This window comes from Dermochelys coriacea, chromosome 10, assembly GCF_009764565.3.
Source record: "Dermochelys coriacea isolate rDerCor1 chromosome 10, rDerCor1.pri.v4, whole genome shotgun sequence".
NCBI lineage: Eukaryota > Metazoa > Chordata > Testudines > Dermochelyidae > Dermochelys > Dermochelys coriacea.
The window spans coordinates 33,270,792-33,392,411 of record NC_050077.1 but is presented as its reverse complement, the minus strand read 5'-3'; the positions used below and the strand labels follow the sequence as shown (position 1 = coordinate 33,392,411).

The window sequence follows — 121,620 nt, the reverse complement described above, 5'->3', positions numbered from 1 at the left end:
AAACCAGCGTTGTCAGTTGTTGTCTTCTGACCACATTCCTTTCATGCAGAGGTACTAAATTACTCATCCTCCTTTGCATTTGCACCAGCAAACTCTTTCCATCCCAGCAGGTACTTTTTCTGGACTTTGCAGACAGAACAGAGCAGCCTTTGTAATTCCTCTAGCAAGCAAAAATCAAGCCTCCCAATAACATTTAACATCCTACAATGTTGGTGGGTGGTTTTGGTGGATGGGCCACTTGGTTCATCCTTCCTGATGTATTCTGCTTTCAACTGTGCTGCTTAATTACATGCCAGATTTCACCAGGACCCAAGTTGGGACAGCATTAGGGTCCTCTGAAGTGCTCAGGCCCCATCCATGTTGTTTTGATTCATGGCTACAAGCAGTAGTAAGTCCGGGCCTCACACCATTGTATTGATAAGGTGTGATTTTATTCCAAGTTAGTTAAACCACTGCAACTTGGGTGTGTGGGCAATCTATTGGTTCAAAACTGGTAAGATTGTTAGGTTGTGCTTCAAGGTACACTGATCTAAGCACTGGTTTAACTACATTGGAATAAGTTTAAACCAGTTCAGATTCTGCGACAGACAAGCCCTAAGTGTTTATGTAGTTCACAGAGGTAATAAATTAGGCTCTCAAGCCTCCTCCTTTTTCTGAGGCTGGTCAGCTGACCCACAGGCAGCACTGAGGAGTCATATACATCCTCAACACAGGAGATGTAAAATGTTTATAGGCAGTGAAATCCAGTTTGGAAGGACGTGCCCAAGACCCTGTGCTTTGAGACTTGGACAGAATCCCTTGCAGGTCTAGCTGGGACCTGGAAACTGGACCAGCTCATAAAGTAGTTCACTGGGCCACATAACTGAGAACAGAGCTTTCTTCATCCAGACTTCCTGCTGAAACATTCAAGAGAGAGTCTTGGGTAGAGTCCAGCTTTGTGATTTACAGACAAACCACAAGCCAGGAATCTGCAGTCTAAGCTCCTCCACCAGCAACTGTTTAAAACATTAAGGGAAGAAGTGGCCATTGTTTCCAAAAGCAGAGAACTCAGGAGACATTAATAATACTTAGCACTTCTATCTTGCTTTACAAACACTAATTTTCCCAACCCCTTGTGAAGTAGGTCAGTATTGTCTGCAGGTAACCAGTGGCAAAGAGGGTAAATGAGTTGTCCAAGAGCACACAGTGAATCTGAGTTGGGGATAGATCCCAGAACTCCTAAATCCCATCCTCTGCACCTTATAAATTTCAACAAAAAGTGGAACCAAGACATTTCAGAGATCTAAAACTATCCAGAGTTTTTGGCCTAGGTTGGGTAGACAGCAGCTCAGGAGCCAGTTTCCCAAGAGAATTCCTACCCATTCTCCAGTTCAGTTTAATGTTCGAAAGTTGTCTTTAGGGGCAGTTCTGAGGTCTGCTATGTGATCGTCAATCCAGAGGGATTGTGTGTGCTTTCTGAGGAAACAGGTTTTGTTTAATAGGAATGTCTTAAGGGTCCCAGAATGCCTGGCACTTTGAACTGTTGTTGTAGCAATGGTGGTACCAGGATATGAGAGAGACAAGGTGGGTGAGGTAATAGTTTTTATTGGACCAACTTCTGTTGATGAAAGAGACAAGCTTTAGGCTACACAGAACTCTGTCTACTTCAGATCTAAAAGGTAATCAGTGTGTCACAGCTAAATACAAGGTGTAACAGATTGTTAAGCATAAGGAGTTAACATGTATGACAAGAAACCATTCAAGATGAAGTGGGCAATTAACACTTCTGCAGTTGTTACCTGGGGTTTTCTGAATCTGAAACTATGGTAACTAATCTGTGTTTTCCACACTCTGTCAGGACATAAATCAATAGGGACACCACTCTTCTGTCTGATGAATGATTGGTATGCACAAGTGCTTTCACCCCAAAATCCTTGTTTTTATTGAGTCTACAGCACACATCTAAAATAGCAATAATCTAGAGCCCCTACATACAGTTACCCAAAGTCTGAGATGGTGTTGAATGCTCAGTATCAGGGTTCCAGTGCCCAGCCTTTCTCGTAGCCACCGGGGAGTTAGATATCAGTCTTCCAGTTTGTAGAAATCCTCTCCGAACTTCTCCCAACTATCTCCAAATTGCACACACTTAACTAATCTTTATAAGTTGCTCAAAACAAAGCCAATTCCTCATAGTAACCCCTAATGGGCTGACAATTTCCCTAGCAATAACAAAGAACTCATCATTTCTACTTATCGGCAAAAGCAACTCCCAGCAAGAAACTCAGAGTCAGACACCCAGATCCAAAAGTCAGCTATCCACACTCCCTTTCATTTTCATGAGTCTGTCACTTTATCTGTCCTTATTCGTGACAAAGCAGCTGTGCAGCTGTTTTATCTGCTTGAGAGAAAGCCAAATTATTCCCGACTATCCGGTGTCTTGCTTCCAGTTAATGGTATCTGAGCACACAAAATGGCTGCTGTTATGTCAAGTCCCATTCTCTCATAACACAGTCATAGGACAAAGAGGGGGGAGGTCTAGTGGGTTACAGGTTGTTGTACTGCAGTGGTCTCCAACCTTTTTAATCACAAGATCACTTTTTTAATTTAAGTGCAACCCAGGATCTACCTCAAAGAAAATGTAGAAATAAGCGGAGATCAAGTGCTTAATATACATAATTATACATTTTCCCTACTTACCGAGTCTCAGTGTGACACTTGTGACTGCACATTACCTGCCAGTGTCTCAAAATTCGGGTTGTAATTTGAAATAGCTAGTCACATGCAGTCCTGCAGATGAGCATCTGTGAGACAGGTGTGATACTTGGACTTGATCACCTTCATTTGTGAGAACGCCATCTCACACAGATGGGTGGAACAAAAGTAAGCTTCCATATTTAAAGCACAGGACAATAGAAAGGGGTACTTTTCTCTGTTTACGAGTCCCCAAAAATTGCTGTCCCTTGATCTGGCTTTCAGCTCAATGTCACTTTGCATGGTAATTTTCTCCATATCAATTCCACTACTTTGTAAATCAAACACCTGATGGAATGTCACAGCCAACCCACTAATGTCTGCTGGAAGGAATGGATTTGAGATACACGTAACGATTGGCTCCATCATGTCTAATTCTTGAAATCGCCTGTTGAATTCCTCTGCTAATTTGGTCAGCTATGCACAGAACATTTCTGGATGGAAGCATTTTTCTTTGTCTTAAATTTTTTCCAGACTCGGGAAGTGTTGCAGCATTTTATCCTTTAACTGGGAGGACCACATGTGACATTGCACTCCATATGATTTATAGAAATATGCTTATGAGTATGAATGTGATGTAACTGGAATATGCTTTATGCAAAAGGTCTCTTGTAAGGTATCATAACGAAGGTTATAACCTACTGAATATATACCTCCTATTTGTATGTATATATCATTCTTTTATCTGAAGCTAGAAATATGAAGTATAACTCTGAGGTCCTATTGTAATTATGCAAAGTGTGGGCCATTAATGGTGGTTTAGAATCCTGATGGCTCCCATTGACTAGGACAATTTGTTGTAAATGGCTCTGTTTACTTTCAAACCTTCCTGTGTGCTTGTGGGCCGGCCCAGGAAGAATGGAGTCTGGGGACTCACAGGACATGTGATCATGACACCTGATACTGGAATCCATCTTAAATCTGGTACTTTTCCATTTAAAAGGGGGGGGACCCAGAGAGACAAGAGTCCTGCCTTGTGCCAAAGCTATGAAAGGGACTGGAACAGAATAAAGAGGGTTCCAGTCATGAGAAAACCCCTGCTTTCCACCTAAGATGTCTGCTGGAACTAACAAGGACTGTACCAGGGGAAAGGATTAGGTCCAGACTAGGAAGGAGTCTAGTCTGTGAAAGAAGCTTATTGGAACATCTCTGAGGGTGAGATTTACATGTAAACAGTTTCTTAAGGTACTAGGCTTAGACTTGCGTGTTTTTGCTTTATTTTGCTTGGTGACTTACTTTGTTCTGTCTGTTATTACTTGAAACTACTTAAATCCTACTTTTTATACTTAAAAAAATCACTTTTGTTTATTAATGAACCCAGAGTAATTAATTAATTCCTGGGGGAGAAAACAGCTGTGCATATCTCTCTATCAGTGTTATGGGAGGGCAGACGATTTATGAGTTTATCCTGTATAAACTTTATACAGAGTAAAACAGATTTGTTTGGGGTTTGGATCGAATTGGTGTCTGGGTGCTGGAGACAGGTAAACCTGCTGAGCTGTTTTCAGTTTAGTCTGCAGGTTTGGGGGCATGGCCAAGCCCCTGGGTCTGTGTTGTAGCAGGCTAGCATGTCTGGCTCAACAAGACAGGGTTCTGGAGTCCCAAGCTGGCAGGGAAAATGGGCTCAGAGGTAATCTCAGCACATCATGTGACAGTCCCAGGAGGGTCTTTGTGACCGAACCCATCACACTACAGACCCAGTATCAATCTGAATGCATTCACTGCACTGATCATATGTGATAAGTCTCTGTCCTTTCCCAGCAGTTCACTATTCAGCTTGTTCAGTTAGGATGTTATGTCAGTAAGGAGGAATCTGAAGTCTAGCAGCCATGCATTGTCTGCCAGCTCATTGCACACTTCGTTCCTTGATTTTAGAAAAGTGATGATTTCAGGCATTAGATCCAAAAATCCAAAATTAGATCCTGCTTAATCACCTCACATCCACATGGAGGAGCAGCTCATCATAAGCAGAATCCACTTCATCAAGTAAAAACAACGAGGAGTCTGGAGGCACCTTAAAGATTTAACAGATTTATTTGGACGTAAGCTTTCATGGGTAAAAAACCCACTTCTTCAGATGCATGGACTGAAAATTACAGATGCAGGCATAAAAATACTGACACATGAAGAGAAGGGAGTTATCTTACAAGTGGAGAACCAGTGTTGACAGGGCCAATCCAGTCAGGGTGGATGTGGTCCACTCCCAATAATTGATGAGGAGATGTCAATACCAAGAGAGGGAAAATTGCTTTTATAAGGATTTAAACAAGTGGTGCTCGAGGGCTCTTGCTCAAATTGAGTTTACAATTCTGACAACAATTTTCATTACATGTGAGAAGTCCATAACTTCACTCGCTAGTGCTTGCTGGTGGATTATACAGTGGTAATCCACAAATGAAGGAAAAACTGGATCATGTCAGCATGCGCGTCAAGCATGGCAGGTGCACCATCTGTTGTGATCGAAACAAGTTTCTTGATTGGAATGATTTTCTCAAGCATGTACTTTTTGAATTTGTCATAGATATCTTCACCTTTTGTTCTTTCTTTAAGGGTCAAAACAGTCAGAAAGTCCTCTTTAGTTGTCGCGTCCTTAAAAACCATTTGAACAAAAACAATTACCTGGGCTGTGTCGGTCATGTCGACTCATTCATTGAAATGCAGTGAAAAGCATTCACAGTCATTCAAATCCTCCTGTAGTTGCAGAAAGATGTCTTCAGACAAAGATTCCACACGTCTTGCTACTGTGGAAGCACCAAGTGATATGCTCTGGATTGCCATCATTATTTCCTCTTTGTTTTTAAAGTCTTTAAATAAGGAGTGCCACAGTCATTGCTTCTTTAAATACTTCTCCATCTGTAAACGATTTCTTGTGTTTTGCCAGCAGATGGCAAACATATAACGATGCTTCAGTAGAGACCTTCCCTTTTGCTGCTGGTTTAGTAAAAAATGACAGTAGAGTTTTTAAAGCAGCCTTCAATTCATTAACTTTATTTGTATGAAGTGCGCTGTTCAAGGGGAAACTGTCCTTGAATTTGCTATGCATCGTTTGTGATGTCTTTCTAAATTCCCCTTTTTACTCATCAATATACTTATGTGACAGAGAAGACATACACACTTACCTTTTACTGTTGCATACAGAAATTCACTTTCCCATTCCGAATGGAAAGTTGTAGGTTTTTGGTTTCTTTTTAGATGGCTCAGGTTCATCACTCTTGTTAATGCTAGCTTGCTAGGCATGTATTTTTATTATAAAAAGAGAAAACAGGAGAGCATTAGCTATGACTGTAGTCTATAGGAAATGCTTCTGAGCTGTAGACATGCGTGCCACACATAAGCTTTTTTTCTTTTCTTTTTTTCAATTCTGCATTTGCAAACAATAATAAGTGCTGTTTTAAATGTAGTTACAAAGCTGTTTCAAATTTATAACTTGTTATGTTGAGGGGATCAATTCATCCTGCCTAGCTAGCAAGCATAGGCAATAGGTAAAGCTTCCCAGCAGGGAACCTAGCTTCCTGTCCCACCTCTTCTGTCCATGGCCAGCCCACACTCAACCCCAGTCCCGGCTCTGGCCTCACTCACTGCATCCTGCCACAAGACCTCCCCACTGTGTATTTCTACTGCATGCATCCGATGAAGTGGGCTGTAGCCCATGAAAGCTTTTGCTCAAATAAATTTGTTAGTCTCTTAGGTAGGTGCCACAAGTACTCCTGTTCTTTTTGCGGATACAGACTAACACGGCTGCTACTTTGAAACCTAACAAAGTTATGAATTTAAGACAGGCTTGTCTTTTGAAGGTGTTGTGCAGATTTCCTTCGAGAATAAGGATTCAGAGGTCAGATAAGGAATGATTGTTTGTGAAAAGCGTTCACCCAGGGGAGACAGGATGTTTCTGTCTTATTATTTTTCTGTGTGAGTTCATTTGAGAGTGCAGTGATTGGTTTCAGCTGGACATTGGGCATTTGATGCAGTGGATGAGCACTACATGTTGTGATAGGCATATGTAGGACCTATGGATATTGAAAGGTGGAAACTTGGCTTATTTGAATCCCAGGAACCATCCCCCAACAGAGCCCCAACACCTAACCAAGCTGTGCATGTGTGAAATAAGGGCCATTAGGGATTTTTATTTCAGATACTCTTGCCAGAAGGCCCAACATAGTTTGTTTCTCAATGCTTAAAAGGTAAAACCATTGCAGAAGCCTAAAATACTGAAAAGCATTCAATGGCTACCTTTGGTATGAGATTGAGAGAATAAGTTTTGCAGGCTTACATTCAGCAAAGCCACTCAGGCCCAGATCTTCAAAGGTATTTAGGCTCCTAACTTCCATTGAAAGATTACTCTTGTTTTAGTATGCATAATTATCATGGGTGTTTAAATAATCTTCCTCTGTCCTCCTGTGACAGTGAACGGCCCAGCTGCTGAGACTATATTGTACAAGGGGTCTTTATTTAATTTTCTTTGAAGTTATTGGGCTAGTAATGAGACTCCTTATTGTCAGATCACAGGGCTTGGCCAAGGGAAGCGACTGCTCCATTTTCCGTGCGCTGGTAACGACGGATAAGGCAAGTTGCCTCTACGGCTGTGTCTACACTACAGACCTTGTCTCCCGGGTAGCTGCTCCTTGCTGGCAGGGGAGAGCTCTTCTGCTGACATAATTAAACCACCTCCAGCCAGCAGCGGGTAGCGATGTTGGCACAAGAGCCTCTCCACCACACACCAGCACTTCTCTGGGTGAAATTTATGTCCAGCAGGGGGCTGGTTTTTTCACACCCCTGACCAACAAACGCGGTAGCGCAGACAAAGCCAAACTTCCCTCCTTTCCAGACCCCCCAGGCCCCTTGCTGCTGCGACTACCCCAGCTGCCTAGGGCCCGAGGACGGGCGCGCCGCCTGGCAGCTGAGCGCTCGTGCACCAGCCGCACCCCGCAGCTGTCGGTGGGAGCCGGGACAGGGCTGGCGATCCGGCACTGCCCGTTCCCGGGAGCGGCGAGCCTGGGGCAGGCGAAGGGGCCCCCCACAGCCCGCCTCCCGTGACTGGCAAGAGCCGAGCGCGGAGCCTCTCCCCACTCCCGGCCCAGGCCGGTCACCTTCTCACGTGACTGACTGACTGACAAACGGCCGCCGCCGCCGAGGGAGCGCCCCTAACTATTATTTCCGGCCCCTCCCCAGCCTAGCTCTTCCGGCGCATGCCCAGTAGGGCACACAGGTGTGGCTTTGCGCACGCGCAGAGAAATACGTTTGGGAGGTGGGCCTTGTGAAGTGACGGTGTGCTTTTCGCATGCGCAAAGGGACAAGGCGACGGAAAGCGCTCTAGTGCTCACGAGCAACCGCCGCCGTTTGTTCTACGCATGCGCGCCAGATTCTGCGCGCATGCGTTTCGGATGACATTGGTTGCCGCCTAGCTCTTTGTGCCCAGGGGTGCGGAGCGGATGGAGCCCGCCCCTCCCAGCAGAGGTCAGAGGGGCCAGGGGAGGCCGGGGAGAGCCGGTGTAGCGGGAGGGGGGGACCCTGCCTGCAGCTTGGGGGGAGGTTTCCTGTTGCCCTGACAGCTTTGGCACCACTGCTTGTTCCGTGACATCAGCACCGCATCCATGATGTCAGCACGTATAGGTGATGTCACTACTGTGCCCTTATACCATGGTCACGTCAGGCTGTGCTGCTTTGATGTCATGGTACCGTCATCACTGTGTTATCTAGCAGCATGTCGTCTCCCGAGCACCTGCTGGGAAATGGGTCAAGACTAGTGACAACTGGATGGGCAGTCTCTGTCCACCAGCAGATGAGGCACTTGACACAGCCCTGCGCTGGTTAAGATGTCCTAATGTGCCTTCCACGCCTACCAACGTTACCTCCTCCTTTCTGTAGCTAGTATAAGTGCAGGAAATCAAGCTGGCCTGATCACCTTAAACCTTTCCAACCTCCTATGGCCTAGAAAGGGACAAAAGACAAACCCTGGTTCAGGGGAGCATAAACAATACTAGATCACTTTCTTTTTTTTAAGCATAGGTAAAGTTATCTGTAACTCATATTTAGGACAATGGGAAACATTGCTATACAATTCAGTCTGATTTTCATGGATTTTAAAAAGTGGCAAAACATCTAACTGGAATTGTGGAGAAAGCCTATTATAGTATGGGATTTGTGTCATGGAATAAGTGCCCTTTAAAAGGAAGAGTAAAGCCACTGTTAAATTATCCTCTTTTTATTATACCTTTTAAAATGCTCATCTCTTTTCTAAGTGGATTGTGATAGTACATGATAAAAGTCTATTGAATAATTACTGGTATATAGAATATAGATTAGGAGTTTCTGTTCTCCCTGTCTTCCAACACAGGAACAAGGGGATATCAATGGAATTAAATTATGGCAAATGTAAAAAAAATGTCACAGGTGTAATTATACTGTGGAACTCATTGCCACAGGTTGTCTCTGAGGCCATAACATTAGCAAAATTCAAAGAGAGATTGAGCATTTATATGGATAACAAGAACATTCATAGTTACAATAGATAATGGTAACAAATTTTGAAAGAGAGATGAAAACCTCATGCTTCAGTGCTCAAACCAACCTCTAACTATTAGGTATTATGGTGAGGTCTTCATGGGGGCAGATAATCCCATATCTTCGTACTGAGTGGTTTCATGCATCTTTCTCTGAAGCATCTGGTACTAGCCATTGTTAGAGACAGCATATCAGAGTGGATGGATCTCAGGTCCAATCCAGGTGACAATTCCTGTATTCTATAGTAATTGTTCTGTGTATTGAAGATTTCAGTATCCAGTGTGGCATCTATCCCTAGGATTAAATTCACTGAAAGTTAAATTTATATTAGTAAAGTGAAGCCAAAACAATTGCCATATCTAGGGCCTGCTTCTCCTCTCTTATCAATGTATATCAGAAATAACTCTGATGACTTCAATAGAATTAAACAGGCAAGAGAGATGAATCAGGCCTTTCATGCAGATTCTACACATAACCAAGCGATGCAGAGATGAAATAATAAATGCCATTAGGAATTTGCAGTAAAAATTAAAATGTGGGATATTGTTAAAAATTGCATGGATTTTTTCCTTAGGCTATTGCAGCACTGTCTTATGGTTACAGATATTTATAGTAATCAAATTCATGGTTAGCTACTTCACTCACTTGTGCTGTTGCTTAAAAATAGCTAACGCATGTTCACTCAGGCCACATTACCTGAGGATTCAGCAGTTGAGGACTCTCTCTGCAGCTTCTTCAAAGCAGCAAAGTGGAAATCTGCCTTTTGCTTTCAAGGACAGAAGGAACTGGGTACAGAAAGAGCTCATCCTGGGTGGAAAAGCAGGGGATGTGGTGGTTTAAGACAGTGCTACTCAAAGTGGTGGTCCACGGGTCAGTGCCGGTCCACGAACCATCGGCTGCCGGTCTGCGCACACATTGGGGAAAAAAATTGCCGATCCCCCACATCAGATAGCTTGAGAAGCACTGGTTTAAGACAAAGTGTTGGCCTTGAGCCTGCAAACATTCTCATGCTCAGCTTTATTTCCAGCTGTGCTACTGGCCTGGTGTGTGACCTTGGGCAAGTCACTTTCCCCCACTTTATGCTTCAGTTTCCTCATCTGTAAAATGTGGTTAATGATACTGACATCTTTTGTAAAGTGCTTCAGGATCTATGGATGAAAAGTGCTATATAAAAGCTAGGTCTTATTATGATTTATTATTCCTATCACAGGTAGTTGAATTGACTTAAGTGGGCTACTCATGGTAGTAAAGTTAAGCACAAGTGTTTGCAGGGCCTTTATTATTATCATCAGTAAATATATATATTATGATAATACTCAAAGGCCCTAGCCCTAATTGGGGCCGCAGTGTGCTGGCCATTGTACAGATGTTAGAAAATGTCATGTCTCCAGGTGGGTGCAGTCATTGCTTTAGCACTGAAAAAGTCCCAAGTGGGATTGAAGTTCACATTTCATTGATATCCATGGAGTGGGGATAGGTGAATTTCCACCTTTGCTGCCTGCTGGTGCTGTTTCTGTTTGGCTGGAGGTAGTTTTTTGCATGCTGGTTATTAGGAAACAGTGCACTTTACAAAGATATATCTTTGTTATTGAAACGTCTAGAAACTTTTTAAATATCAGCTTCAGAATCCAAGAAAAATAGACCACAGGTCCTTTTATGTATGATTTCCCCCCCCCCAGCCCTAGCCATATGTGATAATAGGGATATCCAGTGGAAGTGCCTAGTGATACGGTACAGCAACATAACCAGGGTGCTATGATTAAATACTTTGTTCTAGACGACTCAATCTCAAACTATGTTTCAGGAGTGTGCAAAGCCCTTGTTTATGGTTTGTAGAATTAATCTTTTTGAGAAGCAGGCATCAGAGCATTTCAAATGCAGGTCTGTGAGATGGTCTCTTGTTCTTTTGCAGTAGTCTGCAGAATGGAAATAAGTGGGAATTCCTGTTCTAAACTGAAATTGTTTGTATGATAGCAGAGCTTAACAACAGCATTCAGATGGGGTGTGTAACAATGGTAAGTAACATTGCAATGGGATACTGAGTGGTCTGGAATTTAAGTTAGCAAGAGAAAAAGTAGTTTACTTGAGAGAAATGTAAAAATACATTTTGGGAGCAATGAACCAAATCAGAAAGTCTATTTTTAATAGACTTGGTCAGCTTGATGAGTAGGTGAGGTTATTAATAACTTCTTAAAGCTATTTGACTGGAATGTGGTATTGATGGTATTTTGTGGTTGCACTTGTACATGGATTCATAAGAATAGCTATGCTGGGTCAGGCCAATGAATGGTCCGTTTGTTCCCGTATCCTGTCTTCCAATAGTGGCCAGTGCCAGAGGCTTCAGAGGGAATGAACAGAACAGGGCAATTATCAAGTGATACATTTCCTGTGATCCAGTCCCAGCTTTTAGCAGTGAGAGGTTTAGTGACACCTCTGACCATCTGAGTTAATAGCCATTGATGGACCTATCCGCCATGATCTTTTTTTGAAGCCAGTTATAGTTTTGGCCTTCACAACATCCCCTGGCAACAAGTTCCAGAGGCTGACTGTGCATTGTGTTAAGAAGTACTTAATGAAATTAAGGGACCCCTGGTTCTTGTGTTATGAGAAGGAGTAAATAACACTTCCCTATTCACTTTCTCCACACCATTAATTATTTTGTAGACCTTTATCCTATCCTACCTTAGTCATCTTTTTTCTAAGATGAACAGTCCTCATTTTTGTTGCTCTTCTCTGTACATTTGCCAATTCTAATATATCTTTTTTGGGATGGGATGACCAAATCTGCATGCTGTATTCAAGGTGTGGGCATATTATGGATTTCTGTAGTGGCATTATGATATTTTCTTTTTTATCCCTTTCCTAATGGTTCCTAACATTCTTTTAGCTTCTTTGATTGCCATTGCACATTGAGATGTTTTCTGCTCACCCAGGGCCATAGAGAAGCCATACCTTGTGGACAGTCGAGCAATATAGTGAGTCTGCCATACTGTGTTTACAGATAAGTGCATGTGCTGGAGATACTACTGAGATGAGCATGGTATAAGAACCTGTGTAGAACTGGATAGAGAGAGACTGTATGAGGGAAGGTGTGTGAGAGGCATAGAGGTCTCTGCTCCTCAGGAAGGTCTGCTTTGTATCTGTGAGTTTCTCTCCATGGGAAGTACTGAGGACTGTAGGAAAGTTTGTAGTTGCAGTATTTGGGTTGGAAATATTCCAGGGGGTCTCTTTCTATGTGGTTTCCAGCACAAACACCAATTCTTTCCCCATGCTGTGTTTTGACTGGCTTGATTGAAGACTCTGCTACCAACCTTCCAGATCTTTTGTAACTAGCCTTCCAGGAAGGGGAAGTAGTAATTATGGTGCCAGCACAGCAGCATGGAGCAACTTTTCATTGGGAACTTTCTATAATTAGAAACCTAGGTGCATATGGAAAAAAGAAACATTTAATTTAATTTTTGAAGAATGAGGCGCCTCCAACCTTACCGCTACTTTGACCCTATCCCTTGGGACCTCCTTTAATTATGGCCACCCTCGAGGGACCATCAGTGCCAATACGTTATTGATCTGCTCTTGAGTGAGATGATGCACTCCCCCAGACATGGGTAAGCTGCTTTTTTAGCAGTCCAAGCTATGGCTGGCACACAGACTGTGATTTGAGTCTGGGTCTCCTGCTCTTCAGTGTCAGGCACTGTAAATGTATCAGTTCCTCCCAGTTCTCTGCATCCCACATCAGAATACACACTCTCCTTCAAAGCTGTGCTGCTGATGGAGCCATGGGCATATGGAACCGGCATGGCTTTCTGTAGGATGGTGTAATCTGCACTATCTCCTCAAGGGAACAACAATGGTGTCAGAATCAGACCCTTAATTTTTAAAGGGTCTGATTTTGCCACCCTTACTGATGTTTTGTGCCTTATTCCCCAGCTAATCCTGTTCAAATTAAGGAATAATCACAGAGTAACATATTATTTATCAGTAGGGGTGACAGAATCCGTATCTTTGAGAATGAGGCCTTCATGAATAATAGACATGGAAGTGTATTTAGTAGCAAGGTAGAAAACAGGTGTCTACAGAATACAGAGGAGGTTTCAGGAAGACATCTATCCCAGACCTGCACTTTTCTGATGATAAAGATGAGATGCTCGCAGAGATTGAGATGACAGAAGAAGAGATCCTGGAACAAATTGATTATTTAAAAACAATAGGTCACCAGGCCCAGATGGTGCATCAAAGAGTCCTGAAGGAGCCAAGCTGCTAGGAAAAAATGTTCAGTCTCATTAAAAATAGCTACTGCACCAGAGGATTAGAGGGTAGAAAATGTTTTACGTTATTTAAAAAAAGATTATAAGGATGAGTTGGGGAGTTACAGACCAGTAAGCCTTGCATTTTTACCTGGTAAATTGTTTGAAATGATATTTAAAAATATAATGATAAAACATTTGGAAAATCACAATGTGAGAGGGTCAAATCAGCATGGTTTCTGCAAAGGAAAATCATGTCTCACTAACCTTTTGAATACTTTGAACATGTCAGGAAAGTAGTGGATGAAAGAAAACCAGCCCACATAGTTTATTTAGACTTTCAAAGGGCTTTTGACAATGTCTCTCACAGGAAGATGCTAAAGAAGCTAAGCAGGGTGGATAAAAATATTTTTTGTATTTAAATTGGAATTTTAAAATTTAAGTTAAATACAAGTTTATTTTTTAAATTAACAAATTTAAATTTGAAATTGATAACTTATATTAAGTCCTAAACTTATAAACTATTAAAATCAAATTAAAATAAAAAAATAATGGTAAGCAGTACATGTTTGCTGCTAAGTTTTAAAGAAAGTCAGACCCCTGGATTGGTGGTACTCACTGGTTGAGCATCTGGAACCAGAGTTTGTTGAAGTGCTAAACCAGTCTTTGACAGCAGTAGCCTCCTCTTCTGCAGGTGCAGAAAGAATATTTTTTTTCATATCAGTATATTCAGTTAGTTTAGGTCAATGACTAATTCATTCAAAGTTGAGAAACTGAATGGGAGCTGAAAAAGCAGGAAGGTTTGTTTTCCTCTTCCAACCTATGAATAAAAAGAAGATGGGAGAGAACCAACTCTACTAGTTCTAAAATCTTGATGGACAGGGTGACTGGAAACAATCAATTCAGTTCACTAACTACAGATAGTACTTGTTTTGCTTAATAAATCAGTTAATTTTAAATGCAAAATATATTACGATTTTTTTTCCTTATGTGCCCAGAACATTTAAGATAATTTTATTTATTATTTTTTTAAATGCTGTTTTGGTGCATTTTTAATTGAATTTCAATTTCCATCCAAATAGAACTTGATACAAATCACAGGTAAAAAATTAATCATCTAGTAAATAAGAAATCTATCATTCATCATTTTCTAATATAATAAAAAATATAAATACTAAGAATCTGAATAAATGGGAGTTGAGCTGTGTCATTTAAATAAATGTGTATAGATATAATATATCCTCCTGGTTATCAAAAAGAAGGACTAAATTTAGTGTAGAGGCTATATTTAGTTGCAAATCAACATGTGATAATGGTTACCAACCAGTGAGAATCAATCTTTCTTTAGGAAAGTAACTAAAAAGTACAAAAGCAAAACAAGATTAAAAATCAATGAGTTAAATCAAGGTTTCCTGATTGCTGATTTAAATACTGATTAAAATTGGTGATTCAGATCACTTTGATTTAAATCAATCCACTCTGAAGTTAAGTAGTTATGGGGTGAGAAGCAAAGTATTGTCATAGATCAGAAACTGACTAGGAGACAGGATACAAAGAGTAGAAATAAATGGTCAATTTTCATCATGGCAAAAAGTTAACAGTAGGACTCAGGGTTCGATACTAGGTCCGATGTATGTATATTAATGATCCAGACAGAGAGGAGAGCAGTGAGGTAATAAGATTTTCCAGATGACACAACATTATTTAGGTTAGTCAGGACTAGACAGGCCTGTGAGGAAATTCAGAAAGATCTAATCCAGCTGGGTTAATGGACAACACAATTGCACATGAAGTTAAGGGTTGATAAATGCAAAGGAATGCACATAGGAGGGGAAAATGTAAATTACTTGGGCATAGACAGTCCACTTGTCTGATTTTTAAGCTTCTGTTTTTATGTTTTTATGTGGTTTGTTCCCTGTCTGGTACTAATACAAAACCTTTGTCCAGTGTCACACGTGGAGGAAGCAATTTTGAAGAGTGTGCCGCTTAGCCCCCACTGACATGATCTCATGCACCAGTACCAGAATACCAGGTATTCTGTGAGTTTGTTGGGGATCTAAGTTCCCTGTAAGCTGCACAGCTGCATGGCCGCACAGCAGCCTATTAAGCGCCGTACAGGCACTCAGTGAACCCGCCTGGTCGAGACCTGCTGGGGGAGGCGTATCCCTCCCCCCGGCCCAAACCCAGCCCCTGCCCGGAACAGCCAGGGTAGGAGCACCCCTCCATTGGCCTGAACCCAGCCGCAGTCTGAACCTGCTGGGGGTGGGACGCCCCTTCCTTGGCCCCAACTCAGTCCCGGATCTGCCATGGCCAAGGGAGATGCGCCTCTCCCCCCAGCCCAGGTGCTGCTGGGGGGAGTCCTCTCTCCCCACTGTGGCCCTGGGACAGCCTGTACCCCAAGCCCCTCATCCCCACCCCAGAGCCTGCACCCCTAGCTAGGGCCCTTACCCCGCCACCCCAACCCTCTGCCCCAGCCTGAGCCCCTCATCCCTGGCCTTACCCCAGAGCCCACACCCCCTCCCGGAGGCCTTGCACCCCTATCCTCTGCCCTGGCCCTGAGCCCCCTCCCACACTCCAAACCCCTTGGTCCCAGCATACATCACCTCCATATTGGTGCACATAACAAAATTCATCACACACATGTGTGGAAAAAATTAGAGGGAGCACCCTACTTGAACACCTTATAGGGTTTTAAATTAAAACCTGGTGAAGTCAGAATTTATAAAAAGAAATACTTTTTCACACAGCACCTAATTAAACTGGAGAATTCATTGCCACAGGATATCAGTGAGTCCAAAAATTTAACAAGATTCAAAGAGGGTTTGGATATTATATAGGTAACAAGAATATCCAGAGTTGTTGTCATTATTGCTAACACATTTTGGAAGGGATATTAAATTTCATAGTTCTGGGTTTAAGGTAATCATTAGGGATTAGGATGAGATTTAATGTGGGGTGCAGATTATTCCACATCTGCCTACTGCATGGTTTCATGTACCATCCTTTGAAGCATCTGGCCCACCACTGGAGACAGAATACTGGACTAGATCTAATGTCAGAATTCCTATGTTCCAGTGAGACAAGAAGTCATCTATTTCAGAGTAAATAGAGAAATAAAGTATTTTTATTAATAATATTTATTATTTTTGTGGTGTCTAGTTTTCTTTCTCTTCCAATAGATTTGCTCACTGATTTTTTCATGCTTTTCCTCTTGAAAAGGGCTCAAGGTTCATTTTCTTTTTGTAGTCATAATTTCCATAGAGTACTTCACTACTTGGAAAAAAGAAAGCCTAAAGCAGCTGAACCTTCAAATTCCTGAGACCCTTATAACTGATCTCACAGACAATTTTAAATAATTTACACTATTTAAAGGAGATGGCAAATTCTTTGAAAAGTCTAACACCTTTAGAGTTGTGTTCCCTGTCTGTCAAATAGCCTAGGCGAGAGAGGCACTCAGAACATAATTGACTCTTACCTTTCCCCCCCATATTTTTTCAGGTCCCAACATTCACTTTTATTGGTCCCATTTTGTATGACATCCCAGCATGCACTACCCTAGTGATGGGAGATCAGTCACAGGACCCACCTGGATCATAGAGTTGGCATCTAGGTGGTCTAAGTGGTGGTGTTTTTATTTTATTTTGCTAGATTGGGTGGCTTTGAAAGATTTTTTGATCCCATAGGGAAAGAGCATATGATATTTAAAAGAAGCATTTTGCAAACCCATGAAGTGTTGTGAAGAAGCAATACTTCCCTTCCCTTTTAAGCCAATGTCCAAGGATTTCTAAGGGCTTGTCTACATGGGAATACTCAGGAAAGTTAATCTGAATGATTTTTTTAAAAATGGATTAGTTAAACTGCATTGGAGCCCTGTGTGAACACTTTTATTCAGATTTAAAGCAGCATTAATTTGATTTATCTTAATTCACTTTGAAGTGAATCAAAAAACACGCAGGGATTTAATGTGATTTAACTAATCCATTTTAAATTCACACCTTTTTAATTTGGAGTAATTTTCTGCGTGTTCTTGTGAAGACAAGCCCCAAGTTTCATGTGATACTGTCAGCACAGTGCATGACCAAGAGCCTGCAAATCCAGACTTTGAGACCTGAAAAAGAAGGAATATAAATAGTAAATTCTACATCAGTTTTGTGCTTTGCCCATCTCACATTGAACACATACAGTAAACAAAGAAGTGCTGGATTTGTTTCAAAGTACAGTATTTGAAAGTCACCATTAAGTAATGTGACAGCACTAGTTTGTCTGTGAGGATTGTGTAGAAACTTAGAGGCTGAAGATTCAGTTTCTTTTTCTATGCTGTCTTCTACTTAGAAGAATGTGGTCAATTTGTCGTGACAATTGCCTCAAGACTCTGTCCAGGAAAATAAATTTAATGAACTAGCTACAAAAAAAAAATCTGTTTCTCTCTAATAAGAAATTACTCTAAGATTCACAGCAAAATCGCTACAGGTTTGGGAAACTGTTGAAAGAAAAATATCCATTAACATCTGTCGTTGCTTATAGGAGAGGCTGACCCATAAAGTGTGTAACCAGCATTCCTTCGCCTTGTGTGTCTGAAGCCAAGCCATTTGAGAAAACAATCCATCTTGTGTTTTCCTGCATTTTGACTCTTTTGGTGCCCAGAGTTTTGCTGGAGAAACTGAACAGTGATTGCTGCCATTCCAAGTGAAACGCTCAGTTTCAGGACTGAAAGCAATAGGAATTGGGAGCAATATAAAACCTCTTGTAAATTAATCATGCCCATACCGTATTCTGGGACTAGGAAGAAGTAAGTCTAAGAATAGAGATCTAGCTGTAATATCACTTGGGGTTTGATCAGTTTCCATCTGGACATGTCTATCCAGGTAACCCCTGAGTAGTGTGTTATGTTTACTATAACTCAGAGAGATTAAAGATTTTTTTTTAAGTATCAGAGGGGTAGCCCTGTTAGTCTGTATCCACAAAAACAATATTTGTTGATATTTTTTAAAATGTTCTCAGATTATTATAAATAAATTTGTTAGTCTCTAAAGTGCCACAAGTCCTCCTTTTCTTTTTGCGGATACAGACTAACATGGCTGCTACTCTGAAACCTCACATTATTTAGTCTCTGTACTTTGATGGAACTTTGTAGAGTGGCCAGTGTCTGGTTTGCTGAGTGAACCTTCCTCAGGCCCTGCAAGGCAGTGTTTACCAGCAATGACCCGCAGCAAACACTGAAAGTGATCAGACAGCAGTAAGTATCTGTGTATAGAGAGTGTGGAAAGGGAAGGGATGTGGGTTTGACTATGTATAGTGGGGTTGCTCCCAGACACAGACCAGGAGCAGAAAAAGCCTTATCCATGTCAGGCCATCCTATTAAAAGGTGCTCTGACAAAAACCTGAATTTCACACTATGACAGCATAGGTGTTCAATCTGAAGTGTGTGTGTGGTTTTATTTCCACTCCCTGGCATTCACTTCCAGAACATTTAAAAAAAAAAAAGTCACTCTTAAATCCTGAGCTCCAGCCCATTCATAAAGTAGGAAACATGCTTCTGTGTATGTGATAGTTGTGCCTAATGTCAGGGACGTACTTTGAAATGCTTGTGTCTCACCTCCTAACACGCCCTGTGTCTGTTGGCAGTTCAGTGGTTGATCATACTTTGTGTCAGTTATGTACCTTATCTATTCAGGGTTTTCCTGCACTGATCCTCAAAGCTCCACCTTATTCCAGACCATCCTTCATTTACACTTTTTTTAATCTCTTTTATTTAGATGCTGTGATTAAGCTCCTCGCAAAGCCTTCTTCGCAAAGAGCAAGGAAGTCCCCTAAATATGAATAATATCAAATGGACTCCTTGAAGATTGTACTAGACTTAATGGCTAAGTTGTAATTATAGAGGGTGAAATATTGGACCAGCCAGAAACGTGCCCACTGTTGATCTTGTTGGAATCCAGAGTGTGCAGATCTCCGGGATGGTGGAAGGCACAGTGAGGACTAGGTCATCAAAAGAGGCAGATCTGCGCTGACCCTGCTGTCCCAGTCCAGTACTCCTACACGCTCTATCACACTGAAGCCAAGCTGAGTGTCTTGAGGCTGGTGGCTGATGGATGAGCTGGACGATGATTTTAAAGAACTCTGTGCTAACCTATTGAGCAGGGTCAGGAAAAAGGCTGGAGATGCCGAGGGAGGGAGGAAGGTTCAGAGTGGGACAAGGAGCACTGCAACAAAAAGCAAATTAAAAAAGAGCAAGTCAGCTGCTAAGAGCAAAAGCCAGCATGACTCCTCTGTTGGAAAGAGAGTGGGCTTGCCAGGGTGCACGGACCCCAGTGAGCAGGCATTGGGACATGAACCAGAAGGTGAAGCTACAACCTGTGGAAATGATGGACCTCCACTGGGAGATGGAAATGGAGACCCTCCTTCTGCCATTCAGTTGTATGCTATGGCACCAAACTGTAACCAGAACAGCTTGGCAGGTAACACCTCTAACCTCTGTCTCCTTCCCTCACTCTGAAATGTTTCTAATGGAAAATAGCCTGGGGCTGGAAGGACTCTCACGTTCAGTGGAACTTTTCTAAACTCCACCCAAGAGGGGTACCAGGCAGTTAGGATGGCGCAGGGGGTGTATTTTGCTCTCCCATACCATTAGACAGTATTCAACTCCTTAGACTGACACCTTTGACTGTTCCTAGTAACTGTTTTTCAACAGTGCTGTCAGATAGGAGAGGTCTCCCTCGGTCAGGTGAAGCACAGAGAAGGAAGGGTTCCCCAAAGCAGCCAAGGCTGCAGTGAGGTGTTGTCCTGGCAACTCCTTCTGCCTGCTGCTCCCTATTTCTCCTCTCCAGAAACCCTTCACCCCTACTGCTCAGCATCTCTCAGGCTCCATCATTGGTAGAGGTTGGAAGTCAGATCCTAGAGCGCTGGTTGGGAGTTGGTGTGGCCCAATGGATAGCGCATGGACTGGAATTCAGGAGATCTGGGTCCTATTCCCAGCTTTGCAACTGACCTGCTGTATGACCTGGGGCCAGACATGTCACTGCTCGGTGCCTCAGTTTCCACATCTGTAAAATGAGGTTGATGACACTGACCTCCTTTGTAAAGCACTTTGAGATCTACTGATGATAAGTGCTGTAAAAGAGCTAGGTATGATTATTGTTATGGGGTGAAACTCAGTAGCTAAGCAAATTGTGCATCCAGTCCACTCAGAATCAGCATATTCCAAAAGAATCTCTCAGGCTGCTGTAAAAGGAGGCTTCTCTGAAAAACCTCTCATCTGGCCTGTTAGCTGGGTGTTTAATGCAGATTTGCAAAGCCCCAGATGGGACAGTTATTAGGACTGCTTTTTTCCCCACCAGGCAGTGACAAGCGCAGATCATCCTTTGCTGCTGATGCAGAACCAGCAACCTCCACCTCATCCCCTGCAAAGATGCGCCAGATCTCAGGAACCAGGCTGCGGGTAGCAGAGCTGGTGCTGGAGAGGATGCAGCAGTTTAAGAGAGTGGAACCAAAACAGCTGAAACACACCGTGGGCAGCATCTTGCCAGAGACAGTAACAAATGAAAGCATCCCTGATGTGAGCCAGGAGAACCACCAGCCAGGAAATGGTATACGTCTCTTGCAATCTATCCTAAATATACAGGAAGTGTTGTCTAGTGGTTAGAATGCCAGACTGGGAGTCAGCTTCAGGAGTCCTGGATTTTATTTCCAGCTCTGCCACTGGCTCATTATGAGGCCTTGGATAAATCCATTAATCTCTGTGTGTCTCACTTTCCTCATCTGTAAAATGAGGCTAACAATATCTGCCTCACAGGGCTGATGTGTGGCTTAGTTAATGTCTGTAACAGGCTTTTAGATCCTGAAGGGGATGATGATCTAAGCATCCTGTTTGAAATAAATTTCTTGGAAGCACAGATTCAAATCCCAACAGGATCAGTTCACTCTTTTGTCCTTCCAGTGTAACAATAACGATAATAGCTAACTCTTATATAGAGCTTTCATCAATAGATCTCAAAGCATTTTTTCAAAGAGGTCCGTATCATTGTAGATAAACTGAATCTTTGAAAACTAAGGTCATCTTGGCTCTGTGTGGACATTAAAAATCTCCTTGTCCTTCATGTAAGAGCCATGGTTTGCCCTAGTGACCCTAGCCAAAGTTCCCCGTCTCCTCCAGTGGTGCAAATAGAATTCATTTCTCACCAGTATGTTGCACCAGCTAAAGGGGGGGGACATGTGACCCGCCCCCAGCCCAGACCCCTGCGCGCTCTCTCTCTCCATGATTCATCCCACGTTACCTTGGGGAGGGGTGGGAGGGGCTCTGTCCTCCTTCTGCTGTGCAGCAGACTTCTGAACTAGAGAGCTCTCCAGAACCACAGCAGCGAAGGGGAGCAGAATGTGTGGCCACCAGGCAGCCCCCCGCCAGCAGCTCCTCCAGCACAGCTGAACTGCTCCCAGGTCTTCCACGCAGCCGTTCCTCCGGAGTCTTGTCTGGGGTCTGTACAGCAGCCCCGCCTGAGGACAAGGCTCGGGGGGCAAGGCTGGGGCGGTACAGCCATGTCAGAGGAGCTGCCAGCTTGGGGTTCTGCTCCTTTCGCCACTGCTATTCCTGGGAGAGCTCTGAATGGCAGGGCTCTCCTGGGAACTGCAGTGGCAAAAAGAGCCCTGGCGGCCCCATGCCAGCAGCTCTTCCAGTGCAGCTGTACCGCCCCCAGCCCTGTCCTCCGGTGGGGCTCCTTTACAGACCCGGGAGAGGAGAAACAAGCATGTAGCTATGTGGAAGGGCTGCGGGGGCGGTATAGCCATGCCAGAGGAGCTGCACATTCTGCTCCTTTCGCCGCTGACCTTCCTGAGAGAGCCCTGCACTTCAGAGCTCTCCTGGGAACCGCAGCAGTGAAAGGAGTGGAACGTTGGCCCCACCCCGGCAGGTCCTCTGGCGCGGCTGTACCAGTACCACGCTCAACCCTGCCCTCTGGCAGGTCTGCCTTCAGACCCAGACAGGAGACACTAGACAAAGGTGCATGGAACAGGGTGGTGTTACATGTGGGGATGATACAGCCCACGCCAGAGGAGCTGCCCCACTTTCTGCTCCTTCTCTGTCTTTCTGGTACAGCGTACCAGGTATAAATATCTTACTGGCAGACTGGACCAGACCACCCTCCTTGCACCACTGCTCTCCTCTGCTGTATTGTATGGTGGTGTGCTGATTGCCATCATCCACCCCAGAAGTGGCTGCATTTCAGTGATGCTGTGTGTGTAGTTTGCAATGCACTTTGAGACCTTTTAGAGTGAAAGGTGCTAGAGAAAGTTCACATTTTATTTTTAAGTATTCAATTCAATAAAATAACTGAATATAACAGGTTCAAGCCTTTTATAAAAATGCTTAGTGCTGTCTCTGAGAAGATCTTTCCTTCACCTTAGTGACCACTCCGGATCTGCCTGCGAAGGAGCCAGATGTTGCCCTGGCAGTGGCCCTCCAGCAGGAGCTCAAAGAAGAAGTACCTGGAAGTCTGGAAGAGGCAGGCTTATTTTTTTGTCAGATCTGTCAGAAAGACCTCTCAGCCATGAATGCAACACGACGGGAGCAGCATGTTAACAGGTGAAAGGCCAGTGTTTATTATTGCCCTCTCTCCCCTGGGCTCCTAGACTAAAGACTCAGCCAGCCTAGCTACTTTAGAAAAGGATAAAAGCTGAGGTTGTGTCACAGTAATTTTAACATTGAAGATGTAAGAAATATAACGTGTTGTGAGGGTCACAGCAGGGACTGAATTCTTTGTCCTGTAGCACAAAGTTGTTTTGTTCAGTAGGAACGAATTATTCCTGGCTATAGGTGGTGTTCCTTTGAGGAAGCTCACCATGCAATTGGACAGCTTCAGTATTTTGGATACCATTAAAGGATTTGTTACTAGAATTGGTCTGATAACTACGGAGCTGGGTGTGTGCAGGCGTAGGTTCATTAACATCTGGAGCAGAGATCCCCCATCATGCACTGCTTTCCTGCTTTTCTGGTCCCACAGTTCAGTGCTGTTCTTGCTTTGGAATTTCTGTTCTCCATTCTGTATGCTAACTAATGGAGGTGCCTCCCTGTCCCATCTTTGGTGCAGATGAGGCTAGGGGAGTTTTCTTAATCCTGTCACCCTTGTCCCAGGGGTTTAGGTGCGTCTCCCACTGCCTTTTCATTGCTTTTTGTAAATTTTTCTTCTGATTGGCTTTGGTTCAAGCAGAGGTGGTGGGGGTGGGAGTAGAGGGAGGAGATCTTTCGTGAATCAGACAGGCTGGATACTGCGCCCTGGTTCCCCAAGAACACGGAGCTGCTAGGTAACAGTGTATAATATGTAACACACACTTCTTTAGGGAATGTTACTTTGGTTGTTTCAGGCATTAGAGCTGATTACTCCAGTTCTTCTTTAATGTGGTTTAAAAGTGTTAGTGTGAGCAGAGTTTAAAATACTTTTAAGAGCAAACTCTGCTGTTTTCCTGCAGGTGTCTGGATGAGATGGAGAAGTCAGAGGCGCCCTCTTCCAGCAACCCACAGATCCCTGAGTGCCCCATCTGTGGGAAACGGTTCCATACACCCAAAAGCCGAGCCAGTCACTTGAAACGCTGTGCTGTCAAGATGGAAGTCCCTCCACAGTTGCTTCTCCAGGCAGTGCAATTGCAGGCATTGGCCCTGAGTGATGGGCTCCCTGTAGCACCCAGGTGAGCTGGAGCAAATAAGCAATGTTAGTAGCATCCTTTTGATTGAGAGAAGCACTAACTCTATGTCCGTGAAACCAGTCTGTAGAGCCAGGGTAAGTGCACACACTGTGTGGGCTCTGAAACCAGGAGGAATCGGACAGGAGCCAGCTTCAGCACTGTAGTTAAAGAAAGCTGCAGTTCAGTTGGTGAGAGCACAGTAGGGCAACCAAGATGATCAGTAGGGTGGAGGGGCTAATGGCTGAGCAGAGAGGGGCAAAACAGGGATTAGTCTTGCATTGACTTGGCTGAGGTGTTTACACTAGCTGAGGTAATTATAAAAATTAAACTGAATGGTCCATTGGAGTTTATTAGACAGACTGGAGCTAAGGAACATTTTGTATCTATACATGAAGTGGGAATACACATAAGAATCGGATGTATAAAAATTTATTCTGAGAATGGGGGCTAGGTGGAATGGACTTTTCGCTGAGCAAGTGCCTCAAGTAGTGTTATACAATATAATAATTAATATATTGTAAATCAAACACTGGCTGACTACTAAATTAAATACGTGGAAAGTCTGTTAGTCCCATTGTGTTGGGGAGGAGCTGATTCCTGTCCCCCCAGCCAAGTGGGAAATGGCAGAGCACTTTTTGGTGTTTGGGCTTTTTGCTCCACATAGACTTGTTTTTTGCTGTTCTATGGCACCAAGTTTTAAAGGATGTGGGACCTAAAAGGCAGAATTGCAAACGAAAGATTCCAGAAGCAGCTGTGAATTACTTACAGCCAGCTTCTGGTACTGTGTAACACACTTCTATGTTTTGCTTCAGTGGTGTCCTCCATGCCCTTCTCTTAACCTCCTAGATAGTGAAATTGAGGTATCCCATGCCTGGATGATTTTCTTTCTAAGAGGATAGTCCTAATGATCATCCCTAAAAAGGGCAGATCAGTCAATTAGAAACCGTATCAGGTTTCCAGTCTGCATCATAGAATTATAGAATATCAGGGTTGGAAGGGACCTCAGGAGATCTAGTCCAACCCCCTGCTCAAGCAGGACCAATCCCCAATTTTTTGCCCCAGATCCCTAAATGGCCCCCTCAAGGATTGAACTCACAATTCTGGGTTTAAGTGCCATTTACCCTTTCAGACAGTCTCCAGATTGCTCTAAGGGTCCACATGATGATGATAAATGCTTCCCTCTGTTCCAGAGTAGTTTACTGTGAATGTTTTCCCCTTATCCTGGAAATGGGAATCTACCTAAGTGATTAGAACAGCTGATGTGGAGTGCTCCTTGTCTCTGATCCAGTTGCAGTTAACTTGTATGTCATGCTGCATTTTTACATTTCAGCAATCAGCTAGGTAGGTCAAAGCGAAAAGGCTCCTCCAAAGAGGAGGAGTCAAAGAAAAAGCAGAAGACATCCAAGGTGGAAACCACAGATGAGGATCTTCTGGTTGCCATGGCAATGTCACGATCTCTGCTGGAGCAAATAAGGCAGGAGGAAGCAAAATCGGTAACAAGCATTAAACTGGAGAGTCCTTTGCCGATCAAGTGGAAGCCTGGAGCAGGTACATATTGAAGTGTTTTAATGTCAGTGGCTGGCAGTGTTTTAGGAGCAATGTAACACAGTATATCCCGGATTAAAACCTAAGTGGTGTGTATGTATGATAACCCTGCCTGTATTTTATGTCAGTTTCTAACGCAATATATAATTCCTACACAAAACTTAGTTAAAAGGGATTTCTGCTTGTCATTGCGTTTCAGTGGAGTCCCCTAGTAGTCTTACGCTTTCTTTCGGTTGTTGGGAGTTTTGAAATTGTAGGCTTTTTTTTTTTTGTACAGTGTAGAAATGAACAGCTAAGCGGTCATTCCATTTTTCCACTGCCACGTACTCTGCATTACTCGTTATCATCCAACCTGAATCACACTGCTCACTCAGCCTTACCTGTGCTCCATGTTGCGGCTGTGCTGGACATGTGATGGATAGTGGTGGTTGCGTGCCTTGCTTATGCAGCATGCAATAAAGATTTTGAAAGAAAGTCAGTTGTCTGGAAAATGGTGAGGACAGTGAAGATACTCTTCAGGAGTGTGCTCTAATTCTCCTTAGCATCCTCCTGCCAAGGTTCCAGTTACTGAGCTCACAGCTGCGTTGGGGAATGCAGAAGAGCCTTGCAGTGGAGAAAGCAAGCCAGTAAGGCACAGAGATTGCTGAATGGCAGTTGTGTGGAGTTGGGGACCTGCTGTTGGGCATGAGAAGTCACAAAGAGACAGTGACAGTGGCTGCAAGGTGCTGCGCTCTTTTCCTGCGGCAGGGACAGGCAACCAAAAGCTGCCTTAGCATCTTGTCATGAACCTGGAAGATGCCCATAACTTCAGTAAAATAGAGAGATTGCATATGATGAAAGTGAAACTCAAAGTTCACAGCTCTCATCATGGAGCAGTGCATAGTGAGAGCTGTAGTTTCAGGGGGTTGTTTCTCTGTATTAAAAATGAAGGCAGCTGCAGGTGGTGTTGTGGAGCTCTGTGAGCCCCATTTGGCCTGTGAGCTGCACTTCAGGTTCCCTGTCTTCAGCTTTCAGAGGAGCTTGCGTGTTGTGCTCCTGCACCCTGTATGGTTTATAATATACTTTTTTTTTTTATAGAGAAAAAAAGGCGTAAGAACACCCCCCTCATGCCTCCTCCATTGTTACTTCAAGATCCAGAGACAGCCCATAAACGGATCCAAAACCGGATGGCCATGCTACTAACAGAGGAGGTGGAGTTCCCGAGCACCCCTCTGCTCCCTGCCAGCAGGATTTTGGAGGAGGAGCCTGGGAAGGCAGCCTGGCTTCTATCTTTGCCCAAAGACCAGCGTTGCATTTTGTGGGAGTATAGTACTTTGACAGGACCCTGTGTCCCAGAGTCCTTCTATGCAGTGGGATTAACCCCTCCTATTTTACCTTGGAAACCTGTGCAGGTGAGGAATCCTTCTGTTCTTTCCTCTACCACTTATTCTCCCCAGTGGCTTGTCCCTTCCACCTTCTTTCTTTCACACTTGCAGTTGTGCTCCTTTGCTCTTGGGCCCTGCCACCCTCCTGAGTCTGCACACTCATTGGCACTGCGTGTTTACCCTTCCAGTTTCCACCACCGCCCTCATGTGGTCTGACTGTGTACATCTGCTTTTAGAACCAAAGGCAAAGGCACCTGCTGGTCTGTTTCAAGACTTTTTCTTTTACATTTCAAAAAAAGAAGCTGTGCAGCAATAGAGGGTAATTAGATAAGGAAATCTTAATCAGTCATTTTGACCCCAGTTTAGATGTATGTTTGCCTCTTGCTTTGCTGCAGCCCAGAGAGTTCCTGGTTCTTTGATTGGCTCTGGCATGCTCACCACCTTCTATATCTGTTTCCTAGTCCATATACAGTACTTGACTAGATAGGAATTAAGTTGCACCTGTGTTTTGAGGACATTTGTTAGTATTCCATACAAAGAGTATGGCCCAAGTAAATTAAGGTTGCAAAGTGAAGCATTCAAACATAAGGCTTTGCCAAATCTGAGGTTGCTCGTGCAAACTTAACTCTGCCCCCTTGTGCATATGCTTTATGGTACACTCTTTAATTACACAATCACAGACTGTTTTTTTCACAGATCTCCCACCTCTTCCATTGCACTGCATTCAGTGTAAACATTGATAGGACTCCTTCAGAGTTCTGTCTTTTTTCACACTTACTCTCCAAGAGGGAAAATTTCACTTTGCTTCCTTCCTTATTCATGGACAGCAGAAGAATAGTTGGACATTCTTTTTTAAAACAAGAAATGTGGTGTGCATGTGCAAGTACCTTGTTTCAACTCTTATAATTTGGTTAAATCCGAGCAGCTTTTCAGTTGGTGACTCAAAGGCACACATCTGACCTAAGAGCTACTTCTTTGCCAGATTTCAAGTGTCTAATGATGAGGCACTAGAGCTGTTCAAAAACAGGTTACCAACCATTTTAAATAATGGCAAGAGTGTATTTTTCCCTCATAATTTTCATTCTCCGAAATGGCTGAGCCATTTTCATTGAAATAGCAGGGGGGACCCAAACACCACAAAACCTAAAGGAGAGACCAAACCTGGAAAATTTCAGCCCAGAAGGTAAAAGTTTTAAGTTATAAGTAACTGCAAAAAGACCCTTCAGAATGGAGCCATTGGCTGCCTTAGCCATTGCTGTCACCATGAGCTCCAGCCATAATGAAATGTTCAGCTGTTAGAGTGGGACTACTTCCACCATCCATCCTCCCTGCTTAGCAGCTGCTGTCACACAGATACACTCCCAGGGAAACTCCTCTTCTCACATTCTCCATTGCAGTCAGCTTGCTTCTGATGGTGGTTTGAGTTCTCTTATCTCCATAGACCTCTCTGTATCCAAAGAAAATTTGCCTCGGTAAGTAGCAACGGCATCTGAGGACTGTTTAACCTTTACACTAGGGCTTTAAAACTGAACTAGAGTGTAGTCCAGTAACTGAGTGATTGCCAAGCTGTATGAACACACAAGACAGGAACCAATTCTTTCTGTCTGTCTGTCATAAGTCAGGGACTATTTTGTCATCAGTGAGATCTGACCAACCACAACTATCTCGGCAGTTACAGACCAGCAGCAATCATCCTGATCCTGCTTCTGTGGGGCTTGAAAACAGAACTTCTGATGACCCGCAGGCAGATCCTGATGCAGAGCAGCAGTTTCTGTCTTGCAGCCAGAAGGACGTTCAGACTCTGGAGGACCTGGTGGAGCTGGCTGGGGAAGGACTTACTCTCACACAGTGGAACACTGACGTTGACCACACCAGGGCAGTGAAGCAAATGAGTAAGTTCTGGCAGCCATGTGAACTGATCCCATCAAATCACATCAGCTAAGCAGAACTGGGCCTGGTCAAAACTTGGATAGCGGAGGCTTGACCAGAGGCTGCAGGAAATAATAAAGGTGATTCAGTAGGTGGCACTTTTCCCACAGAATCATGAATGTGCCAAGCATGGTGTATGGGGCACTGTTCTGCGGCAGGCGCCAGCCTGGGAGACTGTCAACTTGACACTTTTTAAACTGACTTATTTTTCATACATCCCAGTTTGGATAGAGTCCCTTTTAAACGGCATGTCCTGAATTTTATTTTTACAATTCCTTAAAAAACTGTATCGGTGTTTTTCTTCTCTTCAGCTAATGCCCAAGAGGGTCTTTTGGATGCATCCAAGAGCAATGCTAAAAATACCTGGCCCAGCCCTCCTCACCTCCCCCTTTTCTTTCCATGCACACCCTTCCCTGCTCCCAGTTCATGTCTCTTGGCGGACACTGGCAGCACACTCTTCCAGAGTCCACGGAAGGCCGTGATGTTCGTAAGCTTCTCCCAAAATAGAGGGCAGTAGTGATGTCATGCTGGAATGTGAGCCAGGAATTGCAACTGACCATCAGCAAAATAGTGAGGCTGACCATACACAAGGGAACTCTGTGTAAACAGAAAACAGAATATTTATTTCTCTCTCCTCTCACAGTTATAGTCCCATAAGGCAGTGGTCTCCAAAGTGGGGTGCGCAAGACGATCGATTGGGGGACGCAGCAGGAGCACCGCCGGAGGGGGAAAACAAGGCGGGGGCGGCCCTGAGTCCTCCGGCCCGTGGAGGAGCAGGTCCAGCCGCGCAGCCAGCGGATGGAAAGTAGCAACACTTTCCCCTTCAAAGCCAGCCGGAGAGAAGCGGCGCTTGGAAGGGGAAAGCGCCACTTCTCTCCGGCCGCTGGCTGCGCAGCTGCCCCTGCTCCTCCTGAGTCCTCCGGCCCATGCTCTCAGGGCCATGTTCTGAAAGGGGCTTTAGAGCTGCAGGCCAGAACCCTGGGTCCCCCTTAGCCCAGGGCCCTGAAGCCCCTAAAGCCCCTGTGTTCCGGGTGGCCCTGCCTGCCGGGGGGGCAGCTTGCAGAATCGTGGCCAAGGGGGTGGTGCTGCGCTGTGCAGAGCCACTGCACACCCCCTGCACTAAACAGGAGCTGCCCCAGATAAGTGCTGTGCACCTCCTGCCTGCCCCAGCCCTGAGCCTCCTCCTGCACCCCCATCCTGAGCGCCCTCCCACACCTTAACTCCCTTCCAGACCCCGCACCCCATCCTGAGCACACACTGTATCACAAAGTGTTAAACCAAGATTTTCAAAAATAATAAAGCATATTCAATCACATTGTTCTCACTAAAAATATTATTATTAATAATATTTTAGTGAGCGCAAAAAGGGTTTTTGTACCATTAATAAATAAAATAAAAATTATTTAAAAAATATTGTTTATTTCATCTTTCTCATCATTTTTTAATTTCTATTTTTGGGCATGTTTTATTATGTACACAATATATTAGTACAGTAATACATGTATATAATTTATACATAAATATACATATATTGGGGGGGTATGCTCAAAAAATTTTTACTGATGGGGTGCGTGATCAAAAAAGTTTGGAGACCGCTGCCCTAAGGTTTTACTTAGAACAACAACAGGTGCCAGATTTTCAGAGGGTGAAGTAATTTTCAAGTTGACAGTGGCCCTTTAAAACTGAGGACCTGGCCACTTGTCAGGAATGGTTATATTATGTATTTCCTGTGTCCTTATAAAGGAGAACTCAGTTAATAAATTGTGCCATCTCTGCATTTTCAACTGGATGTAGTATTCTTCACTTCCTGTTGTGTAGCACTGCTGGGCATGTTAAACTGCAGCCATGGTCCATTTTGGAGGGGACTTCACTTTGCTAGTGATTGAAGTAATTCTCATGCATGTATGTATTTTGGTTTGAGCCCTCTGAGATGAAAGGCATTAAATAGATGCTAATGAACTTGTACCAGTTTCTCCAGACTTAGGTTTCTTCCACCATTCCCCATTTTGTTCTGCACACCACACTTTGAAACCCCAGTCTCAGATTCACTCAGGATCCATGGTAGGTGGGTGCTGCCCACAGCTGAATGGGATTCAGACATTAGCAGCCCAGCCAAGAGGTTCGCTGTTAAGTAAGGGAGAGGGAGGCTGACATGTCAGGACTAGTTCACGTGTGAGTGGGGGGAATCACAAGTTTGGGGTATATGTCAAAGCACAGGTACCATTAGGAATGTTTATGTTGCAGCTTGTCTCGCACAGAGGTTGTGTTTGAGTTTTGATTTGTATTTTCTTCCTTGAGGAGGAGAATCAGTGGCCGGCGACATTCCACTTAGTGGCTTCGTCCCTCCATCCAAGGTGAAGATGTGCCAGAGCGGCAGCCTTCACACAGTAAGGACAGAGCCTTGTTTAGTTCTCCTTATTTTTTTTGTACTTTTACTGTTGTGTATTTCAGGGGTTGAAGGGGGCATGTTAATTCATGTAAGAGCAGAAATAACTAGACAGTGACACAAAATACATCCCTATCTGTAGAAAAAGAAGACGTGCCCTGAGGTCCCATCCTTCTGTGGTAGGGATCATCAGAAAAGGCAGCTGATGTCAACACACCCAGTGTCTCACTAATGCCCACAAAGAGGCCTGTGTATGTGACCAAGACTTTGTCCTACAGGGAAATGGAAAGATCTAAACTATGAGAACATTAGGCAACTATCCAGGTGATTTGTGTAAAGACAAGTGCCTTGTGTACAGGAGGTAATGCACTTAGTTTCTAAGCTTTTCAGGGCAGGAAACCATGTCTTCTTATCTGTCTATCCAGCACCTAATTATATAAATAAAAATAAAGAGATGAGTTCCTACAGAGTCAGGCTGATTTACACTGAACTCACACCATCTGGCATAAGAAGCTTACAGATGGGATGGAATGCTAGGAGACCTACGGATGAGAAGCACTTTGTAAGAGCTCAGCGCTATTATTACTCTCCAAGAAAATCTTTCCATGGTACCCTCAGTCCATAGGTGAACACATTTCAGAGAAGATAGCTGGATGGGTCAAAGTGTCCTTTGAGAGCTGCGGCCTGCCAGATTCTGGACTCCCACATGGTGAGCAGTGCAATGCCATGTGGTATGCAATCCCCAGGGGGTTTCCCATCAAGCCTGTAATACTTCATTGATCACGTTTAACCCCAGATGCAGGGACCTTGCCCTGCAGAATCATACTCAAGTTCCCACACTTGCAATATATAATTTTGTAGAGGTTTCTAATTCTTATCTTTGTTATTAAGATCATCCACTTTATGTAGTGGAAATTTGTTATCCTTTACTTATCCGGTGCACATGTCATGGCATCTTGTGGATTTTCCGGCCAGATATATTTTGAATCCTTGAGGATGAAGACTTTTGTTTTTGACTGATAGCATTAAGAGACTTCTGAAAGGAATCCAGTCTCTTAGGGGTCAGTGGTAAGCTCTGGCATGTAATCTGTTGGGGGTTTGGGAGCCTCACTTCTCAGCCTGAGGTTCTCGCTGCAGAAACTCCAACAGAAGTTCCAGTCTGAGACTGTGATTCTTTGGGGCGATCAAAAAATCCTTGAAGATCCAGTTCTCTATGTGACCGGAACTAGAGCAAAGACAGAGGAGCTCAGGCTTCCTCACACTGCTCAGCCTCTGTGCCTCACGCCAGAGCCTTTTCTGTTTTATGCGGAAGTTCAGTTCTGTGGTACATTGCAGAACTTGGCCTTGCTGTTGATGCTGCCAGGAGCAGTGTGTGGGTTCTGTGATATGAACAGCTGTGCACTCAGAACTGGATTGAGACCCAGCCACTCACTTTTCCCAGGCTACTGTACAGCCAGGAGAAGGTTTCTAGTTTGAATTCATTTCCCTTTTCCTCATTCATGATTTTAGCTGCAGCGGGAAAGCCGATCTTGGCTCCCTGCCCGGAATGTGGAGCCAGTGTGTTTGGTATGATGGCATTGTAAGGGAACATCTTGCCAAGGATAAGACAGCGAGAAACATCTGATTGATTTCCAGCCTCTGCTTCCTGGCTTCCGCCTTCCTCCACGTTGCTGCCCAGATCCGTGAAGCTTTCTCCAGCCCACCTAGCAAGTTCAGGAAGACTTTAGGATGTGCACTGATAGTTCAGTGCGATGTAGTATCGGCCGCCCATGAACACGTATTGTGTCGAATCAAATGTTGGTTTCCAGAGTCCGCTGCAGAATACAGAAACCTGCTAAAATAAATTAAAGAGCTGTGTTGTTCCAGATGGAGCTGCATCTCACGCAGATGTCTATAGGAATAACATTGGCAGTTCCTCAAGCTACCACAGGTTAAAAATGTACCAGGTCTGTGACCAGTGCTTCAAGTATAAGCTGATTCCTAGTTGGGTGGGGGAAGCCCCTCCAGTGTACAACTGACAAGATGAGGATTTTCACTTTCCTTCAAAGAGGCAGTGTCTGGTGGCCAGATATCAGACTAGTTGGATTCAGTCTCTTAAAGATCTGACTATCTGGGGCAGTTCCAAAGCTCCTAAAGGAGAAATGGACCGTACGCTGTTTTCTTTTCCTTTGAATTTCACACTAGTGAAAAGCACTGGATTGGCAGCCTGGGCACTGAAATTCTCTAGCCTCAGAACAGGTGCAGCACAGGAGGTGGCAGGGCAAGTTTCCCTCACGTGATGCCCTGGCAGTGTGCCCCAGTCCTGACCTAGGGGCACCATCACGAGCCATGTGAGGAAGCTCAGTCTCCATGTCTCCCCTTTTCAGCCTGCCAGCAAGGGAACCTATTTCTGCTAATAGTAGGGGTGTTTTTTATGACAAGTGAGTAGGATTTTCAGAAGTGCCTGAGTGACTGACTAGACAAACGCCTAAGGTCACTTAAGCACTTTTGAAAATCCCACCCAATGTACCTATCCATTGGGAAATGGAGTGAGAACACAAGCCATGGAACACCCAGTTAGATGGTGGCATCTCTCAGCTCCTATCAGTGTGAGCCAGACTACAATGAACTAGAGAAGAAAAGGCTCTGTATCCCATGATGCAGTCCCTGAGTCTTCCACTTTCCTTTGTGCCCTTTACCATTATTCTGCATTCAGTTAAAATAATTCCAGGTAGACATAGCAACCAGAGAGGTGCTATAAATTAGCATGCTGATGTCGCTTTGGAAGGCCCTGTGTTGATATGCTTGTTGCATTGGTGGGGGATAGGTGCTCATCCTGGCATGACTTTGTTTCTAGCTGCAATACCAGTCAGAACATTTCAGAAGTCTGCTCCAGCCTCACCTCCCAAGTTTGGCTTAGATGCTGAGTACATCCCAGTGAGGACTGCTTACCCACACTGCAGTCAGCCTGTGGGTCAAATTCTCTGCTGGAGTAAATGCAGCTGTTTGCAGCTATGCCTGCAGAGAATTTGGCCCAGTGTGTTTAAGACCAGTTAAATTGAAGTCTCACTAAAATTGTCCTGTCTGCCAGAACAGGCAGGGTAACAGAGCTAAGCAGGAAGCATGACTCCAACTGCAGGGTAGTAACTCCAAAGGGAAAGCTTGTTACTAGTTGCTTCTGAAATTCATTATTGTTGGCTTAGAAGTGAAATTTAATCGAGGACATGAATCATCACAAGGGGGAAAGCTAAATCCATCCAAACCTGGGCCCAGAGTACAGCAGCACTGACAAGTTGGGTTATCCCCTCTGCCTTTGTTAGGGAAATGAATTACAGCGTTTTTCTCTCTCCTTCCTTCTTTGTTCTAGTCCTCACTCAGGTCGCTGGCTGTCGATTTCAGTGGAATGGTCAACAACCCCCATCTAAGTGACGTCCAGTTCCAGGTAGAAAGTGGGGAAGTCCTTTATGCCCATATGTTTGTGCTTTATGCACGGTGCCCACAGCTGACTGAAGTCGTAAGTATGGCTGGATGTGTTTGCTTTTGCATTTGTTTGCTGTGCTGCCTTCCTCTTCCTTCTGGCAGTGCTGCTGTCTCTGAGCACAGCTGCCATGTGGTACTCTCCTCCTAACTAAGAGGAGATTGGCTCCAGTCTCTACAGAGAGTACTGCTTCAGAGTCAGGAGCAGGTGCTAAAGCCTGGTGCAGAAGACACTTCTGACCCAGCTGTGAATTGCAGCCACCCGCCCCTCCCCGCAGGCAGGTAGCAAGAGTCCTGTGGTGTTGTCATAGAGAATGCATGGCAGTTTGCTTGAAGGAGTGAGGGGGATGCTAGACGCAGCAATCTGCCAGCAGTTTATATGGGAGGGTATCTATCTAACTATATGTTTGCCCTCTGGATTTCCTTAGCCTCCACCCCACACAAGCCTAGGCTAGTATGTCCTGACGGGTACATCTGTCATGCCCTTCTCCTAGAGCTGAGCTTGAGCGACACATGAAATCCAAGGACTAGACTGGAGAATCTAGCTATGCCTGTGCGTGACCTTTATGAGGGTCTGTCTCCACCCCTCCCCCGGAGTAGAAACCATTTCCCTGTACAATGCCTCTCCTCCCACAGTTGCTATTGCGCTAACAGTGCTGAACAGAGCTTCTCACCAAGGACAGTGAAATGCTCCTCATGCTCCCCTGCAGGGTGTGCAGTCGAGCAGCCAACAGTACATCCTCAATAGCATCCCACCGGTGTGACGGGCCCTGAGTCTAGGATCTGAACCCTAGGTCGTACCAAGAGCTGCTACCAGCATCTGAACACATTTTGAGTTTCCTTAAATGCTGTTAACTCAGAGGCACCTTTACGCCCTGAGACCCCTTTGTAAATGGAGTTAGGAGGCTGAGGTCATGGTTTAGCCACATGCACAGTGGTTTAGCCCCATGCACACTCCAAACATTACTGATCCATAGCCCAACCCTGCAACCCTTTCTTACCTGAGTAGTCCTCATTAACTACTAGCATGCATAGGAACTACTTGTATACGTAATGGTTATAGGATCCGTCCCCTACATTATATGTTTAATCCCTTCTGTGTGGATTGTTTCCCTTTTCTGCAGTGTGGTGTTTTCCATTTAGTCTCTCTGTTGGCCAGGGGAGTGTTGTTAGAGCCAGGTCTTGCAATTTTCAGAGATCTTGAGCCACCAGGAGTTAACAGAGGAATCAGAAGCAAATGGGAGCCTGTGTTTTCTGTTTGGCTATGTCTACACTTGGAGTTGGGGGATTGATTCCCAGATTGCATAGGCCAACTCATGCTAGCTCTTGAGGAGCTAGTACGCTAAATATAGTAGTGTAGTCATAGTACCATGGGTGCTGGTGAGCAGCAGCATGGCTAGCGGCCAAGAGTACAAGCCTGTGGGGTCTGAGTGAGTTTTTACTCAGGCAGCTAGCCCATGCTGCCACTCACTGCTACCCTTGCTACTGCAGCTACACTGCTGTTTTAGCATGCTAGCTCAATAGGAGCTAGCGTGAGTATTTCTACACAAGCTGGGAATCACAGCCCTAGCTCCAAGTGTTAGCTGTAGCCTTTGGGTGACATTCAGTACCATAAGAGAGAATCTCAGATACTGCAGTAGATGTTAGGGGTGGTCAGGGGTGGAAGCATCCCAGCAAGAGAGGGGAGCAGGGTGGATCCATGTGGGTGCAGCGGGAATGATTCAGGTTGCGAAGGATATGGGAAAAGCTGATCAGTCCCTCCTTTCTATGCTGTCCCATAACAGGAAAGCAAGAGGCCACTCAATGCAACCCATGATTGGTAAATGTAGAACCAATCTAAGGAAACTTTTCTTTACCCAGCATATAGTCAGTCTATGCAGTTCACTGCTCTAGAAGGTACTGGATTCAGAAAGGGGCTGGATAAGGTTATGACTGATGTGTGGCAGTTATACAGAAGGATCAGATGTCATACTTCTGGGTGTAAGGTGATGGCTGTAAGGGTTAGGAGGAACACTTCCCCGCCCCCATAAAGAGCATTGCATATTTGACTTTTTTAGCTTTCCACTGAAATCTCAGGTATTGACTACTGCCAGAGTCCAGATGAGGATTTGGCGGATGATTTGGCTGATCTGGTGTGGGCATTCTGGGACTGATCCCCCTGCGCCCCTCTCTTGCTGACAAATGACCCTGCTTTGGCTGTTTGATTCTTTTCACTCTCAGGTTCACGGTGAAGGTTTCTTAGTGGAAGAGGATGGGAATTTGCAGACCCGTCGAGTGCTGCTGAGTGAAGTGACAGTCGAGGCAGCCCATGCATTTCTGCAGTACCTTTATGCAGCTGATATCAGTATCCCTGCCCAGGTGCTCTCTGATGTGGGAGCTCTTGCCGTCAGGTGTGTATGCTGCTGTCTAGTCACTTACACAGTGAGATTTATTTAGGGTCCCAGCCTGGGAATTTACAGCCAAGTTTCTGCAGAGGTGACTCCCCCATGCTGCATTGGTTTAGGTGAAGTCCTTTCAGTTCAGATGGTCAGTGGGGGTCAGTGTTTTGCAGTTTTCCTGCACGCATCTAGCCTGCCATCTTCATTCCTGGCCTGAGTGGCTACAACAAACTTTTTAGTTCTCTGTGTATGTTTCCAGTGTGACCATTGTCACAAAAGTGTCACTCCCCTCATCTTCTCATTGGGTTACACCTGTCAGCACAGGCCCATTATAGCCTGGGGGAGAACAAGCCATTCCATTCTGCCCCTAGTGTCCTCAGCAGTATTTGATTCCGTGGTCTCTGTTGTTGCTGCTGGTGGCGATGTAATAATAGTTAGTATGTCTTTCATCTGAGGCTCTCTAAGCACTTCACTAACTATAGTCAGTTAATCCCCAAAAGACCTGCTGAGAGAAGATCAATACTGTGTAACGCTAACTTGCGTATCAGCCTTACTGTCATTTTGTGACTCTAAGTGCATTTCAGAAATAATCCCTAAAAAACGGACAGATTCAAGGGATTCCGTCAACTTAAAAATCACCCCTCTGAAAACGCGGACCTGTTAGTTTTACAATTAACATCTAATGACTCTGAGTGAAAGAGGTGAAAGAAAAACATATTCTATATTTTCTGTGCATTCATGGAACTTTCCTCCGTACCAACAACTAGTCAGTCAGTTTCCCCTGACGTTTGTATATTCCCTTGCAGTAGTGAGACAGAAACAGATTTTTAAAAACAGGAAAAAAGTATGATTCTAAAACCACAAAAATGGACACAGGGAAGGTTTAAAACTTGACCTTTTGACTGAGTGGATTTCAAATTGATTGTGTCCCTTTAAGGAAACTGCATCTAATTTGCGAAGACACATTCACAAACCAGGCCCTAGTTCTTATGCCTAGTGAGCAGCAGGAGAGGTAGGTGGAAACAGAACAGATGTGGGTTGGAGTCGCAATGTAGCTACAGCAAGGCTGATGCGTTTGCGTGGATGTTGTATGTCCGATCGATGAAATGTATCAAGCATATTTTCTAAGCCTATCAGTGTGACTGAGGCTCTGTCCTTGACATCTGACCTTCTGCCCCTTTTTGCAGTGTGGCAAATTTAGACCCTTGAGAGCATTAAATGTTCTCTGCTTTGAGGGGTGCTATACTGAGTCTACTAGCTTCTGTTTCAGGGAGAAGCTGCTCAGACATCAGAGCCTTCTTAGCAAAGGAGTCCATGATGGAGGCAGAAACACAAGAAGTGTAAACATGATAGTTCTGCTCCTTGGGAGGGCTCTTGGTTTGCCTCTTGATTTTGTTTGCGATCCTAGGAATTTTAATTCCAGCCATGTAAAGTCTTTTACCTTTAAATATAAGCTTTAAGGAGTGGGACTAGTGCTTTCGGGCATCGGCTAGGAAAGGGGATTCTGAATAATAAAGTTAGATTTGAGCTGATGCACCTAATGGAAATGAGGCACATGATTCTTGTAAAGAAATCTGCTGAGCATGATGGTGTGCCAGCTAACTGGTGGAGGAAAAACAATAACCTTCCATTGTATCATTGCAGGTTTGGTGTGAGTGAACTGATCTCTATATGTGAAAACAGCCCTGGGGAGAAGCAGGAGCTTGCTGGGGTGGACTCAGGAGATGAACTTTTCTCCGTGGGGGAAGAAGAGAATTGTGAGAACAGAGCTGAGAACTTCCAGGAGCTCTTGAGGTCAATGTGGGTAGATGAAGATGAGGAAGAAGAAGAAGAAGAAGCTATGCTGAAACCTGAAGACGAGGAAGACAATGAGAAAGTGGATGAGCAGGAACTGGAGGAAATTTATGAGTTTGTTGCCACTCAGCGAAAGATTGTTCAAGATGTAGCAGAGGTGGAGGAAGGCTCAGGCAGATGCATTTACAGTGAAACAGAGGAGGCCCAAAATGTGAACCGACAGACTGAGGATGAAGATGTGGTGGTGTGTGAATCTCCCTCAACAAGCAGCAAGATTAAAGAACGGAAGGAAAACTTTGGCCTGGGAATATCCAGCTGTGAATCACCTGGACAAGAAAAGAAAATCCTAGGTATAAGTAGGAGTGAGAGCATGAGCATTACACGAATCGCACCTGTGCACTTGCAGGGTAAGCCTTGTGAGTGCAGTGACATTTCAGCTTTCCATGGTGGAACATCTCATGAAAGAGAGGGCTGTCGGAGAATGCCCAAAGTTGTGAAGGTTTCTAGATTCTCTCAGATTTCACAAGGTGAAGAAGAGGATGATGCCTTGGAAAAACTGTTCCCTAGTTGCCAACGCTATGGTGGTGACTTCAGTAAACGCTATGATCCCATGTTTTCCGCAACCCAAGGAGAACATTGTGAGCCTTCTCCACTAAATGAAGCCAACAAAGAGTCAGGAGAGATTTCCAGTGAAACACTTGTTGAGGTTAATAATCCACCTGTTCACCATCAGTCACAGAAGGACCTCCTGTCAGTTAGGAGTGATTTGTGTAGCAGTCCTCTTATCAACCCTTCCTCACCAGTTTTGCCAGCTGTTGGTTCATCACCTATGTCTCCAGAATCAAATAGGCCATTTTCCAGAGTATCCACAGAAATGTCTCCTGTATCAGCACCAAAGCAAAATAGAAATAAAGGATTCTTTCAGTCTGATGGTGCATCCTTCCAAAAAGCCAGTGAACAAAATGATGATTCAGGACTTGAAACGATCATAAAGAACACACTTTCTCCAGCAAAGTCTTCCCACATTGATTTAAAAAAGCAAAAACATGTCCCAACTTGCTCATCGTTGGTCCTCACAACTCAGAATACTGCTTCTCACGTGAACCAAGAGGCTGAAGTTATTCTTTTGCTGGATTCTGATGAAGAAATGGAGTTAGAACAAATGAAGGAGAAATCAGATTCTGAATCTTCCCTGAGGGAAATGGAAATCTCCAGGCGATTGGAGTGTAACTGTAAGAAAGTGGAGCAAGAGCACAAGGTACCAAACTCTGGACCTGTTTCAGTTGCTGACATTGCAATACACCAGAGACCATTTCAAGTGTCACTAGGAAGTCAAGACAAGGTGCACAGTGAGAATGCTGTAAAGCTGTCAGGAAAGATGCCTCTTAACAACCAGGTTGGGACCTGTATTGATAGCAGACTGAATCTGAGCCATGAGGAGAGCTCTAACATGGACACCTCATGGTTGGTGCCAGACACACCTCTTCTTACCAGAAGCAGGAACTGCTCAACACTGACTCAGGCAACAAGTTTGAGTTGTTTGAGGAGTCCAGGGTCTAAGCACAGGACTAAAGCTTTATTGGTAAATAATAGTGACCATAAACAAGCTGGGGAAGCTATGAAGATTCCAGAGATAACTTCAGATCTGTTACTTGCAACTTCCTCACAAAAACATTTTCTTACAGAGAACTCCTCAGTTAGCAAAAAAACCTCTCCTGGAAGCCCTTTAGGTCACTTTTGGAAGGATTCTCTGCAAGTTTCTCCAGCTCCACTCTCACCTGCCTGTGTTCGTGTGAAAGAGAAGTCTTCAGAAAACCTGTCTTCACCCAAACAAGGCCTTCCATGCCGTGAGCTGTCTTTGGAGAATAAAACAGACATTAGTGTGGTTGAGGTAGAGGACAGTGAGGAGGAAAAGGAGGTGGCTCTGCTCCCTTCGAGTGGCAGCTTCCTGCTTGGTGATGAGCCACCAATTCCAGTTGATGATGACTGCTGGAGTGTCGAACATCTGTCACCAATCAAAGATAACAACAAGGTGCTTGAGAGGGTGAACTGTGCAAATACCAGCAGTTTCATCCACGGAGAAAATGGCTTTCAGCACCACCAATGGAAGAGCCCAACCAGAGCTCTGGAAATTACAGGTAGTACTCCTCTTCGAGGAATAGTTGGCAATAGAAAGACCTTGCTCTGTCATGAGGAGAGTCCTATTGAGGCACATTCTTCAGTGAGCAATAGGCTAAGTTTTCTGAACTCTAAAGTCTGGGATGAGTGGGATGAAGATGAAGTCCCTGAGATTCTTCCTCTCACACAGAGGGTGTCAGCTGCAGCAGCTGCCCAGAATACCCAGCCCCTAAAAACTCCTGGTAAGTACTTTTATGAATCCTAGAATCATTGCAATGAATTGTGCTGTTTTCATTTGAACTCGTCACTCTGTCTGTAGTTCTCCTTGTTGTGTTTAGGTGGTTCACCTGCTGGTCTGACATGATTTTCAAGGCCAGGTGCCAAAGAGGTAGTGTCAGCTTCACAGTTCCATGTTGCTAGGTAGGGGATTCCACTTGCCACTCAGTATTATTGGAATAGAGTGTTTTTGTGTTTCATTCACATTGTTTGTTTCATGAGTCCCATTCCCCAGGGAAGTTTCTGCAATGAACAATATCAAGATCACAATACAGGTGGGTTTTTTTTATCTAAATCCTACTGGATGCTTGGCTGCTGTGGGTATGGTTTGGTATCAGTATGATCCTTACTGTTCAAACACTATGTGTGACCCTTCCATTAACAGCACGTGAGGCCTTCAGACCAGCTACTTTGTCAGTAGAACAGTTGCAGTTGTCTTTCTTTTTACGTATATGAATGTGGCACTCAAGAAATTGGGAGATTTATAGCACTGGCAAGCACTAGGCAGGCTGCAGATGGGCGTCATGCAAGCTTTCCTTTAAAGCTCAGACAGTGCCCCTCCGTGCTGACCTGCAGCCCCAGTTCTGGGGCCCTTTCCAGAGGCTCTCGTAATTCACCCAAATCTTGACCTACAAATAGGGAAATAGTATGATCTATTGATATGAGCGGGAGGCTGGGCTCTTCCCATCTCTGACACCGACTCACTGTGTGATTTGGGCAGCAACTTAACATCTCTGTGCTTCAGCTTAAATATCTATACATTTGACCTAACACTTGCCTCTCTGCAGTGCTGGAGAGCTTATTTGATTACAGTTTTTAAATCTCTATAGACTGATGTAGCTCCTTCTATCCAGGATCTCATAGTGTTAATTAATCACGCTATTTTGGGTGATAGTTTCACAGTAAGGGATTAGGAAGTGGCCAACAAACTAATTTGGCTTTAGACCCAGATCAGTGTTCTAACTCTGCTCTCCAGAGAGGTAAGACCCATTTGTTTACCTCTGGAACAACAGCCCCTCTCCTCTGAATTTCACCCTCCTATGCTACAGACATGGCTCATGCCAGCCGTGGTCCCTTTACAAAGTTCAATAACACAGCCTTTTTTTAACTGGCAAAAGGTGCCTGTCCTTACAGCATAGGGACTTTGGGTCCAAAATTTGTCCTTTCTTTTAAATTAAACTGTTTTCTTAGTTAAAGTGAGTAAAAACTAAATAATAAAAGGCCAACTTGAGTCCACCCAAAACCCCCAAAGTTTTCACAGCTCAGTCTAAAATGAACATGAGATAGTTAGTTGGTAAAGGGCTGTGGGATCTTTTGGGGGAAAATGATGCCCTAGATATTACTCTTATGTGTCTGTGTAATATCTCTCACAAAGACTAGAAATCATCAGCCAGTCTCAGGACCATCCATGTTGATATATTTATTCTCATTGTAATAATTTCATTTTGCTGTAGACCCTGCCTGTCACAAGAGAAACCAGCCCCCCAGAGTTCCCATAACACCAGTACCAGCTTACTCCATCATGGAGACCCCAGAGCTGAAGAAGGAACTGAACAGGTTAGTGTTGCCTCCATGAGCACCTTGGAGAGCAAGGCCAGTTTCTTAATGTGCAGATACCTGCAGGGAAGTAGCTTGACAGAGAAGCCCCTTTTCAGCAAGAGAGAAACATTTGATGGCATTCCAGTAAATGTTGCTTGAGACCCAGTTAGTAGTGATGGCTGGATTGCAGACTTCATGTGGGACTGGAGCCTTCAATTCCTCCACCCATGCTGCCACGCCACAAAGATGGGGAGTCACCACATCAGCCTAAACTTACTATACTGCTTAACTAAAGTGTCACCTTTGTATTTTAGATTTGGAGTCCGTCGTCTCCCAAAACGGCAGATGGTTTTAAAGCTGAAGGAGATATTCCAGTATACTCATCAGATCATGTCCTCTGACTCGGAGGATGAGATCCCATCCTCCCAATCACCCCTACGGAAAGCCACTGCCAAGCACCCCAGCCAACCCCAACCAGACTCGATTGAACTGAGAGAAGAGAATTCCAAAGCCTCCAGTGTAGGGCGTGAGCAGAAGCTGGGGGTTTCGGTCCCTTCCCTGCCAGTTCTGGGCAGTGGTGATGCTGACAGCTCAGCGGGCCCCTCTACAACAGGCTATCTGAGGACTAAGAAAACAGCTGAAACTAAAGGCCACCCAGGAGGAGCCAGAAGGCTAAAGGGAGCTACTTTGTCTCCAACTACATCTCCAGTTAAAGGTTCTCTGGCGGGCAGTGCTGATGGACAGGTGCTCTCAGCATCTCAGGAATCTGCAGCTTCTTCAGCAGCTGGAAGTGACAACTCCTTTGGATCACAGAGGTAAGGGACTGAAACAGCAGGGAAAACTTCATTATTGGTGTGGTCCAGGGAGGTGGGGGAGACACCTCAGCTCTCCTTCAAAGTAGAGAAGCCCTATCCTTTGTTCTGGGCTTAGATCACCCACATATCCTTTTTTGGGGGGGGTTTCAGTTTAATTCCTAGTGATCTCTTTTCAATCACAAAACCGTAGTTTGGCATATCTGATATTCTGAGTTTGGTAAAGGCCCATGCCTGGGATGTCTGGGCTCTGTAGGTCAAGAGTGAGAAGCACTGGCAGAGCTGAATGGAGGTCCAGAACTGGAATAGCAAGGGTCCCTGCTGGTCACAGGAGGTGTGGTAACAGAGCTGTGCATAAGGAGTCCAAGAGTAGAATAGAAGCAGGCAGTGCTGGTCAGGAGTGAGGAGCACCAGCACAGCTATGTATGAGGGGGCCAAGACTGGAACAGCGGGAGATGCTGCCGGTAAAGCAGGAGGGGCATTGGCAGAGCTGAGAATGGAAGTTCACTGAACACTTCCCCATGCTGCCTGTCCCATGAGACAGTTATTTTCATGAGACCTAAAATGTCAGAGAATTCATAGCACTAGGGAGGGCCACACAAGGGCGTTTAATCAATAACTCCACCATGTTCCCTGTTGGTCCATGATCATTGGCATTTAATTGATCTCTCCTCTCTCTCATTTTCAGTTCTTCTTCCAATGAGTTTGAGACAGGTGTCCTTACATCTGAAGAGGATGAGGAGTTCCCAGCATCTCAGGCTGCAGCCCGGGAGGCAGATAAGCTGGAGGCAGTGAGACGCTACATCCATTCAAACCCAGGCCTGTACCAGAAGATCCTCCTTTATCAGCCCTTTGAGCTGACTGGGCTGCAGGCAGAGCTGAAGCAGAATGGCATTAAGATTGCACTGGGAAAACTGCTGGACTTTTTGGACGCTCACTGTATCACCTTTACCACGGCTGGGGCACGGAAAGAGAAGCAGCAGCAACGCGGGGGCAAGAAAAAGGGATGCAAACGATACTGACTAGAGCCTCCTCTCCCTTCCCAGCTGCCTTGGTGCATTCACACTTCCGCACTGCAGGCTCTAAAACTCTTCCCATTGTTCCGTGTCAGAGCTTCTTCAAGAATTGCTCTTCTGTTTTGCTACTAAACATTCTCCCTGCCCCAGTAGAATCTGCTGTACACATGTGCTTATGCTGCTGATTTTTAAGTCAGTTAGAACATTGCTCCCTGATGTGCTCGAATGGCTTGGAACTGTAAGAGAAGCATCTTTCCCAGTCACTCTGCTTTAGAGGTGCAGAGACCCGACATGCTTTCAGCACTATCCATCCCACTCCCTGCTGAAAGAATGCCTGCTGGATCTCTGGGACACCAAGGCCCCTACTAGTACTGCTGGAGTTTCAGCATACAGTTAATATGATCCCTCTGCCTGTTTTCCTATTTCTTTAGCCATCAGTTTCCTTTTGCCTTTTCTGTCATCTTTTCCCCTTCCATTCTACTTTCTTTTATCTGTCTTCCTCTGCCTTTTCCTTTTCAGTTGTTTCCTCTCCTCTTGTCCTCCCCTCTTGCCTTCCTCTTTTCAAATAGATTTTATTTCAGGCTTGCTTCTAACTGCTGCTTCTAGAGGCAGAACTTCTTCTAAGTGCCTGATAGAGGGTGCTACTCACAAGCTCCTCACTGAGTGCATCAGTGTTGAAACATAAGGTTCTGCCTGAATGGTAAGAGTTCCGTAGGCAATGCGGCCGTGGAAGGAAGCAGGTCAAATCCCCCTGAATTGTTCTGTCCTAGAATAGAAACAGACCTGCCTACCCCACCACACTAGCAGGAAACAAGTCACTTTGCCCTGATGTGTAAAGCAGTGAGAACAGCCAGATGTTCAGGTTTGTCTTTGGGACCCCATTGTTTTTTCAGTCTGTTTATTCAGTTTGAGATTTCACTCTACAGATTGAGGGGTAGGGACAGGGAGTGTTGTGGTGGTAACATTGTCTAGTGGGTAGTTCAGGAGACCTAGTTTCTGTTCCTGGCTCACTCTGTGATTTCTGGCAAGTGGATTCAAATTTTGGTTGCTTCATTTGTTGTGTGCCTAACAATGGACACTTAGGGCTTGGTTTTTCAGCAAATACCTAGCACCTGCAGATCCCACTGACTTCAGTTGATGGTACTGGGTATTGGTACTAGATATTGAGCACCTCTGAAATTGTCCACAGGTGTTTGATGTTGGGCATCCAAAATGAATGGCTGCTTTGAAAGTCTGAGCCTTAATTTCTCTATACTTCACCTGTAGAAGAGGGGAATGAGGGCTGCCCACCTTTGGAAAGCATTCTGAATGGCTCAGAATGGAAGAAAGTGCTGCAGAATGTTACTTACTGTATTGAAAAGGTAACTTATTGGTAACAGCTGTGTTGTGGAGAATGCAAGGAAGAGATACTGTTTACATACAATCTACAAGCAATCTTATTCTATAGATTTGTGATGGGTACCAGGAGTCCTGCAGCCCTCTTATATTTAATACCGTGATAAGGACCTCAGAGGCTACAGGTCCCAAGATGCAATGGTGTGTTTTGACTGCTTGGACTGAGGTAGAGTATTGTGTGCTGGGATCTGTAGGGCTAGACCTCTTTGTTAAAGATACTGTTGGCTCCATTTTCTGAGAACTGCAAGTCGTACTGGAACTCCTGTCAAGTTGCCATGTGGCCTGGGCTTGGACAACTTCCACTGCTGCCCCCCTTTTTTTTAAAGGAGACCCCAAAGTTATGTTGCAGTGACCACTGGACACCTTCAGAGCCTCGTACTCATTCCTCACCTAACCATACCTTGCTACATAATCTAGTTTCCAAACTGGACTGCTGCCAGGCCCTTTGCTAAATTTGCAACAGGGAAATCTTGGATCCTAGAGAATTGACTTCTATTTATTTAATCTTCAGAGATGTGCTGACTCTTTCCAGCCTTGGGAGTTATGAATCGATGATGGCCTCACTTTGTTTAAAAAAAAAAAAAAAAAAAGGAGAAGAAGAAGCCAAGCTCCTCAAAACCAGTGTTGGTATTTCTGTAGCATAAGAATGTCTGTTTTTTAATTTTTGATACAATATAGTGTGGTTTTTATTGGATGTACATTATGTGCAATAAAAATTGTAAGAACCTTCAGCTATAAACTTTAACAGGTAGCATCAAGTAAAAGGCTTGTAGGCAATTTATTGTTAAAAATCTTGGGCCCAGCCTTGGAGCTGCAGGGGCATCCCAGCAACTAGTGTGCCTCTCATGCTGGCTAAAGACCCTGACAAGGAGTTGGAGGAAGAGGGGGAGGAGTCAGGTTACTGTGGGGAGCAGGAGGCTGGAGACCTGCTGCAGCACCAAATGGGAGTCTGGCCTTGTTATATGGAGAGGACCGAGGAAGGCAAGCAAATCCATCTGATGCAGGGAGCCAAGCGGGGGGCTGGGGAAGGAGTCTCCATCTGCCAGGATCAGAGGCAATGCTAGGAAAAACTGCGGGAGGAATCCAATCTGCTGGGCACTGAAAGTGGGTTGGTAGTAGGTGGAACTGGAGGAGGGGAGGCCAGAGGTGGAGTGCCCAGCTGCTGGACACTCATGGACCCCATGCATTTCCGAGAGTCATGGTGGCTGTGCACCAGGTTGGCTGCTGCAGACAGTTTGATGCTATGGAGCTGCTACTACATCTCCATCTCCCTGGCCCTTCCTTCTCTTCAGTCACCCCTTCTCTCCTCCCTCCTCCCCCACTCTCATGTATCCTCTCTCTTCCTTCACCCTGTCAAAGCCCTGCACAGAGTGAGATGGGAAGGGAGGTGAAGAGGACACATGCAGCTGCAGTGTGACTTAGAAATTAGCCATTCAGATGTGCACATCATTGACCTAGCCCCCACATCAGCTGATTTATTACCCTTGTCCTCCCTCCCTTTGGTTTGGTCAGGTACTGGGACGGGCTGAGACTCTTATTTCTTCATCATGTAAGGCTCACAGGGCCTCCTTCCCCACATGCCTGCTAACTGCTCAGCTCTATGCCAACAGGAAAGGAAAGGCATCTTCACCTGCCTGATGCCTGCGTTTCTCTCCCTTCCTATAGGATTTGTGGGGAAGGATGGATGCATGTTAGGCCACCATCCGTGCTGACAGGGTGTCAGACTAGTGTAACAATTCGGTAAAGCAAAACAGTCTCTGTGAATGTTCCTGGAATAAACAACAACAAGAATTGTCCCCCAAACAGTCACATTAGTATAGCAACTCTGAAGACTGTTCTGGTGACCTCTCTTTGTAAACCTCCTCGACATGGCCCACTCTGTGCATAGGGACTTGCTTGCACAGAAATGTTCACCTGCACACTATACGATGAACGCGAAGTATCTGCAGTCTTCCCACAGTTCTCAGCACTAGCTAATAACCATGGACGTAGATTGACGTCTGTATTTGGGAGGGCGGCTCCAGTCAGGCCAATGGGGCTGTGTGTGGCCGGGGGGGACAACAAATTCTGTGCCTGCAGGGGCGCCATTTCAGATGGGGAGGGGCCACAATTTTAACAGTAATTCCAGGGGCTTCTTAGGCAACTGAAAACTCTAGTGTTTTTGCAGATAACTTAGAAATATCTGGCAGGCGCATTATATCTAATTTCTATATTATGAAAGAAAAATAAATAAATATTAGACCCATTCAGCTCTAATACTATCATGTTCTGACATCTTGTGGCAAGTCACTTAAGGGTCACTGGATAGGTTTAAAATTGTATCTTCTTACTCGGATACTCTTACTAAAATCAGACTGGACCATCGTGCTCATCTCATCTGACCTGCACATCACAGGCCATAGAATCTCACCCACTCACTCCTGTAATAGACCCCTAATCTCCAGGTGAGTTACTGAAGGCCTCAAATCATGATTTAAAGACTTCAAGTTACAGAGAATTCACCATTTACACTAGTTTAAACCTGAAAGTGACCTGGGCCCTGTGTTGCAGAAGATGGTAAAAAAAAAAAAAAAAAAACCTGGTCTCTGCCAATCTGACCGGGGGGAAATTCCTTCCTGACTCCTAATATAGTGATCAGTTAGACCCTGAGCATGTGGGCAAGACCCACCAGGCAGATACCTGGGAAAGAATTCTCTGTAGTAACTCAGAGCCCTCCCCATCTAGTGTCCCGTCTCCAGCCGTTGTGGATTTTTGCTACAGGCAGTTGCCGATGGGCCACATGCTATTATAGGCAGTCCTGTCATACTATCCCCTCCATAAATTTATCCAGCTCAGCCTTGAAGCCGGATAGGTTTTTTTGCCCACACTGCTCCAAACTTCACTCCTTTGATGGTTAGAAACCTTCACCTAATTTCAAGCCTAAACTTGTTGATGGCCAGTTTATATGTATTTGTTCTGGGGTCCACGTTGATGCTTAACTTAAATAACTCCGCTCCCTCCCTAGTATTTAGCCTCTGGTGTATTCAGACAGAGTAATCATAGCTCCCCTCAGCCTTCTATTGGTTAGACAAAACAAGCCAAGCTGTTTGAGTATCTTCTCATAAGACAGGTTTTCCTTTCCTCAGATCATCTTAGTAGCCCTTCTCTGCACCTGTTCCAGTTTGAATTAATCTTTCTTAAACATGGGAGACCAGAACTGCACACAGTATTCCAGATGAGGTCTCACCAGTGCCTTGTATAATGTTACTAACACTTCACTGTCTCTACTGGAAATACCTTGTCTGATGTATCATATGACTGCATTAGCCTCTTTCATCACCACATCACATTGATGGCTCATAGTTATCCTCTGATCAACCAATACACCCAGCTCTTTTTCCTCCTCTGTCACTTTCAACTGATAAGTCTCCAGCTTATAGCAAAAATTCTTGTTGTTAGTCCCTAAATGCATGACCTTGTACTTTGCATTATTAAATATCGCGTTTCCATTACTCCAGTTTAAAAGGTCATCCAGATCTTGTATGATATTCCAGTCCTCCTCAGTACTGGCAATATCCTCCAAGTTTGTATCATCTGCAAATTTTATTAGCGCACACCCACTTTTTGTGCCAAGGTCAGTAATAAAAATGTTAAATAAGGTTGGTCCCAAGACTGATCACTAAGGAACTCCACTAGTAACCTTCCTCTAGCCTGACAGTTCAGCTTTCAGCATGATCTCTTGCAGTCTCCTCTTTAACCAGTTCCTTCAAGTTGCAATGGGGGAGGTTTAGATTGGATATTAGGAAAAACTTTTTCACTAAGAGGGTGGTGAAACACTGGAATGCGTTACCTAGGGAGGTGGTAGAATCTCCTTCCTTAGAGGTTTTTAAGGTCAGGCTTGACAAAGCCCTGGCTGGGATGATTTAACTGGGACTTGGTCCTGCTTTGAGCAGGGGGTTGGACTAGATGACCTTCTGGGGTCCCTTCCAACCCTGATATTCTATGATTCTATGATTCTTGTACGCCTTTCCGGTCTCATATTAAGCCCCATCTTCTCCAATTTAACAATGTCTCATGTGGAACTGTATCAAATGGCTTACTGACATCCAGGTAGATTAGATCTACTGCCTTTCCTTTGGCTAAAAAGATCAGTTATTTTCTCAAAGAAAGGTATTGGTAACTTTGTTACAACCTCATGAATATAATAGTTGAAACAATTGTAGAAAAATCTACAATTATTTTCTATCATTTAGGTTATGTCTACACTGTTGCTACAGCCCTGCCACTAAAAGATGTGCAGTGTAGCCACTCTTTGTCGGCAGGCAAGAGCTCTCCCACCCACAAAATAAATCCAGCCCCAACGAGCGGTGGTAGCTTTGTCAGCGGGAGAGCATCTCTCGCCGACAAAGCGCTGTCCACACTGGCACTTTTCATTGGTAAAACTTTTGTCATTTGGGGATGTGTGTTTTTTTTCACACCTCTGAACCACAAAAGTTTTACCATCGAAAGGCTACTTACTTTTTGCAGTTCACCAAGCTTGGAACAGATCATTTAACTTTAGGAAAAAGCCTAACAGCCCTTTCCTGTCTTAATCACCTGTTAATCCCTCTGTTTATAAACAACATTCTGACTCCCTGCCTCAGGAGCGCAAGCTGGGAGCAGCTGTCTCCTTCTCTGCAGAACTCATTACATTGCACGTGAGGCTGCCTGCCCCTGAGGCTTGCAGTTTGGGGGGACAAAGCATCCCATGTGCCCCCCCCAAATGCCGCCTATACTAATAACTTGATGGTGAGGTCCGAAGAATGCTAAAATTTTATTATTTTTAGAAAAGTAAACAATTAAATTAAACAATTGTCAAAACTCTGACAATCTTTTTTTATTATGCCGCTTCATAAACTGCACTGATTTGCAATGAGCCTTCCTGTTCTGAGTGAGAATTAGTGAGGCTCTGATGCAATCAAATTCCAGATGAACCCAGAGAATTGTTTACAGATGTCCGTAATATGTACAGGTGACAATTAACCCCGATACCTATTTATAACATTACATCATTATACAGCCAACACAATTTGAAAATGTATCAGAGTGGCAGCTGTGTTAGTCTGAATCAGCAAAAAGAATGAGGAGTCCTTGTGGCACCTTGGAGACTAACAAATTTATTTGGGCTTAAGCTCAGAAGTTTGAGCGCAAATAAATTTGTTAGTCTCTAAGGTGCCACAAGGACTCCTTGTTCTTTTTACAGTTTGAAAAGTAGATCCTCTACATCTATCATCTTGTCATCTGAAAGTCCCTGGTCCATACCAGTGTTCCTCTTGTTCTAATGCTGTGGCAGCATGGCACAACTTTTTCTCTAGAGAACAACTTTCAGTGGGGAACAAATACGATGATCTACCCAAGAAACTCAGCAATGCGGCCTTTCTGTTCCTGGTGTACACATACAGGTGTGTAGCATTTCGCAATTCCCCATCTGCTAGGCAGTTTTGGCAGAATTTGTTTTTGTTTTTTTTAAATAATTTTTACTGAAGTTGTTCCTTTTTAAGCATTTTTCTATTTTTATCAATTTAAATTTGCACAGTTGTGCAAAATTATGTTAAGCATTTTTTAAACTTTTATCTATTTAAATATTTCCAGTTGTGGGAAATTATGGGGGAGAGTCAGACAACAGTGGAGGTCTGACGAATTATTTAATGACAGTAAATATTGAGATTCAAAGAGTTAAAGCTTTATTACTATTAAAACTCAAATGATCAACATCATATGCAAAATATATACAGTACCGCTCCTTAACTCAAACTCTAAATTCTCAAGCAGCATTTTTCTTATTTTGCCTATCTGTAAATATTGTTTATCAATGGAAATATTTTTGATGGATTTGTGTGTACATGATTAAATTGACATTTACCAACAAAAATCTAATCCATCCAAGTCTACTCATAAGTTATGTATAGAAGGGCTTTTCTGTTGCACGATCTTGAGTGGCTCTCTAAACTTAAAAAGAAAAGGAGTATTTGTGGCACCTTAGAGACTAACAAATTTATATGAGCATAAGCTTTCATGAGCTACAGGCATTCGATGAAGTGAGCTGTAGCTCACGAAAGCTTATGCTCAAATAAATTTGTTAGTCTCTAAGGTGCAACAAGTACTCCTTTTCTTTTTGTGAATACAGACTAACATGGCTGCTACTCTGAAACCTCTCTAAACTTAGATTGTCCTTGTTTTACAAATTCTTTGTTATACAAAGCTTGGGAAGGCTGAGAAGAGCCACACTGGAGTTTGGATGCTTAGCATCTGTGTACTGTTCCCTTTCATCTGCTTTTGGATTAGCTGCGTCTTGCACATTGTATTGTGCTGCATTGTGCTGTGACCTTGGCTGCTGTTATCCTCAAAACCAGCGGCAAACCAGTTTCGCTTGCTTGGATGTCACATGCCTTTTGGGTTTTCCTTCCTGAACAAATACAGTTGCATGGCCCTGTGTGTTGGCCCCATTGCAGACATGACAGTACAGACAGGTTAAATAGTTAAACAGCTGTGAGGATATGTATGCTGTGGCTTTAAATCTGTAACAGGAAGCTAGGCAAGGGAGCAGGGCTGGGTAAAATTCTAAGTAGAAATTCAGCAGCGAAGCAGAGAGAGAGAATGGCTTTAGGGATAATACTGTTTTCCTTGTTCTAATAAAGTTCCTTGTTCAGCATTGGGAGAAACCAACTCTCTCTCTGATTGGTTACCACTGTCACATGCCAGTTCCTTGTTCAGTGTTGGAAGAAAGGACTCTCTCTTCTTAACCATTGTCACATGATGAGGGTTCCTGCTGCAGCTGCCTGTTTTCTTCCCAGGAGCCTAGACTGAGCAACTGCTGCTTCCCTCCTCTCCTCTCTACACTATCTGCCTTATTTAAAGACCCTTCTGTTACTAGCCATGCTGGGGACTGTCTCCGACTGTAACTAGCCTCCTAGGGGAAGCCCTGGACTCTGCAAACACTAACTCCTGAGACGGAGATTCCAGGTAATTGAGAGAACTTGGGGAAAGTGATTCTGTAAAAATGCTCCACCACCCCCATCTCTGCTCCATGTGTGTCTGTGAGTCACAGATCTGCTGGCTTTATTGACACACACAGGCTCTTAGCTGATCAAGCTATTGGAGCGAGCATGTATGCAGAAATGGAACAATAACCAACTCTCCCAGCTGGAGGGAGGAGAGAGAAAGGAAGGAGACTGAAGGGGATAGGAAAAATAAAAAAAGAGCTGACGAGATCCAAGAATAGTGCTGCCCAGACCCGTTACTGCCTCATCCCTGGGCAGCTTTAGTCTAACAGGAGTGAGACTAAAAGGCAGTGCCCTGTCTCTGCCTAATGACGATGCTGTTTAGGGGACAATCCCCACAGTTTAACTGTTTGTTCTTCTCTTTGACAGTGTTTAGTTCAGGCTCTGTTAAAGGGACATGACACACATGTCTGTGCATTTAGTGCTGGTGGAAGGTGCTGGGTCTGCACCATAGTAAAGGCACCAAGCAATTCCCAGCGGCAAAGTGTAGATTTTTGTACCCAAGCTGGTAAAGCAGAGCTCAGAAGTTTGAGTCCGCTACTGCCTGAAAGTTAATGGACCTGTGCCATGAGCTCAAGCAGTAGACGCTCATGCTCTTAGCTTAAGAGGTCCTGGGCTTGATCTCCCAGCTGTGGTGTTGTTACAAGCAGCAGCGTCATAAATCCTGTAGAGGGGGACGAAGACCCACATGGGGTTACTATGGGTCACACATGGACACACAGTGGGCACAGGATGGAGCTATGAAGTGTGTCTTCTGTAGCTGCTGCTTCCTTCTGAGTCATTATTGAAAGGTTTCAGAGTAGCAGCCATGTTAGTCTGTGTTCGCAAAAAGAAAAGGAGTACTTGTGGCATCTTAGAGACTAACAAATTTATTAGAGCATAAGCTTTCGTGAGCTACAGCTCACGAAAGCTTATGCTCTAATAAATTTGTTAGTCTCTAAGGTGCCACAAGTACTCCTTTTATTATTGACAGGGAGAGAGCAGCAGTCTGTATGGGGCGAGGGAAGTGGGTCTGGAGTGTGGGCATCCTGGGTATAAAGGCCCAGCTGGGAGTGATGAGTCTAAGCCAGGATTCATGGGAGCTATTATTGTTCCAGGGTGCATAAGGTAAGGGAATCTGGGCCAAACCTTGGCGCCCTTTCCGCCCAGTGCGGTTGAAGCAGGCAGGGAGCTGGGAATACTTGTTCCAGCTGCCAGCATTTGAGGAAGTGGTCATGTCTTTCTCCTAGGCAGAAAGGGGCCCTGAGGGTGAAACACAGAGAGCCCTCTGCAGGGACACTGCAGGAGAGTGACTGGTTTCCTCATGAGTGTTAGGAGCTTTGTGGTCTCTGAAACTCCCAAGGTTGCTTCTCTGGCCCCTGGCCCTGGCTGGTGGAAACATCCTGTGCATTCTCCTTCAAGCAACCCATAAATGATTGAGTAATTTCTGGGCTGGGAGGGGTGTCAGCCCCTCTGTGGGGGGCTGGGGTGGTTGGGCTCAGAGGAATTCCCACTGCTGCCCCATTCTAGCCAGATGTTCTCCATATTCTTGCTGTGCTCTAGTAAATACTGTGTTCACCAGGGAACTCCCTTTTGCTCCTTAGTGCTCTCCTACCATCCTTCCCTTTTCCCTTATTTTGCTCTTTCCCCCTCTCATGTTGCTGTCTCTCTCCCTTTCCCTTTCCTTCTCTTTCCATCCTCCCTTTCTTCCCTGACCCAAGCTCTCTCCCCTCTCCATTCTTTACTATCATCTTCAGCCCTGGCCAAGAGTTTCTCCACCTCTTCCCCACCCAGTCTCTCACTCAGCACCCCAAAATCACCACTCTCCACTCACACACCCCCATGTCGGTCACGCCTCCCCTCACAACTCCTATACCAGGCACCCTGTCACTACAGACCGAGCCACTCACACACTAGTCATCCCAGCACTCTGCCCTACATCTTCCACACAACATTCCCCTCCCCATTCACACCCCCAAGTCACACTCCAGCCCAATTCCCTTCCTGCCCAGCAGCAGCTTCCACTGAGGTTGTTACCAGCCCTCCCCACCACATGGAAAAACGGGAGTAGCAGAGAGAGTCTTCCCTGACCCCCATGTGGGGAGCAGGAGCTGGCCTCTCTCCCCCTCCCCATGTTGAAGGGGAACTCTGAGTCCCAGATCATTGTCTTTCTCCCTGTGGTGGAGTAAGGGTGGAGGCAGTCCTGCTGGACAGATAAGTGGGAGCAGGCAGTGCTAGTAGAGAGCAATCACTGCTCCTGCACTGCTGCAGCCCTAGCCAAGGGGCCACCTGTTGGGCCCCATTCCAACCATGCTTTCAGTCCTGATGGCCCCAACGCCTTTGTCACCTCCCATACTGTCCCTCTGGGAAGGTTGAGAGACATTGCACTACTGCTGATTTCCCTCTGCTCAGGGCTTCCAAGGGGGACAGAACTGTGACATTGTCCTGCCTGGGGTCCCTCTGCCCCAAGGGCTGGTTCTGGTCTCTAATAGGCTTGGTTAGAGATGTGCAAGTGGCTTATTTTTGCTTTTTGTCAAGTCCCTCAGTGTGTGGAGATCCCTGAATTTTGTATGTGGCACAACACACTTCCCAGGAGGTATTTCCTTTTTGTGCAGGTGAAATGTTCCCTCAGCAAAGAGAGGGGCTAGGTTTTAAACCCTAGAGGGATCTGTGTAGCAAGATCTTTGGTGAAGATGTGACAAGCCCTGATCTTGCCCATTTCTCCTCCCCTAAGCAGGATTTCCCATTCCTAAATAAGACATGATCTCCAGCCGGGAATGAGAGGAAGAGCCGCAAATCCCCACTCTCTAGAGCTACAATGAAAAGGAGATGCTGAGTGGCACCTGCGCAGGTGAGGAATAAACTAAACCATTTGGGAACTGTCAGTGAATGAGGTGAAAATCTGGATTTGCCGAAGTGCTGCCATGAGCTCCCACCATCCCAGGTGAACAGGAATAGCAAACGGGTGATTCAGAGGGTGTAACTGTGGAGTCTGTGCTTGCGTGTAGAGGGACTAGATGAATGGGGCATTAAGTCCATCTGTTTTTGTTCTCTGCAAGGGTTGTGTGGCTGGGCCTTGAGGCTGTGAATAGGCCAGATGAGACTGGGATGCTTGTGCCTCAGTGAGAGCTATGTGGCTTGGACTTTTGGGTCTGTGATCAGCCTCAGTGGTTGAAGTCTCTGTGGGGTGAATATGTCACTGGTACTGAGAGCTGGGCAGTGAGGCTTAGGCGATAAGCCAGATGCCGAAGGGAGAGGGAGGGGGTAGGATGGGGTGGAACTTTGCTGCTCCAGTTCATCAGTTCAAAACGGGTGTTTCAGAGGCACAAAACTAAAACAGTCAGGCAGCCTTCAGTTAGTTGTGGCCCCCTCTCTACAGGGCCATCTTTATGAAAACATAGGGTGTCCAAACAGAACAAAACCTGCCATAGTGAAACAAAGACGGAAACTACAACCAATGGTCTCCCCATGTAGACCTCAGGGATGGGGGGACTCCAGCTCATACCCAGCTGTTCCCCCATCTCCCAGGCAGCCCTTTATATGTCCCTCACTCCCTCTAAGCCGCAGGGTTAATTGGCTGCTGCATTAACCTGTTAGGGTCTGGGCTAGGGAGTGCCTTTTTACTCTGTCATGCACCCCTGCGAGTGTGACCAAGGGCACACTCTGTGAAAACATCATCTGCCCCTTCTGGGGGAAAAAAAAAATTGGTGTTTTCATGTGCTGTGGTGCACCAAGAAGTAAACGGCTGCAAGGCGTGAGTCTTGGGTTGTCATCTTTCATAGCCTGCAGCTATTTAAGGGGGGGTCTGGTCCATGACCAGGGTGAAGGGTGCTTCCAGGAGGTAGCATCATAATGACTTCACTGCCCACTTCGCTGCAAGCCTTTCCTTTCCTATATTGGAATAGTTCTTCTGTGGGAGAAGCTTCCTACTGAGATTTAGGATGGAGTGTTCTCCATCCTCCGCCACCTGCAATACAACCATCCCAAGTCCCACCTCAGATGGATCACTTTGTAGTATGAATCCTTTTGTAAAATCTGGACTCAGCAGATCCAGGTTACTACACTAGATGCGCTTGACTGTGCCAAATGCACCTGCACAAGCCGATGTCCATTGGACATTTTGAGGGGCTTGTTCTTTAGGGGGGTCTGGGAGGGGTGCTGTAAGGGGAAAACCTGGAGACAAAGCACCTGTGATACCATGATAACCCCAGGAATGTCTTCGCCTGCCTTTTGGTGGGCAGGGATTGGGCACTCTAACAGGACTTTCACTTAGCTCGCCAAGGGTCAGATTTACCCATTCTCCAAGGTCTAAGTGTTTAATTTTGGTACTATTCACCTTGCACTTAGGCCTGCTTCCCTTAGAAACTTCAGCAATCCTCTGGAGATGCTCTCCCCATGGACTAGAATAGATTACAGCATTGTTGAGCTAGGCAGCAGCGTACTGCCGATAGGGCCGTAATGCCCTGTCCATTAGCCACTGGAAGGTGGCAGGCACCCCACAGAATCTAAATGGGAGGGTTTAGAAGGGGTAGCAAAGGCCAGATTTTCTTTGGATTCTGGTGCCAGAGGAATTTGCCAGTAGCTTTAGTATGGTCAAATATGGTCATGAACTGGGCCCTATCCAGCAACTCATCTACTTCAGCATGGGATTTGAGCTGAACTTTGACATAGCATTAGAACATAAGAACGCAAGAACAGCCATACTGGTCAGACCAATGGTCCATCTAGCTCAGTATCCTGTCTTCTGACTGTGGCCAATGCCAGGTGCTTCAGAGGAAATGAACACAACAGGCAATCATCAACTGATCCATCCCCTGTCACCCATTCCCAGCTACTGGCAAACAGGCTAGGGACACCATCCCATTTTGGCTAATAGCCAAATTTATCTAGTTCTTTTTTGAACCTTGTTATAGTCTTGGCCTTCACAACATTCTCTGGCAAGGAGTTCCACAGGTTGACTCTGCATTGTGTGAAGAAATACTTCCTTTTGTTTGTTTAAACCTGCTGCCTATTAATTTCATTTGGTGACTCCTAGTTCTTGTGTTATGAGAAGGAGTAAATAACACTTCCTTATTTACTTTCTCCAAACCAGTCATGATTTTATAGACCTCTATCATATCCCCCCTTAGTTGTCTCTTTTCCCAGCTGAAAAGTCCAGCCTTCTTAATATTTGCTCAAACATAAGCCGTTCAATACCCCTAATAATTTTTGTTGCCCTTTTCTGAACCTTTTCCAATTCCAATATATCTTTTTTGAGGTGGGACTACCACATATGCACGCAGTTTTCAAGATGTGGCTGTACCATAGATTTATATGGAAGCAATATGATATTCTGTCTTATTATCTATCCCTTCCCTAATGATTCCCAGCATTCTGTTTGCTTTTTTGACTGCTGCTGCACATTGAGTGAATGTTTTCAGAGAACTATCCACAATGACTCCAAGATCTCTTGAGTCGTAACACCTAATTTAGACCCCATCACTATATATTAACTGTTCTAACATCAACACAAACATGAACGCTATTGTCTGACTTGGGAACTAGAACAATTGGGCTGCACCATTCTCTTTGCAACTCCTCGACTACCCCTCATTCTAACCTACTTTCTAGCTCCCTCTTGAAAATCTCCCATGTTCATTCAGGAATTTAGAAGCCTCCCTTCTGTGCACTGACTCCTGGGATAATTTGTATGTGGTGCTCTAGGAGGTGAGTCTTCCCAGGCCTGGTGGTGAAGACATCATTAAAGTTCTGGACTAGCTTTCAGGCTCACTCTCTCTGCTAACTGCAGGTTAGTCTCCCAGAGTTAGACTTTAAGGTCAGAAGGACCATTATGATCATCTAGTCTGACCTCCTGCACAATGCAGGCCATAGAATCTGACCCACCCACTCCTGTAATAAACCCGTAACCAATGTCTGAGCTGTTGAAGTTCTCAAACCATGGTTTAAAGACTTCAAGGTGCAGAGAATCCTCCAGCAAGTGACCCGTGCCCCACGCTGCAAAGGAAGGTGAAAAACCCCCAGGGCCTCTGCCAATCTGCGCTGGAGGAAAATTCCCTCCCGACCCCAAATATGGCGATCAGCTAAACCCTGAGCTTGTGGGCAAGACTCACCAGCCAGACACCCAGGAAAGAATTCTCTGTAGTAATTCAGGTCACACCCCATCTAACATCCCATCATAGGCCATTGAGCATATTTACCGCTAACAGTCAAAGATCAATTAATTACCAAATTTCAGCTATCCCATCATATCATCCCCTCCATAAACTTATCAAGCTTAGTCTTGAAGCCAGATATGTCTTTTGCCCCCACTGCTTCCCTTGGAAGGCTGTTCCAGAACTTCACTCCTCTGATGGTTAGAAACCTTCGCCTAATTTCAAGTCTAAACTTCCTGATGGCCAGTTTATATCCATTTGTTCTTGTGTCCACATTGGTACTGAGCTGAACTAATTCCTCTCCCTCCCTGGTATTTATCCCTCCGATATATTTATAGAGAGCAATCATATCTCCCCTCAGCCTTCTTTTAGTTAGGCTAAACAAGCCAAGCTCTTTGAGTCTCCTTTCATAAGACAGGTTTGCCATTCCTCAGATCATCCTAGTAGCCCTTCTCTGTACCTGTTCCAGTTTGAATTCATCCTTCTTAAACATGGGAGACCAGAACTGCACACACTATTCCAGATGAGGTCTCACCAGTGCCTTGTATAACAGTACTAACACCTCCTTATCTCTATTGGAAATACCTCACCTGATGCATCCCAAGACCGCATTAGCTTTTTTCACGGCCATATCACATTGGCGGCTCATAGTCATCCTGTGATCAACCAATACTCCGAGGTCCTTCTCCTCCTCTGTTACTTCCAACTGATGAGTCCCCAGCTCATAACAAAAATTCTTGTTATTAATTCCTAAATGCATGACCTTGTATTTTTCACTATTACATTTCATCCTATTACTATTACTCCAGTTTACAAGGTCATTCAGATCTTCCTGTATGATATCCCGGTCCTTCTCTGTATTGGCAATACCTCCCAGCTTTGTGTCATCCGCAAACTTTATTAGCACACTCCCACTTTTTGTGCCCAGGTCAGTAATAAAAAGATTAAATAAGATTGGTCCCGAAACCGATCCCTGAGGAACTCCACTAGTAACCTCTCTCCAGCCTGACAGTTCACCTTTCAGAATGACCCATTGTAGTCTCCCCTTTAATCAGTTCCTTGTCCACCTTTCAATTTTCATACTGATCCCCATCTTTTCCAATTGAACTAATAATTCTCCATGTGGAACCGTATCAAATGCCTTACTGAAATCGAGGTAAATTAGATTCACTGCGTTTCCTTTGCCTAAAAAATCTGTTACCTTCTCAAAGACAGAGATCAGGTTGGTTTGGCATGATCTACCTTTTGTAAAACCACGTTGTATTTTGTCTCAATTACCACTGACCTCAATGTCCTTAACTACTTTCTCCTTCAAAATTTTTTTCAAGACTTTGCATACTACAGATGTCAAACTAACAGGCCTGTAGTTACCAGAATCACTTTTTCCCCCTTTCTTAAAAATAGGAACTATGTTAGCAATTCTCCACTCATACGGTACAACCCCTGAGTTTACAGATTGATTAAAAATTCTTGCTAATGGGCTTGCAATTTCATGTGCCATTTCCTTTAATATTCTTGGATGAAGATAATCTGGGGGGCCCCCGATTTAGTCCCATTAAGCTGTTCGAGTTTGGCTTCTACTTCGGAAGTGGTAATATCTACCTCCATATCCTCAGTCCCATTTGTCATCCTACCATTATCCCTAAGTTCCTCATTAGCCTCATTAAAGACTAAGACAAAGTATTTGTTTAGATATTGGTCCATGCCTAGATTATCCTTAACCTCCACTCCATCCTCAGTGTTTAGCAGTCCCACTTCTTCTTTCTTTGTTTTCTTCTTAATTATATGGCTATAGAACCTTTTACTATTGGTTTTAATTCCCTTTGCAAGGTCCAACTCTACATGGCATTTGGCCTTTCTCACTTTATCCCTACATGTTCTGATCTCAATAAAGTAGCTTTCCTTGCTGATCTCTCCCATCTTCCATTCCTTGTAGACTTTCTGCTTTTTCTTAATCACCTCTCTGAGATGCTTGGTCTACAACTCCTGCCTATGAATTTTTTCCCCTTTCTTGGGATGCAGGGTTCTGAAAGTTTCTGCAACTTTGACTTGAAGTCATTCCAGGCCTCCTCCACCTTTAAATCCACAAGTTCTTCAGTCCAATCCACTTCCCTAACTAATTTCCTTAATTTTTTAAAGTTAGCCCTTTTGAAATCAAAAACCCTAATCACAGATCTATTTTTGTTTATCCTTCTATTTAGTTTTGAATTGAATTATCTCATGATCGCTCGAACCAAGGTTGTCCCCTACAACCATTTCTTCTATAAGGTCTTCACTACTCACCAAAACCAAATCTAAAACGGCATCCCTTCTTGTTGGTTCAGCAACTACTCGGTGAAGGAATCCATCCACTATCACATCCGGGAAAATCTGAGCCCTTTTATTATTACTAGCACTTGTCCTCTAGTCTTTATCTGGGAAGTTAAAATCTCCCATGATCACACAATTCCGATTAGTATTTACTTCATTAAAAATATTAAAGAGGTCTCTATCCATATCCAAATCGGATCCCAGCAGTCTATAGCACACCCCAAGCACTATGCCAGGGGAGGCTCTAGTAGCTTTCTTCCCCAATGTGATTTTTGCCCAGACAGACTCTGTCTTATCCATTCCATCGCTTCTTCTTTCTTTACATTCTACCTCATCATTGATATACAATGCAGGTCCACCACCTTTTGCCTTTATTTCTGTCTTCCCTAAACAGCACATACCCTTCAATATCTGTACTCCAGTCGTGACTACTATTCCACTATGTTTCTGTTATCCCTACAATATCTGGTTTCACTTCCTGCATCAGTAGCTCTAGTTCCTCCATTTTGTTACCTAGGCTCCTCGCATTGATGTACAAAGATCTTAATTTTTGTTGTTTGGCTTCGCTCACATTTTTTACACGATTAGGCACAAACATTCTATCGCCAGTATCACCTATTAGACTGGTATCTACACTACTCTTCCTCCTTATGTCCATTCCTCTACTCACAGCTGTATCCATTCTTACTTCGTTTTCTTCCCTCTCAATGTTAAAATCCGGCGTGGAGATTACCTGGACATCTTCCAATCATCTCCCCCAAATTCCTAGTTTAAAGCTCTCTTAATCAGTTGTGCCAGCCTCTTTTCTGCTCTTACACAAAGCCACTGGAACAGGCAAGAGACTGATCATCCAGCAGTGGGAGGTGCTGGAAGAAGCAATGCTTTTGTGGACTTCTTAGGGGTGTTCAAACTGCACTGATTGATCATGTCCTTGCATGATTATTTCACTGGTTCTGGCTTGGGGGACTGTAGGGGCCCCTAGGACCTTGGATTTCTGAAGTTGTTGGTGCCGGGGAATTTGACCCTGCAAAGGTATTTCTGGGTGGGTCAGAGTCATATTAGTTGGCAGCAGATTTTTTTGGCCCATCTCCCTGGGCCCTAATGCGTCAGTAGAGCTTGTTCCAGGCAAGGTGACGCTCTTCACTTGTTTTCTGGTCAGATTAGTAGGGCCTCAGAGCTCAGGGTCAGCAAAGGGAAGATCTTTCCCAGCAATACATCCACACTGTCCTTCTTCCCCAGGCAAGTTAGCTTCTGGGCATGACTGGTTTGCCTCTTGTAGCAGACCAGTTACCAGGCCCCAGTAGCAGCCCAGCACCACTGGGTATGACCGTTCTTTTGCCATGGTCACCATCAACTCTGTAGACTTCCTATTTACAGACAGCTTAAACCTGGTAATGGGGAGGGTGGTAAATCCCTATGGGTACACCCTATAAAAAACATTCCCTCAATGTGGGTAAGTGGGAAATTCGGGCCCAGTAGCTGCTCACGTATGAATGTCTGGAGTCAGCTAGTCCCTGGAAACTCCACCCCTTTTGACTATAATGGGGACAACAAGAGCACTGGGATTCCCAAGGAGTGCTGAGGGCTTGGGGAAGCAGGCTATGGCATAGTCACAGTCCACGTTGACGCAAGAGTGGTGGCTATGGCCTTCCTGCTCACAGATTGTAGCATATCTGGCCCCTTTCTGCCCCTAGGGTTGTACTAGCCTAGGGGTGGGCAAACTATGGCCCGGGGGCTGCACCGAGCCCTCCAGACATTTTTAATCCGGCCCTCAAGATCCTGGTGGGAAGCGGGGTCCAGGGCTTGTCCCGCTCTGGTGCTCCAGCCAGGGAATGGGATCTGGTACTTCAGCTGGGGAGCAGGATCAGGGGCTTGCCCCACTCCGTGCTGCTCCTGGAAGCAGCAGCATGTCCCCCCTCCAGCTCCTATGCATAGGGGCAGCCAGGGGGCTCCGCACGCTGCCCCCACCCCTAGCGCCGCCCCCACAGCTCCCATTGGCCAAGAACCGTAGCCAATGGGAGCTGCAGGGGCGGCACCTGTGGTGGGGGCAGTGCGCATCACTGCCTGGCCGCGCCTCCCCATAGGAGCCGGATGGGGAACATGTCGCTGCTTCTGGGAGCTGTTTGAAGTAAGCACTGCCTGGAACCTGCACTCCTGAAAGCCCCCCCCATGCCCCAACCCCCTGCCCCAGCCCTGATCCCCCTCCCTCCCTCCCTCTGAACCCCTCGGTTACAGCCTCCTGCACCCCTAACCCCTCATCCCCAGCCCCACCCCAGAGTCTGCACCCCCAGCCAGAGCCCTCACCCCCTCCCGCACCCCAATCCCCAATTTCATGAGCATTCATGGCCTGCCATACAATTTCCATACCCAAATGTGGCCCTTGGGCCAAAAAGTTTGCCCATCCCTGTACTAGCCTTTGCTAGTAATATTTCTGCATCTCCCATCAGCTTCCCTTCCAATCTGTTCACAGCAAGACAAAACCAAAAATGGCACTGTTTTTGTGCCAGGGCAAGTCTGAGTCCAGGCTCAGTCAGGGATGTGTTTCTGCTTCCCTGGGGATTGGAGCCTCTCTATGCATTCCCTCCAGTCCTACTGCTACAGAGTTTCTTCAAGAAGCTGAGGAAGGCACGTGCCAGGCTGATTCCTATAGTCCCAGCATGCTTGAGACACCACTGGTTGTCAGACCTCCAGATTCTCTCGATAGAGCCTCTAATGGCACTACCATTGCTCAGGCCCTACTATCACTGAAGCATGACCAAAGTTCTCCACCCCAACCCTCATGGTCTCCACCTCACAGCAAGGGAGTTGAGTGGCTGAACCCAGGAGAAAGAGCCTGCTCTCAAGAAGTTCAAAACATTCTTATCGGTAGCAGAAAGATTTCCACCAGGATAACTAATTTTGCAAAGTGGAAGAGATTTTCCATCTGGCCACTAGATACTCTCTCTCCCCATCTAAAATGCAGGAATATCCACTGCAACTGAAGGAGTTGGGCATCTTGATGAGCTCAATAAAAGTTAATTTAGCATCCAACTCAGCAATCCACTCTCCCATTTAAGAACATTTGGTTTTCTCACATTCCATGGCTGAGAGATTTCTGAAGGAACTAATGAGGATTTATCCTCCCATTCATGAACCCATCCCTCCCTTGGACCTTGTCATGGTATTTTTGCCACTGGTCTTCCGCTCTTTTTCTCTTATGTCTAAAAAGACAGCCTTCTTGGTAGTGATCATGTCAGAGTGGAAAAGCTACAGTATCTGATGGTGGGGCCTCCATACATGGTGTTTTATAAAGATAAAGTTTCTTTAAGACTTTACCTCCGAATTCCTAAGTAAAGTGGCATCTGACTTTCACCTTCTGATATTCTTTCCAAAGCCTCATAGACATAAAGATGAAGAGAGACTCCACACATTAGATGTGCTATGAGCTCTCTCTTTCTATATTGACAGTACCAAACTAATTAGATCCTCGCTGAGACTGATGTGCAGAAAGGATGGGAGATCAGCATCTTCTGCACAGAGAATTTCAAACTGGATAGCTTTCTGCATCAGGACTTAGACTCAGACTTTAAGACCAGAAGGGCCATCATGATCATCTAGTCTGACCTCCTGCACATCACAAACTGCAGAACCTCATGCCCCACTCTTGTAATAGCCCATAACCTCTGGCTGAGTTACTGAAGTCCTCAAGTTACAGAGACTCTGCCATTTACTTTAGTTCAAACCAACAAGTGACCCAGGCCCCACACTGCAAGCAAAGGCAAAAAATCCTCAGTTCTCTGCCAATCTGATCTGGGGGGAGAAATTCCTTTTCAACCCCAAATATGGTGATTAGTTAAACCCTGAGCATGTGGGCAAGACCCACCAGCCAGATATTTGGTAAAGAATTCACTGTAGTAACTCAGAACCCTCCCCATCTAGTGTCCCATCTCCACTGGTTTGAAATATTTACTAATTGCAGTTGCAGATTGGCTATATACCATTGTAGGCAACTTCCTCATACCATCCCCTGCATAAATGTATCAAGCTCAGTCTTGAAACAAATTAGGGTTTTTGTGGTCCCCACTACTTCCTTTGGAAGGCTGTTCCAGAACTTCATTCCTCTGAGGGTTAGATACATTTGTCTAATATCAAGCCTAAACTTGTTGATGGCCAAAAACATCCGCTCAATGTGTAGCAGAAGTCAAAAAAGCAAACAGAAAGTTAGGAACCATTAGAGAGAGACAGTGGGTAAAGTGATATCTTTCACTGGATTTCAAGGGACAGAATCAACTTGATTATTTTTATTGACTAATATAAATAAATCAGTCTCTGTCAGGGCTCCCTTTAAATAGTCTGCTGTGATTTTTTAAAAATGTCCTCAAATTTGTTGCTGGCATGTTTTTGCTCAATTGTTTGTTTAGAAGGCTATTTTCAGTGAGTCTGAGAGCAGCAGCAGCAATTAGGGGTCACCTGTAATGATGGTAGGTATCATATGTTCATACGGAAATATGATTTTCAAGTTGTATCCCTTTCAGTTCCCCTTCCTAAGATGTCCTTTCTCTCCAATGATTCATCTCTGGATTCTCATTTCAATGCACCAGGTGATAGGATTATGAGTGAAAATGAGGAGTATGCCCACCAGGAAGGTCCTGAGTTCATGGAACCATGTGGCACATTATCTGGAATATCTCAAAAGAATATTTCCCAGAGTCCTGAGCAGAGCAAAGCCTATGAGGGTCAGCACAGATCAGAAAGGCATCAGACAACTGCTCCAGAGAAGAGGCAAGGTAAATCAACTACTTGTGAAAGAGGTTTCAGGAAACTGCCAGACATTGACCAGCTGGGAAACCCCACTATGGGGAGATCAACAGTATGCGGTGACTGTGGGAAAAGCTTCAGGGTGAGCTCAAACTTCAGACAGCATCAGAAAATCCACACTGGAGAGAAACCTTTTGCATGTGCCGAGTGTGGGGAAAGCTTCCGGCAGCGGTCTCACCTTATTCAGCATCAGACAAAGCACACGGGGGAGAGACCTTATGAATGTACCGAGTGTGGGAAAAGTTTCACTGTGAGCTCAAACCTTATTCGGCATCAGATAATCCATACTGGAGAGAAACCCTATAAATGTGCCGAATGCGGGAAGAGCTTTAGTGGGAACTCACAGCTTATCCAGCACCAGAGAATCCACACAGGTGAAAAACCCTATGAATGCAGTGACTGTGGGAAGAGCTTCAGTGTGAGCTCAGCCCTTACTCGTCATCAGCGAACCCATACTGGAGAGAAACCTTATGAATGCACCATGTGTGGGAAAAGCTTCAGTCAGAGTTCAGACCTTATGAAACATCAGAGAATTCACACAGGAGAGAGGCCCTACGAATGCACTGACTGTGGAAAGAGCTTCTGTGTGAGCTCTCATCTTATTCAGCATCAGAGAATCCATACAGGAGAGCGACCCTATGAGTGTGCTAATTGTGGGAAAAGCTTTAGTCAGAGCTCAGACCTTATGAAACATCAGAGGATCCATACAGGAGAGAGACCGTATGAATGTGCTGAGTGTGGAAAGAGCTTTAGTTGGAGCTCGGCACTTATCAAACATAGCAGAATCCACACAGGGGAGAGACCCTATGAATGCAAAGGCTGTGGGAAAAGCTTCAGTCAGAGCTCGCACCTTGTTCAGCATCAGAGAATCCACATGGGAGGGAATCCTTGAGAATGGGCTAAGGGTGGGGAAGGCTTCGTGTCAGATATCCTTCCCAATGGATAGAAGCCAAGTGGGTTTCTTTGGACCTGTAGGGCTCTGACCTGTTCATAGAGAATGAAAAGTGGATTGTTGAGGATGGAGTGTAAGTGGTTGAGTTAGACAAAGAGGAATGATTAGTGCAGGGAGATGAGTCATGTAGAGGAATGTGTGCTGGGAACCAGAGGAGGAACCAGGAGATGCTGGAGGGGATGGATCATTTGGGAGGGAGGGGGACCTGGTAGTGTAATTAGGCAGAAGTCACTTTCACGGGGTATTAATAAAGACATTTAGGAGAAAAGGTAAACTTGCCCATTTCTCTGTGCACGGGGTGGGCTTCAGACAAGTTATAGAGGGAGTTTCACAGTCAAGTGGGGGCTTTATAGGGACTGCATGGCTTATTGCTGTGGGATGGAATGAAACCTACTCCTGGCTCCTGTAGGGAGGGTCTTCTGGAGGTCAGAGTGGGGTGCAAAGATTCTTTCCTAGCTCTGCTACTTACTTGTTTTACAACCTCAGGTAACTCACTCCACTTCTCCGTGCCTTTGTTTCCCCATTTATAAAACTGGGATAAGAATCACCCACCTCACATACTATTTAATGTAGACTCACAGAGTCATAAGAATTGGGGCCACATTAAATTCTGCACAAAGAGGAATACAATGGTCCCTGCCCAGAAGAATTTATATAGTCTAAGAAACTAGATTCTTTTTCTAGGATTCTCTTCTCTTTGTTTATAGGTGTTGGGAGGTTTTGAGACCTTTTTCATTTGTGTTTTTAAAAACTTAGTTTGACCTCAGTCTTGTTACTTAGGTTTTCATATTTGGTGTACAGCAAAGCTACGCTAAGTTGATTAGACTCAAGCATAGGGAGTGACTGTAGGATGTACCACACATTTAAAGTTACACATCAAACCTCTTTTATATACAATTACACATTAGATTACATTTACTATATGTTGCATTACATGTTTTGAGATTGGCTTGGTTACTCTGTAGGAACCAATCCCTGTACAGCAGGGGTGGGCAAACTTTTGGCCCGAGGGCCACATCTGGGTATAGAAATTGTATGGCGGGCCATGAATGCTCATGAAATTGGGGTTGGGATTTGGGAGGGGGTGAGGGCTCTAGCTGAGGGTGCGGGCTGCAGGGTGGGGCCAGAAATGAAGAATTCAGGGTGAGGGAAGGGGCTTTGAGCTGGGGCAGAGGGGTTTGGAGAGTTGCAGGGGGATCAGGGCTGGGGCAGGGGGGGGTGCATGAGAGCTCTGGCTGGAGTGCAGGCTCTGGGGTGGGGCTCAGGATGAGGGGTTTGGGATGCAGGAGGGTGCTCCAGGCTCGGATCAAGGGCTTTGGAGGGTGATATGGGAATCAGGGCTGGGGCAGGGGGTTGGGGCCCGGTGAGTGGCTCAGGGATGCATGCTCAGGGCGGCGCTTACCTCAAGCAGCTCCCTGAAGCAGCAGCATGTCCCTCTCCAGCTCCTATGCGGAGGCGCGGCCAGGAGGCTCTGCTGCACTCTGCCCTGTCCACAGGCGCTGCCCCTGCAGCTTCCATTGGCCATGGTTTCTGGCCAATGGGAGCGGTGGGGGCAGTGTGCAGAGCAGAGGCCCCTGGCTGCCCTTATGTGTAGGAGCCGGAGGGAAGACATGCTGTGGCCCCTGACCCTGCTCCCCTGCTGGAGCGGGACAAGCCCCCGACCTCGTTCCCCAGCGGGAGCTCGAGGGCTGGATTAAAATGGCTGGTGGGATAGATGCGGCCGATGGGCCGTAGTTTGCCCATCCCTGCTGATCAGCATGCTTTGTCCATGCACTGTCTGTGTATGACTTACTCTTTACCTCATCTTATGTTTCAGGCTTATTTTATTCATTGTTATTTTGTCCATTGTAAATAGTTCCTTGAGTGTTCCTCCTTATTTCAGTTAGTATAGACATTTTGTTTCCAGCCTGCTAATCCATTTATCTCCCTAATCCTGTCTTCCAAGAAATGACGCCTCATCCATGTCCAATTACTCATGTCAAGCCAGGTGTACATTCCTCTGCTTTTGATTGTGTTTTATATATATTTTATTTTTTTGTATTTTGGGGGGGGTTGTGCTTTCAAAAAAAAGTTTATTAATTAGCAATATATTTTAAGATTATAGTAGTTGTAATTATTTGAATTATTATTAATATTAGTCTTAAAGTATGAACCAGGGGATGCAAGCTTACTTTTTATATATAGCCTACCATGGTGTAATTTTACATTATAAATTACTTGTTTTTCTTTCAAAGTATATTTTTGTAATGTTAACTTTTTGCTTTTATTTTAATTACACTGTAAAAAACTGGTAGGGGACATAATGTTTTTATTTATTACTACAGGAAATTTAGGTGTGAAGTAGCACATAAGTTAATGAATATAACATTTTGGGGAGTTATATTGGAAGTGGTTTTCTTTAGCTATTACACAGGAATTTCCATTTTTAGTATAGGTAGGTTTATTTTACTAATGTTTTAACATTTTAACTGTACTGTAGATTTTGGAGATAGATTTCTTTTTTAAAGTGAACCCACATGCTAGCAGTTTTGTGTGTGTGACATTACACTTGCATGTGTAGGTGTTTTTAGGTGCAAACAGCAGTACAAGTTGGGGTGGGGGTTAGACTTTGCATTGTTTGAGGAGGGAAAACAAACTCTTTTTTTACACTGTATGGGTTGCAGTGCTTTTACATTTAATTTTATGATATTGGACTCTTGTTTGTTTTTTATTTCGCACTATCTGGTGTTACTTTTTTGTACAAAATTTTTAATTTTTTTGTGGTGATAAAAGAGGGCAATTTTTTTTTGCTTTATATTACTTAAGGCTGCTTTTACTTTGTATAGCATCTATTTTTTAAATACTACAAGTGTTATTAGAACATATTGATTTAATTTTATATTTTTAAAGTAATTATAACATTATTGAATGGTTCCCATAGGTGTTCCCCCTTATCTTAGCTAGTACAGGCATTCTGTTTCCAGCCTGCTAATTCATTACCTCCCTAATCCTGTCTCCCAAAAAATAAGGCCTCACTAATGTCTAATTACTCATGTTAAGCCAGGCCTACTATAAGGTAGGTCTCAGCTTCCTTATTACTAAGATTTTTCTTGGAGCTTTGAGATTGGGACTAGACATCTTTTCCTTTTTTTCTAGGCTGAGGTGAACTTTCTGAAAATGTGGGCTTTAGAGAGCTTCATAAAACAGTCTTTATCCTTTATTAAAATTCCTAATAAAACTTGTTTTAAAAACTCCTTTGTGTCCTTCAGTTTCCTGGAAATGTTTTCAGTATCTGAGATGTTTGTGACAAAGATTCCCAAGGTGACAAATTTCCCCCTTACTCACTTCTCTCTCCACAATCAGGAATAAGGGGTATGTATGCACTAAACAGGTTGCTCAGACCCTGGCTACTTGAAGGAAATTTGCACCAGTGTAATGAATGTACACGGATGCTAACCCCTGATGCAGACAAGCTGCATGGCACAAAGTGAGGCCTTGATTGGGTTGTTCAGTTTGGTAACACTAATGTAGAGATACATGTATGACTTTCCTTAATGTAGATAGGGCATTAGAGTTGGAATGGCTACTTCCTGAGAGCCTGTACATATAAACTCGTCTCCTCCCTGGCAGCAGTATCTGCACCAGTCTCCCCTCAGTTGATTCCATTTTTCTTTAGGAATTTAATTAACTGGTTTTATTTAAACAGAACAACCAGAGCTCATTTCAGAGGTTCTGGCCAGACTCCCTCCCAGGCTTCTGGTATTAATCAGCTGACCACTTCCTGTCCCAATTTTCTGGTACTTTTTGGAATACTCAGTTCCCTGGTGTTTCCCTGGTACTCCACTGGCCCATCTTCTGTGTCAAAGTTGCTTCTTAGAGGTTCTGGCTATATAGATGGGACCACTGAATTTCAACAGCTGGTCTCTGATTGCGTATCAGTCTACTTGTCTTTGCGCAGGACACGAACAACTAACATCACTGGACAAAACATCTGACTCTTGTTTACAATCTAAAATTATTAGTTAAATCATCTTAGTCTGGTACTTTAGAATAGACTCATATATGTCATCTAAATAGGAGAGAAACAAAACCATTCTGACCAGGGAATTTCTCCAGGATCTCTTGAAGAGAAAGTGAGATTTCATTCCTGAACTAGATAAATGGGGTTGGAAGGACTGATGATGACAGAAAAATAATCCAAAGGAGCCTAGACAGAATGGACATTTGAGCTTTTGAGCCCCACCCAGCTCTTCTTCAGGATCTGAAGTTGGTCCAATAAAAGATAATATCTCAGCTATCTTGGCTTCCCAGACAATAACAGTTTGGCAGCAGTAGCCTACGATAGTTAACGTTGAAGCCTAATTTTTGAACCCTCTTTACCCAAGATTTCCAAAAAAAGAACTGTATCCCCCTGAAAATTTCATGTGCAGTATCTCGTCCCTGAGCAAAGTTTGCTGGGCAGTTTGGTAAAATTCAGAAAAGGAGTTTTAAATAGTGGACATTCTCACAAGGTCCCTGTTCACTCTATAACTCCCCACTCGCTTGCTCTGGCTCAGCCTGACTCCAGACCAGATGCCTGGGAGAGAGGAGGTGGACCCCCCTCAAGGTTGTCAGTTGAAAGGGAAGAGAGGGGGGCAGAGAGAGCCAGAGGGGAAGGAGCATCCAGCCCCCCTCACAGAGTGACTATTTTTTCAATTTTCCCAATCCTCAGTTGGGAAACTCTGTCAAGTTAGGTTCCCACAGGGCCTACTGCAGCATTGTGAAGGGAATGACTGCCCAAGGGACAGCTCGGCTGGCTACCTCAGCCGCCATAGCCTACAGCCTGATTCCTGAGTTACTTCAACCAGGAGGAAAAGCAGAAAGCTTATATCTAAGAGCGTTTCCTCAAGATTCAGACCATCTCTTGGAGCTGAAAAATTATTTCTGAGATCCAGACTGCTTTGCAGATCATCGGATCCCTCAGACAAGACAGACACAGGACCACAGTGCCTGCAACATCTATAAGTGCAGCACTGACAGGTACCTGGAGCTAGGAGGAGTCAGTACAATGGGAGTAAGGGCTGGAGCAGGGTTGGAGGATGCAATGTATTCAGTCTGACGCTCCCATTGTCCTTCCTAATAAGAAATGTGTCACAACTACATTACAGTATCAAAATTATTCAAAGCTTTATGACACAGCTTCTTTTATATGCTTCTCTGGAACATTTTAGTTATCTGTACTAAAACATCCCTATCTAAAGCTTCTTTGCTCTTTTCTGAGTGCTGTATTCCTCGATTTGTAAATGTTGTGAATCCTGCAAATCTTGGTAATTGTATTTTTCCCCTCTCATTGAAATAATGTTTCATTTGGAATGTGTCATTGAATATATAAATACCTGCAAAAAGAAAAGGAGTACTTGTGGCACCTTAGAGACTAACAAAATTTGTTAGTCTTTAAGGTGCCACAAGTACTCCTTTTCTTTTTGCGAATACAGACTAACACGGCTGCTACTCTGAAACCTGCTTTTCCCTAGTCTTCAAAGTCCCTTTTACTCTACTAACATAGATAGTCTCGTTTTTATATGTTGGTAACAGAGACTATTGAAAGGGCTTTAATTTCTTTGCAAGAGAATCCCATGTTTATAGTTAACGTAATAGTTTAAAGATGGATATTAGCTTATATATTTTTTCCCTGCTCAGTGACCACCCAGTGGTTCTCCTTTGTATGCTCCTTAGCTGCTTTTATGGGCTGGCTTGTTAGTTACAAATAATGTAAGTGTCACAAAAGGAAGTTACGGGGTGTTTGCTCGACAATCCTCCCGATCCCCTTCTTCGTCACTGGGAGCAATGTCCCTCTCTGTGATTTGTTAACACTGTCACATGACAGTCCCTTGCTCAGCAGGGGAGAAACTGTGATGCCTCAGCAATGTCACATGATACGGGCTAGCTACTGCTGCTGCCTGATTTCTTCGTAGAGCCCCCAGCTGGTCCAGGCCGTCCGCTCTCCTCTCCTGGGCTGTGCGCCCGGGAGGAAGGTTTCTATTACCAGCCTAGCCAAGCTGGGGACTGTCTCAGGCTGTAACTAGCTCCCTAGGACTCTCCAGACGCCAACTCCTGAGCCGGAGACTCAAGGTAACTGAGAGATCTCGGGTAAAGTGCGTCTGTAAAAACACCCCCCTCCCCATCTCCGCTCCCTGTGTGTCTGCGAGTCCCAGACCGGCTGGCTTTACTGACATCCCCTTAGCGCCCACAGGCGCTGACCCAGTTATAGGACAGCAAGTACACCCGGAAATGAAGCACTAACCAAGTCCCCAGCTGGAGAGGGAAGGTTAGAAGGAAAGGGAAAAATAAGAAAAGGGGTGATAAACTCCAAGAGAAGTGCTGCCCAGAGCTGTCGTTGTATCAGCGAGAAGAACTAATCTAAAAGGATTCAGAGTAGCAGCCGTGTTAGTCTGTATTCTCAAAAAGAAAAGGAGTACTTGTGGCACCTTAGAGACTAACAAATTTATTAGAGCATAAGCTTTCGTGAGCTACAGCTCACTTCATGCATCCGATGAAGTGAGCTGTAGCTCACGAAAGCTTATGCTCTAATAAATTTGTTAGTCTCTAAGGTGCCACAAGTACTCCTTTTCTTTTTAATCTAAAAGGAGGCAGAGTAAAAGGCAAGTGCCCTATCTCTGTTTAGTAACTATGCTGATGAAATGTTTCAGAGTAGCAGCCGTGTTAGTCTGTATTCGCAAAAAGAAAAGGAGTACTTGTGGCACCTTAGAGACTAACAAATTTATTAGAGCATAAGCTTTCGTGAGCTACAGCTCACTTCCGATGAAGTGAGCTGTAGCTCACGAAAGCTTATGCTCTAATAAATTTGTTAGTCTCTAAGGTGCCACGGGTACTCCTTTTCTTTATGCTGATGAAAGATGATGCTGCCCTCCCAGACACGGTCAGGGATCCCCCCCACCCCCAGCGTAGCCTGTTATTCTGCTCTCTCCCAGTGTTTTGTTCAGGCTCTGTTAAAGGGAAGTTATACAAATGTCTTGGTTCATTTAGTCCTATGGAAGATGCAGGGTCTGCAGAGGGACAAGCAAGTGGTATCTGTGCAACAGAGCCTGAGGGGACTTCAGCTTCAAAATGGACTGAAACCCTTTATAAAATCTCCCCGATTGCCCTGATCTGAACAACAGCCATGTGTTACTCTGCCCCTAGGCGCCGACTCCGTGGGTGCTCCGCGGCTGGAGCACCCACGGGGAAAAACTGGTGGGTGCTCTGCAGCCACCGGCAGCTCGCCACCCTTCCCGCCCCCCGCCACAGCTCGCCTTCGCCTGTGCCGCCGCCGCCTCCTCCTCCGTGAGCGCGCCAGGTGCCTGCTTCCCCCCCGCGCTGCCGCAGCGAAACAGCTGGGAGGGAGGGAGGAGGCAGGGCCGGGGTGTGGATTTGGGGGAGGATCCAATAGGGGCAGGGAGGGGGTGGAGTTGGGGCGGGGACTTTGGGGGAAGGGGTTGGAATGGGGGCGGGGAGGGGGGCACGAGGACCCACCGGCGCCATGAGAAGTTGGCACCTGTGTCTCTGCCCGATTTCCCCCAGGGAGCCAGGGGAAGTGAAATGACTGCAGGGGAGCTGGCTCGGGGAACTGTTAATGGAGATATCAGGAAAAGGGTGAGGAAGCAATAAGGAGGGAGACATTAACCAGTGTTGCCAACTCTCATAATTGGTGTTTCTCTTAAAGCTCCAGCTTTGTGATTACGTGAGAATCTGTTGTCGTTTAAAACATGACCGCTAAAGGCTCAAAAACCAGAAGGCAAATAAATTTGTTTTTAAAAATTACATGATATTTGAACACTTAGGTTAGCAATGCTTTAATTAAGGGGTAGAGGCAGCTTTTCAGGATAGGTGAGTGGGAGCAGGCAGTGCCAGCATAGAACAGGTGACCACTACACCAGGCGTGGGCAAACTTTTGGCCTGAGAGCCACATTGGGGTTCCAAAACTGTATGGAGGGCTAGGTAGGGAAGGCTGAACCTCCCCTGACCCACATCCCCTGTCTTCCCCCTCCTACTTCCCACCCCCTGACTGCCCCCCTCAGAACCCCTGACTCATCCAACGCTCCCTGTCCCCTGACTGCCCCGACCCCTATCCACACCCCTGCCCCCTGACAGGCCCCCCGGGCCTCCCATGCCTATCCAACCCCCACGTTCCCTGTCCCCTGATCTCCACCCCATCCAACCGCACCCTGTCCCCTGACTGTCCCCCGGGACCGACTGCCCCTTATCCAACCCCCCTGCCCCCTTACCATGCCACTCAGAGCAGCAGGACTGGCAGCCGCCCAGCCCAGCCCAGCAGGAGCTGTGCTGCCCAGCAGGAGCTCGCAGCCCAGAGCGCTGGCGTCACGGCGAGCTGAGGCTGCAGGGGAGGGGCCGGGGACTAGTCTCCCTGGCCGGGAGCTCAAGGGCCAGGCAGGATGTGGCCTGTGGACCATAGTTTGCCCACCTCTGCACTACACACAGCAAATGTCTGTGCCTGTGGGGAAAGATTGTCACCTCCTATTTCCTCCCTTTGGGAAGGAGTGTCGGAGATGCCACATCTCCTTCTGCCCAGGGCTTCCAGCGGGGAGAGAACTGACATTAACCTGTCTAGTTACTCACACACATAGAATCTCTGTCCCCTCCACTCCCCAGGCTTGTTGTGTTTTCTGATGTGCTCTGGATCTTGCCCATTTCTCCTCCCTTGATCAGGATTTCCAATTATCAAACCGGAGATGATCTGCCACATGAAACAAAAGGGAGAGCTGTTGATCCCCTCTTTCCAGGGCTATGAGGAAACAGCGAGACCAAATTGCACCTGCACAGGTGAGACATAAGATAAACTAGGGAATAGTCAGTGAGCATAATGAAAATCTGGAATTCCCTCAGATCTGTTGTGAGTTCTCACCACTTTGTCTTGTCAAACTCAGACCACTGTTGTAACCAGTCTTTTTTGAGTCTTTAAACATGTGCCTCATGCGTGTTAGATCAGAATTTTTCACCAGTCCATAGGGGCTGCCCCTGCATATCCTTGTGTCCTCCATCTGAGTTCATAAAGAGCCGAGTGGCCACAACTGTTCCTGACTTCCCCCTTACTGCCCTTGGCAGCAAGATGGAACTCGGTGGTGTCCGCCTTCTATTTTGCATTATTTTTTCTCTCTAACTCTTAATAATTGGTGAGTTTGGGTTAGTCAATCAGTCATCTTTTTGTTAATTAAAAAAAGGTTTCTTTGTTATCTCTTTGTGTCTTTGTCACTGTCACCTTGAATAGGGAATTCAAAGCCTTTGGGCTTTAGCCTTGTCCATCTTGTAGTGGACTTATTCCCCTGGCTGACAGCCACTGCTGCTGCTTATTTTGTTTGTGTGAGAACCATGTGCCTGATAGGTGTTTGATCTGCTAGCCCTTCTCATCAAGAGCCTGTCAATCAAGAGATACTCATCTGAAGCTGTTACTCCTGGAACAGTCAAGGAGAGGAACATCTCATCCAGAAGAATGCACTTCTGACACTAAAAAAGGACCTGCAGCCTTGAAATCATATCCAGCCAGTGCTCCGGTGAGTGGAGACCCAACACCTAAGACCAGTATCAGTACTGGTGTTGGGCAATTCCTGGATTCCTAATCCACACTTGGCACCATTGGGAGTGTCAAAGACCAACCCTGCCTCCTCCACACTATGGCAAGGCAGGTCAGCACATCAGTCAGAAGACTCCCGGCACCTATCTGCCTCCCCATAAAAGGAAAAATCTAAGAGGCCTAAGAAGAATCATATCCCTTCTGCCTCCTCCAGGAGCCAAACGTTAAGCCATCTCCTACCACAGGGGCTAATGTGTCAGGAATGCCTGCATGCTCAGTACTAAGCAAAGTCAAATCAACCTTGGTGCCAGAGTCCAAAACCAGGCAGTTTTACTAGACACTGAAGCCCTTGGTACCAGAACAAGTACTGGTGGTTGAATCAATCGTGGTGTCAGCAGACAGCCTGTTGGCTTCAGTCATCATATCACTGGTAGCTTCTGTCATCATCAAGATCACTACTTATAGCATATTCCTTCTTCTCTCTTGACCATGCTTTTTCTCCCTCCTCTAGCTAGAAACCATCCCCAGTTTCTTCTCCCTATGCAACTGGGTCAGATGATGGGTCACCTTCTCACCATATGGCTCCTCATCCTAGGGCCCCATCTCACCCTTCACATTCTGCTTGGCCCTCACCTTGGCCTACTCAACCCTATCAGCCTTTTCCTTTTAATATTCCCTCTTGGCAACACTTTAGAGATTGAAGCCCTCCCTCCAAAGCTTGCCCCTCTCATTCATCTATGCAATGGTGAAGATCTAGCTCTGCTGCTGCTGCTTTTGACTTCTCATACTGAGAAGTCCCTACCTAGACCTTCTTCAATAGCTAGGGAAGAGGCGGAAGAATACTTGATCAGCAGTTCCTAGATCCAGCCTCTCCAATGGACCTCTCATCTTCCTCTCCTGAGGCAGCAGTATCTTCAGCACGATTCCTGGCCTCAGATGACTTTAAAGCCTTTCAGGATCTGCTATTCAGAATCACTGAGACACTGGAGATTGAGACTTCAGTGGTTCAACAGAAAGGCCCACAGATTATTTGATACCCTCTGTCTAGAAATGCCCATTAACAAAGGCATATTGAAACCAGACAAAGCCCTCTGGCAAACACCAACTAGACAACCCAAACTGCTGAATATGCAGAGCAGGCTGGATTGAGTTAAATCATAGAAGATTAGGGTTGGAAGAGACCTCAGGAGGTCATCCAGTCCAACCCCTTGCTCACAGCAGGACCAACCCCAACTAAATCATCCTAGCTAGGGCTTTTCATAGTCATTTAAATCTCTGATTTAAATCATGGTTTAAATTAGCAAGCAGGAAACCTTGATTTAAATAGTTAATTTTAATCTTGTTTTGCATTTGTACTTTTTAGTTACTTTCCTAAAAAAATGTTAAATCTCATGGTTGGTATAACTATTAAAAATATAGTGCTTTTCAACCAAATATAGCCTTTACACCAAATTTGGTACTTTTTGCTAACCAGGCATATACACTATATCTATAGGCATTTATTTAAACAAAAAATAAAATGTAGCCATGGTAGGACAAGTGGCTGGAGGGAGCCACCGGGCATGCTTGTCTGTCCAAGACCATAGACATGCACTCAGGGTGGCTAGCCCATCCTGCTGCTGGGGCTGCATTGTGTTTTTAGCATGCTAACTTAGATGAGAACTCGCATGAATATGTCTCCAGAAGCTGGGAACTACACCCCCAGGCTTGAAGTGTAGACGTACCCTGTGGAGTCACATGTAACAATTGCAGGTGTCATATGTTCATATGTAAATAAGATTTTCAAGATGAGTCCTTGTTCTAAGGTTTCCTTTCTCTCCTGTGACTTATCTCTGGATTCTCATTTTATTGACTAGGTGATGGGATTGTGAGTGAGAATGAGGAGGAGAATCCGCACCAGGAAGGTCCTGAGTCAATGGAAACACAGGGCAAGTTATCACGAATACCCGAAAGGAATATTTCCCAGAGTCCTGAACAGGGCAAAGCCTGTGGTGGTCAACGCAGATCGGAATGGCATGTGCAAACTCCTCCAGGGAAGAGACAAAGTAAATCAACTGCATGTGAAAGAGCTTTCAGGAAACTGCCAGACATTGTCCAAAAGGGAAATTCCATGAGGAGGAAATCAATAATGTGTGATGATTGTGGGAAAAGCTTCAGAGTGAGCTCAAACCTCAGACAGCACCAAAGAATCCACACTGGAGAGAAACCTTTTGGATGTGCCGAGTGTGGGGAAAATTTCCGTCAACGATCACACCTTATTCAGCATCAAAGAATCCACACAGGGGAGAGACCCTATGAATGTTCTGAATGTGGGAAAAGCTTCAGTATGAGCTCAAAACTCATTCGGCATCAGATAATCCACACAGGAGAAAAACCCTATAAATGTGCCGAATGTGGCAAGAGCTTTAGTGGGAACTGGCAGCTAATCCAGCATCAGAGAATCCACACAGGAGAGAGACCCTATGAATGTGGTGACTGTGGGAAGACTTTCAGTGTGAGCTCAGCCCTTACTCGTCATCAGAGAACCCACACTGGAGAGAAACCGTATGAATGTGCTGAGTGCAGGAAAACCTTCAGTCAGAGCTCAGAGCTTATGAAACATCAAAGAATCCACACAGGCGAGAAGCCCTATGAGTGTGCTGAGTGTGGGAAGAGCTTCAGTGTGAGCTCTGCCCTCATTCAGCATCGGAGATTCCACATGGGGGAAAGACCTTATGAATGTGCTGAGTGTGGGAAAAGCTTCACAGTGAGCTCACACCTCATTCAGCACCGGCGATTCCACACGGGTGAAAGGCCCTATGAATGTGCTGACTGTGGGAAAAGCTTCCTTTGGAGATCAGCCCTTCTTCGACATCGGAGAATCCACACAGGAGAGAGACCCTATGAATGCACCGAATGTGGGGAAAGCTTCCGTCAGAGTGCGCATCTTATCCAACATCGCCGAATCCACACTGGGGAGAAACCCTATGAATGTGCTAACTGTGGGAAAGGCTTCACTGTGAGCTCTGCCCTTATTCGACATCAGAGAATCCACATTGTGGGGGAGCCCTAAGAGCTGTCTGAAAGTGGAGAAAACTTCATATCTGATATCCTTCCAGGGTCTCCCAGTGGATGGAAGCCAGTTGTGTTTCCACTTTGGGGCCACAGGACTCTTCCCTTTTCATAGTGAATGAAAAATGCCTTGCTGAGGATGGAGTGTAGGTGGTTGAGTTAGACAAAGAGGCAACGTTGGTGCTGGAAGAAGAGTCATGTAGGGCCCTCGGGTGTGGGGAGAAATTCGTGGTGGGAGCCAGAGGAGGGACCAGGAGGTGTTGGGGGGGTCATTAGGGTGATGGAAGGGGGGAGTACGTACTGTAATTAAGTCATTTTAGTCATTTTTAATAAATATATTTAAGAGGAATGAAGAAATGAGCACAGGGAGGGCATCAGACAATTTATAGTGGGAAATAAGTGGAGCATCTTCTAGCAGATTGAGCAGAAGGTGGAAAGTCAACACTCTTGGGTCCTATTCCCAATTCTGTCACAGACTTGTTTGGTAACTCTGGGCAGCTCACTTCCTCACTGTGCCTTCGTTCCCCCCTATCTGTAAAAGGGAGACTATAATAATAATAATGATAATCACTCTCACAGGAGGATTTTACTATTTAATGTCTATATTAAAGTAGTGTCCAGAGGCCTCATCAGGAATTGGGGCTATATTGTACTAGGTGGTGCACAATGAGGTTTGCACAGTTCCTGCCCGGAAGAGTTTACAATGTAAGAAACCAGCTTCCTTCTCTGGGATTCTGTAGCCCTTGTTACTGACAAGAATTTTTCTTGAAGTTATGAGCTTTGAGGATTTTTTTGTGAGTGCAGGGAGCATGGTTGTGTGTTTTTGTTTGTGTGTGTGTTTTGAAATATGGATTTCACAGGGTATCTGAGTTTAAAAAAAACTATCTTTTTTTTTAAAGTTCTAATAAAAAGTTGTTTAAAATGATCCATGTTTCCTGCTGTGTCAAGAGTCCCTACATCCTCTTTCCTTGATACTCAGCTAACCCACTTTCTATCTCAGAGACCCCCTTGGAGGATCTGGCTCTATAGATAGGGCTTATAGTTGCATCTCAATAGCTGGGCTCTGATTACATTCACCCACTTGTCTTTGTACAGATCAGCAAACAACTGGGATTATTGGAGAAAACGTGTGATGTGTTAAAATCTAAAATTATTAGACAAATCATTTTAGTTTGATGTTTTATATTAGCCTCATCTACTTAGTCTGAACAGGAGCAAATGGCATTACCACCTTCTTTTACCCCAAAAAAGCATTCAACCCCTCCCTAACCACCCTCCCATAAATATCAAAACAAAAAACCAAAACCTGAAACCAATCAACCTAAAATGTGTTAATTAATTTAAAAAAAACCACTCTAAGCTGATTTTTATACTGAAAAGGGAGTAGTGACAGACTCCATAAAGGCCATTAGGACTAATGCTATTGATTTCACATGGAAGGTGCTCAGATACTAGCATGATGGGTGGCAATATAAACCCTTAAGGGTGTGTCTAAATGGGAGGGGTTTAGTCCGCATTAACTCAAGTTAGTCCAGCGTGAAAATGTCTGCATATACACAACGCAGTTCGTCATAGCGCATGAACGCCACATTTTATCACAAGCTCTGGAATTCTCTTTCAAAGTGTATTGTTTGATGCAAATTGAATTATGTCTCTTGTTTGTCTACACGATTTTGGCAGTCTTCCAACTTCTATCCCACACTGCTTTGTGGGTGTCCATTATTGACCTGTCTGTTTACCTGTGTGCCCTCCACTGCTCTAGGGTCAAGTTGACCAGATGTCCCTTCCTGCATTTAAAAACTGGCACAGGCCCAGAAGTTTCCCATTTGCTCCTGGATTTGACTATAGCAGCGTTGCTGTAATGCTATTTCAGAAACTTTGCAACATGCAATTTCTGTTATAAACTGGGGACACGTTACTTGGAAGTAACAGAGGAGGAACCGGCACATGAAATTGCAAGCCCATTAGCAAGAATTCTTAATCAATCTGTAAACTCAGGAGTTGTACTGTATGACTGGAGAATTGCTAACATAGTTTCTATATTTAAGAAAGGTTAAAAAAGTGATCCAGGTAACTACAGGTTGGTTAGTTTGACATCTGTAGTATGCAAAGTCTTGGAAAAAATTTTGAAGGAGAAAGTAGTTAAGGACATTGAGGTCAATGGTAATTGGGACAAAATACAACATGGCTTTACAAAAGGTAGATCATGTCAAACCAATCTGATCTCCTTCTTTGAGAATGTAACAGATTTTTTTAGACAAAGGGAATGCAGTGGCTCTAATTTACCTCAATTTCAGTAAGGCATTTGATACGGTTCCACACAGAGAATTATTAGTTCAATTGGAAAAGATGGGGATTAATATGAAAATTGAAAGATGGATAAGGAACTGGTTAAAGGGGAGACTACAGCGGGTCACACTGAAAGGTGAACTGTCAGGCTGGAGGGAGGTTACTAGTGGAGTTCCTCGGGGATCAGTTTTGGGACCAATCTTATTTAATCTTTTTATTACTGACCTTGGCACAGAAAGTGTGCTAATAAAGTTTGAAGATGACACAAAGCTGGGAGGTATTGCCAATACAGAGAAGGACCGGGATATCATACGGGAAGATCTGGATGACTTTGTAAACTGGAGCCATCTGGGGAGAAGTGTTGGTGCAACTATCTTATGTGGCAAGTTACTGGAATAAAGATCTTTTTGTGGATGTGGCTAAGGAGATATCTGCAAGGGGTTACAACTGGGTGCCTACCAATGCTGAGCAAACAGCTCAGGGGTATTTACACTAAAACCAGGGTGTGACATTCTATACCTTGGGGGAGCGTTCTGGAACCCCCATGTTCCTCATTTTTATATTATCGTGATCTTGCATCTAAAGCATGCCTTGAAAGGTATCGGGGAAAGGTTATCATCTGCTGAAAGTCATTTCTCTATCTATATATGTATATCATTAATGCATATGAAATTATGAGAATTGTGTTGTATGATGGTCACTAAAACATACTGTAAATTGGGGACTCAGTCAGACATTAGCTCCCCAGAGGCAACAGTAATGAAAGTAGCCAGCACCCTGGCTGACTGGGGGGTGTCAATCAACCTTTCAATAACCATTGTCCAGCAAAGGAGCTACAATGCAATGACTCACCTGCATGAGGCCACGCTAGGGGAATTGCTCAACCTTGCCTGGAGACTCAGCAATGCCCACCAGACGTGCCTGCACTTGTATTTTCCAAGCACATGGACTGAGGGTATAAAACAGACACAGTGACCACATGCTTGGCCTTTTCTCCTGCCCCCACCTATGCTGCAAACAACAAAAACACCAAGAAGAAGGCTGAAAACTCCAACAAAGGAGACTGGCCCAGATTTAAGGGACAAATCTGTATATTAAGGACTGCAATATCCAGTGGGGTGAGAAAAACTGCTTAATCTAGATGTTGTCCAGCCTAATAGAGTTGAGAGTTTAGACTGTGTGCTTATATTTTATTTCTTTTGGTAACTAACTCTGACCTTTTTGCCTGTCACTTAATATCACTTAAAATCTATCTTTTGTAATCAATACACTTCTTTAATTGTTTATCTTTACCAGTGAGTTTGCCTGAAATGTATGGTAAATCCACTCAGGTTTTACAAAGGCTGGTGTATATCCACTTTCCATTGATGAAGTGGTGAACCAATTAATAAATCTGCATTGCTAGTCTTCAGCACTGCAAGATGATATATATCTGAGGTACAGTGCTGGGGGGATTTGGTTCTGGTGCCTTTCTCTGTGTGATTCATGAGTGGCTCTGGGAGCATTCATGCAATATAGCTGGGTGTGGGGTTCCACATGCTGTCGTGCTGCGTGATCACAGCACCTGGAGGGGTTTGCTGCTGGTCATTAGCAAGGCATTGTGAGAGACCGCTGAGGCTGGAGAGAGTTCAGGGGGCACAGCAGTCCCACAGTCCCAGGCTGCACCCTGGGGATCCCGTCACACAGGAATGGCAGGAAATAGTGTGGATGTGGACATATAGTGTGTCCATTTTGGGGGAGCTGGACAAGATTTTATGCAATTACATCACTACTGAACCCAAGGAGGTTGTGGACCCTCTGTCCCAAAAGCCCCTCAATCCCCCAAGGATGAGCAGCAAGTCATTGGAGGAGGGACACAATGAAGATAAGGTGAAGAGATCTCCCTGGAAACCCAGGATTTCCTCACGTCAGGACCCTCAGGGCAGCTCTGTAATCTGTGAGGCCAATTTCCAGTCAGAAACCCAGGCCGGGACTCTGGAGACAGATCCTATCGAGAGAACCTCGGCAAGTAAGTGTCTATCTTCATCATATATTACTATACTATAATGCTGTGGTACCTTCTGTTCTGTCCCACAGCTGCAGCCATTTTTCACAGATGTGAAGTAGAAGCCTTTCTGAGTCTCAAGCCCCCACCTCCCTCCCTCAGCCCACTCTCATACACACCCCCTCCCTTCTGCATATACATTTTCATAATGGTGGATCCTCTTGCTGAACAGTTGGCTTCTGTCACATCCTAGAGTCCTGATCATTAAATGTTTGCAAGACCATGCAATGGAGGGCACGTACCGATTTACCTATTTTCCTTTCCCTTCCTGTCTCTGTCTGCCCAATGAACCACCCCCACACCACTCCCCAACCCTGTTTGTCTGCTCAAAATGTCAGCCAGCAGCATAGGGCAGCCACAACCTCTACCCCACCTCCCCTCTTCTCCCACAGCATAGTCTAACAATGAAAACATGCAATTCTGGGAAATTCAGCTGTTTATTAAGACAGTGGTTACAGGAAAAGAAGTTCATTTAGTATTCTCAGTTTACGTGAAGTAGACATGGGCATTGCATAGCTATACAGGTACTAAGACTACAACTCCCTTAGCGATAGCAATGCTTTTAACGGCTTTTCACACACTTGCATAAAGAAAGCGTGGGAACAGTGAATGCTTCAGTCAGTAAGTGCAAAACCCTCTCTATTTTTCTCTTCACTTTCACCATGTCAGCAGGAAAGATAAAGCAGAATCTGAGACTGAGAAATTGCTCAGTTTTGGTCTGAAAATTATGAGGGATAGCTGCATGAACATTCTTCCCAGTATAACTCGCAATTTCCTTCCACTCCTGCAGCACTTTGGGGAGAGGACTGTAATGGGGTGTACACACAGGGGGAAGGAGAGTCTCTCCTGTTTACAAGCAAGCAGCTTGATCGCAACCCATTATGATATGGGGCACTGCAGGTTGGTACATTCCCACTGCAGCTCTGAAGCTATTTCAACACGTATTTCAAAAAAGATCACCTTTGTCATCCTGAAATTCTCTTGTCACTGTTGGTCATCCTAGGTCTGCAGTGCAGTCCTTTCCCACCAATCAATGTTGTTTTCCCAAGCCCAGAAACAGCATTGTACCATGTGAAACTGCCCCAGGAACCACTCTTGTAGTAGCAGTTGCTTGGTGTTACCCCCGCCCTTCATCATCCTTGTCCTACTTCCTCCACCACAACTGAAGCGGTTGCTGCTGTTTCTGGAGGAGCTGCTGCCACATCATCTGCTTGGTGGGCTAGTTGTAGATGGGTCAGGAGTCCCAGGGGAGCTGTCGGGGGGGGCGAGAAGCGGGGGGGAGGGGGGAGTGTCGGATAGGAGGCGGGGGCCGGGTCTCACCTGGCTTTTTGGGGAGACACACCCTCCCCTAACCGGCCCTCCAAACAATTTTGGAAACCTGATGTGGCCCTCAGGCCAAAAAGTTTGCCCGCCCCTGCGCTATATGCATCCCACAATGTGCAGTGAGAAAAATCCCAGTGTGCACACAGCTCAGCAGCAAAGCAAAGGATCATGGGATATCCTCTAAGACTCATGCCACATGCTTAGTATGCAGCAGACCCCCGCTGTGCATGCCATAAAGTAAACTGAAGTGGGTACACCCATTCTGTAGGCATGCTATTAGTGTTGCTTCTTTATTGTGTGTTACCTAAAGCTTGCCAAATAGCTGCTGATTAAATCCCCTGTGTAGACAAACCCTAAAATAGAAACAGAACTGTCCTGTCCAGGAAATGGGAAATTTCTTTAAGACCTCTTTGGGAGAAAGAAAGGGTTGGGAGTAGTGGTGACATAAGAATGGCCATACTGGGTCTTCCAATAGTGGCCAATGCCAGGTGCTTCAGAAGGAATTAACAGAACAGGTCCTCATCAAGTGATCCATTCCCCTGTCACCCATTCCCAGCTTCTGGAAAACAAAGGCTAGGTACACCATCCCTAATAGCCATTGATGGACCTATCCTCCATGAATTTATCTAGTTCTTTTTTGAATTGTTATAGACTTGGCCTTCACAACATCCTCTGGCAAAGAGTTCCATAGGTAGACTGTGCAATGTGTGAAGAAATACTTCCTTTTGTTTGTTTTAAACCTGCTGCCTATTAATTTCATTTGGTGACCCCCTAGTTCTTGTGTTATGAGGAGTAAATAACACTTCCTTATTTACTTTCTCCAAACCAGTCATTATTCTATAGGTGACAGAGGATTAATCCAAAGGGGCCTAGGAAGACTGGAAATACGGTCAGAAGATTACAAAACAGGAATGAATTTGGGGGGAAAAGTAAAATTTTAATGGTGAATCAGAAAAACAGATATTCAGTGGGAGGTGAAATGTGCAGAAGAAGCAATGGGCAAAAGAGACCTAGAGTTGGGAATGAGCAGCAAACTTGCTATATTTGTAATGAGATATAGGGTCAGCATATGCAAAAGGCATACAGTATGAAGGGGAAACCAGCTACTCCTTTCTCTGTGTTCCCTTCTGAGGTTTTGAGGAGATGAGATGTGATGGGAGATTCAAGTGAGGATCACTGCTGAGACGGAGTTTCTTCTTCTGAAAAGGTGTTTGTGTGGGGGGCAGGGGGGCATGCCTGGTGCACCTGCCCCTGCAAGGAGGTTAGTGGTGCAATTATGAGTGGGGAGAGAAAGGGATCTCCATATACTTTGTACCAAGGCTGTGTTTATGATGCTTCTTTTGATGGCATAGGAGATGGGTGTTGATCTGAATGTAGCATTGTGGTCCTTAGAGTTCCTATGCCAGATTATTTGTGGTGCTGTGGAGACGGTGGTCTGGAGGAAGTGGATATAGTATGTATCACCAGGAGAACCAGTAAGCAAGCTGACATGTTAATGAAGTCAACTAGCAGTGAAACAAGAAAGGAGGTCTCAGGAAGTGTGGGCTATCACTGTGCTCATCTGACACTAGTGTATCTCCCCTAAAATGGCTGAAAGCACTAGAATGGGGGTGCCAGATCCTTCATTTCCCCTGTCCTCCCCAACTCTTTTTGGTAGCAGCAACAGGAATGAGAATTTGTCATTCCCTGTCCTGCTACAGGGAGGTCCCATACCTCTGTCCTGAGCAGGAAGATAGAGGTATCTGCCTACAGCTAGGAGGGGGTCAGTGAAATGGGGAAAAGTGCTGGCGCAGGGTTAGAGGGTAGAATTATTGGCTGTAGTGTTCTCTCTGACAAGGAATGTCGCCCCAAACAGTCTGACAGCAGTAGTCTATCCATAGTCAAGGTTGAATCCTGATTTTTAAACCCTCTTCACCACAACTTCCCCCTCAAAAAAAAACACGCCATATCTCATCCCAGAGCAAAGTTTGCTGGGAAGTTTGGTAAAAGTCAGAAATGGTGTTTCAAATAGCGGAGGTTCTCACAACGTCCCTGTTCACCCTGCAACAACCCCCTGGCTTTCTCAGGCTCATCTGAACTCCAGCCCATCCAACTGGTGTTGTTTAGAAGGCCTTTGAGGGAAAGGGGCCTCAGGCTGTGTTTCTGGGGTGCGTGGGATGGATTGCAGCATTACAACACTATAGGGAACTAGATGAACATGTCTACAGTCTGACACCTGCTGGCTTTGCTGGGCCATGGGGATGGGGGTGGGGTTTATGGATTTGTTGGAGGGAAATGCTACAGCACCTGAAGAGTAAACAAGCCAGTGGGATGAGCCGTCTGACCCCTGGGGGAATGTCTCATGATGGAAAGATGTGTCCTTGTCAGAATTTTAACTCAGTTTTTTTTAACTGAAGCCTCCAATCTCTCCCGTGCTCTCACCTCTGAGAATCCCTATGGCTAATTTCTGATTTTTATGTCAGAAAAAAAGCACTGAATTATGTGAAATTCTCTAGAATTTATCCCTGGACAGCCCCACAGGGAAATGGAAATTTCCACCTGTCTCTCACAATAGCATGTTCTGGCTGCTCAGGCAGTGGCTGAATCAGAACGGGGGTGGGGGGGGAGCTGGGGTGGAACGTTTCTCTTGCTTTAAAGCAATTGAATTAATGCAAGCACCAAGTCTCCCTTTGATCCCAAACAGAAAGTGACCTACCCTCCTTTCCTAGTATTGACTGTATAGTCGGAGCATAGAAACGGGATAGGCAGAATATACAATGGAAAACTTGATACTCACAAGTGACAACAGCCTGTTTGAATGTAACTCAGGAATAAAAAAGTACACCAAGTAGACACTACAATGGTGGGGACACATAAATTCCTGGATTAATAAGAGGAGGATGTTCTTGGGGCTGGAGGTGCATACTTAATTGCTGGAGTAGGGGGAAGGCTGAGGTGGGATGCAGAATTAATTAAGTAGAATATGAGTTTGGGGAGAAGCTGTGAATTCTCTGTGCCATCAGGCAGTGTTTTAGACAAACCTTTTATGATTTGATCTCAACTGGGTCTTGTAGTGAGAGCTCCTGCAACAGGGACCCAAATCCCCTTGTTCTATACTAGTGATAACTCAGACTGCGGCTCGCGAGCAGAAATTGGTTCTTTAATGTGTCTCCTTTGGCTCTTTGCAGCACGTGATATTAAAACAGTGTGTGATTTCATTACAGTAGAACCTCTGCATTATGAACACCAGAGTTACAAACTGACGGGTCAACCACACACCTCCTTTGGAACCAGAAGTACACAGTCAAGCAACAGAGATGAAATAAATAAGCAAATACTGTACAGCACAGTACTGTGTTAAATGTAAACTACTAAAAAATAAAGAGAAAGTCTAAAGAAAGAGTTGACAAAGTAAGGAGACTGTTTCTGTGCTTGTTTCATTTAAATTGAGATGGTTAAAATCATCATTTTTCTCCTGCATAGTAAAGTTTCAAGGCTGTAGTAAGTCAATGTTCAGTTGTAAACGTTTGAAAGAACCACCATAACATTTTGTTCAGAGTTACAAACATTTCAGAGCTACAAACAACCTCCATTCCAAAGGTATTTGTCCCTCTGAGGTTCTACAATATTAACCAATCAAGTGCCCATCTTTAAAAAAGGAAAGAAGGAGAACCTGGGGAACTACAAACTGGTCAGCCTCACCTCAGTCCCTGGAAAAATCATGGAGCAGGTCCTCAAGGAATCCATTTTGAAGCACTTGGAGGAGAGGAAATTGATCAGGAACAGTCAACATGGATTCACCAAGGGCAAGTCATGCCTGACCAACCAGATTGCCTTCTATGATGAGATAACTGGCTCTGTGGATATGGGGAAAGCGGTGGATGTGATATATCTTGACTTCAGCAAAGCTTTTGATATGGTCCCCACAGTATTCTTGCCAGCAAGTTAAAAAAGTATGGACTGGATGAATGGACTATAAGGTGGATAGAAAGCTGGCTAGATTGTTGTGCTCAACGGGTAGTGATCAATGGTTCGATGTCTACTTGGCAGCCGGTATCAAGTGGAATATGCTAGGGATCGGTCCTAGGGCCGATTTTGTTCAACATCTTTATTAATGATCTGGATGATGGGATGGATTTCATCCTCAGCTAGTTCACAGATGACACTAAGCAGGGGGGAGAGATAGATATGCTGGACGGTAGGGATAGGGTCCAGAGTGACCTAGACAAATTGGAGGATTGGGCCAAAAGAAATCTGATGAGATTCAACAAGGACAAGTGCAGAGTCCTGCACTTATGATGGAAGACTCCCATGCACTGCTACAGGCTAGGGACTGACTGTCTAAGTGGCAGCTCTGCAGAAAAGGACCTGGGGATTACAGTGGATGAGAAACTGGATGTGAGTCAGCAGTGTGCCCTTGTTGCCAAGAAGACTAATGGCATATTAGCCTGTATTAGTAGGAGCATTGCCAGCAGATTGAGGGAAGTGATTATTCCCCTCTATTCCACACTAATGAGGCAACATCTTGAGTATTGCATCCAGTTTTGGGCCCCCCACTACAGAAAGGATGTGGACAAATTGGAGAGAGTCCAACGGAGGGCAATGAAAATGATCAGGGGGCTGGGCACATGACTTATGAGGAGAGGCTGAGGGAACTGGGCTTGTTTAGTTTGCAGAAGAGAAGAGTGAGGGGGGATTTGATGGAAGCCTTCAACTATCTGAAGGGGGGTTCCTAAGAGGATGGAGCTAGGCTGTTCTCAGTGGTGGCAGATGACAGAACAAGGAGCAATGGTCTCAAGTTGAAGTGTGGGAGGTCTAGGTGGAATATTAGGAAACACTATTTCACTAGGAGGGTGGTGAAGCACTGGAATGGGTTACCTAGGGAGGTGGTGGAATCTCCATCCTTAGAGGTTTTTAAGGCCCAGCTTGACAGAGCCTTGGCTGGGATGATTTAGTTGGTGTTGGTCCTGCTTTGAGCAGGGGTTGGACTAGATGACCTCCTGAGGTCTCTTCCAACCCTAATCTTCTATGATTTTATGATCAAAGTTATTAACCAGTCAGAATGCTTTTACTGTTATTAACCAATTAAGTTGTCAGCTTGCACTGTTATTAACTTAGTTGCTCTGAATATAATATATAAACTAAATATTTCTGGGAGCATACTGTTTTTAAATATGAATAGTACTGTAACCCTGCTGCCCGTCAGAGTTGGCAGCAACAAGGGACGGGTTCAGTATCTAGGGGTTCCTTTTCAATAACACAATGCAAAACCGGCTCGAGCCCCCACCCAATGACCTTGGACAATTATGTACCATCCCCCTAGGTGCCTCTAAGAGGCAATACTTCCTCTCTTGCAAGCACAGAGTCTGAGTGTAGCAAAAGCCTTTTAATAAAGGAAGGAAACAATGCATCATTAGGTTCGGGAAACACAATAAACAGGATTCATAACACAAACCATGAGCAAAAGACCCACCCCCAAGTAAGTTGGGCAGTGTCCTTTTCCCCTCAGGGTCTTAAGTCCAGCAACCCAAAAGTCACCCAACTCACAGTTGCTGTTCTTGGTCAGTGCAGCCCTAGAGTTCAGAAGTTCATCGGTAGAGTTCACCTCCCAGCCTGGGTGGAGGTATGGAGGCACCTTACACTCTCCGCTGCTTGGGCCCTTGACAGCCGATTGCCACACCTCTCTGTGGGGTGCTGCTCCCATCCTCTCCACCAGCTGTTTCGCTAGCTATGCCTCTCCACCAGCTGGCCATGCCTCTCCACCAGCCGTCCTGCAAGCCGCGCCTCTCTGCCAGCTGCTCAGTTGGCCATGTCTCTCCACTAGCCATCCAGCTGGCCACATCTCTTTGCCAGCCACTCAGCTGGCTGCACCTCTCCACTAGCCATCCTGCTAGCCGCTCACCAATATGTCTTCAGGCCCCTCCTACTTAATACAGCACTCTGTGATTTCAACTCTCAGTGATTTCAGCTCTGAGTAGGGGAGCCTCACTGCTGGTGCACCTGGATAGTCTTCTTGCATCAAAACCACTAGCCCAGAGTAGGTCTAATGCTTAGACCTAGGTATCAGTGATTTCAGCTCTGCAACATGTAACAAGATTCTTACTTGAGTCTAAATTAGCTCTGTTATTACACAGTGGAGAGAGGAAGGGTCAAGGTGGTGTTTAGGGCCCTTAAAAGGGGCACATACTACCAGGAACAAATACCTATCCCCAACCTCTCTCAATTCACTGGACTTTGGAACCCATGCCCCTTGCCTAGTGAGTGCTGCTTAGTTGCGGGTGAGTCCCTTAGTCATAAAATGCCAAGTACAGTTCTACTATCCTTGATTCACATAACCAGGATAACAACCCTTTATTACTCCTGCCCCAATAAGGGTGCTAGGCAGGTTGGGTGTGTCCATGCAAAAGAGATCAGCTCCTGAAGTCCTTTTCCATAGCTCACCACCAGATGTCAAGGGAGAGCTCATTCTGACTGTTTATATTACTATAGTAAATGAAACAATGAATTCACACTACTGAGGTCTGAGTACCATTCTATACATTTGGGAGAATGGGCTGCTCTGAAATTGTTGCGCACATTGGGGATGGGCAGGAGGAATTCAAACTTCAAAGATAAAAAAAATATATCATGTTTTTGGTCTAAGTCTCTTGATTTTTTGGGGTCTGACTCATGATTCTGAACTTTTGAGGGTGGCAATACTGTGGTTACTCTCACTGCCCTGCTATGTTGGTCTCACTGCACAGCCAATGTTGCCTACTCATTGAATGAAATAGTGGCCTCTGGTGACTAACAGGGTATCTGCTGGCACTTGAAAAATTTTGATTGTAGCTGATCATGTCTTAAGCTACATTTAGAAATGCCCCAAAATAGGAATGCTCGGGATAATATAACAAGTACTGGCATCATAGAATCATAGGACTGGAAGGGACCTCGAGAGGTCATCTAGTCCAGTTCCCTGCACTCATGGCAGGACTAAGTATTATCTATTCTATAAGACCATTCTTGACAGGTGTTAGTCTAACCTACTATTAAAAATCTCCAATGATGGGGATGCCACAACCTCCCTAGGCAATTTATTCCAGTGTTTAACTACCCTGACAGTTAGGAAGTTTCTCCTAATGTCCAACCAAAACCTCCCTTGCTGCATTTAAACCCATTGCTTCTTGTCCTATTCTCAGAGGTTAAGAAGAACAATTATTCTCCCTCCTTCTTGTAAGAACCTTTTATGTATTTGAAAACTGTTATCATGTCCCCTCTCAGTCTTCTCTTTTCCAGACTAAACAAACCCAGTTTTTTCAATCTTCCTTCACAGGTCATGTTTTCTAGACCTATAATCATTTTTGTGGCTCTTCTCTGGGCTTTCTCCAATTTGTCCACATCTTTCCTGAAATGTGGCACCCAGAACTGAACACAATACTCCAGCTGAGGCCTAATCAGCGTGGAGTAGAGCAGAGGAATTACTTCTCGTGTCTTGCTTACAACACTCCTGCTAATACATCCCAGAATGATGTTTGCTTTTTTTTGCAACAGCGTTACACTGTTGACTCATATTTAGCTTGTGTTCCACACTGACCCTCAGATCCCTTTCTGCAGTACTCCTTCCTAGGCAGTCATTTCCCATTTACTGAAGTATTACCTTAAATCTTGTCTGTCTTTACCATTGCTTCACTGGAGAGCTTTACTGAGTATGCTTCCCAGCTTTCTAAGACAGATTTAAAGAACGGAACCTATATTTAACAAATTACAACAGAAAAGATCCAGCTGAGAAAGCAGTTTCAGCACTCATCCAGATCTGGTCATCATCTGGTTTTGAGAGGTGGGTTTTTGTTTGGTGGATTCGTCTAGATCAGTGGTTGGCAACCTTTTAGAAGTGGTGTGCTGGGTCTTCATTTATTCGCTCAAATTTAAGGTTTTATGTGCCAGTAATAAGAATCCATGCTGAGCTGCGCCCCCTCTTGGCCCTATCTGCACCCCTCACTGCCCCAGGCTGGGGCCAGAGGGCTACAACTGGGGGCAGCTGCAGAGCCCCAAGCCGGCAGCTGGGCCCCCAGGCCTGCAGCAGAGCTCCCCGGACAAGTGGCTGTGACCCGGGGCCAGCAGTGGGCTGAGCGGGGCCAGCGACTGGAACCCCGACTAGCAGGGGGTTGGTGGCTGGTATCCCAGGCCAGCAGCTGAGCCCCCTGGACTGGTGGCTGAGACTGGGGGCTGGCAGCGGACTGAGTGGGGCTGGCAGATGGAACTCTGGCTGGAAGAGGGCCGGTGGACGGTACCCCAGGCTGGTAGTGGAGCCCCCAGGACCGGTGGCCAGGACCCGGGCAGTGAGAGTGCTACTAAAAATCAGCTTGTGTGACGCCTTTGGCACGCGTGCAATAGGTTGCCTACCCCTGGTCTAGATTATCCAATCCCAAAGGTGTAGCCTTCTCTTCACTTAGTTCAGGATTTATTCACAACAGCATTTGCTCCTGTCACTAAAATTGTGATGGAAGTGCCATTGCTATCAGGGTCACATAGTAATTAAGCTGGGGTTTGGAATGAGCTGAAGATGCTGCCATTTCTTTTGTGCTTAGTACCTTGATCCCTGTAGGATCTTAGAGTACACATTTTATGTCCACTAACAACAGCTGGTGATGTCAATATTTTTCCTCATTCCTTTTTTTCAGAACTGATCTCCTGGTTTAAGCTTGGACGAGCTTTGTTCTGCATTCTAAACATCTCTCCGTTTCTGGGTCTGGTTCTATCTTGTGTTATCTCTGCCATTTTAGATATGTACAAGTGGCATATTATTGCCCTTTGCTAAAGTCCCCATGTCAGGTTCCCTCCCCACTCTGAACTCTGGGGTATAGATGTGGGGACCCGCATGAAAGACCCCCTAAGCTTATTTCTACCATCTTAGGTTAAAAACTTCCCCAAGGCACAAATTCTTCCTTGTCCTTGGACTGTATTGCTGCCACCACCAAGTGAGTTAGACAAAGATTCAGGAAAAGGACCACTTGGAGTTCCTGTTTCCCCAAAATGTGCCCCCAAACCCCTTCACCGCCTGTCCTGGGGAGGCTTGAGAATAATATACCAACCAAATAGGTAAACAAGGTGAGCACAGACCAGACCCTTGAGTTTTTAGGATGCTAAAAACCAATTAGGTTCTTAAAAGCAGAACTTTATTATAAAGAACAAAGTAAAAGAAGCACTTTTGTAAAATCAGGATGGAAGGTAAGTTTACAGGGTAATAAGATTTAAAACACAGAGGATTCCCCTCTAGGCAAAACTTCAAAGTTACAAAAAACAGGAACAAACCTCCTGCTTAGCATAGGGAAAATTCAAAAGCTAAAACAAAAGACAATCTAACACATTTCCTTGCTTTACTTACAATTTTTGTAATCTTAGATGTTTAATTCAGGTAGGCTTTTAGGAGAGGTTTTTTTTTCCCCCTGCCTGGTCCCTCTTTCTGTCCCAAGAGATCACACAAAGAGAGCACAAACAAAACCTCCCCCACATATTTGAAAGGATCTTCTTCCCTTATTGGTCCTTTTGTTCAGGTGCCAACCAGGTTATTTGAGCTTCTTAACCCTTTACAGGTAAAGGAAGGATTTTATGCTACAGGCAGCACAACACATTTCCAAGCACATCTGATTTTCCCAAGAGCTAGTTCCTTTCCATGCACATGCAATGTCCCCCCAATATATAGGAGAGACAAGGTGGCTGAAGTAATACTTTTTATTGGAACAACTTCTGTTGGTGAAAGAGACAAGCTTTCAAACTTCACAGACCTCTTCCTCGGGTCTGAGAACCTCCCAATATATAGACGGGAGTTGGGTTTAAAATCATGGAAAGTTCTTTTTAGCAAATAATAAGTGAAGCTATGACAAAATCTTGATCTTGCTCATTTCTCCTCCTCTAAACAGGATTTCCTACCCCCAAAACTGACAAGATCTCCCACATGGAATAAGAGAACAAGTAAAGCCATGGATCTCCAGGGCTACGAGGAAAGGTCATTCCTGAGTGGTACCTAAAAATTAAGTGCTGAAAGTTAGAAAATGCCAGCTATAAAGTTGCACGTGCAATCTTAAATTGGTCTCCTCCCTCTGTGTATGCATTATGATGCATTCTTTAAGTCCATGATAACATGATACTTTTTCTTCACGACCCCTGCCTCATGCAGTGCACAGCATGGAATCACACAGAAGCAGAATTAAAGAATTAAACCTGGAATTTCCAACTTTGGAGTGCTTGAATTTACAACCTAATTTTTAACATAGTTTTTATTGTCATATGATTTGAGCACTGTATTTACTCTAGCTTTTTTGTAATATAAAATAGATGTATTTTGCAGGCTTGTACACCTGTGTTTGCTACTTGTATGGGGGAACTTGAAATAGGAAAACAATACATTATATTATTAGTTTATTCTATTTTCCCAAGTCTTTGTCCAGATTGCTTGTAGCCTTATTTTGGTGAGGAGAAAGGAGAAAACAAGGAGCCACTCCTGAGCTTTTCATCATGTCTTTTTGCAAAAACAAGAATGTCATCATTGTATTTCAGCACATTATTCAGAGGACTCATTATTTGTCTCCAAATATCTTGCAACGTTTCTGCAGCCAATAGTATTCCAAATGACAATTTTTGATAGAATCAGAGGCCAATGTGAGTAGATGCAGCTAGGGTGTAGTTCTGACAGATGGTAACTCTTAACGTTGTCCAGTTTTGAGAAGAATGCAACTCCATTATTGTCATATTAATATCCTGTCCAGAGTTGGTCTAATATGGCATTCTCATTGAATTGCAACATTCGGCTAATGCATGGCATACTGTATCTTTGATTTGTCTTCTGGGGATTACTTCTTTTGAAGATATTATTGGGAAAGTTCTTTCTCTTTCTGACCTTCCCAGTCATCTTAATTTCTTGGCAGTTACATTTTCTCACATGAATGAGAATACTAAGGTATTCCTGATTTAGAGATCTGATGTATCTCTATGTAAATTAACCTGGAAATCCTTTGTTTTACTAAAGCCATAAAATAGTCTTGTCCTCTAATAGTTTACAAATGTTGTATTTTATTGTTATCAGAATTTTGGTCAATCGTTGTATATACAACATATTTAATTTTAGTGTATAAGCAAATAAGTGTACATGTGATACTTGAGTGACACAGAACTCATCAAAAAGAAAAGGAGTACTTGTGGCACCTTAGAGACTAAGGTCTCTAAGGTGCCACAAGTACTCCTTTTCTTTTTGCGAATACAGACTAACACGGCTGCTACTATGAAACAGAACTCATCGCATCCGATGAAGTGAGCTGTAGCTCACGAAAGCTTACGCTCAAATAAATTTGTTAGTCTCTAAGGTGCCACAAATCCTCCTTTTTTTTTTTTTTTTTTTTTTTTTACAGAACTCATTGATTCTGTGGCCAGTGCACCCCTTTGTCACTGTTTTGTTGAATGAACCCATCAAATGTAGCGGTTTCTCATTTCCATATGATAAAGTCATTCTCTTTGTTGGCACTAGTTTAGTCTTGTTCCGAGCAGAGAGTTGTTATGCTTTTGCCTATTATTTAACATTAAAAGAACAACAAAATGAGCCTGTGGTTGCATCTAGACAAATTCCTTGTTCAGCTCTGGGGAAAAGGGATTCTGTGAGTTGCTGCTATTGTCACATGACAATTCCTGGTCCCTTAGCAGTACCACTGTCACGTGACAAAGGCTAGTGCTCCCGCTGCTGCTGCCTTATTTTCACCAGGAGCCCGAGCAGGGGGCTGCGGCTCACTCTCTTCTCTTCCTGTTTTGCATGGTAAGATTTTGCTGCCCCAAGCAAGGTGGGGGATAGTTTCAGACTGTAACTAGCTTCTTTCGGAGCTGAAGCCTCCAGGTAACCGAGAGAACTTGGGGAACGTGACTGATAAATCTGCCCCTTCCAGGGGCGGTAGGTTTGTATAATTTTTGATGGTGCCCAGAACCCGCCCCTGCCCAAACTCCACCCCCCACCTGCCTAAGGCTCTGGGAGGGAGTTTGGATGGGAGAGGAGGTCTGGGGTGCAGGCCCTTTGCTGGGGCAGGGGATTGGGGTGCAGGGTGCAGACTCTGGGAGGGGGTGCAGAGGGAGGGGCTGCAGGGTTGTGGGGTGAGGGCTGTGGGGTATGGCTGCAGATGGGGGGTATGGGGTGTGGGAGGGGCTCAGGGTGAGTGTAGGGGGTGAGGGCTCTGTCTGGGGCTGGGGGGTACGGGGTGTTAGAGAGGCTCAGGGCTGGGGCAGAGGGTTGGCGTGCAGGGGGATGAGGGCTCTGACTGGGACTGGGGATAAGGTGTCTGGGGTGCTGGAGGAGCTCAGGGCTCGGGCAGAGGGTTAGGGTGTGGGGGGATGAGAGCTCTGGCTGGGACTGGAGATGAGGGGTTTGTGATGTTGGAGAGGCTCAGGGCTAAGGCAGGGGGGTGGAGTGCAGGGGAATGAGGGCTCTAGCTAGGACTGGGGATAAGGTGTTTGGGGTGGTAGAGGGGCTCAGGGCTAGGGTAGAGGGTTAGGGGGTGGGTGTGGGGGTGAAAGCTGTGGCTGGGAGTGTGGGCTCTGGGGTGGGGCAGGGCTGGGGATGAGTTTGGGGTGCAGGCAGGCTGCTCTGGGACAGGGGCCAGAGAGGAGGACTCTCCCCAGCTCTTTCCCTGCTGGCAGCAGTGAGCTCTGGGGGAGGAGCCCCCCTTTCCCGCCCCCTCAGCAGCACATTCATCCTCACCACTGTCACTGCATATGCTCCTAGGGCCTCTCTCAGGTCCAGGAATCTCCCTCGCCTCCCCCATGGTGGATGCTGGGGGTTGCTGTGTGCGCCGCCTCCTCCCCTGCTGTTGCCCCTGATTGTAGCCTCACTGGGAGTGAGGCATGGGGCAGGAGCAATGACTGGGGAAAGGGGGGGCCCCCTGTGCTGGTGGAGGGTCCTGCCTGAAAATGGAAGGGTCTGAGGTGGAAGGGCAGGGTCAGAGTCTGTCTTCCCTGGCAGTAGAGATGGAGGGGGGGCACTAGGACCCTGCGGCAGCAGTTGCTGCAGGGATGCAGCATGGAGCTGCCCAGCAGAGGCAGGGATGCTCTACTCCTGTGGGTGGGGGCAGCAAGGGGAGGCTGGGGGACACTCGTAGGAGGTGTGGGGTGGTGGCAGGTAGGTGGAGTGGGGGGACACCCAGCCCCAAATATTGGTGGAGCTTAGCCCCTGGGCTCTGAATATTGCTGGTGCCAAGGCACCATGGGCCAATATAACTGGCCGCCTATGGCCCCTTCCACTCCCCATGTCTGATCCATGTGTGACTGTACGGCCCAGATCTGCTGACTTTACTGACACTCACACACAGGTTCTTGGTCCTGTTAGCACATGCAGGAGCCAATCCAGGTAGGGGAGCACCTATGCACCTGGAAATGGAAGTCACCAAAACTCCCAGCAGAGTGGGAGGAGATAGAAAGGAAGAGGGACTGAAAGAGACAGGAAAAATAATGAGGTGATGAGCTCCCAGTGCTACTCAGTCCTGTTACTGCATCATCACTGTGCAAATTGAGAGGAGTAAGAGTAAAAGGGCAGTGCCCTATCTCTGCCTAGTAACCATGCAGCAGAAGAAGTGCACTGCTCTTAGGGACATTGTAAGGAAAACTCCCCAGAGTGTAGTGTTTCATTCTGCTGCTCTACAGAAATTTGTTCAGTCTGTTAAAGGGAGGTTACACAAATGTCTTGGTTCATTTAGTTCCAGGGAAGATGCTGGGTCTGGACTGTAGTAAAGGGACCAAGTGGTTTTCAATATCTGAGTTTAGAATATCTGTGCCCAAGGAAAGCCTTAGGAGAATTTAGCTTTAAAATGGACCAAAACCCTTTATCACCTTGACAGGTTGTAGAATAGCTTCCTATGTGTCACTCCAGATTACCTGTTATATTAATTTAGATGGAATATATGGGCTAAAATAACCCAGTCACTAAACAGTAAGAAGGTCTGAAGTTTGGTATACAGAGACCTCAGCCTGCTTAGTACCATGGCAAATGCACCATTTTAATCTTTTATTAAATATATAGAAAAGGAAAAACAGTTAAAGTGTTGAAATGTAAAGTATTAAGTAAGGCTTTCATTTTAACAACATTTCTTCTTCCCTTTCTCTCTAGCTGGAGAGAGTTTTAGAAGCAAAACCCCCTTGTTTGACAGTCTCTTGGATAGTATCAAAGATGATAATAACTATCCTTTGGGGAAAAGATAAGAAGTTAGTTGAGGTGGGCTGGAACTACTGTGTTAAAGACCCATCCCATTTCATCTCAGGTGGTATTTTGGATTCAGCTAGAGCTGGTAGGGAGGGTGATGTCATTTGGATCCCTCTTGCTGGCCCCTGGTCAGGACATCTCTCGGGATGACAAAAACCCAGCATCCCAAGAGGTGGTGGGGGGTGGCAGCTGTGATGGTGAAGCTTGCTTCAGTAGCGTCTCTCTGTTCTTCTATCTATTCTAGTCCTCCCAAAGTCTCTTTCAGGACCAAATAAAGGGAGTGATGCAAGTGACGCTTGAGGAAGCAGCTATGTGTTTAACCTAGGCAGAGAGGGACCTTTAAGGTGGAAGGGGCCTTCTGCAAAGACATTGTGCAGGAGAATGACCAGATTCTGCTATCAGTGGTGAAGGATTTATTTGTCCATGTTTAGTAGGAGCTTTGTGGTCTCTGGTATTCCCAGAGTGGCTTCAGCTCTGCGTTCTTCTCTGGTACCTGGAAGGTAGAAACAGTCTACGCAATATCTTTCAAGCAGCCTTAAAATAACTGAGTAATTTATGTTTGTCTCTTCTTTGGAGTTTTTCTTTCTTTCCTATGTGTGTGTATGTATGTATTCTTTCTTTCTTTCTTTCTTACTTTTTCTTCCCACTCTCATTTTATGCTCTATCCATCTCCATGCTTATTTCCTTCTCTCTCAATCCCCCTTGCCTTCCCTGAATCATGCTTTTACCTCCCTTTTCCCCTCTTCTCTCTCAATATTTTACCCCCACTCTTCATCCTTTAATACTCTCTTCACCTCCCCACGAACAGTTTCCTCACCTTCCTCACTCAGCCCAGTTTCTCATTCAGACGCACCAAAATTGCCACTCTTAGGTCATGACCCCCCCCATTCCAGTCTACCCCACACAAATCGTACATCATCCATGCTGTCACATACAGACCTAGCCACTTACACACCAGTCATCCTGTCATTCTACCCCTCAGGCCCATATCTCTCACACATTAGTCACCTTTCTATTCAGACCCCCCAGTCACACACCAACCTACTTTCTTCTTTGGCTAGTGGAAGGTCTCCCACAGGGGCCCTGAGGTCATTCCCAGTTGTCCCATCCACATAGAAGTGGCAGAGATAGTTTTCCCTGGTCTCCATGGAAGAGTAGAGTAAGAGTGGGGAGAACAGGAGTGGGCCTCTTTCCTTCAAATCAGGGAAAGTGAGGATGTGGAAAAAGCTAATGTACTCAATGCTTTTTTTGCCTCTGTCTTCACAAACAAGGTCAGCTCTCAGACTACTGCACTGGGCAGCACAGTATGGGGAGGAGGTGACCAGCCCTCTGTGGAGAAAGAAGTGGTTCAGGACTATTTAGAAAAGCTAGACGAGCACAAGTCCCTGGGGCTGGATGCACTGCATCCAAGGGTGCTAAAGGAGTTGGCGGATGTGATTGCAGAGCCATTGGTCATTATCTTTGAAAACTCATGGCGATTGGGGAAGGTCCCGGATGACTGGAAAAAGGCTAATGTAGCACCCATCTTTAAAAAAGGGAAGGAGGAGGATCTGGGGAACTAGAGGCCAGTCAGCCTCACCTCAGTCCCTGGAAAAATCATGGAGCTGGTCTTCAAGGAATCAATTTTGAAGCACTTTGAGGAGAGGAAAGTGATCAGGAAAGTCAGCATGGATTCACCAAGGGCAAGTCATGCCTGGCTAACCTAATTGCCTTCTATGATGAGAACTGGCTCTGTGGATGAGGGGAAAGTAGTGGACCTGTCATTCCTTGACTTTAACAAAGCTTTTGATACTGTCTCCCACAGTATTCTTGCCAGCATGTTAAAGAAGTATGGGCTGGATGAATGGACTGTAAGGTGGATAGAAAGCTGGCTAGATCATCAGGCTCAGCAGGTAGTGATCAATGGTTCCATGTCTAGTTGGCAGCCGGTATCAAGTGGAGTGCCCGGTTTTGTTCAATATCTTCATTAATGATCTGGAGAATCACCTGGATTGCACCCTCAGCAAGTTTGCAGAATACACTAAACTGGGAGGAGTGGTAGATATGCTGGAGGGTAGGGATAGGATACAGAGGGACCTAGACAAATTAGAGGATTGGGACAAAAGAAATCTGATGAGGTTCAACCAGGACAAGTGCAGAGTCCTGCACTTAGGATAGAAGAATCCTATGCACAGCTACAGACTAGGGACTGAGTGGCTAGGCAGCAGTTCTGCAGAAAAGGACCTAGGGGATACAGTAGACAAAAAGCTGGATATGAGTCAGCAGTGTGCCCTTGTTGCCAAGAAGGCTAACGGCATATTGGTCTGTATTAGTAGGAGCATTGCCAGCAGATCGAGGGAAGTGATTATTCCCCTCTATTTGGCATTGGTGAGACCTCCTCTGGAGTACTGGGTCCAGTTTTGGACCCCACACTACAACAAGGATTTGGAAAGAGTCCAGTGGAGGGCAACAAAAATTATTAGGGACCTAGAACACATGACATATGAGGAGAGGCTGAGGGAACTGGGATTATTTAGTCTGCAGAAGAGAAGAATGAGGGGGGATTTGATTGCTGCTTTCAACTACCTGAAAGGGGGTTCCAAAGGGGATGGAGCTAGGCTGTTCTCAGTGCTAGCAGATGACAGAACAAGGAGTAATGGTCTCAAGTTGCAGTGGGAGAGGTTTAGATTGGATATTAGGAAAAACTGTTTCACTAGGAGGGTGGTGAAGCACTGGAATGGGTTACCTAGGGAGATGGTGGAATCTTCTTCCTTAGAGGTTTTTAAGATCAGGCTTGATAAAGCCCTGGCTGGGATGATTTAGTTGGGGATTAGTCCTGCTTTGAGCAGGGAGTTGAACTAGATGACCTCCTGAGGTCCCTTCCAACCCTGATATTCTATGATTCTGTGATTCTCCATGTTGAAGGGAAGGGATCTCTGAGTCCTCGTTCATTGTCCTGCTCTCCATGGTGAGGCAGGGGTGGAGGCAGACCTGCTGGACAAGTGAGTGGGAGCAGGCAGTGCTAGCATAGAACAGGACATTGTTCCTTCTCTTCAGCAGCCCTGTGGCCTAGATAGGGGGTCACCACCATCAGCAAATGCCTGGTGGCATACTCCCTGTTATGTATTCACTCCTGATAGCTCCAAAAGCTTGTGGGAAGAGACTGTATTCTCCTATCTCCTCCATTTGGGAAGGAGGGTCAGAGATACCACACCACTGCCAATCTCCCTCTGCCCAGGGCTTCCAAGGGAGAAAAAACTGTGACATTAATCTGTCACTGGTCAGTCACACACATAGAATGGCTGTTCCTCCACTCTTGGGACTGGTTCTATTCTCTACCAGGCCCTGGTCTCTTAAGAGGCTGGGTTAGAGAAGTACAAATGGCACAGTAATATTCTGCCATAGTCCCCCATGGTGTGGAGATCTCTGAATCTCCTACAAGTGGCATAACACACTTAACAGAACATCTGACTTTCCCAGGAGCTATTTCCTTTCCATGCAGATGAAATGTCCCCCCAGCAGAGAGAGGGGCAGGGTTTTTTGTAGGAAGATGTGACAAACCTTGATCTTGCTCATTTTTCCTGCCATGAGCAGAATTTCCAATTAAAAAACTGGACATAATCTGCCTCATAGAACGAGAGGAAGAGCCGTGGGTTCCTGATCTTCTGGACTACGAGGAAAAGGAGATGCTGAGTGGCACCTGTACAGGTGAGGAATAAGCTCAACCGTCTGGAGAACTGTCAGTGAGTAGAATAAAACTCTGGAATTCCCCCCAAAAGGCTGTGAGCTTGCACCATTTTGTCTCATTATTGTAACCAATATTCATCATGTTCTCAAGACAGATATCTCTGAGGGCTTCCCAGCCATACTGATTAACTTCAGGTGGGAGTCTGTGACCTCATTTGTTGTTCTGCTGAGAGTCAGATGGAATGTGGAGGGAGAATAGGGCCTCTTCCCCGCTTTGGGGGAAGAATCTGCTCTTAGTTCATGATTTTAGTCCTGTTTGAAACCTGGAACCCTTCTAGTCCTGAAACCATATTTCAAGCTAGACTGTGAGCACTCTGGGACAGGGACTCTACTTATTAGTTGTTTGTACAGTGTCTAGGGGAGTGGGTCCCTGATTGGGTCTCCCAGGAGCTGCGGTCAACTTGATTTCTTTTAATTGACTAAATTAAAAAAATCAATTCCCCCTTTAAACAATATAACTTAATTTATAACATTTCCTCTAAAATTCATTACTGGTGCTTTTCTGCTGTACTATTTATTCAGAAGGTTCTTTTCACTACTCTTTTACTATCTTATGGGTCACCTGTAAAAACAGTAGGTACAATGTGTTCATATGGAAATATGATATTCCCTCTCCATTCCCTTTCCCAAGGTTTCCTTTTTCTCCAGTCACTCATCTCTAGATTCTCATTTTATTCTAACAGGTGATGGGATTGTGAATGAGAATGAGGAGGAGAATCCACACCAGGACAGTCATGAGTCAATGGAACTACATGGCACATTATCAGGAGCATCCCAAAGGAATATTTCCCAGTGTCCTGAGCAGGATAAAGCCTGTGAGGGTCAGCACAGATCAGAAAGGCACCAAAGAATTCCTCCAGGGAAGAGACAAGGTAAATCAACTGCATGTGAAATAGGTTTTAGGAAACTGCCAGACATTATCCAGCTAGGAAATCCCAAAATGGGGAAATCAATAATATGTGATGACTGTGGGAAAAGCTTCCGGCTGAGATCAAACCTCAGACAACATCAAAGGATTCACACTGGAGAGAAACCCTTTGGATGTGCTGAGTGTGGGGAAAGCTTCCGGCAGCGCTCACATCTTATTCAGCATAAGACAAAGCACACGGGGGAGAGACCTTATGAGTGTACCGAGTGTGGGAAAAGCTTCAGTATGAGCTCAAAACTCATTCGGCATCAGATAATCCACACAGGAGAAAAACCCTATAAATGTGGTGAGTGTGGCAAGAGCTTCATTGGGAACTCCCAGCTTATCCTGCACCAGAGAGTCCACACGGGTGAGAGACCCTACAAATGTGGTGACTGTGGGAAGAGCTTCAGTGTGAGCTCAGCCCTTACTCAACATCAGAGAACCCACACTGGAGAGAAACCTTATGAATGCGCCAAGTGTGGGGAAAGCTTCCGGCAGCGCTCGCACCTTATTCAGCATCAGAGAATCCATACGGGTGAGAGACCCTATGAGTGTTCCGAGTGTGGGAAGAGCTTCAGTGTGAGCTCTGCCCTCATTCAGCATCAGAGATTCCACACGGGGGAAAGACCTTATGAATGTGCTGAGTGTGGGAAAAGCTTCACAGTGAGCTCACACCTGATTCAGCACCGGAGAGTTCACACAGGGGAAAAGCCCTATGAATGTGCTGACTGTGGGAAAGGCTTCCTTTGGAGATCAGCCCTTCTTCGACATCAGAGAATCCACACAGGACAGAAACCCTATGAGTGTAGTGAGTGTGGGGAAAGCTTCCGTCAGAGCGCGCATCTTATTCAGCATCAGAGAATCCACACTGGGGAGAGACCCTATGAATGTGCCGACTGTGGAAAGAGTTTCACTGTGAGCTCTGCCCTCATTCGACATCAGAGAATCCACGTGGGAGGGAAACCCTAAAAACCCTGAAAGCTTCATGTCAGATATCCCTCCAGAGTCTCCCAATGGATAGTAGCCAGGCATGTTTCTTGTTTTGAGTCCATAAGGCTCTTCTGTTTTCACAGAGAATGAAAAATGCCTTGTTGAGGATAGTCAAGTTAAACAAAGAGGAAATGTTGGTGTCGAGAGATGAGTCATATAGGGGTCTGAGGTGTGGAGAGGAATGTATGCTGGGAACCAGAGCCAGAAACCAGGAGGTGCTGTGGGCAGCAGGAGGATGGAGCATTTGGAGATAAAAGGGAAGCTGTTGGTATAATTGGAGAGAAGTCATGTTGTGAAGGTTGTCAATAAACATACATTTAAGAGAAAAGATAAAATTGCCCTATTCCCCTATACCCAGGATGGGCTGTAAACAATTTATAGTGAGATTTCACTGTCAAATGGGGCTTTTGGGGTATTTCAGGGCTCGTTGCTGTGTAATATCAAGACGAGTGGGGTAGGAGTAGGGTTCTTTTATTTCTGGCTCTGCTAGGGATTGTTTTCTAGTGGTTTAGAGAAGGAGGTGGAGAGTCAGGGCTCTTGGGTTCTACTTCCAACTCTGTCATTGATTTTTTTTCAGTGACCTTAGCTCACTTCACCTTGCTGTACCTTGGTTTCCCTGTCTGTAAAACGGAGATAATAATCACCTACATCACAGGGGGATTGTACTAGTTAATATTTATAGTACAGTAGTGTCCATAGGCCCCAATGACAGTCATGGCCACGTTGTGTTAGGTGCTGCACGAACAGGATTACATGGTTCCTGTCTGGAAGAGTTTACAGTTTAAAAAAACAGCTTTTTGGGGATTCTCTTGTACCTGTTACGAACTTGGAATATTAACAGAGTTATGGGATTAAGGATTCTTTTAGTTTTTCCTCTGAGTGTGGTTACTGCTGCATCTGGAAATGCTACAGCATATGAGTTTAATTCTAGTTTCAAAACACATCATCTTTATTATTTTTTAAATTCCTAATAAAAACTTGCTTAAAAATCCATGTCTCTTCCAGTTGCCTGGAAATTTTCTCACTGTCAAGAAGTATGTCAAAAAGATCCCAAAATAGGGTTAGCATAAATCACTATATCCAGCCCATTTACAAATGCTTGTGAACATCAGGAATTGGGTACGTGGAAACACAAGGGATCATTCAGGTTCTGGCTGTATTAAAGAAATTGCACCAATATAATAACTGTAGATGTGCTGCACAGCACAAATTGGGGCTGTCATCAAAGAAACTCAGTCTGGTAACATTGATGTAGTGACACTGGTGCAAATTTCCTTATTGTAGACAGGGTGTTAGAACTGGCATTGCTCCTTCCTAAGAGACTGCTTATACGGACACTTCAGCTGGAGACAGTGTACCCTGTCTTCTTCTTTCTGGAGTGTCTTCAGCACTATTCTTCTCTCTGTGGCTTCCATTTATCTTTTAAGAATTTAGCAAATTTTCTTTGTTTAAACTGAACAGCCAGAGCTTGTTTTCAGATGTTCTGGCCAGACTCCATCTCAGGCTTTTGGTTCCCATCAGATGTCCGGCTATTGTCTTGTGGTGCTTTTTGGAATTCCCCCAATTTCCTGTTCTGTCCCTTTCTCTGGATTAAACCTCCCCCCCCCCATACTCCACTGGTCTATTTTCTCTCAAAGCCCCCCCCCCCCCTTGGAGGTTCGGGCTCCATAAAACTCAAGCACCAATGACAGACCACTTGTGATCATCTGAATATTGTCTGCTAAGTGAAGTTATAAGATTCCACTGTACGGTGTTATTAACACGTTCCAAACTGAGGCTGGCAAACAGGTCTGTCTCAAACAAAGGAATGTGTGCTCTGCTTAATTTGTATTTATATTGGGGTAGAGGTGTATGTACATTGTTTGTGAACTTCAAGTTGAACATGTAGTTAACAGTTCACTCCCCATCCAGGGTATGTGACTTGGCCAGAGAGCCAAGCCACAAAGACCCAGAGAGGGAGTCAGGAGAAAGCGCTGGCTTGCACTGACCCTCGCAGAGCCAAGGAAGTGGCCACAAAGGTGGGTATGAGGGACAAGGACCCCTTGCAGCATCGCACCCTGACTTCCTCTCTGGGTTTCCTGTGGGTTGGCCCTCTATGCAAATCATATTATGGTAATGATAGCTCTAGCCTTTGGCAGAGTTGTCTTACAATGGTTGTTTCAATAGACTCCGAGCACCCATCTCTGGAATGGGAGGTCACTGCTTGTGAGTCACCAGAAATGGAATACATGTAGGCGACATATCTTGAACAATCACAGTTGCTGTAGAGTAAGTAACCATTCTTTTCTCTTTGCCCTGGGCAGCCCTAATTTGCCATGTGGCCCCAAATCAGGGAGTTACCAATGGTTCCATGGTCCTCTCTTTTCATTCTGTCCAAGTGCAATTCAGGTAGAGTGAAGAATCTAGGTCCAAGTGTCTAGTTTATCTACTACAGCTACCCATTGTCCAAATGTGCATTGTAAATTCTGTCCTGATCCACTTACTGGCATAGTGATTTTCAGGCCTATTTGACCATGCATGTGGAATACTAAAAAAAAAATTACCTTTGAACAGAAGTGCTATTTCAACCTTAATTCTGCTGCAGCTGTGAAGCTGCTCCATAACCTACAAATTGTATCCAGTGCTACTCTCCAACCAAACTATCTATGCAGATTAAGTGGTATCTAACCTGTAATGCAGACATACCCAGTCAGGTATATTACCCCTGTGTCTCACCATCTTCTTAATATTTCACCAAAGGGGGTTTTGTCTGGTCTCTGCCAAAAGCTAAGAACTATCTGATTGTTATGGTTATTGTGAGATGTTTGTACAGGAAAATAGTTTTAGAGTTATTTAACATGCAGGATATGATGTTCCAAAACTGTTGGAAATGAAACTTGTCATCTGAGGCAGGGAGTCTGAGTGTTGACTCCGTCAACATTGAAAACAATTGACGTGGAGCCAGCCCGAGTCCCGTGTTTGCTGTCTGGTTCAGATGTAGGCTTGCGCATTTACAAAGACAAAAGAGCTGCAAGAAAAGTCTGACAAGGGAACCCCCTGCTGTAAGAGACAATAGTCTGTAACCGTATAAGAGAAGAAGAAAGGGCACAAGATGGTATCCATCATAGAGGTGATATTCAGCCAGTGGGACTGTCTCATGAAAAGTGAATCCCAGCTCTTTGGACTATACAAGTGCTCTAAGGACTGACCATTGGGTGAGAAATACCTTATTAGACAGGAAAATAACTTGTTAACAGGTATAGGCTGTAGGTTCATAGAACCACAGGGTTAGAAGGAACTTCAAGAGTCATCTAGTCTAATCCCCTGCCAAGATGCAGGATTTGTTGTGTCTATACCATCCTAGACAGATGGCTGTCCAGCCTCCTTTTGAAAACCTCCAGTGAAGGAGCTTCCACAACCTCCCTAGGCAGGAAGTTTTATATTTTTCTTTTACCTGTAACCTTATGTTTCCAAATCCTTTTAACTTGCCTTAGTTGAATCCTTAACTCAACCTTTGTTAAATAAACGTAAGTTTGGTTTACTATAGCTATGTCTGAGTGCCTTGTGCCAATGAGAATGCTGAACTGAAATGAAGCCACTAAACTGGAGTGCACGGCTTCCTTGGAGTTGGCAGATGTCCAGAAGACAATGGACTGGGTACTCAAGTATAGCAAGGTGGAGTGTGCTAATTGCGAGTTTCCAGACGGAGAGAGTGGGGGCTGCATAGCAGTTGTGTTTCCAGCAGCCAGTAGTTAGGGAGAGTTTCCCCTGGTGGGCACAGACAAGGCTCCCTCCTGCTGTGAATGGATGGTAGTGATTTACCCCAAAAGTGTCACCTACACCTAACATGTCTCTTCACCTCTACCCAGCTCCTAGTCTTGGGGAAGTGTTTTGTTTTTTATTTCTTTATTTCAGTTTATAACAATATTTTGAAAGGCATCTTTGATGTAAATTATCAAACTAGGAAATCACCTGTAAACTAATGGGTTAAATCTCTGCATGCTGGAAGCAAAGCTCCAAATGAGGCGGTCAGAGCCGACTGAGTGGATATTATAGCAACTGGCTTGTCTGACCTCCTGGGTTGCACTGGCTCATCACTGGGCACTAGCCTTCTGGAGGTCTGAGTTGCCATGCTTGGAGACTCTGGCTGTCCTGTGAGCCATTACTACCTGGAAGGACCTGGCCCTCTACAGCACATTTGTTTCTTGAGATGCACTATCATAATTGCTGCAAGAGTATAGAGCTGTCTGGATGAAGAACTACTGCTGCACTGTAAAAGCCACAGAAACATTTTAGAGGTTCATAAGTCACAAAGATTTGTGCATGGCAGATTCAATTTCAGACATTAAATGCCTTGTAAAAAGAAGTAAATGGAAAATATAGGTCTGTAGCTGACATAAATGATTTCTTATAAACAAGCAGTAATCATAATTCATCCATTCACTATAAACTCAATCCTGTCAGTTAAGCAAGAGTCAAAGCTAAATGCATCAGGGATCTTGGTAGGATTTATCAAATGAAGATCTCAATCCCTTTTGTTTCAGTGGCTTTGAATTCCCAGATTTTTGGTCATCTGTTATAAATTTCAACTTTCAGTCAGTATTCCAAGCCTATTTCCGAATTATTGATTGATTTTCAGTTTTGGTGGAAGCGGGTACTATTCCTGTACACGGATGCTCAGATTTCCTCCCAATAAATGCTGCCATACTGACAATGACAGACAATATATAAGTATTGCCTTCAGAGGGGAGAGTAAGCTGGTCCGATCCGGTGTACTGGCAAGAGCCGGTACACAGCCAACCGTACCAGTATGCGGCAGCTTCCCCAGGTGGGCAATTTAAAAGGGTCCTGGGCTCCTGGCAGCAGCCAGAGCCCCTGGCCCTTTAAATTGCTGCCAGAGCCCTGGGGCTCCCAGCCGCTGCCGCAGCTACAGCTACCATGGAGCTCCAGTAGTGATTTAAAGATCCCCTTTGAGTTCTGCCATGCCTGCCCACATTATGAATGAAATAGCATATGAATGGGAATGACTTTCTCCTATATGGAATATGCTATAAGCTAGAAACCATGAGTTCTAGTCCCAGCTGTTCTGTTAATATATCTGCATATTTCACAACTGTTTTGAGGACAGGCAACTATTATGTAAGTGTTTCATTGTGATGATAACTGAGAGCTTGCACAATGTCACTTCAGGCAGAGCTGGGAATAAAAACCAGGTATCTGTTATGACAGACCCAAATATTTCCACTTTGCCAGACTGCCTCTCAGAATGAGCATGCCAAAACTGTGCTTGGCTATCTCTAACCACTAGACTGTAAAAAGAGTACTTGTGGCACCTTAGAGACTAACAAATTTATTAGAGCATAAGCTTTCGTGAGCTACAGCTCACTTCATCGGATGCATGAATGAATGCATCCGATGAAGTGAGCTGTAGCTCACGAAAGCTTATGCTCTAATAAATTTGTTAGTCTTTAAGGTGCCACAAGTACTCCTTTTCTTTTTGTGAATACAGACTAACACGGCTGCTACTATGAAACCTGTCACTAGACTGTAGTTTTCATATATTAATAAATCAAGGCCTGAAGGGGCATTATGATCATCTAAGTCTGACTTCTTGCATAACACAAGCCAAAGAACCTCACCTAGTAATCTTTGCATCAAACTTATAATTTGTGTTTGAGCTAGAGCTGATGTTTTAGAAAGAATCCACCATGTCCCTAGGTACATTATGCCAATAGCTAATTAACCTCTCTGTTAAAAATGTGCACCCTATTTCTAATCTGAATTTGTCTAGTTTCAGCTTCAGAATGGATCTCATTCAGCCTTTTTCTGACAGATTGTGTGGTGTATTGAAAATTGTCTTAAAATTATAACCTATCACTTCAAATTCTCAGGGGTTTTCCTGGTCCTGCTTCCAGGTTAGTAGTGGCTGTGATGTTGCACTCCATATGTTTATGGAAATATGCTTATGAGTGTGAATATACCAGAACTGGAATATGCTTTACGGAAAAGGTCTCTTTTAAGGTATCATTACAACGCTTATAATTTACTGAGTGTGTTCATCCTATTTGTATGAATGTATCATTCTTGTGTCTGAAGCTAGAAATATGAAGTATTACTCTGAAGTCCTGTTGTAATTATGCAAAGTGTGGTCCATTAATGGTGGTTTAGAATCTTGATGGCTCCCATTAACCAGGACAATTGGTTGTAAATGGCTATGTTTATTTGTAAGATTTCCTGTGTTCATGTGAGTCAGGCTGCAAATAATGGAGGCTTGGGGTCTCACAGCACATGTGACCATGTCACTTGGTACTGGAACCCATCTTAAACCTAGTGCTTTTCCATTTAGAAGGAGGGGTGGGGACCCAGAGAGACAAAAGATTCCCTCCTTGTGCCAAAGCCATAAAAGGAGGTGGAACAGAACAAAGGGGGCTGCCAGTCATGAGAAATCCCCTAGTTACCACCTGAGATGGAACTAACAAGAACTGTACCGGGGAAAGGATTGGGCCCAGACTAGGAAGGAGTCTAGTCTGTGAAAGAAACTTATTGGAACATCTCTGAGGGTGAGATTTACCTGTATTCAGTTTCTTAAATGTATTAGGCTTAGACTTGTGTGGTTTTTTTGTTTTATTTTGCTTGGTAACTTACTTTGTTCTGTCTGTTATTCCTTGAAACCACTTAAATCCTACTTTTTATACTTAATAAAATCACTTTTGTTTATTATTAAACCCAGAGTAAGTGATTAATAGCTGAGGGAGCAAACAGCTCTGCATATCTCTCTCTCAGTGTTATAGAGGGCGGACAATTCATGAGTTTACTCTATATAAGCTTTATACAGAGTAAAACAGATTTATTTGGGGTTTGGGTCCCACTGGGAATTGGGTGTCTGGGTAGAGGAGATAGGTAACCTGCTGAGTGGTTTTCAGTTAAAGCCTGCAGCTTTGGGGATGTGGTTCAGACCTGGGTCTGTGTTGCAGCAGACTAGCGTGTCTGGCTCAACAAGGCAGGGTTCTGGAGTGCCAAGCCATCAGGGAAAATGGGCTCAGAGGTAATTTCAGCACATCAGGTGGCAGTCCCAAGGGGGTCTCTGTGATCAAACCCATCACAGTGGCTCTCTAGGGAAGTATGCTATCTGGGTCTTTCAGCAGTCAGTCTGCAAAGAGCCAATCTCGAGCAGGGGTTCTCAAACTTCACTGTACCTTGACACCCTTCTGACAACAAAAATTACTACATGACCCCAGGAAGGGAGACCGAAACCTGAGCCCACCTGAGCCTTGCCACCCCAGGTGGGGGAGCCAAAGGCGAAGCCCAGCAAGTCTAATGCCAGCCATAGCAACCCCATTAAAATGGGGTCATGACCCACTTTGGGGTCCCAACCCACAGTTTGAGAACTGCTGACCTAGAGCAAGGTGGGGGGAGTTGGGCCTCTTTGCCCTAGGGAGCAACCTGTTTTTGGTTCTGGTGTGTGAAAGTTCTGGATCTTAAGAAATAAAGTAGTGTTATGTTGCAAGCTTCCAGAAGGATAAAAGCATAAAATACTTCAGCTTCTCTATTTGTATATTGTGAACATAACAGATTAAAGAGCCATCTACTATCAGAACTCTCTTTCCCATGTAAGTATTTATAGACTGTGATTCAGTCAGCTCTTAACCCTGTCTTGGATAAACTAAATAGATTGATCTTCTTTAGTTTCTCACTATACGGCACATTTTCCAGAGCTCAGATAGCTCTTGTATGATTTTTCAACATCCTTTTTGAAATATGGAAGGAAAAATGTATGCAGAATTCCAGTATCAGTCTCACCATTGTAGTATACAGAGGTAAAATCACCTCCCTACTTCTTTTCCCTCCACCTTCATGCACAGAACATCCTCTATCTTCAGGCATGAAACAGAACATGACACACTTCTTGCCTGTCCAGAGCCAGGAATAGAATCCAGGAATCCTGATCTCCTGCATTCCAATGCTGTCTCACAAATAGCTGTACCCCACTGACAAGGTGTGCCATGCCCTTCTCTAGTGGGTGGTCCATGTGATATCTAATAGTATGTTAAACCTGTCATCATTGTCGGCAATCCCTTGACTCGAGGATGATCTCTACCACAGATTTATATATAGGTCCTCCTGAGATGACTCAGGAGTCTGATCCTGGAACCTCAGATCTGCCTGCAGTAGGTACAGACATTTCCTGGTGGGTCAGCTGTCTGCTGGGAGAAATTTTCTTCTTTTTCCTTCCTTCTCTCTCTATTTTCAGCTTTTGAGGGCAAGGCGCTTCTCCTCGAAGCAGGCTACTGCCTGATGGAGGATGTGGTGCCATTGAGGTTGGTTGGTGGTTCACTTCTCCCAGCTTGTGATGTCCACATTATTTTTCTTGAGGTACTGTGATAAATAAAAGGGAGATACTCCCCTCCCCTTTCGTGGACACCCAGCCAGCCAGTTAACTATAAAATCCCTCTTGGGTAGTTGTTCTCTACTTGCTTTACCTGTAAAGGGTTAAAAAAGTCTCCCTGCATAGGTAAAAGGAAAGGAGTGGGCACCTGACCAAAATAACCAATGGGAAGGCTAAAACTTTTTAAAATTGGGGAAAAAAATTCCCCTTTGTCTGTCTGTCTATTGTTCTCCTGGAGAGAAGGAACACTGCAGCTATTCTGTAAGAGCTTGGGCCAGGTATGAAAAATCATCAGATAATACCTAGAAACTACTCATTTAAAACCCCAGATATGTAAGTAGATCAGGAAATGTCTAGGAAGATGCAATTAGGTTTTTCTTTTATTTCTTTATGGCTTGTGGATTCCTTTGTGCGAACCTGAGGTGCTTTTGTTTTGCTTGTAACTTTTAAAATGACCCTCAAGGAAGCTATTTTTGATTCTTAATTTTTGTATTTTCTCTCTTTAAATCTAGCAATAGCTTGAATTTTCAGATGTATATTTTTCTTTTTCTTTTTTTTTTTAAATAAAATTTACCTTTTTTAAGAACAGGATTGGAGTTCTGTGTCCTAAGAGGTTTGTGCACATATTGTTTAATTAGCTGGTGGCAACAGTTGATTTCCTTTGTTTTCTTTTTCAGCTCTTCCCCGGAGGGGGATGTGAAAGGGCTCGAGGATACCCCGCAGGAAGGAATTTAAGGAAATGTTCTACTTCTAAGGTTATTAATTTTGGCCCTTGTTGTAAGGGAGATCTGAGAATGGAAAGCGAGCATGCTGTCAAAAGTGGCTTTATGCCTGGCACTGCAGGTAAAGTCCAAAGTCTTTAATGTGATACTTCAGCTGTGTGAAACCACAAAAGGACAGTTTGTTCAACAGCTAAAGTGCCATTGATTTCACTGTCAGGAATTTCTTATTTTCTACACCAGGGCCCTGCTCCTGCTCCACTGACTTCAGTAGGAGTAGGACTAGATGAAGGGTGGCAAACTTTTTGGTCTGAGGGCCCTATCTGGGTATAGAAATTATATGGCGGGCCATGAGTGTTCACAAAATTGGGTTGGGGTGCAGGAGGGGGTGAAGGCTCTGGCTGGGGGTGTGGACTCTGGGATGGGGCCAGAAATGAGGAGTTCAGGGTGTGTGAGGGGGCTCCAGGCTGGGACTGAGGGGTTCAGAGGGCAGGAGGTGGGATCAGGGCTGGGGCAGGGGGTTGCAGTGCAGGGGGGCTCCTTGGGCAGCACATGGAGCCAAGTGGCCCCCGCCTCTGAGCCGGACCTGCTGGCCACTTCTGGGGCACAGTGCAGTGCTCCAGGACAGGTAGGGACTAGCCCGCCTTAGCCCCGCAACACCGCCCAACCGGACTTTTAACGGCCCAGTCAGTGGTGGTCAAAAACCAGACACCTGGTCACCCTAGTGTCTGTCCTGCTCTTTGAGAGTCTGCCCTGAGCTTGGCTCTCTATCATGAGCCACTCCAGAGAGCATGACAATGAACTGCAGGAAAAGTCTTCAAGAGCAGCCTGTATTTCCATAGACACACTTACTTTCCCTAGGGGATCAGCAGACAGCCCTGCTTTGCCAAAGTGATCAATTGTGGCTGTTTTCAGTTAAAATTCACTTTAGTTTTAGACGTGGGATAATGAAATGTTGTTATCCTTACTGTATGACTAAAGAGCACCAGAACTGAACTGAACTTGCCCTAATTAAGGGTTGCCAGGCATCCGTTTTTTGACCAGAACGCCTGGTCGAAAAGGGACCCTGGCGGCTCCAGTCAGCTCCGCTGACTGGCCCATTAAAAGTCCGGTCGGCGGTGCAGTGGGGCTCAGGCAGGCTCCCTGCCTACCCTGGATCTGTGCAGTTCCCAGAAGCGGCCAGCATGTCTGGCCTCTAGGTGCAGGGGTGATTAGGGAAGCTCTTCAGGCTGCCCCTGGCCCCAGCACTGGCTTTGCAGCTCCCATTGGCTGGAAACTGTGGCCAATGGGAGCTGTGGGGTCAGCACCTGTGGGTGCGGTCACCGTGCAGAACTGTTGGGGCACCTCTGCCTAGGGGCCAGACGTGCCAGCTGCTTCTGGGAGCAGCAAGGAGCCTGCCTTAATCCTGCTGCACTGCCAACTGGGAGCTGCCTGAGGTAAGCGCTGCCCTGTTGAAGCCCGAACCCCATGCCTCAGGTCAGAACCCCCTCCCATACCCTAACTCCCACCCGCCCCCTGCACCACCTCCCGCACTCCAAGTCCCTGCCCCATCCCAGAGCCACCTCCTGCACCCCAAACCCCTCATCCCCAGCCCCACCCCAGAGCCCACATCCCCAGCCAGAGCCTGTACCCCCTCCCACACCACAACCTTGTGCCCCAGCGCTGAACCCGCTCCTGCACTCCAAACCCCTTAGCCCCAGCCCAGAGCCCCCTCCTGCATCCCAAACCTCTCATCCCCAGCCCCAACCCAGAGCCCGCACCCTCAGTTCACACTGAGACAAATGTAGCCTTAAAGACTTTTATTGAGATAAAATTCCCCTTATACCAACCTGCTTCAATGCATCCTTTATCTATCTATGTTATAGGCTGCAGCCTATATGGACCTTAGGCTTTAGTTCATCACCACCTATCTAGGTGAAAGGTCCCACACATATGTACGCTAACTTTGCCTTAGCTCAACGTACAAGATGTGGCCTGTAGATCCCTTGCATTACAGCAGGGGTTCTCAAACTGGGGATCGGGACCCCTCAGGGGGTTGTGAGCTGTCAGCTTCCACCCCAAACCCTGCTTTGCATCCAGCATTTATAATGGTATTAAATATATAAAAAAGTGGGTTTTCTTAATTTTTAAGGGGGGGGGGGTCACACTCAGAGGCTTCCTATGTGAAAGAGGTTACCAGTACAAAGGTTTGAGAACCACTGCATTACAACCAAAAATGCTCTAATATACACCTATAAATCTATTATAACAAAATTAAGAAACCCATAAGAAAAGAGATATATACAGTAACCCCGCACTTAACATAGTCCCGGTTGTTTCATTGTTACGTTGCTGATCAGTTAGAGGAAATGCTTGTTTAAAGTTGTCCAGTGCTCCCTTATAATATTGTTTGGGCAGCCACCTGCTTTGTCCACTGCTTGCAGGAAGAGCAGCTCGTTAGAGCTAGCTGGTGGGGGCTTGGCACCAGGGTGGACTGGCAGCCCCCCTAAGAGCCTGCTGGACCGCTGCCACACAGGAAAATCAATTGCCAGGCAGTTCAGTTGTCCCTCCCCGCACTGCCCTGTGCTGCTCCTGCCCTCTGCTTTGGAGCTGCTCCCAGGAGCCTCATTGCTTGCTGTGCAGGGGTGGGGGGAAAAGGGGTGCTAATGTCAGGGTGTCCCCCTTCCCCTGCTCCTGTACCCCATCTCCATAGAACGGTGGGAGGGATGACACACGACAGGGCTCAGGACTGTGGGAGCTTACTGGCAGCAGCTGCTGTCTAAACTTGCTCATCTACTTAAAAAGGCAGTGTACTTAGAGTGGGGTCAGCGTACTTAAAAGGGCAATGCCCCCCCCTCTCTCTCACACGTACTGTGTCTCCTGCCTCCATTTGTGCTGCTTTGTAGAGTGTGAGGCTACATAAACAGCAATGTGTTAACTCTTGAGAGCTCAGCCGAGTGCTAGTTCATCATTTAGCAGTAAGGCATTCCCTGGGAAATATCCCACCCTTTTCCACCCTCTGACTCCACCAGCTCAACCAAGCTTCACAATCATCATTACTGTGTACAGTATTAAATTGTTTGTTTAAAACTTATACTGTGTATATATAATAAAATATAGTCTTTTGTCTGGTGAAAAAAAAATTCCCTGGAACCTAACTGCCCCCCACCACCCCATTTACATTAATTCTCATGGGGAAATTGGATTTGCTTACATCATTTTGCTTAAAGTAGCATTTTTCAGAACCATAACTACAATATTAAGCAAGGAGTTACTGTATAGGAAAGCAAGCAGGCTAGCCGTGTAGGCCACATCAGAGAGGATGGGGACATGGAATCCTCTGCCCTTAGTGAATTCCTATGTGGTGTGTGGCTGCTGTTTAAAGAGTCCTAGATATCTTTTGATCTTTTTTCTCCAGTGTTTAAAGACAGAGCTGATTGGACTAAATTTGTAGTCCTTGTTTCTGCTTACCAATCACTGGTGCTGAAATCAGTGATCTAGGGAGATGAAGCTTAAACCAGTGTTGTGATGAAAGGCAATATAGAGAGGGAAGCAGCGTGAGGTTCCCCATTACCCCGAGAAATCAATAAGAGCTGACCTCATGGGAGTGAGTGAACCACGGGCTTGGGGAGGCTGGCCCCCAGCCTGGCCCACCCCACCCGTCCCGTTGCACACCTGAAGCCCAGAGGTTCCCCCCACCCACCTGGTGGCTGCCAGCCCCCTCCTCCCAGCCTCGGGTCATCCGAGCGCCTCCAGCCCCAGAGTGCCCGGTAGGCAGCGGGCGGTTCCCTTCCTAGCCCCAGAGCGCCAAGTGGGCAGGTGGTGCACAGTCTCCCCTCCCCCCAGCTCTGGAGCACTGGGCGGCATGGCCCCAGCCATCCCAAGAAGTCCCAGCTACCCTAGCTCCAGGCCCAGCCCCAGCAGGCTTCCCAGAAGAGAAGCAGCCTGCCTGGGCTGGGGCCAACTAGCAGCAGTAGGGGGCCTTGGCACAGCCTTCCCCAGCCTATTATACATGCTGCCCATGGCTGAAATCATTAAGAAATAGGCTATGCGATAGAACCTCAGAACACAATGAGCAGTGGACGAATTGTCCGACCACTATCCCCCTTCAGGGGTTGGAGATGAACCCATATGAATGCACCCTTGGATTCTGGGACTTTGCTGAACTTGCAACCACTGAGAGTTGGGGTACAGTAGAAGGAAAAGGGGAGTAGTGTGTTAAAGGGATATTCATCTGTTGGACATTCACACTGCAAGGTGGAAAACTGAGGCAAAGGACACTGCCCAAGATATTGTAGGGTGGATGTTTACTTATTGTTTGCACGCTTTTGAATTGTGGTGTTTTCCCAAATTAATGCTGAGTTCTCTCCTCCTTTTAATAAAAGTTGTGTTTTGGTTTTTTTTGGTTATACGCAGACTGTGTTTGCAAGAGGTGAAGTATTGCCTCTTAGAGGCACCCGAGGATGGTGTTTAGTTTTCCCACATTCTGGGTGGGTGCTTGAGCTGTTTTGTAATGTTAGGAGGAACCCCTAAATATTGAACCCAGTCTTTGTTGATGTCAGCACTAGCTGGTAGAAGGGTTGTGACCAGGACAGGGTTACTTAATTAGGGCGAACTGCAAAGAATGGGGCAGATAATCCCTAAAGCTGGTGCTCATTCCAGTACCTAGATCCACCAAGCTAGCCTCAAAACAGCTTATACAATACCTTACTGGTTACCCAGAAGCCAAAACACAGTTCCCTTAAAGCAACCCAGCCTCAGGCCTCCACCCAGATACCCAAGTGAAATATGTTGAAGATTACTGAAAATCTTATTAATCAGATAAGAAAGTTCTACCAATCCCAAAGGATTGGACACATTACCTGCTAGGTTAATGAATATTTCAGATCTTACCCAAATACATGCTTAAAGCCAATTCTTATTAACTAAACTAAAATTTATTAAAAAAGAAAAGAGAGAGTTTTGGTTAAAAGATCAGTATACACACAGACATGAGTACAGTTCTCAGATCAGTTGCATGGTAGAGATGGTGAGCTTCGCAGTTGCAGGGAGTTCTTTCAGAATTAGTCCATAGGTTATAGTCCAATGCTCATATCTAGGATGATTCAGATGGGACTGGAGATTTCAGTCTTATGACTCAAGCTTCCCCTGCATAAAGTATCAAGTAGATCTGAGATAAAAAGGATCAGGACCCAAGACATCTTTATACAGTTTCATGCCTTCTCTTGATAACTCAGGAGTCCTTAGGCAAACCATAGGTAATCATGGAGACTTTGAAGTAGACCTATTTCCTAAGCATCACAGGTAGAATCTATCACGGCCCTTGTAATTGTTAATTAAATGTATCCCTCACTGTTAAAAATGTATGCCTTATTTTTCAGTCTGAATGTGTCTAGCTTCAACCCAAACCATGCTGTTTGCTGTTTGAATAGTGGCAGGGAGGCAGAACATCACTCCATGTGTTCCCATTACACACCGATTGTCAGTGCCTGCAAACTCAGCTGGAAAATGAGAACTGGCCTCTTGCTTCTGGTTCCTTATAAACACTAGGAGAAATAGATTTGCCCTGCCAAACTCACTGTTTGATTAATTCCTCCTCTGAGTCTCCTTGGCCAGCTGGACTCTGCACTTGGGGAAGGAACAGGGACGGTGCTGCATTCTGGGGTTGTCTGCCATGTGGTGGCATTTACAGGGAAACTAAGTTAGGAATCAGTGTTTCTTCTCAGGCTCAGGTTAGGTGCCCCAGTTAGTCTATGCAGCCAGAATATATATAGTACAGTTCAGATCAGAGCAACAGCTTGTCCATGAGAGAGGGACATATAACAGATACAGGGATACAGAACAAAGGATGGCTGGTGTCACTGAGTAACTGAGCATCAGTGAGAGTAAAATGGCAAATGCTTGTCTGTATCTAATTCAGGTGTTTGCAACCTTCACCATAGTGGGCACCACCCCTTAATAAAGAGTGTCTTGTGGGCCTTTCCCCCCAGTCACGATTGCCTACCTCCCATGCATGATTGTCTGCCCCTCTCCTTTCACTCATCCCCCTATATTTGCTAGCAAACAGACTGATTTCTTTGTTGTACAAAATCATATATAATCTCCATGGCAACTGATGCAATTTCTTACAAATCACCTTCAGTATTTGTTTATTTTTAGTTTTCTTTAATGGAATATAAGAGCTGAAAAAAGAAGAACCAGCAGCATGTGACCAGCCAATTCTGTGTGGGTGCCCTGCAAGGACCACAGTTGGTAAACTTCTGTTTTAATATGTTTAAAATCAGCGGGGGAGGGGAAAGGATTTTCCCTGGGAGGCTGACGAGGAGCTTGAGAGAGGAAGCATTCTTCCAGGGCGGTAGAGAAGCATGGGGCCAAGGAATTCACTAAGGGCAGAGGATTCCAGAAATATCCAAAACACACAACCTAGTAATAATGGGGGATTTTAACTACCCAGAAATCTGCTGGAAATGTAACATGGGAAAACACAAAATTTCCAGTAAGTTCTTGGAACGTATTGTGGACAATGTTTTGCTCCAGAAAGTGGAGGAAGTAACCGGGGGGACAGTCATTTTAGATTTGATTCTGATGAACAAGGAGAAATTGGTAGTGAATCTGAAGGTGGAAGGCAATTTGAGTGAAAGTGACTCTGAAGTGATAGATTTCATGATTCTAAGGAAAGGAAGGAGTGAGAGCAGCAGAATAAGGCTGCTGGATTTCAAAAAAACTTACTTTAGCAAACTCATTCAAAGAACTGGTAGATAAAGTCCCATGGGGAGGAAATCTAAGGGAAAAAGGAGTGCAGGATAGCTAGCTGGTTCTCAAGGAGACAACATTAAAGGCACAACTGCAAACTATCCTGCTGCAAAGGAAAGACAGGAAGACTATTAAGAGGCCAATATGGTTCCATCAGGAGCTCTTTAATGACCTGAAAATCAAAGGGAATCCTACAAAAAATGGAAACATGGACAAATTGCTAAGGAGAAATACAAAAGAACAGCACAAGCCTGTAGGAACAAAATCAGAAAGGCTAAGGCACAAAATGAGTTAACTTAGCAAGGGTCATAAAAGGCATAAAGGTCATAAAGAAGTTCTTTAATTAGGAGTAAGAGAAAGACAAAGGAAAGTG

General features: G+C 45.1%; 2 protein-coding genes across 5 annotated transcripts; both read left to right on the top strand.

Moving 5' to 3' along the window:
* Positions 1 to 8,014: 8,014 nt before the first annotated feature.
* SLX4 (SLX4 structure-specific endonuclease subunit) lies at positions 8,015 to 46,912 on the top strand. 4 transcript variants are annotated; one of them, XM_038419330.2, is made up of 15 exons: positions 8,015 to 8,184; positions 19,232 to 19,933; positions 20,813 to 21,061; positions 22,872 to 23,049; positions 23,934 to 24,149; positions 25,477 to 25,694; positions 26,769 to 27,082; positions 28,728 to 28,947; positions 31,283 to 31,371; positions 34,717 to 34,863; positions 37,047 to 37,216; positions 38,849 to 41,358; positions 42,847 to 42,949; positions 43,246 to 43,746; positions 44,432 to 46,912. In XM_038419330.2, exons 2-15 carry the CDS (start codon positions 19,564 to 19,566, stop codon positions 44,763 to 44,765), a joined length of 5,619 nt encoding a protein of 1,872 aa, XP_038275258.1. In that variant the 5' UTR covers positions 8,015 to 8,184; positions 19,232 to 19,563; the 3' UTR covers positions 44,766 to 46,912. The 4 variants fall into 4 exon arrangements, with proteins under 4 accessions (XP_038275258.1, XP_038275261.1, XP_043349133.1 ...); XM_038419333.2 differs by having other exon boundaries at positions 8,036 to 8,184; positions 31,286 to 31,371; XM_043493198.1 differs by having other exon boundaries at positions 8,036 to 8,184; positions 28,725 to 28,947; positions 31,286 to 31,371.
* A 5,611-nt stretch (positions 46,913 to 52,523) lies between these two features.
* On the top strand, positions 52,524 to 110,796 carry LOC119862694 (zinc finger protein 850-like). The gene is made up of 5 exons (XM_038419843.2): positions 52,524 to 53,135; positions 55,890 to 56,003; positions 66,195 to 67,298; positions 79,034 to 79,955; positions 104,435 to 110,796. The coding sequence occupies exons 2-5, from the start codon at positions 55,982 to 55,984 to the stop codon at positions 105,408 to 105,410; spliced, it is 3,024 nt and encodes a 1,007-aa protein (XP_038275771.1). The 5' UTR covers positions 52,524 to 53,135; positions 55,890 to 55,981; the 3' UTR covers positions 105,411 to 110,796.
* Positions 110,797 to 121,620: the final 10,824 nt, after the last annotated feature.

Bases quoted from the DNA above. Each gene is read 5' to 3' on its own strand.
- SLX4 (XM_043493197.1), top strand. From the start codon at position 19,564: ATGGATGAGCTGGACGATGATTTTAAAGAACTCTGTGCTAACCTATTG. The intron at 24,150-25,476 runs GTGAGCTGGAGC...TTTACATTTCAG, and splicing joins GGGCTCCCTGTAGCACCCAG to CAATCAGCTAGGTAGGTCAA. The intron at 27,083-28,724 runs GTGAGGAATCCT...CAACTATCTCGG, and splicing joins TACCTTGGAAACCTGTGCAG to CAGTTACAGACCAGCAGCAA.
- LOC119862694 (XM_038419843.2), top strand. From the start codon at position 55,982: ATGCTGAGTGGCACCTGCGCAG. The intron at 67,299-79,033 runs CTTGAGAATGGG...TGAGGAGGAAAT, and splicing joins AATCCACATGGGAGGGAATC to CAATAATGTGTGATGATTGT. The intron at 79,956-104,434 runs GCCCTAAGAGCT...AATAGGTTTTAG, and splicing joins AGAATCCACATTGTGGGGGA to GAAACTGCCAGACATTATCC.